This window comes from Phyllobates terribilis, unplaced genomic scaffold (assembly GCF_046119375.1).
Source record: "Phyllobates terribilis strain yellow unplaced genomic scaffold, ASM4611937v1 Scaffold_4__5_contigs__length_816908805, whole genome shotgun sequence".
NCBI lineage: Eukaryota > Metazoa > Chordata > Amphibia > Anura > Dendrobatidae > Phyllobates > Phyllobates terribilis.
Window position 1 is genome coordinate 137,025,219 of NW_027362764.1, and position 144,179 is coordinate 137,169,397.

Below are 144,179 nucleotides of genomic sequence, written 5' to 3' on the forward strand. Positions count from 1 at the left end.
TCCCATTATTAGGAAGTGCGTCTCACATTATGTTTGCCTATGCAGTGAATGCAAGGGTTGCCAAAAATTTGGAGGCACTCCAGTGCCCCTTCAAAGAAATGAAGAGGGCCTCATGAAAAAAAATTTCCCATTATCAGGAAGTGGGTCTACCATAGTGTTGGTCTATGCAGTGAAAGCAAGGGCTGCTAAAAACTACAATGTCCCTTGGAAGAGACGAGGAGCAGGAACTCATAAAAAAATGTTCCCAATTAGAAAGGAGCAGGACTCCTATACTTGTAATGCCCATGCACTAAGTGTATGGGCTGACAAACATTTACCCCTGGGGGATATACTGTACATGAACATACTGTATAAACACCCTTTAAAAAAATTCTGTGGGTGTTGCATCACAGACCACGGTCACCCTGGTGATATGGTGGTGGAGGATGAAGATGAGGAGAAGGAGGAGGACAAGAGCAAATAGCCAAAATCAGGAAGCGTATACCCATGTCTGGGTGTGAAAAGGTACATGGGAATACACCTCCCAAAAAAAGACACTGGATTTGAGTTTATGTTACGCTGCTCTCATTCGGTGGTGTTGAGAAGTCTGGCCCAATCCAGCCCTTGTTCATTTTTATAAGAGTCAGCCTGTCAGCATTTTCAGTTGACAGGCGGATGCGCTTATCAGTTATAATTCCACCAGCGGCACTAAAAACACGCTCTGATAAAACGCTAGCGGCAGGGCAGGCCAGGACCTTCAAGGCGTAGAGAGCCAGTTCATTCCACGTATCCAGCTTGGATACCCAATAATTATAAGGCACAGAGGAATCACGGAAGACGTTGGTACGGTCGGCAAGGTACTCTCTCAGCATCTTCCCAAACTTTGCACTCCTTGTGAGAGTACCCCGCTGCTCAGGGCCTGTACGATAGGAGGGGCTGAGAAAATTCTCCCAGAACTTTGACAGTGTTCCTCTGTCGTTGCCGGATTGGAGTTGTGTCTCTCTTGCCTGTAGTCCTTGGTTGTCCAACGAACTGTGTCTTCTGCAACCAGCGTTTTGAAATAGGAATTTTTTTAATAGTTCCGCAACAAGGGCCTTCTGGTACTGCCCCAGTTTTGTGGACCTGTCAGCCTCAGAAATAAGAGATATAAAGTTCTCCTTGTAGTGTAGGTCTATAAGTGTCACCAACCAGTAATGACTGTCAAAATTTTGAGAACGCGAGGGTCATGGGAAATGAAGCGCAACATAAACTCAGCCATGCAAGACTTCCTTTTCCTCACCAATAGGATGACTGACCATGCTCTCCTCCTCCTCCTCTCTATCCTCAGGCCATCCACGCTGAACAGACGGTATGACAGTTGTGCAGGTGGTACCATCTATAGCGCAAGACACTAGCTCCTGTTCTTCCTCCTCCTCTTCCACATTGTCACCCAATCGACGTTGGGATGAGATGAGGCTGTGCTGTGTGTAATCACCCTGTATGGTTCCTTGCTCCATCTCATCATGCTCTGCCTGCAATGCATCTGTGGCACCCCTGAGGGTTCAGCTGCCACAGAGGTAAAGCACCTCACCCAGAGGTGTGGCATCTCCTTCTCTCAGGTAAGGAGGGAGTACTGCCCAGGACCCCAACATCTGCACTCAACACTACATTACTCCAGGCTGACTGGAAGGGCATTATGCACTTCTTCTGCTGCCCTGTCCCTGGTTGGAGTGGGGGGAACCAAAAGTGAGGGGGAACCAGTAGTGGGTGTGGGTGGAGGACATAGAACATGGGAGCACTTGAATAGGAGGTATATATAAAGTGGAGCCATCCTAGAGTTGTTAGTTATGCAGTGAGAGAGAAGAGGAGAGGAGCAGAGTCTTTTCAGGAGCTCTGCTCCAGAGTGGGGCCTAGTAAGAGAGGCCCAGGAGTGAGAGGGGAGTCAGGGAGGAAGGCTCCAGTAACAGAAGGGATCCCAGGGGGTACGGTGAGAGCAGGACGGCACCCGTACGCCCGGATCTGCTAGGCATCAGAGGGATCAGGCCGCAAGAAGGGAACTGGTCCCTGGACTAGCCGAGTTACTCCAGGTCTCGGCTGGAAAACCAGAGGCTTCTGCACTTCCATGGTGCAGTTGCCACAACCTCACCTAAGCCGCTGTGAAGGGCACCAAGCAAGGTCTGGGAACTTCAAGTTGCCCAGAGGGATCTCAAGGTACCTGATCGGGACTTTGTGTGGAGGGGCACAGGGCTGAAGGGAGAAGACCCAGCGCGGGAAGTCGGCTAAGGAAGGAACATAAAGAAAGGGGGTCCCGTTAAGTGCTTCTGATATACTTGAGGGAGTGCTGAACCCCTGCCTGGTAAACGCAGTGCGACGTGGGAGGCTGACACCTGTACAGTGCACCTGAGGAACCTAAAGAACTGTGAGTAAACTTGGATGACTGCACCCCACTGTTCTGTTTCTGTCAGTTATTTGTACCACGCTACCGCCCCTGCACTACAACGCCCAGCATCACCATCTGCACCTGCTCTGGTGCTGTGCTCTGCCTGTGGAGAGCCGCACCAACCCAGCTGACCTAACATCTGCTCCAGAGGTCTGCCGCAGCGCTGGTACCCATTACCGGGAACCACAGGTGGCGTCACGAGACAAAACTGTTAACAAACCCCCTTTTAAAGAGTGACCCCAGGGTATGGGCCCAGGAGCCGACCGCCGTGACATCCCCAGAAGGTAAAGGCCCGGGTACTGAGTCCCCCATATCACCCTGGGCGAGTCAACTCCTTTTTGATTGTGAGCAGAGTGCGTTTGAGAAGACAGAGAAGTGGGATGGTGATGCTAATTATGGCGTCATCACCGCTCACCATCTTGGTGGAGTCCTCAAAGTTTTGGAGGATGGTACATATGTCTGACATCCATGTCCACTCCTGAGGTCTTATGTGTGGAGTGTGAACTGAATACCGACGGCCTTGTTGATGCTAGTACCCAACAACTGCCCTCTTCTGCTCACAAATCCTTCCCAACATCTGCAGTGTAGAGTTCCAACGCATGGGGACATCACACACCAGTCTGTGAGCCAGAAGCTGCAAACACTGCTGAAACATGGCAAGGGCAGCGGAAGCTGTAGGTAACTTTCTAAAATGGGCACACAGGTACTTTAACAAGCAGATTCGGCAGCTGCGTGTAGGATTTGAGAAACTGCTGAACCACGAGGTTAAGCACATGGGCCAGGCATGGTACGTGTGTGAGCTTGCCTCGCCTTAGAGTCGCCACCAGGTTCCGGCCATTGTCACACACGACCATGCCTGGCTGTAGGTTCAGCGGTGTGAGCCACAGATCTGCCTGCTCTTTTAGAGCTGTCCACAACTCTTCAGCATTGTGCGGTTTGTCACCTAAGCAAATTAGCTTCAGCACCGCCTGTTGCTGCTCGGCTGAGGCAGTGCTGCAGTGCTTCCAGCTTCTGACTGATGTGGTCATTTCAGAGATGGAAGCTGAAGAGGAGGAGGAGGCTGAGGAGGATGAGGTGCAGGAGTTGTAGACCGTGGGGGCAACCCTGATTGACCGAGGACCCGCAATCCTTGGCATCGGGAGGACGTGTTCCGTCCCAAGGTCCGACTGGGTCCCGGCTTCCACTATGTTAACCCAGTATGCCGGGGATTTACAGTCCCTACACACAAGCACTTGTCCACGTGTCCGTGGTTAGATTGACTTTCCCGGTAACTGTGTTGTTGTGGGCACGGCTAATGTTTTGGGACAGGTGCTTGTGTAATGTGGGGACAACACAACGGGAGAAATAGTGGTGGCTGGGGATCGAGTACCGAGGGATGGCCACCGCTATCAGGTTGCGGAATGCTTCCGTCTCCACGAGCCTAAAAGGCAACATTTCGAGTGTAAGCAGTCATGAAATGTGGGAATTTAGTAGTGTGGCCTGTGGGGCATTGGCTGCGTATTTGCACTTGCATTCCAAGGACTGGGGAATAAACAACTGAATGCTGCTGATGCTGGCCTGGCAGGTGGTGCAAATGGCCTTTTAGGGGATATCGGCAGAGTCTTTAGAAAACAACCAGACTCGGGAAGAACTAACAGTTGTACTGGCAACTTCCTTCGTGTTGGTGTTATAGGGAACGGTTGCCTGCCTTCTGTCTGCGGCCACCACACTGCTTCTTCCTGCCTGTTGGGGTGCTCTGCCTCCCTCCCCCTGTGTGCTGCTGTCCTCGCTCTGCATGTCCTCCTGCCAGGTTGGGTCAGTTACTATATCATCCACCATCTCATCTTCCACTTCCGTATCCTGGTACTCCTCCTGACTTTCTGGCAATTGAGTTTCATCATCATCCACCTTTTGTGACACTTTCCCACCATCGCCTTCATATGACCGTGGCTGCTCAAATATTTGGGCATCGCTACATGCAATCTCCTCTTGCCCCCCTTCAAGTGGACCGGACGAGAGGCCCGAATCTATAAATGGAAAAGTGAACAGCTCTGGCTGGCTGGCAGGCACGGCAGGTAACAGGCAGGTGCTTCCAGGTAAGCAGGCGGGCAGGGCCCATAGACAGACTGGTGAACTGGACTGTAGACAGACTGTCGGGCTGGAGAGTAGACAAGCTGGCGGACACGACTGGTGGTCAGGCTGGCAGACTGGACTAGTAGTCAGGCTGGTGGACAGGACCGGTAGTCAGGCTTGCGGACAGGACTGGTAGTCAGGCTGGCGGACAGGACTGGTAGTCAGGCCGGGGACTCCTTAGGACGGCGCGCACGGCCCCTTTAAGAGGAAGGGAGCACACGCGCGCCCTAAGCACAGTGCCCGGGAAGCTGCGCGCTCCGGCAGCAGCAGAAGCAGGAGCGGCGGAGGACGCTGGGCGGGGAGCGCGGCGGTGAGAGGGACGGCGTCTCTGCCTATCAGGGGGCAGAGACGCCAATACTACAGAACATAATTCCACTACTGCTTAGTGCCAGACAAAACAGTGTCCTGTGTTGCCTGTCAACCGGGGAAATCAGTGAGAGTCACAGCATCCCGTGTCCTCACGCATCCTACAACACCATAACGCGATGCTCCTTAAGATTAGGACAGTCTCCGTGCACGCATAGTAGCTCCACCTCCAGGATCAGGACAATGGCGGTGCCTGCGACAGCTTCCTAACTGTTATACGCCTCTCGTAGTTCGAGTTTAGTGAAGACTCTGGAACCTTTCAGGCGATTAAATAGCTAGGAGATGAGAGGCAGAGGATATTTATTCTTGATTGTGATTTGGTTGAGGACCCTATAATCAATGCAAGGTCGTAGAGAACCATCCTTTTCTTTACAAAGAACAAACCCGCTCCAGACGGGGAGGAAGACTTCCGGAGAAATCCCCTGGCAAGGTACTTTTCAATATATTTGGACATGGCACGGGTCTCATCCAGTGACAGGGGATAGATTCGGCATCGTGTAGGGGATGCGCCCGGCAAAAAGTCAATCGGGCAGTCATATGGCCTATGTGGTGGTAATGTCTCAGAACCCTTTTTATCAAAGACGTCCGCATACATCCAATATTCCGCAGGCAAACCAGGCAAATTAGCAAGAGAAGTCGGAGGTCGAGCAGGACGAATGGGAGCAAGGAAACTCTTGTGACTGTATTGAGCCCAGCAAAGTACTTCTCTGGACCTCCAGTACAGGACAGTGTAATGCAGCGGCTTGCAGCTTTAATGTAATGGTCCAGGGTGTGTTCTGGCTGACCATGTACCTCTCCCTCAGAAGGACTGATTACATGACTGTGACATCATTACAGGTCCTGTGTGCGCTGAAGGATATATAAATCCTGGTGCTTTTGAAACAGTGTGAAAGGCGTGAGGCCTGTTCCCTGTGTGTGGGACACTGTTAGCCTGGAGAGGCTTAGTGAGGCCTAGAGAGTCCTGGTGAGGCCTGGTGAAGCCTGGAAGGCAGAGGCTGGATCCCCCTGTGTTTAGGATGCCAGTAGCCTTGGAGGGCGAGAGGCCTGGTCCCTGTGTGGGACTCCACTAGCCTGGAAGGCAGAGGCTGGATCTCCCCTGTGTTTTGAGATACCAGTAGCCTTTGAAGGTATGAGGCCCGGAGGCCCATCTGGGAAGCCGTGAAGCCACAACGGTGGCAGAACCGAGCTGACAGAAGCAGCTAAAACCCGGCAAAGGTAAAAACGCTGCTTGATGTGGACATTTATATTGTTACCTTGCTGAAGGCCGTATCTGGAGCCGAGTGGACATATCTGTCACTGGAAAGGCTCTTGGACATTATATGTGTAATATGTCGGCGAGCCACTGAGATGGACTCGGTTATGAGCGGTTTATGATAAACAATAAACTGCTGGATTGTGAAATACCAGAAAGACATTGCATGTGTGCTTTAATTGACCCGGTGAAGCATGATTAATAGCGCTGCGTTACAACAGGTTTGTGTTTTTGCAGTCATGACAGACCTAGGAGAAGAGGGTGAGACAGACCGGACAGTACATAAAGAGGAATCTTTTTCGAATGTAGCTTTCCTACCCGAAGTTCCACTGGTTTGGTAATGGAAAGGATGGCTTTGGAGAGAGGTCTTCCATCCACTGAAGAATCCACCAATAGATCCTGTAGACATAGGATTGGGATGTTATATCACTCCACGAGGGCCTATTGGATGAAATTACCCACAGAACCAGAGTCCAGGTATGCTGTCTCAACAAAATGAATGTTGCCACAGGAAACAGCCACCAACAAAGTCAGTGATAGAGAGGTGTGATTCTCACCCAGGGTGGCCTCTCCCACACTCCCTAGGCTCTGGAGCTCTCAGAACTGCCACAATGAAGCACCTTCCCATGGCATGATGGGCCTCCTGGCGATGTTTGGTAATCGTCAAGCTATCAACTTGCATAGACTCTGGGGAGGATGCTAAGGCAGAGGCTTGCTGTAAGACTGGCTTTTGAAATGTGGAAGCCAGGTGTAAAGGTCTTTTCACACGGGTCACCTCCTTGTAACGATCCTGGATCCTGATGTCATTCCATGTAGCCAGATACACCAGGTCGTCCAGAGAGGTGGGTATGTCACGACCAGCCAGCTCATCTTTGATTCGCCCAGAAAGGCGCTCCCAGAAGGTAGCCACCGGGGCATTGTTATTCCTGGTGAGTTCTGATGAAAGAGTGTGGAAATGTACAGCATACTGGCCCACTGTTAGATCTCCCTGACGCAGTTGGAAGAGAGAAGAGGCTGCTAAGGACGCATGGCCAAGCTCATCAAAAACCCTCCGGAAGGCTCTAGAATTTACTGTAGGTGTGACACAAGAGGGTTTCCTCTCTCCCAAAGGGGATTGAGCCACGCCAAAGCCTCGCCAGTGAGGTAGGACATAATGAAGGCCACTTTGGCCCTATCAGAAGCAAAGTGATGTGCCAAGACTTCGAAGTGCAGCATCCACTGGTTAATGAGCCCCCGACATAGAGTGGGATCCCTGTCATAGCATAGGGGGCAGACAGCCGGGGTCCAAAACTGACAGACTGTGGAGGCACATTTGAGGTAGTTGCCACTTGGGCTGATGCGGGTGCAGCTTGAGAAGACAGCATGTCCAGGCGTGTGTTCGCTGTCCGTAGGTAGGACAGGATCTTGTCCTGTTGGTCTTTCTGACGAGAGACCTCATGATGATACAGGTCTGAGATGTAGGATGCCTGAGAGCCAGCAGATTCCATGGCCTATGCAAAATGTAACATGCAGGGTGGTGGAACCACTATACCGTGGCCCAAGGACAGCCAGGAGGGGCGTGACTAGGGACCTCACGAAGTCTGACCTCGGATGCACGGCGGCTTCACAACTCCGTGATCTGAGAAGAGACGAGGGAGGCAGGATCAGGCGCTACTCCAGGGCTGACCTCGAGTGGATAGCAGCTGACCTCCAAGGGACAGGAGGCAGGCACGGCCAGGAACGGTAGATAAGTTGATACGGCTGGTATAGACAGGTACGTCAGACACACAGGCAGGCAGGTACAGGTTGACATGGCTGGTAGACAGGCAGGCTAGCATGGCTGGTAGGCAGGCTGGCATGGCTGATAGAAAGGCAGGCGGGCACACTGATAGACAGGCAGGCGGGTATGGCTGATGGACAGGCAGGTATACAGGTATATAAGCACTGGGACCTGAGAACTAACAAGAGTGTTAAGAGCAAACTTACAATGTTGCACAGGCACCTCCATTTTGGAGGAGGTGCCTTAAATACTAAGTTTCCTTCAGCAATTGCCTGGGGACACTTTAGGGCTGCACACACTGCCCCTTTAAGAGACGGGGACACGTGCGCTCCCTAAGACAGTGCCCGGGGATCTGCGTGCATACCCTGGGCAGCATCAGAGCCAGAAGAGGGAGGAAGAGCGGGACACTCCAGCAGGGGGCCACGATGTTTAAAGGGTTGACATTTCTGCCAGGGGAGAGAGGCAGAAGGCAGAGACACCGGCATTACAGTAACACACAATGCCGTCATGGATTAAAATCCTGCCGGGCATGCAAGGTCCCCCTGCTCACACTGGCACATGTCCAGGGCAGTTTGAAGTTCACCAATGACCATCTGGGTGATCCAGAGGAGGTATGGGAGAAGGTCAGATGAGACCAAAAAAAAAATTTTTGGTATTAAGTGCATTTGCCCTTTTTGGAGGAAGAAGAAGGATGAGTACAACCCCAAAAACACCGTCCCAGCCATGAAGCATGGTGGGGGAATCATCCTAATTTGGGGATGCTTTTCAGAAAACAGGACAGGTCAAGTGCACTGTATTGAAGGGAGGATGGATGGGGTCATGTATCGCAAGATTTTGGCCAACAACCTCCTTCCCTCAGTAAAAGCAATGGGTGTTCCAGCATGACAATGAACCGAAACACACAGCCAGGGCAATTAAGGCGTGGCTCCTTAAGAAGCATTTCAAGTTCCTGGAGTGGCCTAGCCAGTCTCCAGACCTGAACCCAATAGAAAATCTTTGGAGGGAGCTGAAACGCAATGTTGCCCAGCGACAGCCCCATAATCTGAAAGATCTGGAGAAGATCTACATGGAGGAGTGGGCCAAAATCCCTGCTACAGTGTGTGCAAACTTGGTCAAGAACTACAGGAAACGTCTTACCTCTGTAATTGCAAACAAAGGTTTCTGTACCAAATATTAAGTTCTCAATAATAAAGCAAGGAAGAGGGAGAGAGGAGTCAGCTCACCGAAGATGTAGTAACTGGATACAGCTAGTAGTCTTGCATAAATTAGCCCAGGACCAGGCTTGTACATCTGAGACGATCCACCACTTATTGAAAATTCCGTAAAAAGGATGATGGCAGTACATCGCTTTTCAGCTTTAGTAAGTCTTACTCATGGTTACATGGTTTTTGTGCCCCTGGATGTACTGGCATCATCCTTTTAACAAAATTTTCAATAAATTGTGGATTATATCTACTTAACCGACTGCCCCACTGGAAATCCTTTTCTTAGTCTTAAATATTATGTTCTGTTTTTTATTTATTGTATCAAATACTTATTTCATGCAATAAAATGCAAATTACTTTAGTAAAAATCATGCAATGTGATTTTCTGGATTTTTTTTAAGATTCTGTCTCTCAGAGTTGAAGTGTACCTATGATAAAAATTACAGACCTCTCCATTCTTTGTAGGTGGGAAAACTTTCAAAATCAGCAGTGTATCAAATACTTATTTTCCCCACTGTATGTGAATATGTATTTTTACTCTCAGTATATCTGAAGAAAGTCAGAGACCTGACTGAAACTCATATATATTGACTTTGGATAGCATTTAGGATTGCATTTATACAAATAATAATTTCCAGCATTATATCTTCCTGAGCGCTAAGTTCCTGTATATCATTTATGAGACAACTGGCTATTTTTGAAACTTCACAACAGGGAAATGCGTGAACCATCATGCACAGTCACCACTCCATTTACAAAATAGCTAGTCAAGACCATGTGTTTTAAATACAGCCATAAGCCAAAGTTGTCTGAGATGGGAATACCTCATTAATACTTTATTAATTTCTTATACAATAAGTAACTCCTCGAGATAGATTTTATCCAACAATAGAGGTTTAAAGTATAGAAGTAAATTGTAAAATTCTTATGGTCAACATATATGAAGTATAATCATGTTGTTCACATTCATGAATTCTAATTATTCAGGAAGACTCAATAAAACAAGTGTCCTTGATGTTATATACGGAAGGCTAGGAAAAACAAAAAAATTCAGCGAACCACATGGAGTAGTACAGTGCAACCAATTGGAATCAGATACAATTATATATATCTCACCTGATGTACTTGACGCGCCCCCTGGGACATATTCCTTTTTGAGGGGAATACCCGGCACCGGATCAGATGGGGGGTTGTAGTGACGCGCCCCCTGGGACATATTCCTTTTTGAGGGGAATACCCGGCACCGGATCAGATGGGGGGTTGTAGTCTCCGAGCGGCTGTGACCCGGCCCGTGCCCAGGGCGTCAAGCTCAGTGTTATGTGGCAGTCCTACAGATGTTATTAAGAGTTCTTTTGTGTCGACTACGCCACCCGTTGTGATGCGGTCACTGTGGCCGCCGCTGCAGCAGGGTCCGCTGAGGCTGATGGTGGGTGCGCAGCTTGGTGGGATAACCCCCAACGGGAGGGGTATAGCCTCAGAGGGGACAGGTGCAGAGGATGGGGGTTGTGGTGGTGTAGTGCAGACGGCAGTGAAGACAGAGTCGGGTTGTGCAGTTAAGGGTGTTTACTTACTGCAGATGTTGTACTGGTCACTCCAGCTGCGAGTGACCACCCGAGCCGTGCTGCGTCCACCAGGTCCTGGATCCAGCCAACCCCCAAACAAGTCCGGAGCGTGGCCCTGAGCTCTCCTTCTGTCCCGTTCTCTGGCCGTCCCCACCAGTGATCCACCTAGGTCCAGCTCCCTCGGGCCTTCTGTTGGGACACCCTTGGCCTTGGGTTCCCTGACCCTTCATGTGGTGTGCCTTCGGGGTGGATGTGATGGGTGACCGTGGCAAACGCTGCCCACGATCTCCGGTCTCTGGCTAGGGTGTGTTTTCTGCCCCCACCAGCTTGGGTTCCGGTACCCTGTGCCGACTCCTCACCCGGTGCTTTAATTTGGGTTCTTGGGTCCTCTCTGTTTTCCCCTCTGGGTACTCCTTCTCTGCTCCTCTCTCACTCAGGGTCTCTCTCTTGCTGCAGGTTGACTTCCTCTCTGCTTACTGTCTGCTCCTCTGCAGCTGTCTTGCTGTCTCCAACTGACTTGTTCTCTGCATCTGACCCTGTTCTTAGTTGGTGCCCACCTTATATACACCCTCTATGTGTGAGCTCAGGTGACCAGCACCCAATGAGCTCCTATGTTTACCCAGGCTGCTCCCCCTATCTGCCCCTACACTACATGGGATGTACCACCCCCCTCCCACTCCAGCCAGGAACAGACTCGGTCGTACCTGCACATTTCTAAGTGGGAGTACCGTCGGTCTGCTCCTCGGAAATGGGATGTGTGTAGTGCATGCAGCCTACCGAGCTCAGTTCCACACTCCTTCCTTACCCGGGAGTGGAATATCACACCTCTGGGTTGAGGTGCAATACCCCTGTAGCAGCCGAATCCTCAGGGTGCTACATACTTGTTTCACAAGAGCAATCAAGAGCTTATAGTATTAAATTCAGAGACCAGCAGGGAACGTGTAGGTAGATAATCGCCTATGAAAATAGGAAGTGAATACGGATACAAAAATACTTAAGGATCCACGCTACGGTCAAGGGTAAAATATTTATTGTCTAAAAATAACATGTTTCGGGGCTGCTGTCTATTTATCTGATGAAGGGGTTGTTCCCGAAACGCGTTATTTTTAGGCAATAAATATCTTACCCTTGACTATAGTCCGGATCCTTAGGTCTTTTATAACTGGATTCACTTCCTATTCTGATGTTGTATACAGGTACATAAACCTTACACTAACATACTAGTATTTATTAGAAATGTATGAACTGTTTTTTTTCAATTATAATGGTCCCTCAGAGCTGTTATTTTTTTGTTCTTGTTACCATGTGAATCATACAATAGTATCTGGGAAAAGAAACCTAATAATTTACTCCCTATTTGATTCATGGAAAATATTAGTAAATAAACAGTTGTTAAAGAAGAATACAATTGTGATAATAAAGCTAGAGAATTGTATGGGATACAGAATAAAAATGGTATTAGTAATGAATATTTTACTCATTAGGAATTCTCTATTGTGTTATTTTATTTACTTCTTTTTGAAATATTGTGAAATAATACAATTATATTTACTTATTTTCTATTGTGTAGATAAAAAAACCTACTGTCCACCTATGTACTTTAGATGCAGTCATCCAGAATCCCATGGATATATTATAAACATTTTGTGAAACCCATGGGCACATTATGGGGAAGTTGGTGCTAATTTCTGATTAATTGATATCACACTGATTTGCTTATATTATTGTGTCAAAGAAAAAAGTGGACGTCCATCTATGAAGACATAATTATTACTACTCAGTGCTGAACATGACTACTCCTAACCCCTGTGGATACATTGTGCAGAAGGTGGTACTCATTTCCCATAATTGACTTCATGCTGATTTGCTGATATAGTTCATTCTTATGAGGTCGCATGAAGGAGGTTCAAAAACATGCTGTATTTTCCATAGAATTTGAAGCACACAAAGTACACACATTTCTAATTTCACACTGTAATTATCTCATGCCTAATATTTGCCTAGAACTTAAAAAAAAATAATGGGAACATAAAAAGTAACTTATTTGTCCTATAACGTAAAAGCTAAAATGTTCATTTACATCAAGTAATGTTTTTGATTGGTAGGAATTTATTTTGTATGGTGCATGTCATGCTTCTGCAATTACACATTGTCACAAAAAATTTGCAATTCTAATGGGAAGTTCAGGTGGCAAAGGACATAGATTTATACAGTCAAAGCTGTCCAAAAAGAAGACCACCCCTTTATCGGGACGAGATTTCTATAACAGATTTTCTGTTCCTTTTTTTCTTATTTCCACTGATCAGTCATATCATGAAACCACTGACAGATTAAGTGCATGCCATGGATTATTTCCTTTCAATGGCACCTGCCATATGGTGGGACAAAGTAGGTATCAAGTGAACAGTCTTAATGTGCTGGAGGCAGGAAATATAGGCAAGCACAAGTGTTTGAAGGAATTTAACATTGGCCAAATTATGATGGTTAGACTAGTAGGCAGTGGTTAGCACTTACCCAAAAATAATCCAATTTTCAGCAGATATAGTAGAGTCTTGCAGTAGACTTTTCTTAAACTCTTCTCGAGATCCCCCATACATATAGGATGCAGCTGACAAAGAGTTCCCTGTGTCACACAGGTATAGCGAAGTGATGAGGCCGGCTCAGGAGACGAGTCGGTGCCATCAGCAGCTACTGTTAGTTATATATTATAACTTAAGATCAATAATATATAAGGACCAAGCTCAACTTATGAAAAAAAAGGTGCCAGGAACACAACTTACTAGACAAGATATACTAAGGTCCCGGCACTCTAAATAAATGTAGAAAGTCAATAGTTGTGATTCAAAAGTAGATGCTTTAATTGATTCTCCAATATAGTTGCTCATCTAGTTGCCCAACGTTTCAACCCCACCGGTGTTTTCAACAGGGACTTCAGATAAGCTAGTTGGTAGAATCTTGTAAGCTCCATTTTGGGGAGTTCTCCAATGTAGCGTGATGTAAATCGGCAATTGATGCTAGGTGTAACAAGTTATTCCTGTTGTCGGTGGTATAGAGCTATGCGAGGTAATAAGCTGTAGCGTGGTGTATACCGGCAATGGATGCTGATAGCTGTAAGTAGCTGTGTCAAATGTAGCCAAGGGGTAAGCGCTAAGGGTTCTATTCCCCTAGGTATAGGGTATGTGTACCTGGGTGTGACAAGTAGTTCCTGATGCCGGTGGTAGTGTCACACATACCCTATACCTAGGGGAACAGGACCCTTAGCGCTTACCCCTTGGCTACATTTGACACAGCTACTTACAGCTAACAGCATCCATTGCCGGTATTCACCACGCTCATCTCCTGGCTGCTCGCAGCGGAAGTACGGGCACAGGCAGCGCCGCTCCTCGGTCCTCACTAATACGACTCGCTGATCAGTGATTAGCAACATTGGCGCCAAATTTAAACACCGCTTTGCTGATTGGTCGCGGTTGCCAGCCGCGGCCAATCAGCGATTTTGGCGCCAAATTTAAACACCGCTTTGCTGATTGGTCGCGGTTTCCGGCCGCGACCAATCAGCGATTTTGGTGCCAAATTTAAGCAACGCTTTGCTGATTGGTCGCGGGCTCTGGCCGCGACCAATCAGCGATTTTGGCATCAAATTTAAACACGCTCTCCGGTCCTCACTAATACAGTTCGCTGATTGGTCGCGTCCGCCGGCCGTGACCAATCACCGATATTGGCGCCAAATTTAAACACCGCTTTGCTGATTGGTCACTGTCGCTGGCCGCGACCAATCAGCGATTTTGGCGCCAAATTTAAACACCGCTTTGCTGATTGGTTGCTGTCGCTGGCCGCGACCAATCAGCAATTTTTGCGTCAAATTTAAACACCGCTTTGCTGATTGCGCCCGGTCGGCCGCATACATATTCTAGAATACCCGATGCGTTAGAATCAGGCCAACATCTAGTATATTATAACTGACATCCTGCTATAATGGCAACAATTGTTATTAGCACTGATTGTGGCTTTTTAATTGTTTAGATGCTTTGGTCATTATAGACTGTGGCATCTAGATGGTTGTGAGAGGGAGAGGCTTCCCTATTTCACTCAATTGGCCCCTGGAATTTGATTGTGGGGGGGCTATGGTTAATATGGCAACCCAATCTCAGGTCTAACAGCTAAAGTGGCCTGTTAGGCCCTGCCATAAGTAAGGTCTAACAGGTCTCAAGTCAGTGTAGTAAATGTAAAGAACAAAAGAAAATAAATTATGAAAAATGTAAAGGAAAATTGTACAGGAGGAACATAGAAGCCCCATGTATTGCTTAGTAACCAATGCTGGATATTGAACTTTATCTCCTATTTATGTGAATGAATGACAGTACTAAGCAATGTTGGGACTATTATTTTCTGCTTATGCATTGTTTACCTCTAGTGATGGGCGAGCATTAAAATGCTCGGGTGCTCGATGCTCGGGTTGAGCACATTGGAATACTCGGGTGCTCGACCCGAGCAACGAGCCCAATGTAAGTCTATGGGAAACTCAAGCATTTTTCAGGCGGCTCCCCTGGCAGTCTGCAGAGGGCCTTCAAATTGCCCAAATCGATGGGAACAGTGCTCAAATGACATGGGAACAGCATGGGGAAGACCCCTTGAAGCATTTCTGACTCCCAGGTTACTTCTGTCAACAACGTTGTCAGAGGTATTACGCCACTTTTACGGACTCACAATAAAACATACGAAAACGAAATCAAAATGGATTTTCCTGGGAAATATGTTAAGGAACATCCTTTCCAGGGTAATGACTTGTATATAAAGAAAAATAAATAACCAAAAACAAAAATACTCCTCCACACCTTGGGCTATGTTCACACTTAGCGTTTTTGATGCATTTTTGCACTTTTGCATTGCTTTCAACCGTGACAAATGCATTCACCAGGAAATGCAATTTTAACATTTTACAACCTTGTCTGGCCATGTGGTGTGTGAGATATGATCAGACACATCCTGTTTCATTTATGAAGGAGGGACTCTGAAAGTCACAAAGCCTAGTTTTATAGGGCCATCAGGCAGCGTTTGCTATTCTAAAAGGGCCAGCAGTCGATCCTCACTATTTTTAGAGAGCCATCAGCCGGCTATGTTTTATTGTTCCCATTACTAAAGAGTGGGTCTCCTATACTGTTATTGCATATGCAGTGAGTGGCAGGGCTGTCCAAAATTTGGATGCACCCCAATACCACTTTGAAAATTTGGACGCACCCCAATACCTCTCTGAAGAGACTTAGAGGAGGGCCTCCTGAAAAAATGTTCCCATTATTAGGAAGTAGGTCTCCCATTGTGTTTTCCTTGCAGTGAATGCAAGGGTTGCCAAAAATTGGGAGGCATTCCAATGCCCCTTGGAAAAGACGTGGAGGTCAGAGGGCCTCCTGAAAACAATGTTCCCATCATTAGGAAGTGGGTCTCCCATTGTGTTTGCCTATGCAGTGAATGCAAGGGTTGCCAAAAATTTGGAGGCACTCCAATGCCCCTTGGAAGAGATGTGGAGGAGGGCCTCATAAAAAATGTTCCCATTAGAAAGGAGCGGGTCTCCTATAACATGTAATGCCCATGCACTAAGTGTATGGGCTGTAAAATATTTACCCCTGGGGGGTATACATGAACATACTGTATAATTATTTTTTTTATCGGCATCATAAACACCCTTAAAATAATTATGTGAGTGTTGCATCACGGACCACGGTCACCCTGGTGATATGGTGGTGGAGGATGAGGATGAGGAGAAGGTGGAGGACAAGAGCAAATTGCCAAAATCAGGAAGCGTATACCCATGTGTGGGTGTGAAAAGGTGCATGGGAATACACCTTCCAAAAAAACCCACTGTATTTGAGTTTGTTACACTGCTATCATTCAGTGTTGTTGAGAAGTCTGGCCCAATCCAGCCCTTGTTCATTTTTAGATGAGTCAACCTGCGCTTATCAGTTATAATTCCACAAGCGGCACTAAAAACCCGCTCTGATAAAACGCTGGTGGCAGGGCAGGCCAGGACCTCGAAGGCGTAGAAAGCCAGTTCATTCCACGTATCCAGCTTGGATACCCAATAATTATAAGGCACAGAGCAATTATGGAGGACGTTGGTACGGTCAGCAAGGTACTCCCTCTGCATCTTCCCAAACTTTGCACTCCTTGTAAGAGTACTCCATGCCTCAGGGCCTGTGCGATGGGAGGGGCTGAGAAAATTCTCCCAGAATTTTGACAGTGTTCCCCTACCTCTGCTGGATTGAAGTTGTGTCTTTCTCACCTGTACTCCTTGGTTGTCCAACGAACTGCGACCTCTGCCGCCAGCTTTTTCAGATGGGAAGGGCCTTCTGTTACTGCCCCATTTTTGTACACCTGTCCGCCTCAGGAATAAGAGATATAAAGTTTTCCTTGTAGCGTAGGTCTAGAAGTGTCACCAACCAGTAATGGCTGTCACCCAAAGTTTTGAGAATGCGAGGGTCATGGGAAAGGCAGCGTAACCTAAACTCAGCCATGTGTGCCAGGCTGCTAACAGGCAAGATTTCCGTGTCCTCACCAAGAGGATGACTGATCATGCTCTACTCCTCCTCCTCTTTTTCCTCTGGCTATCCATGCTGAACAGACAGTATGACAGTTGTGCAGGTAGTACTGTCTATAGCGCATGAAACTAGCTCCTGTTCTTCCTCCTCCTCCTCCTCATTATCACCCAATCCACATTGGGATGAGATGAAGCTGTGCTGTGTGTAATCACCTTGTATGGTTCCTTGCTCCATCTCATCGTGCTCCGCCTGAAATGCATCCTCTTTGATTGTGAGCAGAGAGCATTTCAGTAGACAGAGAAGCAGGATGGTGACGATAATTATGGCGTCATCGCCGCTCACCATCTTGGTGGAGTCCTCAAAGTTTTGGAGGATGTTACATATGTCTGACATCCATGTCCATTCCTGAGGTCTTATGTGTGGAGTCTGAACTGAATACCGACGGCCTTGTTGATGCTGGTACTCAACAACTGCCCTCTTCTGCTCAGAAATCCTTCCCAAAATCTGCAGTGTAGAGTTCCAATGTGTGGGGACATCACACACAAGTCTGTGAGCCGGAAGCGGCAAACGCTGCTGAAACACGGCAAGGGCGGCGGAAGCTGTAGGTGACTTTCTAAAATGGGCACACAGGCAGCGTATTTTAACAAGCAGATATGGCAGCTCCAGGTTGGATTTGAGAAACCACTGAACCACGAGGTTAAGCACATCGGCCAGTCATGATACGTGTGTGAGCACGCCTCGCATCAGAGCCGCGACCAGGTTCCGGCCATTGTCACACACGATCATGCCTGGCTGTAGGTTCAGCAGTGTGAGCCACAAACCTGCCTGCTCTTTTAGAGCTGTCCACAACTCTTCAGCATTGTGTGGTTTGTCACCTAAGCATATTAGCTTCAGCAGAGCCAGTTGCCGCTTGGCCGAGGCAATGCTGCAGTGCTTCCAGCTTATGACTGATGTGGTCATTTCGGAGATGGAGGCTGACGAGGAGGGGGAGGCCGAGGAGGATGAGGTGCAGGAGCTGTAGACCGTGGGGGCAACCCTGACTGACCTAGGGCTCGCTATCCTTGGCGTCGGGAGGACGTGTTCCGTCCCAAGGTCTGACTGGGTCCCGGCTTCCACTATGTTAACCCAGTGTGCTGTCAGCGAGATGTACCGTCCCTGCCCACAAGCACTTGACCACGTGTCCGTGGTTAGGTGGACTTTCCCGGTAACTGCGTTGTTGAGTGCAGAGCTAATGTTTTGGGACACGTGCTTGTGTAATGCGGGGATGGCACACCGGGAGAAATAGTGGCGGCTGGGGACAGAGTACCGAGGGAGGGCCGCCGCCATCAGGTTGCAGAATGCTTCTATCTCCATGAGCCTAAAAGGCAACATTTTAAGCGCAAGCAATCGTGAAATGTGGGAATTTAGTAGTGTGGCTTGTGGGGCGTTGGCTGCGTATTTGCACTTGCGTTCCAAGGACTAGGGTATGGACAACTGAATGCTGCACTGGGACATGGACGTGGATGTGCTTCCTGATGCTGATACTTGAGAGTGTGCAATGACAGGTGCAGAGCAAGAGGCATCTTCGCATGCACCATGGACAGGGAATTGGCTTGCATGCACAACAGCGGAAGAAGCAATGGTGCTACCCGCAGACACTGTTCCTGGACCCTGGGGTTCGGCCCACCAAGTCGGGTGCTTTGCTGCCATGTGCCTGATCATGCTGGTGGTGGTCAGGCTGCTAGTTTTGCCACCCCTGCTGATGCTGGCCTGGAAAGTGGTGCAAATGGCTTTTTTGGGGTTATCAGCAGAGTCTTTAAAAAACAACCAGACTCGGGAAGACCTAACAGTTGTACTGGCTACTTCCTTCGTGTTGGTGTTACGGGGAACAGTGTTGCCTGCCTTCTGTCTGCGGCCACCACACTGCTTCTTCCTGCCTGTTGGGGTGCTCTGCCTCCCTCCCCATGTGTGCTGCTGTCCTCGCTCTGCATGTCCTCCTGCCAGGTTGGGTCAATTACTATATCATCCACCACCTTGTCTTCCACTTCCGCACCCTGGTCCTCCTCCTGACTTTCTGGCAATTGTGTCTCATCATCTCCACCTCTTGTGACACTTTCCCACCGTCGCCTTCGTGTGACCATGGCTGCTCAAATATTTGGGCATCGCTACAAGCGATCTCCTCTTGCCCCGCTTCAAATGGACCAGGCGAGAGGCGAGAATCTATAAATGGAAAAGTGAACAGCTCTTCAGAGTGTCCAAGTGTGGGATCAGTTGTCTCTGGGTACTCGGCATGGTGGGAGGAAGGAGGACCAGGGTGAGGAGTATGCAGTCCAGACTCACGGCTACTGAGACTTGACCGTGTGGAAGACAGGGTTGTGGTTGTGGTGGTGGCTAAGTGACTGGAAGCATTATCCGCTATCCAACCAACAACCTTTTGACACTGCTCTGGGTTCAATAGTGGTGCTGCGGTCCCCTAAGAATGGGGACAAGAAGGTCGGGCGAGAAGATGTGGGTGTTTGTTGTGTCACAATTTCAGCCTGCCCACAGCCTCGGCCTTGGCCTCTGCATGCACCATCACCATCACCATCTCGTCCAGTTCCCCGTCCATTGTCACGCGCCTTGCCCATTTTAAATGGAGGACAATATCTTCCACGCTCACTAAAAATGGCTGAATTTGGAGCAAAGTTATATGTAATCCGTGTGATGGAGAAACCACAGTTTTAAATACCTGGTCTGTAGATAACTATTTTGAACAGCAAACTGGTGTCGAAAAATTTGCTGACACACTGAAAAAAAATTTGAATGGAGGAGAAAAATGGCAGTATTTTCAGTGGAATTATATGTGATCCGTGTGACGGAGAAACCATAGTTTTAAATACCTGGCCTGTAGGTAACTATTTTGAACAGCAAACCGGTGTCAAAAACTTTGCTGACACACTGAAAAAAAATTTGAATGGAGGCCAAAAATGACTGCATTTTCAGCGCAATTATTTGTGATCTGTGTGACAGACAAACCACAGTTTTAAATAGCTGGATTTTTAGCGCTGTAATATGGAAAGGACCTGGTAGTATTCTGCAGTGCCAACAAGCAAATGGCGCAGAAAAACTGTGTTCTCTGGATTGCTTTTTAAGCAAATAATGAGGATTAAGATCCAAAAAAAATTATTCCTGGCTCCTGAGACATGGACCTTTGTCTAGAAATGTCTAACAGCAGCAGAAGGCAGAACTGGAATGGAGCCTCTTGTTCTATATGCACTGCAGTCTGGTATATACACTGCCTGCCTGCATACACTGCCTGCCTGATATCTCTGCAGATGGATTAGTCCTCAGAAGGACTGTTTGTTGAGATGGATATGTGTAATGTACTTGTTTTCTCCCTACACTACCTGATACAGCACCAAATCTCTCCCTAGCTCTGCAGCACCTCTCCCTACACTGCCTGATTGCGGAGTAGACTGACGAGCACAACGGCGCCAGGTCTGATATAGACCTGATGACGCTGTGCGGCCAGCCAATCACTGTAATACCACAACCAACATGGCTGCGGCATTACAGTGAGTGGCAGGCAATCCCTGCATGTTGATTGGCGTTCTTTAGAGGGGAGGGGCATCCGCCCGAGCATCTCGCATGTACTCGGCGAGCTATGAGCATGTCGAGTACTGAGATGCTCGGGTGAGTACCGAGTACTTGCGAGTATGCTTGCTCACCACTATTTACCTCCAGTCACTGCCAACCAGTCCTGGACAATCCCTTAAACAATTTATGGGGTGTGTGTCTCTAGCTGGGCACATTTTATCAGGCACAAGAATTACATTATTGCAAAGTTCACTCTGAAACACTCTGCAACACTCTGCATACTCAATTTCTAGAAAATGTCTGTTTGCTCAAAATAGTCAATACACTAATAGACAAATTCCTTGAGGAATGTATTTTAGAAAATAGGGTAGCTCTTGAGTAATTTCTGCTGCTACGGCACATGATGCCCACAAACTATTTCAGCAAATCTGTCCTTCAACAGCTAAATTGTGCTCCTTCCCTTCTGAACCCTGCTGTGTATTAAAGCAGATGTGTATGACTATATATAGGGTATTTCCATACTGACAAGAAATAGCTTAATAAAATATGATGTACTTTTTCTTATTAGCTATGGTAAAGATTATACATTCTGAAATAAATCTACTAATTATTGTAACAAATGTGATTTTTTCATTTTCTCACAACCCAATGGTAAAGTATTTAGAGAAACACCTGTGAGTTAAAAATGCTCACAACAATCCTAGATAAATTCCCTTAGAAGTGTAATTTCAAAAATTACATCACTTTTGTGGGTTTTCTGTTGTTCTGGCTCCCCAAGAGCTCTGTAAATGGTGCCTTAAACTATTCCAACCAAATTTGCATTTATTTCTCATCTGAGCCATGCCATGTATCCAACAGTAGCTTCTGACCATATATAACCATATATGAAGTATTACTGCAATCAGTAAACATTGTGTAACAAATTGTGTAACAAATTTCGGGGTCAATTTTCTTTTTTTACCTTTTGTGAAAGTAAAAAAAATGGGGCCAAAACAACATTTTCGTGGAAAATATATAAATTTTTAATTTTCATATCGTAAAGCTCTGTGAAACACACGTGAAGTAAAAATACTCACTATATCCTTAGGCGAATTCAATGAGGGGTGTAGTTACCAAAATAGAATCACTTTAGGGGATTTTTTGCTGTTGGCACCTAAGTAGCTCTGTCAATGTGAAATAGCATCCACAATCTATTTCAGTCAAACACATGAAGAAAGAGAGGTGCAAAAAGCCATGGAAAGTCATGACACCAGCTGAAATCTATCAGTAAATAAAAAGCAATCCTGCCACTTAGTGAAAAATAATATCAGCTGGTTCAACTGATGGCCTATAATAAGATGTCTCATTACCAAAATGGCACACAAGAAACATCTCATGATGGTTAAAGCCAGTAAGCTGTTTCAAGACCTATGCAACCTTATTGTTGTAAAACATACTGATGGCATTGGTTACAGAAGAATTTCTAAACTAATGAAGGTTTCAGTGAGCACTGTTGGGGCCATAATCCGGAAGTGAAAAGAAACTCAATTTACCATAAACTGGCCATGACCAGGTACTTCCCACAAGATTTGAAACAGAGGAGTGAAAAGAATTATCAGTAGAATTGTCCCAGAGCCAAGGACCACCCGTGGAGAGCTACAGAAAGACCTGGAATCAACAGGTACAATTGTGAAAGAAACCAATAAGTAATGCACTCAACCTCCATGGGCTATATGCATGCTCGACACTCAAGATTGCTGAACAAAAAGCATGTTCAAGTGTGTTTAAAGTTTGCTCAATAACATTTAGACAAGCCTGTGAAATACTGGGAGAATATAGTCTGGTTAGATGAGAACTAAATTGAACTCTTTGGATTCCAGAATTCATACCACGTTTAGAGGCCAAAGGCATTGCATATAACCCCAAACACACCATACCAACAGTGAAGTTTGGAGGTGGGAACATCATGGCGTGGGGCTGTTTTTTAGCATACGGCATTGGAAAACTTCATTTGATTGAAGGAAGGAAGAATGGACAAATGTACAGAGACATTCTTGAGAAAAATCTGCTGGCATCCCCCAGGATGATAAAGATGAAACAACGGGGGACATTTTAGCAAGACAATGATCCCAAACAAACAGCCAAGGAAACTCTCACTTGATTTCAGAGAAGTAAAAAAAAAAAGCTGCTAGAATGGCCAAGCTAATCACCTGACCTAAATCCAATAGAAAATTTCTGGAAGGAACTAAAGCTCAGAGTTCATGGAAGGAGCCCACGGGACCTTCAGGATTTGAAAAGTCTTTGTGTGGGTCAATGGGTCAATGGGCCAAAATTACACCTGAGCAATGCATGTGACTAATTTCTCCATGCAGGAGGCATCCTGAAGCTGTCATCACCAACAAAGGCTTTTTTTTATGAAGCATTAAATAAATTTCATTACGCGTGTTCAATACTTTTTCCCTTTGTCATTTATCATTGTTACACATAATTTATGGACATCTATGGTTTGATTTCTTTGCCTGTGTGGATTGAATGGAATGTTACTGTCATCTGATGAGAATTTCATGTCATTAGCACCTTTACAAATATGTTTACTTAGAAAATTGGTGACGTGTTCAATACTTATTTCACCTGCCGTATTATATGGTCCATTTTCTTCCATTACCCCCTGAAAAATTGAACAATTACGGATTAAATCAAATGCTTTAGTCGGTGAACTTGAAATTTTCATTTTTGCAGCCTAGCATTTTTAGCCTTTGTTCACACATACTGTTGTGGCTTTTTTTTGCCTTTTACAATTGGGAGGGTCCTGACTTATACATTTTGTAGGTCCCTCTATCATACATCATTTTTAGTTCGCTATTCCCCAGCACTTTACAAGCACAGCTAGAACGTACCTGTAGGTATGTTGATCTTTGACCTGAGAGGCCTCAAGTGTCTCTGTAACATGCATTTTGGAGGGACAGCTGTTACTTAGACATTTGGGCGGTCCCTCCATCATTGACACTCAGATAGAGAAATACAAATTCAATAGCAGTTTACAATGTGCCCATTGTAGCGTTGGACTTGACCCTCCTTTTCCTCCTCCTCATCATCAACCACCATGTGATACTGCGGCCCTAAATTCAAATGTTCAGATGGCCTGCAGTAGGCAGGAAAGCTGAGATTTTTCAGAGCCCTCATGTGGCCCTGTAACATACATTTTTAAGTGCCCTCCTCTAGAGATTTTGGTGGTCCCTTTTGTGTACAATATATTTGAGAGTGCCCTCACATATTCATATTGTAGGGCCCTCACTCTATTATTTAACTCAATTAAGGACAGAGACTACAGAGAAAAAGGCCAAGAGACATGGAGAACTAGAAGGTAGCAGTGAGTGCGGCCTGCGATCCTCAGGTATGGCTGAACTCTGTGAACCGGAAAAATAAAACTGCACTAGTCAACTGGATGACGAGCTCAAATATATCACTTGTGCAAGTCAAAGGACAAAGGATATATGGTGCCCCAATCCAGGATGGGTTTTAGAAGCTTCTCCAAATGGCTCAGAGATTTTGATTGTCAATATTCCCCAGATTATATAGGAAGAGAAGACTTCTTGATACTGTTCTACTTGGTCCAGTGCAGAATGTGCATCATATTTCCAAAAATTACTCCTGGGGGCTGTGTCATAGGTGCAGGGAGATTCCATGACAAGGGTCTCCCTTGTCAAACATTATCTACAATGGAGTACTCTATTAGTTGTGGCACTCAATTCAAGTTTTCAGAGAGCCATCAGTCGGTCATCAACAGTCAGTGTAAATTTCTACTGAATATGTATCCCCTATCTCAGTCACAATGTGGCACAAGCCAGGCATGTTTTTTGCCAAATAGAGTGACTGACAGTACATTTCTATTGAATATGTATCCCCTATCTCAGTCGCAATGTGGCACAACCTGTGACAAGGGCCTCCAATTAGTTTGGTAGGACCACTGTACATTCCAGATTTGTCCACTGCATAATGTGCATAGGGTTTGAAAAAATGAGCCCTATGGGCTGAGTCATGGTTGATGTACGTAGCCACCATCCCAAGGGCCTCCAATCACAAATAGTAGTTAGGCTGGAGTAGGAATACTGTCCTAGTTTATCTACTGCACAATGTGCATAGGGTTTGTAAAAATTAGCCCTATGGGCTGAGTCATGGTTTTATGGGAAGGGGTGACGTTAACAGCAGTAGCATGAATCTGCATTTTTGGTGAATTTAGGTTGGCTTGCTGTCATCTGGAAGGATTACAAACTGTGGAGATATCCAGTCTTTGTTGAATTTAATCAGAGTAAGTCTGTCTACATTTTCCATGGAGAGGCGTGTGCGCCTATGAGTGATGATTTCCCCAGCGGAACTGAAAACACGCTCAGATACCACACTAGTAGCCTGGCAGGCCAGCACCTCCAAGGCATATAAGGAGAGGTCGGGCCAAGTGTTCAGCTTAGACACCCTATAATTAAAGGGAACTGAAGCATCAGAAAGGACACACGTATGGTCACTTAAGTACCCCTTGACCATGTTCTGCAACTTATCCCTCCTTGGGATTGTTAAGGCACAGATAGCCCTTACTGTTGTGCTGGTTTATGGAAAATTGCCCAATTTGTGCAGATTTTCCTCCCACCTCTGTTGGAGCTGGTGTTCGTGTCTCTCCCCATTATCCCTTGGTGTTGAAAAGAGCAGGTACATCTGCCACCAGCATTGTCTGAGGGTGATGTTTTCAGCAACTGATCTACAATGGCCCTCTTAAATGATTCCATTGTAAAACTCTTTGCTGACTCCAAAAGGAGAGAAGGAAATTTCTCCTTGTATCGTGGATTGAGAAAGGTGGCCAACCAGTATAGGTTGTTGGATAAAATATGTATCAACCGAGGGTCTTGCCATAGACACTTATACATGAACTGTGCCATGTGGGCCAAGCTGCAAAAAGGCAAATGTTCTGTGTCCCCAACAGTAGAAAAAGTACCCATCCTCTCCTCACGCTGACTCGCCTCCTCCTCCACCTCCTCGTCCTCCTCTCCAGCCCATCCAATCTGGATAGACATGAAGCTTGGGTTGGGTGTCCCCTCTGTAGTACAGAAAAACGAGTCCTCTCCCTCCTCATCGCCCATTGTTGCCTCAGAATATTGGCTGGGCTGGGTAGTAACATCCATTGGGAAATCTGGCTCCATACCAACATACTGGAAACTCAAAGCTTCCTCTTTGAGATTTTGCAGTGATTGTTTCAAGAGACACAATAGCCTGATCACCGCTCACAAGGTTGGTGCAGTACTCAAAGTTCTCAAGAACCTCACAAATGTCAGCGATCCACACCCACTCGACAGTTATGTGTGGTGGCTGACTCTCAGTCTGACGTTCATGCTGAAGCTGGTATTCAGCTACTGCCCTCTGCTGTTCACTAATCCTCACCAACATATGATAGGTGGAGCTCCACCACGTGGTCAGATCGCAAATGAGTCGGTGACTTGGCAAATTCAAGCGCTTTTGCAGCGCTGTAAGACCAGAAAAAGCAGTAGAGGAATGGCGGAAATGGGCGCTAATATGGCGCACCTTCTCAAGTAGGTATGACAAGTCACGGTAAGTTTTCAGAAATTTCTGAACAACTAGGTTCAGCATGTGAGCAATGCATGGCACGAGTACCAGCTTGCCGAACTTTAGAGCCGCCACCAGGTTACGTCCATTATCGCAGACGACCAGACCAGGTTGGAGGTGCAGCGGGGAGAGCCACTGATCGGTCTGTTGTTTGAAAGCTTGCCACAGCTCTGCTGCAGTGTGTGCTTTCTGACCTAAACAGATCAGCTTCAGCAGAGCATTTTGCCGCTTTGCCGATGCGCAAAATGCACAGGTCCCAGCTTGGCAGTGATGGGGGGGGGGGGCGGTAATTCAGCAGGAGCAGGAGAGAGAGGAAGTGGAATATGAAGAGGCGGAAACCCTGACAGAAGTTGGGCCCGCTATTCTTGGCGTGGGTAGGATGGTGATGTTCCCGTTTGCGCCTTTGTCCCACCCTCCACCAGGTTTACCCAGTGTACCGTGACAGAAATTTATCGTCCCTGTCCACAACAACTTGTCCAGGTGTCTGTTGTTAGGTAGACCTTCCAGGTTACGGCGTTGGTGAGAGCACGGTTCAGATTGTTTAACACGTGCTTGTATAACACAGGGGCGGCACACCAGGCAAAATAGTGGCGACTGGGAAAACTGTATCATAGGACAGCCACAGCAAGAGATCACTGAAAGACTGTGTTCCCATAAGCCTAAATGGCAACATTTCCACAGCTAGCAATTTGGCAATCTGCAAGTTTAGTATTTATGCCTATGGCTGCGTGGCTGGGTATTTACACTTTCTTTCCAACTCTCAGGCACGGACAATTGGACGCTTTGCTGGGACAAGGAAGTGGATGTGGTTGATGTTTATTGTGTGTGAGCAACTGCAGCTTGTGGGCAGAAGTTATGAGCGCCTGCTTCCTGAACAGCAGATTCTGAAGGACACAGCCCAGGCGACATAGCATTGGTTTGCCCTACAGATGCAGATTTGGTACCCCGGTGTTCCGCCCACCTACTGGGGTGCTTGGCTGCCATGTGGTTTCGAATACTGGTGGTGCTTAGGTTGCCTTTGCCCTGGCCTCTACTCAACTTGGTATGGCAGATGCTACAGACTACAATTTTTTTCTCTGAAGGACTTTCAGAAAAAGAATTCCACACAGCAGCTGAACGCCCCCTTGCCCTGACTTGGCGCACAGCGGGGGTGCTATTGGGAACAGTTCACCCAGTTCTCACTCTGGGCAAACCACGACTCCTTAGTGCCTGTGTTGGTGCTACATATCCATCTTCCTCTGTGTTGCTGTCATGGCTATGTGACTCATCCTCCTTGAGCGGTGGGGTTACTCGGAGCCGGGCCTTGTTGCGGGGATGCAGTCGTGGCCTTGATAAGGCCTTCTTCCCGGGGGCTTGGACGGGTGGCCTCCGCCTGACGGGCCTGTGTTTTAGCAGCCTTGGCGCACTCCTCCAGGCGCTCACAGCGGATCCTCCTCTCTCGCCGCTCCTTTTCGAGCTGGAGGAGCTCCTTACGGCAGAACTCCTCCTGCCTCCACGCTTCGGACTGCGTCTCCCGGGGGAAGCCCATCAGGTCGCCCCCCTGGTTGTCCCAGGCAAACTCTTCTGCCGCCGGGCAAGCGACCGGAGGTGCGGGCAGTGGCAATAGCGGGGGTCATTGTGGGCCCTCTATTGGTGCGGACCAGTCCGGGTTGGGGCAGGTGTACACCCAGGAGAGTGCAGGGTTTTCTGGATCGGGAGTCGGGAGGCATAGCAGTCCTCCGGGAGTGGCGGTGGCTTGGGCCTCGGCCTCCGGAGCCAGGAGTTGCTCCCAAACGATGGCGCCCGGGGAAGGGGGTGACGGCAGGAGATCTAGTAGGGCTTCAGTGCGTCTCGCACCCGGGATAGGGGTTTCGACCTTACCCGCTCTTGGGCTGCACAGGGCCTCCTGGGCTTCCTCCGCCTGGGCTGAGGCCTCAGTAGTCAGGTGCAACAAGCTCCGGCGGCGGGCCTCGATCTTCCGCAGCACCTCTTCCCTCCATTCGGCAGCGGCCAGCCATTGGGCCTCTTCGACCCTCCGGGTCAGATCCTGCGTCGGCCTCCTCCTCGATCAGGTGGATTCCCTCCATAGTGAGGGAGGTGGCAGCTGGTCGGCCAGCGACGGAGGGCATCTCCTTGGCTGCGTCCATCTCTGCTGCAGGGTGCGGTCTTCTTCTCCTCCTTCTTTTGGGGCGGCTCCAGGGCGGCTGGCTGACGGGCACTCCTTGGGATGTCCCATCCATCTTGACGGACACTACTATGCAGACAGTCTCTGCTGGAGGGGGTGGTCGGCCCTTTTGGCGCCATAGGGGAGCCAGGCCCATGATGGGAGGTCTTAGGTTGCTGTTGTTTTTGCACATAATGGCGTCCATTCTTCTTGGGCGGGCGCCACCTTGAGTGTGTAATGACAGTCTTTTGCGAAAGGTGCACAGTACCCAGCGGCAATGGGGATTAACTTCTTCCGTTGCTGCGGGCATGCAATCCTGCCGACTACGCCAGTTTAGTGACTCACCCTTCCTGAGCGGTGGGGTTACTAGGAGCCGGGCCTTGCAAATGTTGCGGGGATGCAGTCGTGGCCTTGACCCGTTCCGTGCCCAGGGCAGTCACATGAAAAATGGGCTTTTTGGATGAGTAATTGTTCGACTACGCCACCTGCGGTTTCTGGTGAAGGCCACCAGCGCTGCAACAGTCCTCTGAGGCTGGTGTTCTGGCAGCTCGGTTGGTACTACTCCCCACAGGCGGAGTAGGCCTCAGGGCAGTGTTTGACGAACTGTGTGGAGGTATGGTGAGTGCAGTGCCGCGCAGGAATAAACAAGCGGAGGTGGTAAATGAAGTCATCCGGGTCTTTACTCACTTTAGATGCACTTTCAGCCGCAAAGCTTCTCTCTGCTGCACACGGCGTACTGCGGCCACCAAGAAGGGGGTTCAGCACTTCACAAGTAGATCAGGAGCACCTGTCAAGACCCCGTTGGTGTGTTCCTCTCCTTCTTATCTCCTCCCGCTTGTGTTCCTCCCTGGGATCCACTAAGCCGCCGGGCTTTTCCAACAGTGACATGAAGTACACAGTCAGATATCGGGGGCCGGTCACTCCTCTTGCAGCAGGGGTCCCTCTGGCTAGTCCAGAGTGAAGAATACAGGTGGTGACTCCACTCCGTCCGTATCCCTCTGGGATCCTTTTGCCTGTGGCGCCTATCTCCTCTGCTCCCCTCCAAGGCCTTCTTAGAACGGGACCCTGACTGGGCAGAGACACTTGTTAACTCTGACCCTCTCCTAGTCTCAAGGCCAGAGAACGAGGACCGTGAATCTTCAGCCAGATACAGACTCTTGCTGGACCCTGACAGAAGACCACAATCAAAAGACCTTGCACTAAAGATGGCCATATATTATATATGGTTGTATAAGTGCTCCCTGTAAGTGTTTCCTCCACCCTCACCCACTACTTGGTTCCCCCTATCTCTGGTTCCCCCGTTCTCCTCTATCCCGGAACGGGGCAGCACCCTGGTGCATTTAGGCCCCCTACAGGACAGGAGAGGTGTAGCGTTAGTGTGAAGTGGGGTCCTGAGTGATGCTCCATCCTTACCCGGAAGAGGAGATACCACACCTCTATCTGAGGTGCAGTACACCTGTGGCGACTGAACCCTCAGGGGCGCCACATATGCATGCCAACGGTCCAGGTCGGATCAGTGGACTCATCATCGACCACCTCGTCTTCCATCTCATCCTCCTTCCCAGTTGACATTGTAGGCTGACTTGATGGCAACTGTGTCTCATCATCATCTGCCTCCACCTCTGGAGACAGTAAATGACGTTCCGCCAAGTGGCTTTCTTCTGGCCGTAGGTCCTCAAATACCTGAGCATCAACGCACGACACCTCCTCTTGTCCCTCTTCAATGCTGCATGGTGATAGGCCAGAGCCAACCAAAGGATAAGTACCAAACAGATCCTCGGAGTGGCCAAGCTTGGGGTCATATGTCTCCTGTGACTGATAATGATGGGAGGAAGGAGAACCTGCTTCAGGATTGGATGGGCCAGCCTTCTGTGTATCCACCATAGACTGTGTGGTCGTGGAAGATTTGTTGCTGCTTGACAAATGTGTAGAGGCCTTGTCTGCTATCCAAGACAGATAGGGAAATTTTTCCAGGAACATAGTGGATGTATCAAGCTTCTTCTGACCTGACACAGACTGAGTGCCTTCTCGCTCACCACTGACAACACCACATCCATGTCCATGTCCCTTAACAACAGGCTTTTTTGTCATTTTGGGTTTTGTTGACAGACTTTCAGATGTTGATGGCACAAGCCAAGCTAGCTGTCACAGCCAAAATAATGGTTAAAATGGGCTGGTGCATGCTTGGTAGCAGGCAGTAGTAATTGTTTGGGCTACTGCTTTGCGTAGGGTACCAAACACCTTTTTAAGTGGACTAATGTGGACAGCAGAAGCCAGGCTTTGACCCCTAAAACAGCAAATAGACCGGTGCTAAAATAAAAAGGCAGCACAAAATGCTACTTCTGTGTGTGCTGGAAAAATATTGCTTTGCCTCTGACAAGAGCTGTTTTAAGATGGACACTAGAAGAACACTACCTAATACACTCCCTACCTAATACACATTCTCTCTCTCCCTGTACTCTGACTTTGTTGTGTGCCTTCAGCTCTGAAAAGAGCTATTTTTGGTGGTATTAACTAGCTAGTGAGTGGTCCTTTAAACACACAACTAGTATACACTGCAGGTAGCCCTTTAAAAGGGCTTTTGTTTTATCTAGAGGCATAAACACTCTCCCTAGCAGCTCAGGGATCTCTCACCAGGCTATTACAATGCAGGCTCCAGATGCAATGTGCAAAAAATGGCGGTGACAGTACACAAATTGTAACATACAGTACAGACCAAAAGTTTGGACACACCTTCTCATTTAAAGATTTTTCTGTATTTTCATGACTTTTAAAATTGTACATTCACACTGAAGGCATCAAAACTATGAATTAACACATGTGGAATTATATACTTAACAAAAAAGTGTGAAACAACTGAAAATATGTCTTATATTCTAGGTTCTTCAAAGTAGCCACCTTTTGCTTTGATGACTGCTTTGCACACTCTTGGCATTCTCTTGATGAGCTTCAAGAGGTAGTCACCGGAAATGGTCTCCCAACAATCTTGAAGGAGTTCCCAGAGATGCTTAGCACTTGTTGGCCCTTTTGCCTTCACTCTGCCGTCCAGCTCACCCCAAACCATCTCGAATGGATTCAAGTCTGGTGACTGTGGAGGCCTAGTCATCTGGCGTAGCACCCCATCACTCTTCTTCTTGGTCAAATAGCCCTTACACAGCCTGGAGGTGTGTTTGGGGTCATTGTCCTGTTGAAAAATAAATGATGGTCCAACTAAACGCAAACTGGATGGAATAGCATGCCGCTGCAAGATGCTGTGGTAGCCATGGTTCAGTATGCCTTCAATTTTGAATGAATCCCCAACAGTGTCACCTGCAAAGCACCCCCACACCATCACACCTCCTACTCCATGCTTCACGGTGGCAACCAGGCATGTAGAGTCCATCCGTTCACCTTTTCTGCATCGCACAAAGACACGGTGGTTGGAACCAAAGATCTCAAATTTGGACTCATCAGACCAAAGCACAGATTTCCACTTGTCTAATGTCCATTCCTTGTGTTCTTTAGCCCAAACAAGTCTCTTCTGCTTGTTGCCTGTCCTTAGCAGTGGTTTCCTAGCAGCTATTTTACCATGAAGGCCTGCTGCACAAAGTCTCCTCTTAACAGTTGTTGAAGAGATGTGTCTGCTGCTAGAACTCTGTGTGGCATTGACCGGGTCTCTAATCTGAGCTGCTGTTAACCTACGATTTCTGAGGCTGGTGACTCGGATAAACTTATCCTCAGAAGCAGAGGTGACTCTTGGTCTTTCTTTCCTGGGGCGGTCCTCATGTAAGCCAGTTTCTTTGTAGCGCTTGATGGTTTTTGCAACTGCACTTGGGGACACTTTCAAAGTTTTCCCAATTTTTCTCACTGACTGACCTTCATTTCTTAAAGTAATGATGGCAACTCGTTTTTCTTTACTTAGCTGCTTTTTTCGTGCCATAATAAAAATTCTAACAGTCTATTCAGTAGGACTATCAGCTGTGTATCCACCAGACTTCTGCACAACACAACTGATGGTCCCAACCCCATTTATAAGGCAAGAAATCCCACTTATTAAACCTGACAGGGCACACCTGTGAAGTGAAAACCATTTCCGGTGACTACCTCTTGAAGCTCATCAAGAGAATGCCAAGAGTGTGCAAAGCAGTCATCAAAGCAAAAAGGTGGCTACTTTGAAGAACCTAGAATATAAGACATATTTTCAGCTGTTTCACACTTCTTTGTTAAGTATATAATTCCACATGTGTTAATTCATAGTTTTGATGCCTTCAGTGTGAATGTACAATTTTCAAAGTCATGAAAATACAGAAAAATCTTTAAATGAGAAGGTGTGTCCAAACTTTTGGTCTGTACTGTACCTGGCGGCATCCTTGCATAGTGGTCCATCTCCCACTGTGCAAGAGCGTGCACTTGATTTCCAGTCCAGACTGCCACTCTGGCTTCTTTCCATACTGTCTGCTTTGCTCTGCTCTGGCTGCTTAGGGCGACGCCCGCCGAACTTCCTGTTTCTTGTAGCTGCTGCAGACACACCCCTAATGCATCCTCAGCCTATTACTGTCTGTCACCTGGTATTTAAACCAGCTCCTCCTTGGAATCCATGCCTGAGCATCTTGTTCTGTCAGTTGGCTTCTAGTCACTGATGTGCCAGGTCCTGTCTATGTTTCCTGACTTGCGGTATCAGTTCCCATGTCTGGACTGTGTCCTGTCTGTGTACTCTAGCCAGCTGTCTTTCTGCCTTTCCTGGAGCCTGTTCCTTCTGCCCTCTAGGGGCCGCATACCTAGATCTGTTGTCTGTGTCTTTTTCCAGTGTCTGTTCCTGCCCTAACTATCTTCCAGCCTGTTTCCCGTCTCTCTCTACGCCCATATCTTCCCTTTTTCTGCAGAGTCTGAACTCGTACCTAACTCCTGCTCGTTGTTACTGTACTTCCGTTTGTGAGTTTGTGGTCCACTCGCTACTAGAGATGAGCGGTGTTCGACTCGAACTGTTTGCCAATCTCAAATTCGAGCTGTTTTGGGCGGTGTTCGAGCCGTTCGGCGAACACAAACGATTTGAAAAAAATTTGGCTGTTCGAGGTTATGTTCGATAACTGTTCGTGCACCAAAATCATAACTGGATTTTTTCTCAGTAATGCTGAAAATTAATGTTAATACGCAGTTTGAGTGTACAGCGGGGCGGGGGGAGGGGCAGGGGATGGATCTCTGCAGGAATAATGAAGATCTCCATTTTTTTTTCTCTTTCCCGCATTTACAGTGGGGAGGTGCAACCTGTCAGCCTATCAGCAGCGCACACACGGAGCGAAGTGGTTTTTTTCACACAAGCAAGGGCATGTGTCATTGGCAGTGTATGTCACATGTCCTTGCCCTATAAGACCCAGCCATTTTCCCCGTCGCCACCATTTTCTCACTGCTGCAGCTGCGTGTTAGACGACACCGCTGTTGCTGTGTGCGCTATACCTTGTTAATTTCAAGCCAATTTTCGCACAAATCTACAGATAGCTTGGGAGTAGGGAAGAGTTGTGATTGCAGTCCTTTTAAGGACTAGGTTACAGAATTTCCTACGACTTTTATCAGGCAGGTCTGTGCTCCTAAATAGATAGGTTGGGAGTAAAGACTAATTGTAATTGCAGTCCTTTTCAGGACTAAGTTACATCAGTTCCTATCAGTTTTTGCCAGGCAGGTCTGTGCCAGTGCTGTGCAAGTCTTTTTCAAAGCATTTGGCTAAATCTAGCAAAGCAAATCCTTTTTGGCCTATTGCAGAGTGTGTTAGTCAGTGGAGTAGCCTATCTGTGTTGCAAGCTACACCACCTGTGTATAGAATATCAATTTTTTTACTGCACCTAGTGAAGTAAAACCTTTTGGGAATAGCATCATTCTATTAGTCCATCTATACTAACCTCCACCAGGCTGCAAATTGAATATAATTTTTTGTTGCATCTAGCTCTGAAAAAATATTTGGGCTTCTAGCAGTGTGTGGGACTTAGTCTATTAGTCCATCTATACTGACCTCCATCAGGTTGTAAATTCAATATAATTTTTTTCTGCATCTAGATGTGAAAAAATATTTGGGCTTCTAGCAGTGTGTGGGACTTGGTCTATTAGTCCATCTATACTGACCTCCATCAGGTTGCAAATTGAATATAATTTTTTTCCGCATCTAGCTCTGAAAAAATATTTGGGCTTCTAGCAGTGTGTGGGACTTGGTCTATTAGTCCATCTATATTGACCTCCATCAGGTTGCAAATTCAATATAATTTTTTTCTGCATCTAGCTCTGAAAAAATATTTGTGCTTCTAGCAGTTTGTGGGACTTGGTCTATTAGTCCATCTATACTGACCTCCATCAGGTTGCAAATTCAATATAATTTTTTTCTGCATCTAGATGTGAAAAAGTATTTGGGCTTCTAGCAGTGTGTGGGACTTGGTCTATTAGTCCATCTATACTGACCTCCATCAGGTTGCAAATGGAATATAATTTTTTTCTGCATCTAGCTCTGAAAAAATATTTGGGCTTCTAGCAGTGTGTGGGACTTGGTCTATTAGTCCATCTATACTGACCTCCATCAGGTTGCAAATTCAATATAATTTTTTTCTGCATCTAGCTCTGAAAAAATATTTGGCCTTCTAGCAGTGTGTGGGACTTGGTCTATTAGTCCATCTATACTGACCTCCATCAGGTTGCAAATTGAATATAATTTTTTCCTGCATCTAGCTCTGAAAAAATATTTGGGCTTCTAGCAGTGTGTGAGACTTGGTCTATTAGTCCATCTATACTGAACTCCATCAGGTTGCAAGTTGAATATAATTTTTTTCTGCATCTAGCTCTGAAAAAATATTTGGGCTTCTAGCAGTGTGTGGGACTTGGTCTATTAGTCCATCTATACTGACATCCATCAGGTTGCAAATTGAATATAATTTTTTTCAGCTTCTAGCTCTGAAAAAATATTTGGGCTTCTAGCAGTGTGTGGGACTTGGTCTATTAGTCCATCTATACTGACCTCCATCAGGTTGCAAATTGAATATAATTTTTTTCTGCATCTAGCTCTGAAAAAATATTTGGCCTTCTAGCAGTGTGTGGGACTTGGTCTATTAGTCCATCTATACTGACCTCCATCAGGTTGCAAACTGAATATAATTTTTTTCTGCATCTAGCTCTGAAAAAATATTTGGGCTTCTAGCAGTGTGTGGGACTTGGTCTATTAGTCCATCTATACTGACATCCATCAGGTTGCAAATTGAATATAATTTTTTTCAGCATCTAGCTCTGAAAAAATATTTGGGCTTCTAGCAGTGTGTGGGACTTGGTCTATTAGTCCATCTATACTGATCTTCATCAGGTTGCAAATTGAATATAATTTTTTTCTGCATCTAGCTCTGAAAAAATATTTGGGCTTCTAGCAGTGTGTGAGACTTGGTCTATTAGTCCATCTATACTGACCTCCATCAGGTTGCAAATTGAATATAATTATTTTCTGCATCTAGCTCTGAAAAAATATTTGGACTTCTAGCAGTGTGTGGGACTTGGTCTATTAGTCCATCTATACTGACATCCATCAGGTTGCAAATTGAATATAATTTTTTTCTGCATCTAGCTCTGAAAAAATATTTGGGCTTCTAGCAGTGTGTGGGACTTGGTCTATTAGTCCATCTATACTGACCTCCATCAGGTTGCAAATTCAATATAATTTTTTTCTGCATCTAGCTCTGAAAAAATGTTTGGCCTTCTAGCAGTGTGTGGGATTTGGTCTATTAGTCCATCTATACTGACCTCCATCAGGTTGCAAGTTCAATATAATTTTTTTCTGCATCTAGCTATGAAAAAATATTTTGGCTTCTAGCAGTGTGTGAGACTTGGTCTATTAGTCCATCTATACTGACCTCCATCAGGTTGCAAATGGAATATAATTTTTTTCTGCATCTAGCTCTGAAAAAATATTTGGGCTTCTAGCAGTGTGTGGGACTTGGTCTATTAGTCCATCTATACTGACCTCCATCAGGTTGCAAATTCAATATCACTTTTTTCTGCATCTAGCTCTGAAAAAATATTTGGCCTTCTAGCAGTGTGTGGGACTTGGTCTATTAGTCCATCTATACTGACCTCCATCAGGTTGCAAATTCAATATAATTTTTTTCTGCATCTAGCTCTGAAAAAATATTTGGGCTTCTAGCAGTGTGTGAGACTTGGTCTATTAGTCCATCTATACTAACCTCCATCAGGTTGCAAATTGAATATAATTTTTTTCTGCATCTAGCTCTGAAAAAATATTTGGGCTTCTAGCAGTGTGTGGGACTTGGTCTATTAGTCCATCTATACTGACATCCATCAGGTTGCAAATTAAATATAATTTTTCTCAGCATCTAGCTCTGAAAAAATATTTGGGCTTCTAGCAGTGTGTGGGACTTGGCCTATTAGTCCATCTATACTGACCTCCATCAGGTTGCAAATTCAATATAATTTTTTTCTGCATCTAGCTCTGAAAAAATATTTGGCCTTCTAGCAGTGTGTGGGACTTGGTCTATTAGTCCATATATACTGACCTCCATCAGGTTGCAAATTCAATATAATTTTTTTCTGCATCTAGCTCTGAAAAAATATTTGGGCTTCTAGCAGTGTGTGAGACTTGGTCTATTAGTCCATCTATACTAACCTCCATCAGGTTGCAAATTGAATATATTTTTTTTCTGCATCTAGCTCTGAAAAAATATTTGGGCTTCTAGCAGTGTGTGGGACTTGGTCTATTAGTCCATCTATACTGACATCCATCAGGTTGCAAATTGAATATAATTTTTTTCAGCATCTAGCTCTGAAAAAATATTTGGGCTTCTAGCAGTGTGTGGGACTTGGTCTATTAGTCCATCTATACTGACCTCCATCAGGTTGCAAATTCAATATAATTTTTTTCTGCATCTGGCTCTGAAAAAATATTTGGCCTTCTAGCAGTGTGTGGGACTTGGTCTATTAGTCCATCTATACTGACCTCCATCAGGATGCAAATTCAATATAATTTTTTTCTGCATCTAGCTATGAAAAAATATTTGGGCTTCTAGCAGTGTGTGAGACTTGGTCTATTAGTCCATCTATACTGACCTCCATCAGGTTGCAAATTGAATATAATTTTTTTCTGCATCTAGCTCTGAAAAAATATTTGGGCTTCTAGCAGTGTGTGGGATTTGGTCTATTAGCCATCTATACTGACATCCATCAGGTTGCAAATTGAATATAATTTTTTTCAGCATCTAGCTCTGAAAAAATATTTGGGCTTCAAGCAGTGTGTGGCACTTGTTCTATTAGTCCATCTATACTGACCTCCATCAGGATGCAAATTCAATATAATTTTTTTCAGCATCTAGCTCTGAAAAAATATTTGGGCTTCAAGCAGTGTGTGGCACTTGTTCTATTAGTCCATCTATACTAACCTCCACCAGGTTGCAAATTAAAAATAATTTTTATCTGCATCTAGCTCTGAAAAAATATTTGGGCTTCTAGCAGTGTGTGGGACTTAGTCTATTAGTCGTTCTATACTGACCTCCATCAGATTCCAAATTCAATATAATTTATTTCTTCATCTAGCTCTGAAAAAATATTTGGGCTTCTAGCAGTTTGTGGGACTTGGTCTATTAGTCCATCTATACTGACCTCTATCAGGTTGCAAATTAAAAATAATTTTTATCTGCATCTAGCTCTGAAAAAATATTTGGGCTTCTAGCAGTGTGTTGGACTTGGTCTATTAGTCCATCTATACTAACCTCCACCAGGTTGCAAATTAAAAATAATTTTAACTGCATCTTGCTCTGAAAAAATATTTGGGCTTCTAGCAGTGTGTGGGACTTGGTCTATTATTCCATCTATACTAACCTCCACCAGGTTGCAAATTAAAAATAATTTTTATCTGCATCTAGCTCTGAAAAAATATTTGGGCTTCTAGCAGTGTGTGGGACTTGGTCTATTAGTCCATCTGTACTAACCTCCACCAGGTTGCAAAATAAAAATAATTTTTATCTGCATCTAGCTCTGAAAAAATATTTAGGCTTCTAGCAGTGTGTGGGACTTGTTCTATTAGTCCATCTATACTGACCTCCATGAGGTTGCAAATCCAATATAATTTTTTTCTGCATCTAGCTCTGAAAAAATATTTGGGCTTCTAGCAGTGTGTGAGACTTGGTCTATTCGTCCATCTATACTAACCTCCATCAGGTTGCAAATTGAATATAATTTTTTTCTGCATCTAGCTCTGAAAAAATATTTGGGCTTCTAGCAGTGTGTGGGACTTGGTCTATTAGTCCATCTATACTGACATCCATCAGGTTGCAAATTGAATATAATTTTTTTCAGCATCTAGCTCTGAAAAAATATTTGGGCTTCTAGCAGTGTGTGGGACTTGGTCTATTAGTCCATCTATACTGACCTCCATCAGGTTGCAAATTGAATATAATTTTTTTCTGCATCTAGCTCTGAAAAAATATTTGGCCTTCTAGCAGTGTGTGGGACTTGGTCTATTAGTCCATCTATACTGACCTCCATCAGGATGAAAATTCAATATAATTTTTTTCTGCATCTAGCTATGAAAAAATATTTGGGCTTCTAGCAGTGTGTGAGACTTGGTCTATTGGTCCATCCACACTGACCTCCATCAGGTTGCAAATTGAATATAATTTTTTTCTGCATCTAGCTCTGAAAAAATATTTGGGCTTCTAGCAGTGTGTGGGACTTGGTCTATTAGCCATCTATACTGACATCCATCAGGTTGCAAATTGAATATAATTTTTTTCAGCATCTAGCTATGAAAAACTATTTGGGCTTCTAGCAGTGTGTGACACTTGGTCTATTAGTTCATCTATACTGATCTTCATCAGGTTGCAAATTCAATATAATTTTTTTCTGCATCTAGCTCTGAAAAAATATTTGGGCTTCTAGCAGTGTGTGGGACTTGGTCTATTAGTCCAACTATATTGACCTCCATCAGGTTGCAAATTGAATATAATTTTATTCTGCATCTAGCTCTGAAAAAATATTTGGGCTTCTAGCAGTGTGTGGGACTTGGTCTATTAGTCCATCTATACTGACATCCATCAGGTTGCAAATTGAATATAATTTTTTTCTGCATCTAGCTCTGAAAAAATATTTGGGCTTCTAGCAGTGTGTGGGACTTGGTCTATTAGTCCATCTATACTGACCTCCATCAGGTTGCAAATTCAATATAATTTTTTTCTGCATCTAGCTCTGAAAAAATGTTTGGCCTTCTAGCAGTGTGTGGGATTTGGTCTATTAGTCCACTATACTGACCTCCATCAGGTTGCAAATTCAATATAATTTTTTTCTGCATCTAGCTATGAAAAAATATTTTGGCTTCTAGCAGTGTGTGAGACTTGGTCTATTAGTCCATCTATACTGACCTCCATCAGGTTGCAAATGGAATATAATTTTTTTCTGCATCTAGCTCTGAAAAAATATTTGGGCATCTAGCAGTGTGTGGGACTTGGTCTATTAGTCCATCTATACTGACCTCCATCAGATTCCAAATTCAATACAATTTTTTTTTGCATCTAGCTCTGAAAAAATATTTGGGCTTCTAGCAGTGTGTGGGACTTGGTCTATTACTCCATCTATACAGACCTCCATCAGGTTGCAAATTGAATATAATTTTTTTCTGCATCTAGCTCTGAAAAAATATTTGGGCTTCTAGCAGTGTGTGGGATTTGGTCTATTAGCCATCTATACTGACATCCATCAGGTTGCAAATTCAATATAATTTTTTTCAGCATCTAGCTCTGAAAAAATATTTGGGCTTCAAGCAGTGTGTGGCACTTGTTCTATTAGTCCATCTATACTGACCTCCATCAGGATGCAAATTAAATATAATTTTTTTCAGCATCTAGCTCTGAAAAAATATTTGGGCTTCAAGCAGTGTGTGGCACTTGTTCTATTAGTCCATCTATACTAACCTCCACCAGGTTGCAAATTAAAAATAATTTTTATCTGCATCTAGCTCTGAAAAAATATTTGGGCTTCTAGCAGTGTGTGGGACTTAGTCTATTAGTCCTTCTATACTGACCTCCATCAGATTCCAAATTCAATATAATTTATTTCTTCATCTAGCTCTGAAAAAATATTTGGGCTTCTAGCAGTTTGTGGGACTTGGTCTATTAGTCCATCTATACTGACCTCTATCAGGTTGCAAATTAAAAATAATTTTTATCTGCATCTAGCTCTGAAAAAATATTTGGGCTTCTAGCAGTGTGTTGGACTTGGTCTATTAGTCCATCTATACTAACCTCCACCAGGTTGCAAATTAAAAATAATTTTAACTGCATCTTGCTCTGAAAAATTATTTGGGCTTCTAGCAGTGTGTGGGACTTGGTCTATTATTCCATCTATACTAACCTCCACCAGGTTGCAAATTAAAAATAATTTTTATCTGCATCTAGCTCTGAAAAAATATTTGGGCTTCTAGCAGTGTGTGGGACTTGGTCTATTAGTCCATCTGTACTAACCTCCACCAGGTTGCAAAATAAAAATAATTTTTATCTGCATCTAGCTCTGAAAAAATATTTAGGCTTCTAGCAGTGTGTGGGACTTGTTCTATTAGTCCATCTATACTGACCTCCATGAGGTTGCAAATCCAATATAATTTTTTTCTGCATCTAGCTCTGAAAAAATATTTGGGCTTCTAGCAGTGTGTGAGACTTGGTCTATTAGTCCATCTATACTAACCTCCATCAGGTTGCAAATTGAATATAATTTTTTTCTGCATCTAGCTCTGAAAAAATATTTGGGCTTCTAGGTGTGTGTGGGACTTGGTCTATTAGTCCATCTATACTGACATCCATCAGGTTGCAAATTGAATATAATTTTTTTCAGCATCTAGCTCTGAAACAATATTTGGGCTTCTAGCAGTGTGTGGGACTTGGTCTATTAGTCCATCTATACTGACCTCCATCAGGTTGCAAATTGAATATAATTTTTTTCTGCATCTAGCTCTGAAAAAATATTTGGCCTTCTAGCAGTGTGTGGGACTTGGTCTATTAGTCCATCTATACTGACCTCCATCAGGATGAAAATTCAATATAATTTTTTTCTGCATCTAGCTATGAAAAAATATTTGGGCTTCTAGCAGTGTGTGAGACTTGGTCTATTGGTCCATCCACACTGACCTCCATCAGGTTGCAAATTGAATATAATTTTTTTCTGCATCTAGCTCTGAAAAAATATTTGGGCTTCTAGCAGTGTGTGGGACTTGGTCTATTAGCCATCTATACTGACATCCATCAGGTTGCAAATTGAATATAATTTTTTTCAGCATCTAGCTATGAAAAACTATTTGGGCTTCTAGCAGTGTGTGACACTTGGTCTATTAGTTCATCTATACTGATCTTCATCAGGTTGCAAATTCAATATAATTTTTTTCTGCATCTAGCTCTGAAAAAATATTTGGGCTTCTAGCAGTGTGTGGGACTTGGTCTATTAGTCCAACTATATTGACCTCCATCAGGTTGCAAATTGAATATAATTTTATTCTGCATCTAGCTCTGAAAAAATATTTGGGCTTCTAGCAGTGTGTGGGACTTGGTCTATTAGTCCATCTATACTGACATCCATCAGGTTGCAAATTGAATATAATTTTTTTCTGCATCTAGCTCTGAAAAAATATTTGGGCTTCTAGCAGTGTGTGGGACTTGGTCTATTAGTCCATCTATACTGACCTCCATCAGGTTGCAAATTCAATATAATTTTTTTCTGCATCTAGCTCTGAAAAAATGTTTGGCCTTCTAGCAGTGTGTGGGATTTGGTCTATTAGTCCACTATACTGACCTCCATCAGGTTGCAAATTCAATATAATTTTTTTCTGCATCTAGCTATGAAAAAATATTTTGGCTTCTAGCAGTGTGTGAGACTTGGTCTATTAGTCCATCTATACTGACCTCCATCAGGTTGCAAATGGAATATAATTTTTTTCTGCATCTAGCTCTGAAAAAATATTTGGGCTTCTAGCAGTGTGTGGGACTTGGTCTATTAGTCCATCTATACTGACCTCCATCAGATTCCAAATTCAATACAATTTTTTTTTGCATCTAGCTCTGAAAAAATATTTGGGCTTCTAGCAGTGTGTGGGACTTGGTCTATTACTCCATCTATACAGACCTCCATCAGGTTGCAAATTGAATATAATTTTTTTCTGCATCTAGCTCTGAAAAAATATTTGGGCTTCTAGCAGTGTGTGGGACTTGGTCTATTAGTCCATCTATACTGACATCCATCAGGTTGCAAATTGAATATAATTTTTTTCAGCATCTAGCTCTGAAAAAATATTTGGGCTTCTAGCAGTGTGTGGGACTTGGTCTATTAGTCCATCTATACTGACCTCCATCAGGTTGCAAATTCAATATAATTTTTTTCTGCAACTAGCTCTGAAAAAATATTTTGCCTTCTAGCAGTGTGTGGGACTTGGTCTATTAGTCCATCTATACTGACCTCCATCAGGTTGCAAATTCAATATAATTTTTTTCTGCATCTAGCTCTGAAAAAATATTTGGGCTTCTAGCAGTGTGTGAGACTTGGTCTATTAGTCCATCTATACTGACCTCCATCAGGTTGCAAATTGAATATAATTTTTTTCTGCATCTAGCTCTGAAAAAATATTTGGGCTTCTAGCAGTGTGTGGGACTTGGTCTATTAGTTCATCTATACTGACCTCCATCAGGTTGCAAATTCAATATCACTTTTTTCTGCATCTAGCTCTGAAAAAATATTTGGCCTTCTAGCAGTGTGTGGGACTTGGTCTATTAGTCCATCTATACTGACCTCCATCAGGTTGCAAATTGAATATAATTTTTTTCAGCATCTAGCTCTGAAAAAATATTTGGGCTTCTAGCAGTGTGTGGGACTTGGTCTATTAGTCCATCTATACTGACCTCCATCAGGTTGCAAATTCAATATAATTTTTTTCTGCATCTAGCTCTGAAAAAATATTTGGGCTTCTAGCAGTGTGTGAGACTTGGTCTATTAGTCCATCTATACTAACCTCCATCAGGTTGCAAATTGAATATAACTTTTTTCTGCATCTAGCTCTGAAAAAATATTTGGGCTTCTAGCAGTGTGTGGGACTTGGTCTATTAGTCCATCTATACTGACATCCATCAGGTTGCAAATTGAATATAATTTTTTTCAGTATCTAGCTCTGAAAAAATATTTGGGCTTCTAGCAGTGTGTGGGACTTGGTCTATTAGTCCATCTATACTGACCTCCATCAGGTTGCAAATTCAATATAATTTTTTCTGCATCTAGCTCTGAAAAAATATTTGGCCTTCTAGCAGTGTGTGGGACTTAGTCTATTAGTCCATCTATACTGACCTCCATCAGGTTGCAAATTCAATATAATTTTTTTCTGCATCTAGCTCTGAAAAAAAATTTGGGCTTCTAGCAGTGTGTGAGACTTGGTCTATTAGTCCATCTATACTGACCTCCATCAGGTTGCAAATTGAATATAATTTTTTTCTGCATCTGGCTCTGAAAAAATATTTGGCCTTCTAGCAGTGTGTGGGACTTGGTCTATTAGTCCATCTATACTGACCTCCATCAGGATGCAAATTCAATATAATTTTTTTCTGCATCTAGCTATGAAAAAATATTTGGGCTTCTAGCAGTGTGTGAGACTTGGTCTATTAGTCCATCTATACTGACCTCCATCAGGTTGCAAATTGAATATAATTTTTTTCTGCATCTAGCTCTGAAAAAATATTTGGGCTTCTAGCAGTGTGTGGGACTTGGTCTATTAGCCATCTATACTGACATCCATCAGGTTGCAGATTGAATATAATTTTTTTCAGCATCTAGCTCTGAAAAAATATTTGGGCTTCAAGCAGTGTGTGGCACTTGGTCTATTAGTCCATCTATACTGACCTCCATCAGGTTGCAAATTAAATATAATTTTTTTCTGCATCTAGCTCTGAAAAAATATTTGGGCTTCTAGCAGTGTGTGGGACTTGGTCTATTAGTCCATCTATACTGACCTCCATCAGGTTGCAAATTCAATATAATTTTTTTCTGAATCTAGCTCTGAAAAAATATTTGGGCTTCTAGCAGTGTTTGATACTTGGTCTATTAGTCAATCTATACTGACCTCCATCAGGTTGCAAATTGAATATAATTTTTTTCAGCATCTAGCTCTGAAAAAATATTTCGGCTTCTAGCAGTGTGTTGGACTTGTTCTATTAGTCCATCTATACTAACCTCCACCAGGTTGCAAATTAAAAATAATTTTTATCTGCATCTAGCTCTGAAAAAATATTTGGGCTTCTAGCAGTGTGTGGGACTTGGTCTATTAGTCCTTCTATACTGACCTCCATCAGATTCCAAATTCAATATAATTTTTTTCTTCATCTAGCTCTGAAAAAATATTTGGGCTTCTAGCAGTTTGTGGGACTTGGTCTATTAGTCCATCTATACTGACCTCTATCAGGTTGCAAATTAAAAATAATTTTTTTCTGCATCTAGCTCTGAAAAAATATTTGGGCTTCTAGCAGTGTGTGGGACTTGGTCTATTAGTCCATCTATACTAACCTCCACCAGGTTGCAAATTAAAAATAATTTTAACTGCATCTTGCTCTGAAAAAATATTTGGGCTTCTAGCAGTGTGTGGGACTTGGTCTATTCGTCCATCTGTACTAACCTCCACCAGGTTGCAAAATAAAAATAATTTTTATCTGCATCTAGCTCTGAAAAAATATTTAGGCTTCTAGCAGTGTGTAGGACTTGTTCTATTAGTCCATCTATACTGACCTCCATGAGGATGCAAATCCAATATAATTTTTTTCTGCATCTAGCTCTGAAAAAATATTTGGGCTTCTAGCAGTGTGTGAGACTTGGTCTATTAGTCCATCTATACTAACCTCCATCAGGTTGCAAATTGAATATAATTTTTTTCTGCATCTAGCTCTGAAAAAATATTTGGGCTTCTAGCAGTGTGTGGGACTTGGTCTATTAGTCCATCTATACTGACATCCATCAGGTTGCAAATTGAATATAATTTTTTTCAGCATCTAGCTCTGAAAAAATATTTGGGCTTCTAGCAGTGTGTGGGACTTGGTCTATTAGTCCATCTATACTGACCTCCATCAGGTTGCAAATTCAATATAATTTTTTTCTGCATCTAGCTCTGAAAAAATATTTGGCCTTCTAGCAGTGTGTGAGACTTGGTCTATTAGTCCATCTATACTGACCTCCATCAGGATGAAAATTCAATATAATTTTTTTCTGCATCTAGCTATGAAAAAATATTTGGGCTTCTAGCAGTGTGTGAGACTTGGTCTATTAGTCCATCTATACTGACCTCCATCAGGTTGCAAATTAAATATAATTTTTTTCTGCATCTAGCTCTGAAAAAATATTTGGGCTTCTAGCAGTGTGTGGGACTTGGTCTATTAGCCATCTATACTGACATCCATCAGGTTGCAAATTGAATATAATTTTTTTCAGCATCTAGCGCTGAAAATATATTTGGGCTTCTAGCAGTGTGTGGCACTTGGTCTATTAGTCCATCTATACTGACCTCCATCAGGTTGCAAATTCAATATAATTTTTTTCTGCATCTAGCTCTGAAAAAATATTTGGGCTTCTAGCAGTGTGTGGGACTTGGTCTATTAGTTCATCTATACTGACCTCCATCGGGTTGCAAATTCAATATAATTTTTTTCTGAATCTAGCTCTGAAAAAATATTTGGGCTTCTAGCACTGTGTGATACTTGGTCTATTAGTCCATCTATACTGACCTCCATCAGGTTGCAAATTGAATATAATTTTTTTCAGCATCTAGCTCTGAAAAAATATTTGGGCTTCTAGCAGTGTGTGGGACTTGGTCTATTAGTCCACCTATACTGACCTCCATCAGGTTGCAAATTCAATATAATTTTTTTCTGCATCTAGCTCTGAAAAAATATTTGGGCTTCTAGCAGTGTGTGGGACTTGGTCTATTAGTTCATCTATACTGACCTCCATCGGGTTGCAAATTCAATATAATTTTTTTCTGAATCTAGCTCTGAAAAAATATTTGGGCTTCTAGCAGTGTGTGATACTTGGTCTATTAGTCCATCTATACTGACCTCCATCAGGTTGCAAATTGAATATAATTTTTTTCAGCATCTAGCTCTGAAAAAATATTTGGGCTTCTAGCAGTGTGTGGGACTTGGTCTATTAGTCCACCTATACTGACCTCCATCAGGTTGCAAATTCAATATAATTTTTTTCTGCATCTAGCTCTGAAAAAATATTTGGGCTTCTAGCAGTGTGTGGGACTTGGTCTATTAGTTCATCTATACTGACCTCCATCGGGTTGCAAATTCAATATAATTTTTTTCTGAATCTAGCTCTGAAAAAATATTTGGGCTTCTAGCAGTGTGTGATACTTGGTCTATTAGTCCATCTATACTGACCTCCATCAGGTTGCAAATTGAATATAATTTTTTTCAGCATCTAGCTCTGAAAAAATATTTGGGCTTCTAGCAGTGTGTGGGACTTGGTCTATTAGTCCACCTATACTAACATCCAGGGCCGGCCTTTGGGGCGTGCCAGCTGTGCAACTGCACAGGGCGCCTCAAACTTGAGAGTGAAGGGGGGCGCTGCGCTGGCTCCCTCCCCGTCGGTATTTTTCTTATGGAAGAGCAGAGAGTGAGCGCCCAGCGTTTCTTCTGTGCTCAGGCGCCGGCGCCCCCTCTCTGCTCTGAAATGTCCGGCCGGGACCCGGGCGCGCTGCACTCTCTCCTCCTCACACACAGGGGCGGAACTACCGCCCGTGCAGCCGGTTCATTGAACGGGGGCCCCGAGGGAGAGGGGGCCCCTTCAGCCTCCAGCAGGGCCGCCATCAGGGCATGACTGCCCTGACTCCAGTATGGGGCCCGGCCGGTAGGGGCCCCCTTGGGGGCCCCCCTCTTGTGTGTCTCTCTCCTCATGGGGCCCCCGGCCCCATGCTAAGCGCCGGGGCCGGAACATCTCTGTCATGATTTCTCTGACTTCCGGTCATGTGACGGCACCGTCACATGACCGGAAGTCAGGAGAACCTGGTGTCATCGATTTGGACGAGGATTCTGCAGGGATCGCATGGGGGTAAGTATAACAAGTTTTTTTTTTTTTTTAAATACAATTTACTAGGAGTGGGGGGAATGGGAGGTGCACATGTGGGGGAGGGGAATGAGAGAGGTGCACATGTGGGGGAGGGGGATGAGAGGTGTGCACATGTGGGGGAGGGGGATGAGAGGTGTGCACATGTGGGGGAGGGGGATGAGAGAGGTGCACATGTGGGGGAGGGGGATGAGAGAGGTGCACATGTGGGGGAGGGGGATGAGAGATGTGCACATGGGGGGGATGAGAGAGGTGCACATGTGGGGGAGGGGGATGAGAGAGGTGCACATGTGGGGGAGGGGGATGAGAGAGGTGCACATGTGGGGGAGTGGGATGAGAGAGGTGCACATGTGGGGGAGGGGGATGAGAGAGGGGCACATGTGGGGGAGGGGGATGAGAGATGTGCACATGGGGGGGTGAGAGCTGCACATGGGGGAATTGGGAGAAAATGAGCTGCACATGGGGGAATTGGGAGTAGGGGGATAATGAGCTGCACATAATGAATGTGGGGTGGGGGACAGTAAATGATGATGGGGTGGGGAGAGCAGGACATGATATAATGAATTGGGGCAGGGGGTGCATGTAAATAATGAATGCGGGGAGCAGGAAGTATAGAGTAGGGGGCGTTGCGGATGCAGGAGTGTAACTGGTAACAAATTGGCGGAAAGAGTAGAGGTTCTAATTAAATTATATATTAAGTGCCTATTTACAGTTAATGGGGGCACCGTGGTGGATTACAATTTATATTTGGAATGGTAGGTTGTATAATAACTAACCATATATTGATGGTGGATACACGTCTGTATTCAGCTGCGTAATGTAGAAGTTGGGGAATGTGCTCTAGATAACTGTGTTATTTTATGCAGAGACGAGTCCTGGCTGGAAGACGTAATGGCGGTCTGTGCTGGATGAAGGAGAAAAGCGTAGCTGAAGGACTTCACCTAGAGACGTCACCAGTGAGTCAGTGTATTACATGTACACTTACACTATATACTATGTACCGGGCTCCTGTGTATAATGTCACTGGTGATCACTGTATTACCTGTACACTGACACTATATACAGAGCTCCTGTGTATAATGTCACTGATGATCACTGTATTACCTGTACACTGACACTATATACAGAGCTCCTGTGTATAATGTCACTGGTGATCACTAGATTACCTGGACACTTACATTATACATACCATGTATAGAGCTCCCGTGCATAATGACACTTATGGTAATATTAGTAATGTGGTGGTAATATTAGTAATGTGGTGGTAATATGTGGTCTGGTCATGGTGTGGCAGTTTTTCCCCCTTCTGTGTGGTATTATTCGGTCACTATGTTGTGGTAATATGTGGTCTGGTCATGGTGTGGCAGTATTCCCTGTATGTGGTATTATTGGTCATTTTTAAAAAAAAATGTATATGACACATTCCCTTAAAGAAAACTAAATAAAAATATATCTAAAAAGAGTATTGGATATTTTAAGAAAATTTTAATAGGTTAGAGTAGGGCCCTGCCAGAAGAGTCTACCTTATCGTGGTGGCGGCTTTAAAACTTTTCAACTTTTGTTGCTTGTTATTACTTGATCATTTGATTAATAAAAAATGCACTTGTTGTTTTCACCTACATGAGTTTAATTTTTTTTCTTTGGGGGGGGGCGCCAAGAGGGATTTCGCACAGGGCGCCATATACCCTAAGGCCGGCCCTGCTAACATCCACCAGGTTGCAAATTAAAAATAATTTTTATCTGCATCTAGCTCTGAAAAAATATTTGGGCTTCTAGCAGTGTGTGGGACTTGGTCTATTAGTCCTTCTATACTGACCTCCATCAGATTCCAAATTCAATATAATTTTATTCTTCATCTAGCTCTGAAAAAATATTTGGGCTTCTTCCAGTTTGTGGGACTTGGTCAATTAGTCCATCTATACTGACCTCTATCAGGTTGCAAATTAAAAATAATTTTTATCTGCATCTAGCTCTGAAAAAAATATTTGGGCTTCTAGCAGTGTGTGGGACTTGGTCTATTAGTCCATCTATACTAACCTCCACCAGGTTGCAAATTAAAAATCATTTTTATCTGCATCTAGCTCTGAAAAAATATTTGGGCTTCTAGCAGTGTATGGGACTTGGTCTATTAGTCCATCTATACTAACCTCCACCAGGTTGCAATTTAAAAATAATTTTAACTGCATCTTGCTCTGAAAAAATATTTGGGCTTCTAGCAGTGTGTGGGACTTGGTCTATTAGTCCATCTATACTAACCTCCACCAGGTTGCAAATTAAAAATAATTTTTATCTGCATCTAGCTCTGAAAAAATATTTGGGCTTCTAGCAGTGTGTGGGACTTGGTCTATTTGTCCATCTGTACTAACCTCCACCAGGTTGCAAAATAAAAATATTTTTTTTCTGCATCTAGCTCTGAAAAAAGATTTGGGCTTCTAGCAGTGTGTGGGACTTGGTCTATTAGTCCATCTATACTAACCTCCACCAGGTTGCAAATTAAAAATAATTTTTATCTGCATCTAGCTCTGAAAAAATATTTGGGCTTCTAGCAGTGTGTGGGACTTGTTCTATTGGTCCATCTATACTGACCTCCCTCAGGTTGCAAATTCAATATCATTTTTATCTGCATCTAACCCAGCCAATACTTTTGGCCTAATACCACAGTTAGGCCACTCAGCTCTGCTCGGTTCCCATCCATTGTTTTTTGTGCAAACAACTCCAGAGTTGTGAATTAGTTAACCACCAAATTGAGAGGAAAAAGGCCTGCTGCTGGTGGAAAGGGGAATAGGCGTGTTTGGAAGGGGACAAAAGGTTGTGTCCATGGGGTAGGTGTTAAAGCAACAGTAATATCTGCAGAAGAAAGAACATCTTCCAGCCAAACTAAAATGTCTACTTCTTTTAGCGGACAATGTGATAAGATCCCTTTCTTACGGCCACGCCAATCGCTACAAATTCCAGATGAGGCACAAAAACAGCAGGTGCTTCAACGGATATCAAGTGCTCCTTTAAGTGGGCTCTCCTCCACCTCAACTTCAACATCACAAATACTCCAGTCGTCAGAGGTGTCACCCCAATCGCACTTGCTTCCTCACAGCTCCCAAATCTCCAGCTGCCCGTCTGAGTATGGGGTAGAACAGATGGTTGAGTCTGCAGAGCTGTTTACTCATACTATAGCCTGGGAATCAGAGGTCGGCTCCAGAGCTTCTGTGAATCCAGACGAGGAAATGATCTGCACTGATGCCCAGAATCTTTATGAGTCGGATCCAGGACCAGACGCAGAAGGTTCTGACCATAATGTAGACCCTCGTTCACAAACTGTAACTCCTGTTGGTGGAGACAATGAGGAAGACGATGATGAGACTCAAATACCTGATTAGAGCGACAACTTTAGTTTTTTGTCAGGGCAGGAACAGGTTGGCTCTGAGGACGACGGGTGTGATAACACAAAGGGTGATGATGATGAGGTTGGAGATCCCACTTACTGTTAACCCACAGTCAGCCAAGAGATGAGGTCAGCAGAGGAGGTGGAGGAGGATGATAGTGATGACGAGGTCAGGTTGCGCTTTCCTGGACAGAGACGTAGTACTGGAAGCACGTCAACAACTGCATTCTCAAACACAACTCTGCCTCTGACCAAAAGTCGTGGTGGCTCTTCAGGACGCATGGGTGCTAAGCCTTGCATAGCCTGGGCATTTTTTCAGATTGATAAAGATGACCCAACTCGTCTTATCTGTAAAATTTGTCAGCAAAAGCTAAGTAGAGGCCAAAAAATACATAGTTTGAGTACTTCATGCATGAACCGGCACATGGACATGAAGCATAAGTTGCATTGGGAAGCTCACTGTGCTACAATGCGGCCTAGCCGGCCGGGCCACCCACCGTCTGCCACATCTTGTGCATCCGCGGCCTCTTCATCCTCTGTGACTGGGGGGACAGCAGTCACACCTGTTTTGAGACGCAGACCTGCCACCTCTTTACCCGCAACAACCAGCGTGATTGGCAGGTCATCATTTTCTTTGGAGGTGGTAACACCAGCTGGTCTTGAGCGCTGTCCGACATCGATAGCACCACCTTTGGATCAAGGCAACCTAACATGTCCGCTTGCATCTTCCTCACAGACCGGCAGTTTGCCGGGGACACCCTTCTCAACCCCGTCTAAGCACAACAGCCAGCCCTCGGTCCCTCAGATGTGGACAAGTAAAAGACCATTTCCTCCTAGCCATGAGAAAGCTAAGAGGTTGAATTTCACCATATGCAAGCTCTTGGCTACAGAAATGCTGCCTTTCCGCCTGGTGGACACAGAGAATTTTTGAGACCTTATGTCTGTCGCAGTGCCCCAGTACCAGATGCCCAGTCGGCACTACTTCTCAAAGAAAGGTGTGCCTGCGCTCCACCAGCATGTCGCACACAACATCACCGCTTCTTTGAGAAACTCTGTGTGTGACAAGGTGCATTTCACCACAGACACTTGGACGAGTAGGCATGGACAGGGGCGTTACATGTCGCTGATTGGGCACTGGGTAACTATGGTGACAGCAGGACAAGGGGCTGCTGTCTTAGTCTTGCCGTCCCCACGAGTTGTGCGTCAGTCCTCTTTATCTCAAAGTTCCTCCACTGCTTCTGCCTCCTCAACCTCCTCTCGGTCCTCCACCTGCAACCAAAGCCTGTCTGGTCATGCCACAAGCTTTCTAACTGCGCAGAAGGGATCCTGCACACCTCCTTACTATGCTGGCAGTAGGGCTCAATGTCATCAGGCAGTTTTTACTTTGAAATGTCTGGGAAATGTGAGTCACACAGCTGAGGAGTTGTGGTCAGCTCTGGAGAACCAATTTCATGAATGGTTGTCTCCACTGGACCTGAAACCAGGGAAGGCCGTGTGCAACAATGCTGCAAACCTGGGTGCGGCCCTTCGCCGGGGCAATGTCACACACGTGCCTTGTATGGCTCACGTGTTGAAACTGGTTGTCCAGCAATTTTTAGCCCACTATCCCGGACTAGATGGCCTTCTGCAGAGGGCACGGTCACTGTGTGCTCACTTCCGCCGTTCGCATCCAACAGCTCAGCGACTTACATCTCTACAGAAGTCGTTGGGCCTGCCACTACACCGGCTAAAATGCGATGTGCCTACCCGGTGGAATTCAACTCTGCACATGTTGCAGCGACTGTTGCAGCACCAACAAGCCCTGGTGCAATATGTTCTGACGTATAGCCTGGGCCAACGAGATCCAGAGGTGGGGCAAATCATGCTGGAGGAGTGGTCTCAGATCAGGGACCTATGCACCCTTCTGCACAGTTTTGAAATGGCGACGAAGATGTTTAGTGCTGACGATGCCGTTATCAGCATGACTATTCCGGTGATTTACATGCTGGAGCACATGTTAAACAGAATTCGGAGTCAGGTGGTGGCACAAGAGGAGGTGGAGGAAGTAGAGGAGGAGGAGTTGTATGCAGAAGGGCTAACATCTGCAAGGTCCAGACGGTCGGCAGCACCAAGGCGGCAGGCATGTGAGGGTGGGGGAGATGGTTTTACCAGGGCGCATGGTAGCAGCCAAACTAGTGAGGAAGGTGCAGGAGCCCAGGAAGAAGTGGAGGACGAACTGATGGAAGGCTCATCAGATGAGGGAGACCTTGATCACATTTCTGTTGTGCGAGGTTGGGGGGAGAGGACAGAGGAAGGAAGCATGATTGTTACCTCGCCACCAACACAACAGGGACTTGGTGCTCCTGGATGCGCAACACACATGAGTGCCTTCTTGCTGCACAACCTGCAACATGACCCTCGAATTGTGAGAATTAGAAATAATCCTGACTACTGGGTTGCCACACTGTTAGATCCCCGGTACAAAAGTAAATTTGCCGAAATTATTCCTGCCATAGAAAGGGATGCACGCATGCAGGAGTATCAGCAGAGACTGTTGCAGAATCTTACATGTGCTTTTCCACAAAACACCAGTGGTGCACGTAGTGAATCTCACAGTTTCAACTTGCCAACCGTGGGACCGTCGAGTGTTCAGCACTCAAACCGTAACAGAAACACAGTATCTGCTGGTAACATCAATTTTGCGGAATCATTTCACCACTTTTTTAGCCCATCCTTTGCAAGGCCGCAGGCGATAAGAAGTCTGACACATAGTCAACGCCTAGAGACGATGGTACAGGAGTCTCTCCAAGTAAACATTGAAGCCATGACTGTGTCACTGGACCCTTGCTCTTTTAGACTTCCAATCTGGATAAATGGCCGGAGCTCGCCACTTACGCCTTGGAGATCTTGTCATGCCCCGCAGCCAGCGTTCTGTCTGAACGTGTGTTCAGCGCTGCTGGTGGTGTGCTGACAGATAAGCGCACGCGGCTCTCCACTGATAATGTAGACAGACTCACGTTCATAAAGATGAACAAATCATGGATCCTAAACGACTTTTCTACCCTGTGTCATCCTGGGGAGAGTAAAAGCTTGATGATTGGTTAAAATCACCTCACCAACCATTTTAAGCTTTCAAATTACTAATCATGTTTATCTGTATCTTGGCTGGAAAATTATTTGAGCTTTGTAGCAGTGTGCAGTACTTATTCTATTAGGCCATCTATACTTATCTCCACCAGATTTAAAATTACTAATCATGTTTATCTGTATCTTGGCTGGAAAATTATTTGGGCTTTGTAGCAATGTGCAGTACTGATTCTATTGGGCCATCTATACTAAGCTCCACCAAATTTAAAATTACTAGTCATGTTTATCTGTATCTTGGCTGGAAAATAATTTGGGCTTTGTAGCAGTATGCAGTACTGATTCTATTAGGCCATCTATACTAAGCTCCGCCAGATTTAAAATTACTAATCATGTTTATCTGTATCTTGGCAGGAAAATTATTTGGGCTTTGGAGCAGTGTGCAGTACTGATTCTATTAGACCATCTATACTAAGCTCCACCAGATTTAAAATTACTAACCATGTTTATCTGTAGCTTGGCAGGAAAATTATTTGGGCTTTGCAGCAGTGTGCAGTACTGATTCTATTAGGCCATCTACACTAAGCTCCACCAGATTTAAAATTACTAATCATGTTTATCTGTACCTTGGCTGGAAAATAATTTGGGCTTTGTAGCAGTGTGCAGTACTGATTCTATTAGGCCATCTATACTAAGCTCCACCAGATTTAAAACTAATAATAATTTTTAGCTGCATCTAGCCCGGAAAATAATTTTGGGGCTCCTAGATGCGCTAGACACATGAGTGCCTTCTTGCTGCACTACCTGCAACATGACCCTCAGATTGTCAGAATTCAAAGTAATCCTGACTACTGGTTTGCCACACTCTTAAATCCCCCACACTCTTCGATCAACCTTTTCATTTTAATAAAGAACAAAAAAATGGTAATTTTTGAAATTATAAGCATTAGCAGATTATTAGAAACTGAAATCAAACAGTTTTCAACTCAAAACTTTATTCTAGGTGATGTTACATTTGCACATAGGACCCCTTGTTCGAAAGGAGCTTCTGAACTCTCTCGTCCATAGAATTTGTCAGGTTTTGGATGGTTTCTGCTTCAATTGTTTTGCATGAGGACAGAATACCCTCCCAGAGCTGTTGCTTAGATGTGAACTGCCTCCCGCCATCATAGACACTCCTTTTGATGATGCTCCAGAGGTTCTGAATGGGGTAGAGGTCAGGGGAGCATGGGGGTCACACCATAAGTTTGTCCCCTTTTATGGCCATATCAGCCAGAGATGCAGATGTGTTATGTGCAGCATGAGACGGTGCATTATCATGCATGAAAATGATCTTGCTGTGGAATGCACGGTTCTTCTTCTTGAACCATGGCAGGAAGTGCTGTTTGAGAAACTCCACATACATTATGGAGTTCATCTTTACCCGTTCAGGGATCCTAAAGGGGCCGACAATCTCTCTCCCCATGATTCCAGCCCAAAACATTACTCCACCTCCTCCTTGTTGCCGCTGTAGCCATGTTTGCGTGAGGTGTCCATCAACCAGCCATCCTCCACTCCATCCATCTGGACCATCGAGCATTGCTCGGCACTCATCGGTGAACAAAACAGTTTTGAAGTCAGTCTTCATGTATTGTTTGGCCCACTGGAGCTGTTTCTGCTTGTGTGCAGTGGATAGAGGAGGTCAACAGGATGGCTTGCGCACAGCTGCAAACCTCTGAAGGACCCTGCATCTTGTTGTTTGGGGGACGTTGGAGGCACCAGCAGCTTCAAAAACTTGTCTGCTGCTATGACAAGGCTTTTTTGCCACTGCTCTATTAACCTGACGTAATTGCCTGTAGGAAAGAGTCCTCAATTTGCCTTTATCAGCACGCACACGTGTGTACTGTGAATCAGCTACATACTTCTTGATTGCCAAGACACTTCATCCTGATCATCGCAGAATGTTGATTGTAGTCATGCCTTGACCTAAACACTCCACAATTTGTTGCTTCTCAGCAGCCGACACATCCTTTTTCTTTCCCATTTTGGCAGAAAATGTAGGCTGCTTAATAATGTGGGACAGCCTTCTTAAGTAGTCTTGCCTTTCATTGGACACACCTGCCAAACTAATTAGCACAGGTGTCTGCAATTGCTTACAGTGATATAAAGAACCCTGACACACATCACCATCAATGAGTTTAACTGACAAACAAAAAAATTCTTACCTTATCACTCCTAAACACTTTTTGCATAATAATTGGAACACAGTGTACATGTGCTTTTCCACAAAACACCAGTGGTTCACGTAGTGAATCTTACAGTTCTAACTTGCCAACCGTGGTCTGTATGGAGTTGTTCAATAAAGGGCCCAAAATTAAGATAACATAGACGGGAGAGGTCTCTATGAATAGGAATTCCTAAGTATTTGATACCCTGTGAGGGCCAGGCAAAGGGAAAGTTGGACTGGATGGAATCCTGTATGGATTTGGGGAGGGAGACATCGAGGGCCTCAGACTTCGCTGCATTGATTTTAAAATTTGACCATGTAACAAAGTGATCTATTTCAGCCATAACAGCAGGGATGGATATATGTGATTGAGTGATATATACTAGGACATCATCAGCAAATAGAGAGCACTTGTACTCGGTGCCTCACACCTCAATCCACCTAATATTGGGGTTATGGCGAATTGATGAGAGCAGGTGCTCCATGACTAGGATGTATAAGAGAGGGGACAGAGGACATCCCTGCCTTGTCCCATTGGTGATTATGAAAGGTGATGAAAATCTTCTGACGCGCCCCCTGGGCCTTGGAACACCCGGAGTCGGACCCTTTTTGGTGGATGCTGGTGGTTGTAGTCTCCGTGGCGGCGATCCGGTTCCGTGGCTCAGGGCGGTCAAACCAGTGGCGGAACTATTTATGTGGTTTTGATGTTTAAATGTCCGACTACACCACCCGTGGATTTCGGTCAGACTGAACCGCCGCTGCAGGGCAGACCGCTGAGGCTGGTGTTGTGGGTGCAGCAGAGCGTAGTATAGCCTCAGGGCAGTGTATGCGGAGGATGGGGGTGATGGTGCAGGGCAGCAGCAGTAACAAAACGGAGTCAGTGATGCAGTCCAGGGCCTTTACTCACAGTTCTAATTATCCAGACCACTTCTGCAGGTAACGGCTGCCCACGTCGTACTGTGCTCACCAGGTGAGGGGCTCAGACAACTCCCAGTTAACTTTGGAGCGCTTCACAGGACCCCCTTTGTGTGTCCTTTGTCTGGCCTTTCTTACCAATGCTACTGTCCGGCTGCCTCGGGCCTCCTCTTGGTAAACTTGGCGCCAGTTTCCCTGACCCTATGTGGTGCCTTCCTAGCGGGTTTAGCGAGGGGCTGCGCCACATAAAATGTCACAGCCTCCGGTTTCTAGCTGAGGGTCGTTTCCCGCCTCCACTAGTTTCGGGGACCGGTCTCCCCCTTTGGCCTGACCCCTCCACGCAGGTGGATTCGGGCGTGCGGTGGCGACTCGCCCGTCCGCACCCCTGGGATCCCTTCGTTCCTCATTCCTGGAGCCTTCTCCGCTCCTCTTCCTTCCTTCTCCCTCTTCCAGGCCAGGGCCTCTGTTACTAGGCCCGCCTCCGAAGCAGAGCTCATGCAGAGCCCCTGCTCCCTGTCACTTCTGCTCAGACTTCTCTGCACTGAACTAAGATGGTGCCCACCTTTTATACTCCCTTCTCAATGCTCCCAGGAACTGCTTCCTCCCTGCTCCTGCACTACAGGGTTCCCTTTCCTCAGTGTTCCCTCCCCCCTCTCCAGCCAGGGACAGGGACTGTCGTGCCCATCTCAGGGGCATATTGGTCGCCCTGTCCCACGGCAATGTGGTGTAATGCATGCAGGTGTCGGGGTCCTGATCCACACTCCATCCTTACCTGAGAGTGAGATATCACACCTCTGGGTGAGGTGCAATACTTCTGTAGCAACCGAGCCCTCGGGGTGCTACAGTTCCATTTATCTTCAGCCTAGGTGACGTATTGCGATACAGGGCCGTGATTTTGTCTATAAAAGGGTCCCCTAGACCCCTACCCCAAGCTTTTTAAGAGAATAATATATGGCGTGCCAGGAGACTCTATGGAATGCTTTCTCAGCATCCAACGAGAGTATCTAATTACAAATTTTTAACTGCATCTAGCCCAGGAAATACTTTGTGCCTAGTAGCAGTGTCTGCTAGTCAGCGGATTATCCCAGCTGTTAAGCAAGCTACACCACCTGTAGTTTGGACACTTAATTTTTTCAAAGGAAATGCTTCGGGGCCCCGGGATACTCAGTGAAGAGCATCAGGAGGCACCCCAAGGCATAGGGGCTGGGACTGGCGGTTGGACGCCTTGCGGTGGACCGCCGAGCTCGATCCTTATAAAAGCTTTTTAACTGCAGCAGCTTTAGTGGACGCTACTGGAGCTGGAATTACGCGGCTGCTGGCATGAGACTTGCCCTCCAATAGATCCTTGTAAAAGGATTTAAAGTGTATTCATTCAAATTAGAGAGACAATTTAAATTAAAAAGCTTAGACCTGCCTCCACCACAGGGGGGCTCGCTCGACCCACCAGCGGACAGGCACCAGTATTGGGAGAGGGGGACTGGCCGCCAGGGTCCACCGCGGCTCTGGCACAAACCCGGCGACACGGAGGTGGCACGGGCAGGAACGGACTGGCCGTGTCGGCTTCGCACTTATTTGATTTTAGAAGGGCATGACATGCCTATATCTGTGTCTCCCCCTCCTTTTACTCCTCCACCTCTTTTCTTTTCGCATGACTATATGTACTTGTTACTTTTCCATGTGTTAATTATGTCTTCTGAGCAGTTTGTCAGCTTTTGGACACCTTTGAAGGTGTTTTCTATGTGTTTCTATGTGTTTTTGTTTGCCTGCCATTGGTTTTAACGGTGTTCGAAGGTGTTCGACGAACAGTTCGGCGAACACAAGGGTGTCCGACGAACCGAACCGAACTCGAACACTACGGGGGTGGCTTAACACTACTCGCTACTTCACTGCAAGTACCCTGTGGGTATCTGGTTCTGCCTTTCCCTTCCTGTCTGTTCCGTGTGAACAGAGCCCTGTCCCCTCTGCCCTGCTTTGCTCGCCGCTCCGGCGGTTTCTGCCTGCTCTGCCTTGTTCACCGCTCCGGCGGTTCTTGCCTGCTCTGCCTTGCTCACCGCTCCGGTGGTTCTTGCCTGCTCTGCCTTGTTTACCGCTCCGGCGGCTCTTGCCTGCTCTGACTTTGCTCACCGCTCCAGAAGGTCTCGCTCTGCTCTGACCCTTTGCTCACTGCTCCGGCAGTCTCGCTCTGCTCTGACCCTTTGCTCACTGCTCCAGCAGTCTCGCTCTGCTCTGACCCTTTGCTCACTGCTCCAGCAGTCTCGCTCTGCTCTGACCCTTTGCTCACTGCTCCGGCAGTCTCGCTCTGCTCTGACCCTTTGCTCACTGCTCCGGCAGTCTCGCTCTGCTCTGACCCTTTGCTCACTGCTCCGGCAGTCTCTTCCTGCTCCACTCTTGCTCACTGCTCCACTCTTGCTCACCGCTCCAGGCGGCCTCGTCCTGCTCTACTTTCGCTCACCGCTCCAGGCGGTCTCGTCTTGCTCTGCCCTTGCTCGCCGCTCCGGGCGGCCTCACTCTGCTGTGTTTGTCCACCGCATCTGCGGTTCTGTTCCTGAGTCCCAGTCTGTACTGGGACCTATCCACTCTGTGCTCCCACCTGTCGTACCTGCCAGTACCTCCCTGTTTGCATACCAGTCGTGCTTGCCTGCAGCCACCCGTCTGTGTGCCAGCCTAACCTACCTGTTCCTGTATTCCCCGGTGTGGGTCAACAGCCGTGTCCGGGGTCTGACCTGGAGTAGCCCCTGGTCCCTCTGCTCGGTTCCTCCTTGGTGCACTGGCGTCGTATGCCATCGTGCGACCGTGGTCGGATCAGGTGGATACTTAGTTACGCCCCTCCAGGCATTCACTCTCCGTACGGTCCAGAGGAATCACTGCATATACACGCACACGCCAGTCAGTCCAGGCGCGTGCATTACACAAATACTCGCAGAATAACGAGTAACCTAAATACCGTACTATCCGTGCGAATAGCGAATAGTAATGAATATACTCTCTCATCACTAGTCTGAACTAGAAAAGTACAAGTGTAGGACTACACTACAGATGATGAGTGATCATGACACTAAAAGGTAAAATAGTTTATGAAGGTAATTTAGAAACTACTAGGGCACCACGGTGTCTCATTGGTTAGCACTGCAGCCTTGCAGCGCTGGGGTCCTGGGTTCAAATCCCACAAAGGACAACATCTGCAAGGAGATTGTATGTTCTCCCTGTGTTTGTGTGGGTTTCCTCCGGGTTCTCTAGTTTCCTCCCACACTCCAAAGACATACTGATTGGGAATTTAGATTGTAAGCCCCGATGGGGACAGTGCCAATATTGTCTGTGATGCATTGTGGAATTAATGGCGCTGTATAAGTGAGTAAAATAAATAAATAAATAAACTACCTGTCAACCAGGACTGTACATAGAAATCATGGGGCCCTATAACAAAAGTTCTATTGTGGCCCCCCTTCTACTCCCCATGCTGCATAGATACAGTCACATAAGTGTAAACCTCCCAACTTTTAAAGACACAGAAGGTGAGTGACATGTACTGGGGCACTTGAACAGTAATTTTGCCCTATTGAAGCCTCTTGGTGTCCTCATCCGATATGATACCCTTTTAATGGCTCCTATGTAGTATGATGCCCACAAAAATGCCTCTACACAAAGTATGACATCACCACATTGAATTCCCCCACAATACCCCTCAAATGCACAGTATGATGCCTTCATGGTGCCCCCAACAAATTATGAAGCCTCCCCCACAGTGCCCTCAAAGTATGATGTTGCCACAGTGTGCCCAACACATTATGATGCTCCCACTGTTCCCCAAAACACAATGTTGTCCCCACAGTACCCATCACAATATGATACCTCTACAGTGCTCATTACACAGTATGTTGTCCCCACTGTTCTCCTACACACATTATGAGACCCTGACAGTGACCCCCATTCCACAATATGATGCTCCAAAAGTGCCCCAAAACATCATGATGTTTCCACCGTGCCCCTATCATAGTATAATGTTCCTACAGTGCCACCCACACATTTTGCTTTCACCATAGTTCCCTCACATACATTAGGAAGCTACCACAGTGACCCCCAAAACATTACAATACATTCAGTCCCCCACACAGTGACCCATCCAAAAGTATGATGCTATCACAGCTCCCCACACAGTATGATGGCACCCACAGCCCTTCATACAATATGATGACCCCTACAGCGTCCCATACACAGTATGATGGCCCATAAAGAGTCCCACAGAGTATGATGCTCGTACAGCTCCCCATATAGTTTGATAGTGTCAACAGCTCACGTACACAGTATACTGTCCCCACAATCCCTGCACATTATGAGTCCCTCAGGCCCCTAAAAGTGCTAACTGCTAAAATAAAAAAATAAAAACTACTCACCTAGCCACATTTCCCCAATGCACTACTCCATTCTTTATAGCATGTGGACTGAGGCTCCATGCAGCAGGCCTCATCTGGTAATGTCATCAGGCCTGCAGTGATGATACTGAAACCTTTAAAACTGAGAAGCAACTGCGAAAGGAGGGGGCATTGGTGTTCGGCACCAACCCCCCCATTTACGGGCCCCATACCGGCCACATGGTGTACCCTTTTTAGTGGTGTCCCACTGCTACCAACACAGCAGTAGTATGTATTTTAAGTGCTGACTAGTGATGAGCAAATATGTTCGAAATCCAATCTCAAAAGTTAAATTCAACACGAATATAGCACATTCGAATTTGTGATCGGAAACGAGAGTATTTTTAGTTAAATTCGGGAAAATCGATAACATTCGGCGAAGAAGTGCGGGAAAATTATTGCAGTGGAACTACAGTGTTTTTAACAGTTTGGCTAGCATACTGCTTGTGTATGATGAGCGGGAGGATATGTTTGATGAGGGGAGGGGCTGGGGAGAGCTCACAAGAGCTCAGAGGAGTAATCTTTTTTTTCCTGTAACTTTAAGTGTGCAAATCGCGGCTAGCCTATCAGAGCACAGGAAGCATCCACACTGTCCTAACACAAGGGCTTCTGCCATTGGATGCTGAAATCACATGTCCTCTCTATATAAATAGTGGCCATGTTCCCTCAGCACCATTTTATGCATGTCACTGCTCACAGACGCTGCTGCTGACTGTACTCCTGTGTAAAGAGCGATTTTAGATAGCTAGATAGGCAGTTGTTTGGAAGCCAGATAGTTTAGATAAGTAGTCTGCTGTGTGCCTGTGAAATCGATCTAGCAGCACCCTTTTCTCTTGTGCAATTACTGAGGTGAAGACAAAAACAGCAAGGCCCATGGCATAGAACTGTGTTGTGCACTGTTTGTATTGTGCTCTATGCACCAGTATCCATTCAATATATTTTTTCACTTGCTAATGTGATACAGCAAGCAAGCCCTAGTAGCCCACCTTTTCGTTTTGTGGGGTTGAAATTCAGCTGTGTGCTGACTCTGCAGAGCTCCTCAGTGCAGAGCACAAAAATAGTTTTTTTTTCATTTGCTAATGTGATAGCGCAAGCTATAGTAGCCCACCTTGTCATTTTTGTGGGTAAAATTCAGCTGTATGCACAGTAAAAAAAAAAAAAATTTCTGTTGCTAGGAAGAGTCCAAAAAAGATTTTTTCTGTCGCAAAAGTGATACACTCTACTATAAACCACCTATTACTTTTGTGGCGTTGAACTTCAGCTGTTTTCAAAGTAAAAAAGAATATTTTTTCTGTTGCTAGCCAGAGTCCACAAAATATTTTTTTCTGTCACAAACGTGATACACTGTGCTATAAGCCACCTAGCACTTTAGTGATGGTGAACTTCAGCTGTTTTCAGAGTAAAAAAATTGATTTTTTCTGTTGCAAGCCAGAGTTCTAAAAATATTTTTTCTGTCGCAAACGTGATACACTCTGCTATAAGCCACCTAGTATTTTAGTGGCGTTGAACTTCAGCTGTTTTCAGAGTAAAAAAATAGATTTTTTTTTGTTGCTTGCCAGAGTCCAAAAAATGACACAAAGGTGATAGAGTCTGCCATAAGCCATCTAGTCCTTTTGTGGGCGTGAAATTCAGCGATATGCAGAGCTTATGCAAAGTAAACCAATCTATTTTTTGCTGTGACTAGCGTGATACAACAGGCTAGATCTGAGTTTGAAATATCTTGGAGCATATATTCTATGTTATACGGGCTTCATCCACGGTAAAAACAATACTTTCTTCTGTTCCTAACGTTATACAGCAGGGGACATCTCAGTTTGAAATAGTTTGTAAAATATCTCGCATGTTATACAGACCTCATCCACAGTAAAAAAAAAATACTTTCTTCTGTTCCTAACGTTATACAGCAATGGACATCTCAGTTTGAAATAGTTTGGAGAATATCTCGTATGTTATACAGGCATCATCCACAGAAAAAAGATACTTTCTTCTGTTACTAACGTCATACACTAGGGGACATCTCAGGGCGCCAAGGGAGGGTGGTTCACTGCGATCGAGGGGAGTTGGTGATACCAGAAAAACTGTTAGTGAAGGTGCAAGAGGCGAGGAACAAATGGAAGAGGTGATAGGCGAGCAACAGTCAGAAGATAAAGAGGATAATCATCCCCTCTCTGTTCGTGTTTGGTGGGAGGGAATGGAGGAAACAAGCATCAGAGTTACCCAGCCACCAATACAGCATGGGCTTGAACCTCAAGGAAGACCCGACATATGTGTGCCTTTTTGCTGCACTATCTGCAACATGATCCCTGTATAGTTATGATTCGAAATAGTGCGGACTACTGGGTTGCCACTCTGTTACATCTACGTTATAAGAGTAAATTTTGCCAGATGCTTCCCACCCTGGAAAGGGACCCCCAAATGCTAGAGTATCAAAACACACTTTTACACAACCTTAAGATAGGCTTTCCCCAAGACAGCAGTGAGGCAAACAGAGTGCATTGCAGTTCTACACTTCCAACCTCCAGCACGTCAAATCGTCAACGCCAAAATATTAGCAGCAGCAGTAGTGTAAGTGGCAGAAGCAATTTCTGTAAGTCCTTTCTCACATTTTTAGAATAGCTTGTGCACCAGCACAACAGAGTACAAGTCTGACACATGGTGAACGACTTTAGAGGATGGTGCACTCCTGATTGAGTCTCCATCTGCTGGGTTGGCTGTAGTGGAAGAGGTGTCATTCCTAATTCTATTTCTACTGTAGTGAAATTGATGCCACTTTGCTGGTGTCTGCCACTAATTTTTGTAAATGTGGAGAATCCTGATTGGGTCTCCATTAGTGTTGAGCCACCCCCGTAGTGTTCGGGTTCGGTTCGGTTCGTCGAACACCGGGATGTTCGAGGAACTGTTCGTCGAACTGTTCGTCGAACACCTTAGAACACCGTCGAACACCGTTAAAACCAATGGCAGGCAAACAAAAACACATAGAAACACATAGAAAACACCTGCAAAGGTGTCCAAAAGCTGACAAACTGCTCAGAAGACACTCTCTTTAAAAAAGCCGGCCGGCAAATTCAGCAGCGGCATATGTAGCACCCTGAGGATTCGGCTGCTACAGGGGTATTGCACCTCAAGCCAGAGGTGTGGTATTCCACTCCCGGGTAAGGATGGAGTGTGGAACTGAGCTCAGTAGGCTGCATGCACTACATACATCCCATTTCCGGGGGACAGACCAATGGTACTCCCACTAGAGAAATGTGCAGGTACGACAGCGTCTGTCCCTGGCTGGAGTGGGAGGGGGGTGGAACATCCCAGTAGTGTAGGGGCAGATAGGGGGAGCAGTCTGGGTAATGCTAGGAGCTCATTGGGTGCTGGTCACCTGAGCTCACACATAGAGGGAGTATATAAGGTGGGAACCATCTTAGGACAGGGTCAGTCTTTTTGCAAAGTCAGAGGAAGAGAGCAGAGGAGAAGAGCAGCTCCAAGGCCAAGAGAGAGAGAGAGGAGAAAGAAGGACCCAGAGGGGGAGAAGAGAGAACTCCAAGAACCCAAGATTAGATCAGAGGGTGAAGAGTTGGCACAAGGGTACCGGATCCCAAGCTGGTGGAGGGCCCTAATCCTTAGCCAGAGACCGGAGGTCGTGGGCAGGATCTGCCACGACCACCCACTAAATCCACCCAGAAGGCAAACCAAGAATAGGGTCAGGGAACCCAGAGACAAGGGTTTACCAACAAGAGGCCCGAGGGAGCCGGACTTAGGTGGATCCCTGGTGGGGAAGGCCAGAGAGAAGGACAAGTCAGAAAGGGAGCTCAGGACCACGCTCCAGAATCACCTGGGAGTTGGCCGAGTCCAGGACCTGGTGGACGCAGCGCAGCTCGGGTGGTCACTCAAGGCCGGAGTGACCAGCATAACAGCAGTAAGTAAAGACCCTGAACTGCACAGCCCGACTCTGAGTCTCATTACCATCCTCACTGCACCTCCACAACCACCATCCTCTGCACCTGACCCCCTGAGGCTATACCCCTCCCGTTGGGGGTTATACTACCTGAGCTGCACACACACCACCAGCCTCAGCGGACCCTGCTGCAGCGGCGGCCGTAGTGACCGCAAATCAACGGGTGGCGTAGTCGACATAAAAGAACATCTAGTAACATCTATAAGGACTGCCACACACTGAGCTTGACACCCTGGGCACGGACCGGGTCACCGCCACTCGGAGACTACAACCCCCATCTGATCCGGCTCCGGGTATCCCCCAAACAACACTGGCCCAGGGGGCGCGTCAACTTTGGCGTAGTCGGCAGGATTACGTGCCCGCAACAACCGGGTACTGCGTGCCTGAAGAAAAGTTCACCGTTACCTCAAAAAGAAGTCTCCCGCCGGTTCCGGAGGGTCCCCGCCAACGGACCCCATCACAGGTCGTTTCCCGCCGGTTGTCCGCCATTTGCAGATTTTTCCCGCCGTCCGTGGAGTTTCCCGCCACTGGGAGACGATTCCCGCCATTTCCAAAGATTTCCCGCCTTGGAAGAGCGGACGCCATTATGGGCGTGCCAGAGGGTGGCAAGAGGTCACCTCCCATCGTGGGCCAGGTCGAAAAATGGCGCCAAAAGCGGAAACCGCGCCCACCAACAGAGACTGTGATGCTGGAAGTGTCCATCAGCGTGAGAGAACTGCCCCTGGAACTGACAATCACAAAGTTGCCCCGGGACCACCCCCAATGTGGGCGGAGACAGAACAAGAGAACGAAGATGGGTGTCGCCTGGAGCAGTCTGGAGAGAGCGCACCCGGAGACAAGAAGTCTGGAGAGGAGTCCAGAGAAAGCCTACCCGGAGATGGAGGGAGAGTCAGGCAGCACCGACCCAGTGGTCAGGAGCCTGCTACAAGCCACAACCCCACTAGGCCTAGTGGAGGTCCTGGCACAGCTCCCCCGAGACCGGGAGTGTGCACAGACTGCGCTGGAGAGCCTCGCACGGAGGATGGCCCAGGTGCAGCGAGAGACGTTGGTGGAGTGGAGCCGAGAGATGGCCCAGCAGACCGAAACCCGACAGCGGAGCACGCCAACCGAGACGAGGAGACAGACCGCCTCTGAGGATGGTGCAGGAGGACTCACGGCCGGAGACAGCGCCGAGAAGGGAGCTGAACGAATGGAGGCAGGTAAAGGGGACGTCTCTACCCCGAGCCGGGAAACCGCGTGCCTGCCCCAGCTCCCCGTCGCAGAGCCCGAAATTCCCCCTGCCGTGCCCGTCGCTGCATCGTCACCGCCGCCGACTAGGCCTCAACCGGAAACCGCGGCCGCGACCCCTGTGACGTCACGCGCTTCGACCCTGAGCGCGGCAAAGCAGGAAATACCATCGGCCTGGTCGCAAGGTCTAGTACCTCCGGGCGCCGCAATTCCAACAGCGCCCCCTACCTCCGCGGAGCCACCGGCCTGGTCGCAGGGCCGAGTAACCCAGGGCGCCGCCGTTCTTACGGTGCCCTTTGCCTTTAGGGTGCCCCAAGCCTGGTCGCAAGGCCTGGTCAACCCGGGCGCCGCTACCATCAACGCGCCCTCAACATCTAGAGTGCCGCACCTGGGTGAAAATCTATTTGCCCAGCATACGTGCCCGGATGGGTAGCCCTTTGTATGGCCCCAGGAGTACATCCAGCTGGAACTCCAGAGAGCAAGGCCCATGTGCGAGCCCCTAATTCCGGCTCCGAAGCCTGTAAAGAGGACCTCACCCCCGCTGGAGGAGGCACAGTTTGAGTGGGACCCCACCGGAGAAGACCTCATGGGGTTCACTCAGGAGACTCGGGCGGCCGCAGCGGAGCGTGCAGAGTGCTGCCGCCAGCAGCTCGAAGTCTTCGAGAAGGAGCGGAGAGAGAGGCGGGTCCGGGAACAGCAAGCACAGATAAGGAGCGCGGAGCAGAAGAGCCGGACCAGGAGAGATCCCCATGCAGCTCATGGTCCCCCTTCCACCGGGACTGTGATAAAATTCAACATGCAGCATGGGTGGGGCTTCATTAGAGACCATCATACCCCCGGCGACGTCTTTGTCACCCGCAGAGACGTAGAAAGCCATCTGCCGGAGGGACACAGAGGTCGTGACCTGTACGTAGGGGACGAGGTCACGTTCACCCGGCACAAGTGTGCCAAAGGACCCTACGCCCTCCATGTACATCGCCTGACGGAGGAGGAGCTGCGGTGTGAAGAGGAGCAAGAGGACCCGGACGGGTCTGAAACTGAAACCAACCAACAAGAAAGAGCAGGAGGACGCCGTCGTTGAAGTACGGTAGAGAGAGACTGTATAAAGTTGCCCGTCGGGGTACCAAGAACTGTTACTTATTTAAAATATGTTCCCCGTTGGGACAAAGTGTGAACTGATGCCCGTGTGTCCCTAGTTCCTAATACCTGGCCGAGGACTGAGAGCGGCCATATCCCCTTTGTATATAGTTGCGCTTCTTAAAGCGCCCCCTACTGGTTTTATGGGAAAACCATTTTTCTTCAAGAGACTGTCGCACTTTACCCGGTCACAAGTTGCACCGTGACCGGAGGAACCAGAGACAGGAATGTTTACAAGAATGTTATTTATGAAAAGTTTATTGCTGATGATATATATATGATGTTTTCTATGTTTATGTTTATGAAAAAAAAAAAAAAATTGTATGTTTTGGATGTTTATTCTCTTACAGCCCGAGGACGTGCTGTGATTTACCAGGGGGGAATGTAGCACCCTGAGGATTCGGCTGCTACAGGGGTATTGCACCTCAAGCCAGAGGTGTGGTATTCCACTCCCGGGTAAGGATGGAGTGTGGAACTGAGCTCAGTAGGCTGCATGCACTACATACATCCCATTTCCGGGGGACAGACCAATGGTACTCCCACTAGAGAAATGTGCAGGTACGACAGCGTCTGTCCCTGGCTGGAGTGGGAGGGGGGTGGAACATCCCAGTAGTGTAGGGGCAGATAGGGGGAGCAGTCTGGGTAATGCTAGGAGCTCATTGGGTGCTGGTCACCTGAGCTCACACATAGAGGGAGTATATAAGGTGGGAACCATCTTAGGACAGGGTCAGTCTTTTTGCAGAGTCAGAGGAAGAAAGCAGAGGAGAAGAGCAGCTCCAAGGCCAAGAGAGAGAGAGAGGAGAAAGAAGGACCCAGAGGGGGAGAAGAGAGAACTCCAAGAACCCAAGATTAGATCAGAGGGTGAAGAGTTGGCACAAGGGTACCGGATCCCAAGCTGGTGGAGGGCCCTAATCCTTAGCCAGAGACCGGAGGTCGTGGGCAGGATCTGCCACGACCACCCACTAAATCCACCCGGAAGGCAAACCAAGAATAGGGTCAGGGAACCCAGAGACAAGGGTTTACCAACAAGAGGCCCGAGGGAGCCGGACTTAGGTGGATCCCTGGTGGGGAAGGCCAGAGAGAAGGACAAGTCAGAAAGGGAGCTCAGGACCACGCTCCAGAATCACCTGGGAGTTGGCCGAGTCCAGGACCTGGTGGACGCAGCGCGGCTCGGGTGGTCACTCAAGGCCGGAGTGACCAGCATAACAGCAGTAAGTAAAGACCCTGAACTGCACAGCCCGACTCTGAGTCTCATTACCATCCTCACTGCACCTCCACAACCACCATCCTCTGCACCTGACCCCCTGAGGCTATACCCCTCCCGTTGGGGGTTATACTACCTGAGCTGCACACACACCACCAGCCTCAGCGGACCCTGCTGCAGCGGCGGCCGTAGTGACCGCAAATCAACGGGTGGCGTAGTCGACATAAAAGAATATCTAGTAACATCTATAAGGACTGCCACACACTGAGCTTGACACCCTGGGCACGGACCGGGTCACCGCCACTCGGAGACTACAACCCCCATCTGATCCGGCTCCGGGTATCCCCCAAACAACACTGGCCCAGGGGGCGCGTCACATACACCGGTACCCGACAATTTAGACAAGAAGGAATAGAGCATCACACATAGATTAGATAGATAGAAACATGTCAGTCACATATATATGAAGTACAGTGACAGTGTTGATTACTGTACTTGTCATTTAGTGTAAAGGATTTATCAAAAAAAATAATAGTGTTTTCATGCACCGTCTCTTTAAAAAAGCCTGCCGGCAATTCAGCATCTGTACCCGACAATTTAGAATAGAAGGAATAGAGAATCACACATAGATTAGATAGATAGAAACATGTCAGTCACATATATATGAAGTACAGTGACAGTGTTGGTTACTGCACTTGTCATTTAGTGTAAAGGATTTATTAAAAAAAATATTAGTGTTTTCATGCACCGTCTCTTTAAAAAAGCCGGCCGGCAATTCAGCATCTGTACCCGACAATTTAGAACAGAAAGAATAGAGCTTCACACATAGATTAGATAGATAGAAACATGTCAGTCACATATATAATAAGTACAGTGACAGTGTTGCTTACTGTACTTGTCATTTAGTGTAAAGGATTTATTTAAAAAAATAATAGTGTTTTCATGCACTGTCTCTTTAAAAATGCCGGCCGGCAATTCAGCAGCGGTACCCGACAATTTAGAACAGAAAGATAGAGCATCACACATAGATTAGATAGATAGAAACATGTCAGTCACATTTATAATAAGTACAGTGACAGTGTTGGTTACTGTACTTGTCATTTAGTGTTAAAATAAAGGATTTATTAAAATAAAAATTGGCGTGGGATCCCCCATAATTTTAGGCTCTAGCGGAGGTTAAGCAGACGGCTGGGGCAGATGTTTGAAGTCTCGGAAGGGGGTAATACCCACGGAGCTTCCCAGGCTACTAATATCAGCCCCCAGCTGAATACATAGCCTTTACTAGCTATTAAAATGGGGGACCCCCCAAAAAAAATGACGTGGGGTCCCCCCTAATTTAATAGCTAGCAAAGGCTAGGCAGACAGCTGGGGGCTGATATTAATAGCTCAGGAAGGGTGCCATGAATATTGGCCCCCTCCCAGGCTAGAAACACCAGCCGTCAGCCGCCCCAGAAATGGCGCATCCATAGGATGAGCCAATTCTGGCACTTAGCCTCGCTCTTCCCACTGCCCTGTAGCGGTGGCAGTGGGGTAATAGGGCTGGGGTTGAAGTCAGCTTATAATGCCAGCTGACATCAAGCCCAGGTTAGTAATGGAGAGGCGTCTATAAGACACCCCCATTACTAACCCCATAGTCAAAGTTAAAAAAAACACAAACACCCAGAATAAAGTCCTTTAATTGAAATAAAGACACAATCCTTTATTGTTCTAAATTAAACCATACTTACCGTCACGCCCATTCCAGCTGAAGCCAACGATCTCCTGCAATAAAAGAAAAATAATAAAGCAACCTCATCCTTACCTTTCCATGGTTCCCACGACAGCTTCAGCTCTGCTACATCGAGATGACAGGCTGGACTGCAGCAGAACGCTGCCATCCAGCCTGTCATCCCGCAGACACTGAGAAGCGCAGGCTTGCTTGCGCTGCTCAGCGTCTCTCTGTGACGACATCCAGATGAGCCGAGTTCATGTCCAATGAACTCGGCTCACCTCATGCACGTCACTGACAGCGTGGGAAAATTCTCACGCTGAAGCGCTGAGTGCAGGAGAATTTTCCCACGCTGTCAGTGACGTGCAGGAGGTGAGCTGAGTTCATTGGACATGAGCTCACCTCATGCACATCACTGACAGCGTGGGAGAATTCTGCACTCAGCACTTCAGCGTGAGAATTTTCCCACGCTGTCAGTGACGTGCATGAGGTGAGCCGAGTTCATTGGACATGACCTCGGCTCATCTGGATGCCGTCACAGCGACACAGTGAGGAGCGCAAGCATGCCTGCGCTTCTCAGTGTCTGCGGGATGACAGACTGGATGGCAGCGTTCTGCTGCGGTCCAGCCTGTCATCTCGATGTAGCAGAGCTGAAGCTGTCGTGGGAACCATGGAAAGGTAAGGATGAGGTTGGTATATTATTTTTCTTTTATTGCAGGAGATCGTTGGCTTCAGCTGGAATGGGTGTGATGGTAAGTATGGTTTAATTTAGAACAATAAAGAACTGTGTCTTTATTTCAATTAAAGGACTTTATTCTGGGTGTTGTGTTTTTTTTAAATACTTTACTAGAAATTCATGGCGGTTATGTCTAATACTGGCGTGACCCCATGAATTTTGGGCTTGGGGCCAGCTGATAATACCAAGCTGGCCCTAACCCCTTTATTACCCAGTGAGCCACCGCACCAGGGCCCTGGATGAGTTGGGTACAGCGCCAGAAGATGGCGCTTCTATGAACGCGCCATTTTCCGGGGTGGCTGCCGACTGCAATTTGTAGCGGGGGGGGGGGCCCAGAAAGCTTGGGCCTCCCTGCGCTGCAGATTCCAGCCCCCAGCTGCCTAGTTGTACCTGGCTGGACACAAAAATAGGGCGAAGCCAAACGTATTTTTTTTTTTATTATTTCATGAAATTCATGAAATAATTAAGAAAAAAAGGCCTTCCCTATATTGTTGTGTCCGGCCAGGTACAAATAGGCAGCTGGTGGTTGGGGGCAGCCCGTTCCTGCCTGCTGTACCTGGCTGGACACAAATATAGTGCGAAGCCCCACTTCAATTTTTTTAAATTATTTCAGGAAATTCATGAAATAATTAAAAAAAAATTGACGTGGGGCTTCGCACTATATTTGTGTCCAGCCAGGTACAGCAGGCAGGAACGGGCTGCCCCCAACCACCAGCTGCCTATTTGTACCTGGCCGGACACAACAATATAGGGAAGCCCTTTTTTTCTTAATTATTTCATGAAATAATTTAAAGAAAATTGACGTGGGGCTTCGCCCTGCTTTTGTGTCCAGCCAGGTACAACTAGGCAGCTGGGGGCTGGAATCCGCAGCGCAGGGAGGCCCAAGCTTTCTGGGCCACCCCCGCTGCAAATTGCAGTCCGCAGCCACCCCGGAAAATGGCGCGTTCATAGAAGCGCCATCTTCTGGCGCTGTACCCAACTCATCCAGGGCTCTGATGCGGTGGCTCACTGGGTAATAAAGGGGTTAGGGCCAGCTTGGCATTATCAGCTGGCCCTAAGCCCGAAATTCATGGGGTCACGCCAATATTAGACATGACCACCATGAATTTCTAGTAAAGTATTTAAAAAAAACACAACACCCGGAAAAAAGTCCTTTAATTGAAATAAACACACAATTCTTTATTGTTCTAAATTAAACCATACTTACCATCACGCCCATTCCAGCTGAAGCCAACGATCTCCTGAAATAAAAGAAAAATAATAAAGCAACATCATCCTTACCTTTCCATGGTTCCCATGACAGCTTCAGCTCTGCTACATCGAGATGACAGGCTGGACCGCAGCAGAACGCTGCCATCCAGCCTGTCATCCCGCAGACACTGAGAAGCGCAGGCTTGCTTGCGCTCCACAGTGTCTCTCTGTGAGGGCATCCAGATGAGCCGAGTTAATGTCCAATGAACTCGGCTCACCTCATGCACGTCACTGACAGCGTGGGAAAATTCTCCTGCTCTCAGCGCTTCAGCGTGGGAGAATTCTCACACTGAAGCACTGAGTGCAGGAGAATTCTCCCACGCTGTCAGTGACGTGCAGGAGGTGAGCTGAGTTCATTGGACATGAGCTCACCTTATGCACGTCACTGACAGCGTGGGAAAATTCTCCTGCACTCAGCGCTTCAGCGTGGGAGAATTCTCACGCTGAAGCGCTGAGTGCAGGAGAATTCTCCCACGCTGTCAGTGACGTGCAGGAGGTGAGCTGAGTTCATTGGACATGAGCTCACCTTATGCATGTCACTGACAGCGTGGGAGAATTCTCCTGCACTCACCGCTTCAGCGTGAGAATTTTCCCACGCTGTCAGTGACGTGCATGAGGTGAGCCGAGTTCATTGGACATGAACTCGGCTCATCTGGATGTTGTCACAGAGAGACGCTGAGCAGCGCAAGCAAGCCTGCGCTTCTCAGTGTCTGCGGGATGACAGGCTGGATGGCAGCGTTCTGCTGCGGTCCAGCCTGTCATCTCGATGTAGCAGAGCTGAAGCTGTCGTGGGAACCATGGAAAGGTAAGGATGAGGTTGCTTTATTATTTTTCTTTTATTGCAGGAGATCGTTGGCTTCAGCTGGAATGGGCGTGACGGTAAGTATGGTTTAATTTAGAACAATAAAGGATTGTGTCTTTATTTCAATTAAAGGACTTTATTCTGGGTGTTTGTGTTTTTTTTAACTTTGACTATGGGGTTAGTAATGGGGGTGTCTTATAGACGCCTCTCCATTACTAACCTGGGCTTGATGTCAGCTGGAATTATAAGCTGACATCAACCCCAACCCTATTACCCCCTGCCACCGCACCAGGGCAGCGTGGAAGAGCGAGGCTAAGTGCCAGAATTGGCGCATCCTATGAATGCGCCATTTCTGGGGCGGCTGACGGCTGGTGTTTCTAGCCTGGGAGGGGGCCAATATTCATGGCTCCCTTCCTGGGCTATTAATATCAGCCCCCAGCTGTCTGCCTAGCCTTTGCTAGCTATTAAATTAGGGGGGACCCCACGTCATTTTTTTTGGGGGGTCCCCCATTTTAATAGCTAGTAAAGGCTATGTATTCAGCTGGGGGCTGATATTAGTAGCCTGGGAAGCTCCGTGGGTATTACCCCCTTACCAGGCTTCAAACATCTGCCCCAGCCGTCTGCTTAACCTCCGCTAGAGCCTAAAATTAAGGGGAACCCCACGCCAATTTTTTTAATAATAAATCCTTTATTTTAATACTAAATGACAAGTACAGTAACCAACACTATCACTGTACTTCATATATATGTGACTGACATGTTTCTATCTATCTAATCTATGTGTGAAGCTGTATTCTGTCTGTTATAAATTGTCGGGTACCGCTGTTGAATTGCCGGCCGGCTTTTTTAAAGAGACGGTGCATGAAAACACTATTATTTTTTTTGATAAATCCTTTACGCTAAATGACAAGTACAGTAAGCAGCACTTTCACTGTACTTCGTATATATGTGGCTGACATGTTTATATCTATCTAATCTATGTGTGAAGCTCTATTCTTTCGGTTCTAAATTGTCGGGTACCGGTGTATGCCGCTGCTGAATTGCCGGCTTTTCATGTTTCTCTGTGAGCACTGTTCCCATCGATTTGGGCAATCACTGTAATGCCACAACCACCATGGCTGTGGCATTACAGTGAGTGGCAGACAATCCCTGCATGATTGGTGCTCTAAATAGCGCCAGACATGCAGGACACGCTTTTGGTGCACGAACAGTTATCGAACATAACCTCGAACAGCCGAATTTTTTGCAAATCGTTCGGGTTCGTCGAACAACTCGAACACCGCCCAAAACAGCTCGAATTTGAGATTGGCGAACAGTTCTAGTCGAACACCGCTCATCTCTAGTCTCCATCTACTGGGTTGGCTGTAGTGGAAGAGGTGTCTTTCCCCATTATACTACTTCTAATCTACTGAAATTGATGCCACTTCTGTGGTGTCAGGCAATATTTTTTTTAATGTGAACACTCCTGGTTGGGTGTTGGGTTGGCTGTAGTTAAAGAGGTTTTGGTCTCCATTATACTCTAGTAAAATTCATTTTTGGTTGCAGATATTGTTCTCCACACAGGGGTACACAAACATGATAAACTGAAAATTGGTTTTCAATAAACAACCATCAGCCATCCCATCAAACGCATCTGCTGCTTCTTCCTCCTCCTCTGTTACCGTGCCAAGTATTGTCACGCAGGTCTCCGACCACAGAACCTACGGTTGTATACCTGCTCCAGTCAGGCTGAGTGATAGCCTGTCAGTTGTAATGGAAATGGACATGCCTTTTGTGTTTGTTTCACCGAGCACACCACATGTTTCTCAATCCACCGTAACATCTCCACCTGCACCTCACTCACAGTCCAGCAGTTTGTCCGGTTCACCGTACTCCACCCTCTCTCAGCACTGCAGCCAGCCCTCGGTCCCGCAGTTGTGATCACGTAAAAGATTGTTTACTCCTACACTTAGCACAGCTAAGAGGTTGAACTCCACCATCTCCAATCTATTGGCCATGGAAATGGTGGTCTTAGGCCCTAATTTTTTAAATGTGAACAGTCCTGATTGTGTGTCAATCTGCTGGGTTGGCTGTAGTGGAAGAGTTGTCGGTCCCCATTATACTACTTCTACTCTAGTGAAATTTATGCCACTTTGGTGGTTTTAGGCCCTAATTTTTTAAAATGTGAACACTCCTGATTGAGTCTACATCTACTGGGTTGGCTGTAGTGGAAGAGTTGTCGTTCTTAATTCTACTATTTCTACTGTAGCGAAGTTGACGCCACTTTGCTGGTGTCTGACACTAAGTTTTGTAAATGTAGAAAATCCTGATTGGGTCATCATCTACTAGGTTGGCTGTAGTGGAAGAGGTGCAGTCTCCATTATACTACTTCTAATCTACTGAAATTGATGCCACTTTGCTGGTGTCTGCCACTAATTTTTGGAAATGTGGAGAATCCTGATTGGGTCTCCTCTCTATCTATTAGGCTGGCTGTAGTGGAAGAGGTTTTGGTCTCCATTAAACTACTTCTACTCTGGTGAAATTGTTGCCACTTTGGTGGTGTTAGGCCCTACTTTAGAGAAATGTGAACACTCCTGATTGAGTCTCCATCTACTGGGTTGGCTGTAGTGGAAGAGTTGTCGTTCCTAATTCTACTGTACTGAAATTGATGCCACTTTGGTGGTGTCTGCCACTAATTTTTGGAACTGTGGAGAATCCTTATTAGGTCTCCATTTACTTGGTTGGCTGTAGTGGAATAAGTGTTGGTCCCCATTATAATAGTCATACTCTATTGAAGTTAATTCTTTGGTGTAAATATTGTTCTCATAGGGGTACTCATGGTAAAATAGAAATTGGTTTTCTTTCTACCGTGGAATATAAAACAGACTATATTTAATCTTTTAATTCTTTTGTGCAAATATTGTTCTCCATACAGGGATAGACAGACATGATAAACTCAAAATTGGTATAGAAAGCAGACTAGATCTGAGCTTAAAATTCTTTGGGGCAAATATTGTTGTCCATGCAGGGCAAAAAAAAAAGGTAGGGTCGGCGCAGCTTCCTGACCCTTGTCGCCAGACATTAACCCCATGGGGGGTGATCCTGATGAGACTCAGATACCTGAGGGTCAGTCGGACTGTACTGTGCTGTCAGGGCAAGAAGAGGAGGAGGGTGACTGTCAGGGCAAGGAATGGTATAACACATTGGATGATGATGAGGTTATGGATCCAACTTGGTGTGCACCAAGAGGCATGCAACTAAGTAGCTCATCTGAGAAGGTAGAGGAGGAGGAAGATGAGGAGGTTACGTTGCGTCCTACGGCGCACACATGGAATGATGCAACCGTGACAAGCATTGCATCCTTAGCCATAACTGTGGCTGTGACCATGAGTGGTCGCGGATCTCCAGCTCGCAGGGATGGCAAGGGTTGCCTAGCCTGGGCCTTTTTTGAGACTGCAAAGGATGAGCCAACTCACATTATCTGCAGACTTTGCAAGAAAAAACTCAGTAGAGGGAAAAAGTGGAATAATTTGACTACTACATGCATGAACCTTCCCATGAGCAATCAACATGCTTTACACTGCCAATCTCACTGCGATAAAATGCGGACCAGCGGACCTCAACAACCATCAGCCGTCCCATCAATCGCATCTGCTTCTTCCTCCTCCTCAGTTTCCGTTGCAAGTATTGTTACTCAGGTCTCTAGCCGCAGAACCTCCAGTTCTTTACCCGCTCCAGTCAGGCTGAGTGAGAGCCCGTCAGCTGTAGCTGAAGCAGACATGTCTGCTATGTTTCTTTAACCGAGGATACATGTTTCTCAATCTACTGTAACATCTCCACCTGCACCTCACTCATAGTCCTTCAGTTTGTGCGGTTCACCATACGCCGCCCTCTCTCAGCAATGCAGCCAGCCCTCGGTCCCATAGTTGTGGTCACGTAAAAGATTGTTTCCTCCTACACATAACAAAGCTAAGAGACTGAACTCCACCATCTCCAATTTGTTGGTCACGGAAATAGTGGTGTCATGCCCTAATTTTTTGAAATGTGAACACTCCTGGTTGGGTCTCCATCTGCTGGGCTGACTGCAGTGGAAGAATTGTCAGTCACCATTATACTAGTTCTACTCTAGTGAAATTAATTCTTTGGTGCAGATATTGTTGTCACAGGGGTACACATGATATAATCAAAATTGGTTTTCTTAGTACCGTGGTATATAAAGCAGGCTATATTTCATCTTTTAATTCTTTGGAGCTGATATTGTTCTCCTTACAGGGTACATTAGTAATGAGAAAGCACTAAATGTGTTCAACTTAGTAGTTCAGCAGTTTCTCAAAACCTACCCAGATCTGCCGGAGCTTCTTGTGAAAGTACAACATGTGTGGCCATTTCAAAAAGTCAGATACAGCTTCCGCCACCCTGGCAGCTCACCGACTGTTGTGCAATATCACCACACATTGGAAATCAACGTTGCAGATGTTGGGAAGGATTTGTGAGCAGCAGAGGGCAGTTGTTGAGTACCAGCTTCAACACGCCTGTTGGAATTCAGGTCAGCCTCCGCACTTAAGAGCTGTTGGGTGGGCATGGATGTCTGACATCTGTGCCGTCCTCCAAAATTTTGAGGACTCCAACAAGATGATGAGCGGTGATGACGCCATAATTAGCATCACCAACCCGCTTCTCTGTCTATTGAAACACTCGGTGCTCACAATTAAAGAGGAGGCATTGCAGGCGGAGCAAGGAACTATACAGGGTGATACTACACAGCCCAGCCTCATCTCATCTCAACACAGATTGGGTGATAATGAGGAGGAGGAGAACATAAACAGCCGTCCTCTTGGTGAGGACAGGGAAGTCTTTGCTGTTTTGGAAGTCTTGATACCCCTCTTTCAGTCTGTGGGAAAGCTGTATGAGTTTCACTTAATGATGACCTTGAGTTGCCTAAACTGTGGCTTTGCTTATGCAAGTTATTTATCAAAATGCATAGCAGAACAGGCCATTGCCCAACTCTGTAGTCATGAAATTCAAGGCGCAAAGAAAGATCTTTACGTGTCGAAGCACCACCGAGAAGTGTGAGCTGATGTTGGACAGTCTGTCATTGCTTATGGAACAAGCTGCATTAGAGGACTTTCCTGGGATAAATGACAGTGGGAGTAGATATTGTTTCTCTCTATGCCACTTCTTTCACCGAGCTAAAGAATATGCCTGAGGTGAAATACAACTGTCACCAAGAAGCAGTGTAAGACTGAAGAACATTGGGCACACCAGAGGGTTTAATTCTGAGGGGCCACCTTTCTCCTCGCTCAAGAGCCCCATAGCAGCTGCAAGGTTTGCTATATGAACTCTCCTGAAGGAGGAGCCAGGGCCCACTGGAGGAGTCTCCTTTTCTCTAGTGGGCCCGTCCAACCCTGCCGAGAAGCAGCCCTGGCCAAGAAAAGTCTGTGTGAAGGTTCCCAGACACTTTATGGCTGTAGACTAGCTCCAGCAAGCTATAAGATTGCAATCTATAAGATCCCTTCACTGGCCTCCAATTGCCCAGCATATCCAGTTCAAACTACTAACATTGACCTACAAAGCCATCCATAACCTTTTTTGTCCATACATCTCTGAACTAATCTCCCGATATATTCCCTTATGTAATCTCCGGTTCTCCCAAGACCTTCTTATCCCTTCCACACTTATTTTTACCTCACCCAATCGTCTCCAAGACTTCTACCAAATATCCCCCATCCTCTGGAATTCTGTGCCTCAACATGTCCAATTAGCCACTACATTCGCATCCTTCAGACAGAACCTGAAATTCCATCTCTTCAAGCCAGCCTACAACCTGCCATTGCCTCGCTGCCACCTCAACACCACCGGAGCTAATGCAACTCCACAACCTACTGTCTCCTTCCCCACCATCCTATAAGCCCGCAAGTGCAGGGTTTATAAGACTTAAGATGCAATATGGCACCTTGGCCCAATTATGTTCTCCCTCTGATATTTAACAATAACAAACAGGTCATGCTGGACAAACTTGCACCTACAGCCACTCAGTGTCTTCAGCTCCTTTGTGAGAAACTAATGTTTGGGCAGCCAGTCTACCAAATAAAGTTACTGAGGTATGGAAATTGTGGATGGCTTTGATTCTCATGCTGGGTGCTAATACCAAACAGTGGCATGCCATTCACTGGATATTCCTGGCTGGTTGGAGACAAGCTCATTTCCATAGAAAAGTACCAGCAAGCCAAGGAGATTGTGACCTCTATCATCATGAAGGAGTTTGCTCGTTGTCTAGGGGACCGCCCACCGCTGCTGTCTACCTTGTGAGCATTGTGTTTAAGCTTGCTAGGATTAAGAGGTTACATTGGCGAGTCTGGTTTTTATACTAAAGATTCTCCTGTGTTTTTATAGTTTTAAGTGAGCACACAGAGACTGTGGTTTCTGCAGCAGCTCATCCAGGCCAGGATAGTGGCGGAGAAATTGCTGTACCACAGGTTGAGGATGCGAGCCATGCAAGGCATGTGTGTGAGGTTGCCCCAGCTTAGGGCTGCCACCATGTTTGCACCGTTATCACACACGGCCTTCCCTTGCTCCAGGTTTAGTGGATACAGCCATTGCTCAAAAAAGGCCTGGAGAGCTGTCCACAACTCTTCAGCTGTATGACTGCGATCTCCAAGCACATGTTCTTCCTGGCCCACATCTAAAAGGCGTACCGCTGTGTGGCTGCCAAAGAAAGGGAGTGGAGTCCAGTAGCAAAAGTTTTCAAAATGCTGCACAATTGTTCACTGCAGCAAAACAAGCCTACTTCTCATCTCTCATACCATACGTGTCTCACAACCCTAAAAAGCTATTCAGTACTTACAAGTCTCACCTCTGTCCACCAGCAACCCCCTCCCTCTCCTCTCATCCTAGCTGAAGACAGCCTCATTCTTCAAGCCCTTTGACAACGTACGGCAAAGCTTTTGCTTAAAGTCCCAACAGCCCCTCTTCATAACTACTCAACTCTCCTCTTCCAAAACCAGCTTCTCCACCATTACAGAAGATCAGCTTTCCTCTTTACTCTTCAAATCACACCTCACCACCTGTGAACTTGACCCAATCCCATCCCACCTCATCCCTAACCTTACAACAGTCTTCATCCCAACCCTAACCCACCTCTTCAAGCTGTCACTAACAACTGGTGTCTTCCCCTCATGCTTCAAACATGCCTCGATCACACCCATCCTCAAAAATCCCTCCCTTGACCCACCCTATGTCTAGCTATTGCCCATCTCACTTCTCCCCTATGTCTCCAAACTACTGGATCAACACGTTCATTTTGAACTGTGCTCCCAACTCTCCTCCTGCTCCCTCTTTGACCACTTGCAATCTGGCTTCTGACCACACCATTCCACTGAAACTGCCCTGACTAAAGTCACCAATGACCTACTAACTGCCAAATCAAAGCAAAACTCTGTCCTCCTACTCCTAGACCTGTCATCTGTTTTTGACATAGTAGACTATTCCCTCTTACTACAGAGTCTCATTTCTCGGCGTCACAGACTTGGCCCTATCTTGGATCTTTTCATATCTAACCGACAGGACATTCAGTGTCTCCCGCTCACACACCACCTCCTCATCTCGCCCCCTATGTGTCGGTGTCCCCCAAGGTTCAGTTGAAGGACCCCTGCTCTTCTCCATTTACACCTTCGGCCTGGACAGCTCATAGGATCACTGCTTTCAGCATCACCTCTATGCTGATGACACACAGATCTACCTCTCTGGACATGATATCACCTCCTTACTAACCAGAATCCCACAATGTGTGTCCTCTACTTCATCTTTCTTGTCTGCTAGATTTGCAAAACATAACATGAATAACACCGAATGCATCATCTTTCCACCATCTCATTCATCCCCCCCAACTGACCTATCCATCAAAGTGAATGGCGGCCCACTCTCCCCAGTCCCGCAAGCTTGACTCTGATCTTTCCTTCAAACGTCAGATGCAAGCCTTTTCCACTTGCTGCTGACGTCAACTTCAAAATATCTCGGGGATCCGCACTTTCCTCATCCATGAATCTAGAAAAACACCAGTGCACATCCTCATCATCTCCAGCATCGACTACTACAAGCTCCTGCTCTGTGGCCTCCCTTCTACCACTCTCACACCCCTCCAATCTATCCTAAACTGTACTAGCTGATTAATCCACCTGTCACCCCACTATTCCCAGGCTTCTCCCTTCTGTCAATCCCTGCACTGGCTCACTGTTGCCCAGAGACTCCAATTGAAAAGCCTAATTTTGGCATACCAAGCCATCGAAAACCTGTCTCCTCCATACATGTGTGACCTAGTCTCCTTGTACTAGTTACCTGCACGCAATCTCCCATCCTTCCAAGATCTCCTTCTCTACTTCCCTCGTATCTCTTGTTGCCACAATCGCATACAAGATTTGTCGCGTGCATCTCCCCTACTGTGTAACTCTGTACTCCAACACATCAGAGTGTCGCCTACCGTGGAAAACTTGAAAAGGAAGCTGAAGACCACCTTCTTCTGACAAGCAGTAACCCTCGCTTCAGCATACCGCTGCACGACTAACTGTACCCTGACCTACTGTATCCTCATCCATCCCTTGTAGATTGTTTGTGCGCCCTCGCGGGCAGGGTCCTCTCTCCTCTTGTACCAGTCGGTGACCCCTTTTCACATGTAAAGCGCCACAGAATAAATGTCGCTGTAATAATAATAATAATTATAGTACTTGTACTCTGGATCAATTTATGACACTTTCCTGGTGTCTACCCCTAATTTGAAGTGTTTTGGCAGCCTTTGGGCCCGTTTGATAATGTTGTGTATGCGTTTGTTTTTGCACCCCATTGAATCATATGGCATTCGGTAATGTTCAGAGAATATTCAGCGAATAAATCAACGAATATTGCAAATTCGACGATCGTAATCCGAACTGAACATTGAAACATTCGCTCATCTCTAGTTCTGACTTATACAACATACTCTTATCTGGCACTAGTTTCCTGATGTGACTGCAAAAAAATGTATCTCAAATGCTTAAAAAATGCACACAATGATATCCCATCACAGGGATAAAAGTCACTGTACAAGTTATGAGAAACACATGGTTTTGTATGTATAAACTGCTGCATTGACTTATCTCCGTGAAGAAGAAAAGGATTGGACATTTAAATTTAACGTGCAAAATCCTTCTCTTCCCCAACATCATCTGTGAGGGGAGAATCAGGAGGCCCCATGCACATTAGATAACTGTTCAGTACTCTATCATTAAAATGTAAAGTGTATAGAAGCCCTTAGGCCCTCTGGGCCAAGTATGAATATACACCCATGGTTGCCCCCCTGATGCTTATATACTGAAGCTTAATTTGCCTCATTCAATGCATGGATAAAAAAATGGTTTCCCATTACAGTTTACTATTACTCATATTCATGACTCTAAAGATGTTGCTTTGTCTGTAAATGTGTATTTATAATGAGTTCAAGTCAATTCACAGTATGTACTCAAAATTTTGGATATCTTCCAGTTAACAAGCAGATATTATAATATTTTAAAATATAGAAAAGGTATAATGTCAGGATTACTGCTTGATTCTGGCACTTTCTGAATACTCTTCTCATGACTGAGACGTTTATTAGAAACGAAGCTGTGCTATACCACTGTTCCCATCAAGGGGCTCCTCTCCTCCCTTTTCATACATCCGTATACATAGTCCCAAGACTTTTGATAATATTTTATAGGCCGAGATGAAAATGCTTTTCAACACTTTTGAAGAGCTTTATTGTTTGTCAGATTATATTTGTGAGTCTTCATGGTCAACACGGCAGGATTCTTTTATGGCTGCCATCATTACACAATTTCACTGAAACAACAATCAATGGACAATGTGGCTATTTCATGGGATCCATTTAAGTCTGATTTCTTACTTCATCTCCAAACGGATGAAGGAAATGAGGAAATTCAGCAAAGACAATATAAGTAGCATTGTGTATGATACAGCAATGCATATGTTAGTATGATTGGACCTATTGTACAAGGAAAGGTATTGTTTGAAAAGTGAATAGAAAGAAATTTAGAATTCCTTTTGCATTGCGGAATATAATTATAATTGGCATTGTATGGTTCCAAGTCACATTGAATTAGGTAAATTGCTAGAATAGGGGTGGATGTGGATCAGAGTATGCGGACATGTAGATACAGTGTATAGCCTACTTATAACTGTATATAAACCACTCCAATAGTCTCAAGATTAATGTTATAAATATATGCGCTACTTACAAGGCAGGAGGGATTATTGCAGGTATTCATAGATTTGCAAAGTAAGTGTACAATATTTTCATCCAAATTGTCACTGATGTGCTACGGATTTATAGTATGCAGCGCTGCACTAGGATTAGCAAATTGTCATCAGATTTGATGTGGACTTTAGTGCGGAATATGCTCTGAAGTCTGTGTCAAAACTGATAAATGTTTGATTTTATATGAAAATACAAAATGTTCCACAAAATCTGCTAATAGAAGGGGAATAGGGGAAAAGTAAAGATCTTCAAAATGTCAAACGTAGAGTTCGGGATCATTATTCAAACTTAACAACTTTGCAGTTTTTTCCCCCAAAAATTAAATTTTTGCAAATTTATACTGAAAAGCCTGTAAATGAAATGAAAATACTTGTGTAACAAATGAGAGCTGATTTATTGCCGGACAAGTCATACTTTTGAATGATACCATCCATTTTTACCAAACAATGTACTGGAAAACAAGAAAAAAATTCCAAGTGCATTAAAATTGCAAAAACATGCAATTCCGACATTGTTTTTATGGGTTTTGTTTTTACGGCATTCATTGGACGTTTAACAAGACATGACATCAAGATTCTCTAGGTCAGTGTGATTACGGAGATACCAAACTTGTCCAGTGTTTTATTACTTTAGTGGTGCAAACAAAATCGTCAATTTGTAAAAACAAATGTTTTTGATTATGTCACCATTTCTGAGACCCATATCATTTTTATTTTGATCTACGCAGCTGTGTGAGGGCTTATTTTTTGAGTGGTGAGTTGACATTTTTTTTTATTTTTTATTTATTTTTATTTTATTATAATTATCGGATAGATATAACATTTTGATCACTTATTTCATTTTTTCCAGCATTGCGGCGACCAGGCTGTTACTGACAATAAAGCGTTATTATACAAAGACCAACACCGATATCACCGCCATACCGTGACCTTATAGTGGTAGATACTAGTGTTGAGCCACCCCCGTAGTGTTCGAGTTCGGTTCGGTTCGTCGAACACCCGTGTGTTCGCCGAACTGTTCGTCGAACACCTTCGAACACCGTTAAAACCAATGGCAGGCAAACAAAAGCACATAGAAACACATAGAAAACACCTTCAAAGGTGTCCAAAAGCTGACAAACTGCTCAGAAGACATAACTAACACATGGAAAAGTGACAAGTACATATAGTCATGCGAAAAGAAAAGAGGTGGAGGAGTAAAAGGAGGGGGAGACACAGATATATGCATGTCATGCCCTTCTAAAATCCAAAAAGTGAGAAGCCGACACGGCCAGTCCGTTCCTGCCCGTGCCACCTCCGTGTCGCCGGGTTTGTGCCAGAGCCGCGGTGGACCCTGACGGCCAGCCCCCCTCTCCTAATACTGGTGCCTGTCCGCTGGTGGGTCGAGCCCCCCGCGGTGGGGGGGAGTAACATCTGCAGAAGAAAGACCATCTTCCAGCCAAACTAACATGTCGACTTCTTTTCGTGGACAATGTGATACGATCCCTTTGTTACGGACACGCCCATCGCTACAAATTCCAGATGAGGCACAAAAACAGCAGGTGCTTCAGCGGATATCAAGTGCTCCTTCAAGTGGGCTCTCCTCCACCTCAACTTCAACATCACAAATACTCCAGTCCTCAGAGGTGTCACCCCAATCGCACTTTCTTCCTCACAGCTCCCAAGTCTCCAGCTGCCCGTCTGAGTATGGGGTAACACAGATGGTTGAGTCTGCACAGCTGTTTACTCATACTATAGCCTGGGAAACGGAGGTCTGCTCCAGAGCTTCTGTTAATCCAGACGAGGAAATGATCTGCACTGATGCCCAGAATCTTTATAAGTCGGATCCAGAACCAGATGAAGAAGGTTCTGAGCATAATGTAGACCCTCGTTCCCAAACTGTAACTCCTGTTGGTGGAGACAATGATGAAGACGATGATGAGACTCAAATACCTGATTGGAGCGACAACTTGACTTTTCGGTCAGGGCAGGAAGAGGTTGGCTTTGAGGACGACGGGTGTGATAACACACAGGGTGATGTTGACAAGGTTGGAGATCCCACTTACTGTCAACCCACAGTCAGCCAGTCGATGAGGTCACCCGGGCCTTTGTCTGGCCTTTGGGATGTCGCGGTGGTCGGCTCCCTGGCCCGTACCCTGGGGTCACTCTTTAAAAGGGTGGATAATTGTTAATTTTATAAGAGTTTGTGACACCACCTGTGGTATCTGGTGAGAAGCACCAGCGCTGCAGCAGTCCACTGAGGCCCGTGATAAGGCAGCTCGATGGTATAGCTCCCCACAAGTGGAGCTAGGTCTCAGGGCAGCGTATGCAGGGGGAATGCAGGACAGGCGAGACCCAGCTGGGTCAGAGCAAGAACGGAAACGGACACGGTAGTCACTTCAGTACCTTTTACTGGAGGAAATTCAGGCACATCCTGGAGCACTGTAGGGTGAAGGGTGCATATCAGGATCCTCCCCAATGAGCGGGTGTAGGGCCTCCTGTTTCTTGCCTCTGCGCAGTAAGTTTCTGACCTGCCTGGAGCTAGGCCTAACTTTGTCTCTGTCCTGCGCTGGCTGACCTTGTGGTAGGGCCTTCTCTTGAAGTTCATGCTCCCAGTATGCGGGGCCTAAGCGTCTCCTGGCTCTGTTACGTATCAGCACCTTAGCGATCCTGGGACTTGTAGTTCTCCAGGGATTCCGGTTATGCCTTACTGGGTCATAGAGATCCCGGTAAGCTCGGATCCGGTGTCCGGTAAATGCTTCGGGGTGAGCTGGTTAAGCTCCTCTGCCCCTTATGTACTAACTCGCCACTCGCCTTCGGCCTACTCGGGCCCTCAATAGGCTATACACACTAACGGCAGCTTGCCGCGCTTCACCGATCTTATGACGCTGGCACACATTAAGCTCTATCTGGGCTCCCTGAATCTAGCTAGCAGGAGCCTCGTGCTCCACTGCTGAACTATTAACTGAGTTCTCTAGACTAGACTGAGCTCCACTGCAGACTGACCTCTCTTAGGCTTCTCTACTGCAGGAACTCTTCAGAGGAACTGAACTGCCTAGCTCCACCTTCCCTATTTATATCCCTAACGGGCTCCCTCTGCTGGTCTGAGGTGGAAGGTGGAGATGTGTGAATGTTTATGGGGGCCTCTTGTGGAGGATTCCATCAATACACTCTTCTAGGATCTGTGATACCAAGCGCAGCGGGGCGTCACAGATGCTATTGACGACGAGGTTAGGTTGCGCCTTCCTGGACAGAGACGGAGTACTGGAAGCACGTCAACAACTGCATCCTCAACCACAACTCCGCCTCTGACCACAAGTCATAGTGGCTCTTCAGGTCGCATGGGCTCTAAGCCTTGCATAGCCTGGGCATTTATTCAGATCGATAAGGATGACCCAACTCGTGTTATCTGTAATATTTGTCACCAAAAGCTAAGTAGAGGCCAAAAAATCCATAGTTTGAGTACTTCATGCATGTACCGTCACATGGATATGAAGCATAAGTTGCAGTGGGAAGCTCACTGTGCTACAATGCGGCCTAGCAGGCTGGGCCAACCACCGTCTGCCCCATCTTGTGCATCCGCGGCCTCTTCATCCTCTGTGACTGGGGGGACAGCAGTCACACATGTTTTTGGACGCAGACCTGCCACCTCTTTACCTGCAACAGCCAGTGTGATTGGCAGGTCGTCAGTTCATTGGGAAGTGGAAACACCTGCTGGTGTTGAGAGCTCTCTGACATCGAGAGCACCACCTTTGGATCAAGGCAACCTAACATGTCCGCCTGCATCTTCCTCACAGACCGGCAGTTTGCCAGGGACACCCTACTCAACCCCGTCAAAGCACAACAGCCAGCCCTCGGTCCCTCAGATGTGGACAAGTAAAAGACCATTTCCTCCTAGCCATGAGAAAGCTAAGAGGTTGAATTTCACCATCTGCAAGCTGTTGGCTAAAGAAATGCTGCCTTTCCGCCTGGAGGACACAGTGGATTTTTGAGACCTTATGTCCGTCGCAGTGCCCCAGTACCAGATGCCCAGTCGGCACTACTTCTCAAAGAAAGGTGTGCCTGCGCTCCACCAGCATGTCGCACACAACATCACCGCTTCTTTGAGAAACTCTGTGTGTGACAGGGTGCATTTCACCACAGACACTTGGACGAGTAGGCATGGACAGGGGCGTTACATGTCGCTGACAGGGCACTGGGTAACTATGGTGACAGCAGGACAAGGGGCTGCTGTCCAAGTCTTGCCGTCCCCGCGAGTTGTACGTCAATCCTCTTTATCTAGAAGTTCCTCCACTGCTTCTGCCTCCTCAACCTCCTCTCGGTCCTCCACCTGCACCCAAAGCCTGTCTGGTAATGCCACCTGCTTTCTAACTGCGCACCTCCTTACTATGCTGGCAGCAGGGCTCAACGGCATCACTGTTTACTTTGAAATGTCTGGGAAATGTGAGTCACACAGCTGAGGACTTGTGGTCAGCTCTGGAGACCCAGTTTCATGAATGGTTGTCTCCACTGGACCTGCAACCAGGGAAGGCCGTGTGCGACAATGCTGCAAACCTGGGTGCGGCCCTTCGCCGGGGCAATGTTACACACGTGCCTTGTATGGCTCACGTGTTGAACCTGGTTGTCCATAAATTTTTAGCCCACTATCCCGGACTAGATGGCCTTCTGCAGAGGGCACGTTCGCTGTGTGCTCACTTCCGCCGTTCGCATCCCGTAGCTCAACGACTTACATCTCTACAGAAGTCGTTGGGCCTGCCAGTTCACCGGCTGAAATGCGATGTGCCGACACGGTGGAATTCAACTCTGCACATGTTGCAGCGACTGTGGCAGCACCGACAAGCCCTGGTGCAATAGTTTCTGACGTATAGCCTGGGCCAACGAGATCCAGAGGTGGGGCAAATCACACAGCAGGAGTGGTCTCAGATTAGGGACCTATGAAGTTGACGTGCCCCCTAGGCCGTGGGGTACCCGGAGCCGGGCCGGTAGACGCTGGGGGTTGTAGTCACTGTGGCGGTGACCCGGTCCGTGACCCAGGGCGGTCAATCCAACGGTAATTTGTATATATGGATTTTATAATGTCCGACTACGCCACCTGTGGAGTGCGGCCAAAGGGGCCGCCGCTGCGGAACAGTCCTCTGAAGCTGGTGGTTTTGCTGCAATGGTATTATTACTCACCACAGGAAGAGTGTAGCTTCAGGGCAGTGTGGGTGGATGATGGTGGTTGTAGTGCAGGGAGTCAGTAATGAACACAGAGTCCGTGTGATGCAGTCCCAAGATCTTTACTCACAGTTGTTGCAGTCCAGATTACAGGTACCAGAGCTATCTCACCCGTCGTGCTGTGCATACTCAGTGAGGGGCTCAGTCCACCCCCAGATAGCTCCGGAGTACTTAGCAGGACCCCCTTCTGTGTGTCCTTTCTCTGGCCTTCTCCCTGCACCTCACACCCAGTGACACTTCTATCCGGTATCCTCGGGCCTTGGCGGGCGACTTGTGTTCCGTCCCCTGGGTCCTATGTGGCTACCTTCTTAGTGAGACTGGTGTGGACTTTTGCCTGCAGTACATGAAATGCTGCAGCCTCCGGTTTCTAGTTGAGCCTTGCTGTTTCTCCTCTAGTTGAGGGACCGGTTCCCCTTATCTGGCCTGACCCCTCTACCTCCTGGTAGCAGCGGGAGTACAGGTGGCCTTCTGCACGGCCCGTAGCCCTAGGGTCCCTTCGGTTCCTGGAGCCTTCCTGCTCCCACTCCTCTCTTCTCTCCTTCAGTCCTGGGCCTCCCAGGCTAGGCCCGCCTCCGGAGCAGAGCTCATGCCGAGCCTCTGCTCCTGTCACTTTTCCTCCTCTGACTGGCTTGCTCTTTCTAAGATGGCTTCCTATTTATACTCTCCCTGTCATGTGCTCCCCTAGGCTGCTCCCCTACGCACCCACTACATAGGATCCTCCCAACAGCTAGGGACCTGGGACTGTGCTCTCCCTTAGGAGCAATCTCGCCCTAACCCCACTGCGGGTATGTGTTGGATGCAGGTGTTAGGGTCCCGAGCCATACGCCTTCCTTAACTGAGGGTGAGATACCACACCTCTGGGTGAGATGCAGAAACTCTGTGGTGACTGCACCCTCAGGGGCGCCACACACCTTTCTGCACAGTTTTGAAATGGCGACGAAGATGTTTAGTGCTGACGACGATGCCATTATCAGCATAACTATTCCGGTGATTTACATGCTGGAGCACACATTAAACAGAATTCAGAGTCAGGTGGTCGGACAAGAGGAGATGGAGGAAGTAGAGGAGGAGTCGTATGCGAAAGGGATAACATCTCCAAGGTCCAGACGGTTGGCAGCACCAAGGAGGCAGGCATGGGAGGGTGGGGGAGAGGGATTAAACAGGGCGCATGGTGGCAGCCAAACTGTTGAGGAAGGTGCAGGAGCCGAGGAAGAAGTGGAGGATGAACTGGCGATGGGCATGGAAGACTCATCAGATGAGGGAGACCTTGATCACATTTCTGTTGTGCGAGGTTGGGGGGAGAGGGCAGAGGAAAGAAGCATGATTCTTACCTCGCTACCAACACAACAAGGACTTGGTCCTCCTGGATGCGCAAGACACATGAGTGCCTTCTTGCTGCACTACCTGCAACATGACCCTCAGATTGCAGAATTCGAAGTAATCTCGACTACTGGGTTGCCACACTCTTAGATCCCCGGTACAAAAGTAAATTTGCCGAAATAATTCCTGCCATAAAAAGGGATTGACGCATGCAGGAGTATCTGCAGACGCTGTTGCAGAATCTTACGTGTGCTTTTCCACAAAACAGCAGTGGTGCACGAAGTGAATCTCACAGTTCTAACTTGCCAACCGCGGGACTGTCGAGTCTTCATCACTCAAACCGTAACAGTAACACAGTATCTGCTGGTAACAGCAATTTTGTGAAATCGTTTCACCAGTTTTTTAGACCATCCTTTGCAAGGCCACAGGAGACAAGAAGTCTGACACATAGTCAATGCCTAGAGAGGATGGTGCAGGAGTATCTCCAAGTGAACATCGAAGCCATGACTGTGTCACTGGACCCTTGCTCATTTTGGTATTCCAATCTGGAAAAATGGCCGGAGCTCGCCACTCACGCCTTGGAGATCTTGTCATGCCCTGCAGCCAGTGTTCTCTCTGAACGTGTGTTCAGCGCTGCTGATGGTGTGCTGACAGATAAGCGCACGCGGCTGTCCACTGAGAATGTAGACAGACTCACGTTCATAAAGATGAACAAATCATGGATTCGCAAGGACTTTTCTAATCCTGTGTTATCCTTGGGAGGCTAAAAGCTTGAGGATTTGGTAATATCACCTCACCAACCGTTTTAAGCAACTGTGGGGCAATTGATGCCACTTAACCCTAGAACGCATGACCATAAAAATCTACACTTTCATATACCTGGGGCCTTTTAGGCCCGTGTGCAAATAACATTGAATAACTCAAACTCAAATGACAAACAACTATATACATGAAGAATACCTAGAGTTTCAAAATTCTAACTAAAGTAATCTTGCAGAAAATAGAAAACAATTAACAGGGCGGGACTGCGAGGCCCCAGGTATGCGTTCTAGGGTTAAGTGGTGTCTGTGCCACAATTTTGGGAAAAAATGGAAACTCTTTTTGGAGTCCCCTTGCTGTGTCTTACGTGACGTTGGCATCGTCAATTCCAGGTGGGTTGGGTCGCTACCCCCCCCTTTTAACTGTAAGAAACTACATACACTATGGCTTGGGGTAACACAGATGATTGAGTCTGAAGAGCTGTTTACTCAGAGGTCTGCTCCAAATCTTCAGTGTCTGCTAGTCAGCGTAGAATTTTTAACTGCATCTAGCCTAGGCAATACTTTGGGCGTAGTAGCCCAGCTGCGAAGCAAGCTGCACCGCCTGTGTATCTAATAAGAATTTTTAAATGCATCTAGCCTAGGCAGACTGTGGGGACCCCCAACCAAACCCAGACGCTCAGCCCCCCTACCGCCCCCCTTTCCTTGACAATACAATAATGTAACTCTTACAACTGGATGGGTGAGGATCGGTCACAGCTTTATTAACTCTTTATACTCATTCCATTAGAAAGACATTTTATTTCTAAAATAATTCAGCTTGTTGCAGCATGCCCTGGGTCTCCACTCCGGCAACTTGGCCAACAAGTGTAACTCTCCAACATGTCCTTTCTATTTCCAGGCCACGGAGGATCCTGCGTACTCGTATGCAGGACTCTGACCCCCACCCATCACTCTTAACGCTTGTTCCACTCCGTCCTGGAGTCCTGACAGGAATATGTCCAGTCCAATATCCATTAAGTGAACACCGTCGGGCCGTATGAGGCCTGCTTTATCTCCTTCCAGTTGTCGGTGTCGTACCACTACACCACCTCTGTCTCTTCTAAATTTTGCCATCCGAATATTTATTACCCGCCTTGTCCGTTCGATGGCCGTGATGTCTCGCGCACCTTGCCATACCGCTATCGGCACAATCTCTGACCATACTATAGCTAGTTTTTTGAAAAATTCTCTGAAGCGCTCAGTGTCTAGTTTCATTATTGCCATTAGTTATGCGCTCTTGTGATGACCTAGGTTGTTTCCCCCGGCCTGTATAACTAAGATGACCAGACATCTTGCCTCTCTCCCTACCTTGATTACCTCCATTAGTACCTGTGGCCATAGCAGGCCTCTAATTCCTCTCCAGTTGAAATATGTGTTATGAAACTCTAATTTCCTCCCGCCTGGGCGGACTTTCGCCCTTTAATCTGCCCAATATATATACGAGTGGCCTATCACCCACACTGTTGGCTTAGCGTCACCTGTAAAAGAAACAAACCACGTTAGGATAACAAGTCCGGTCTTATGTATCTTGCCAAACACGTGGATCACCATCTCTCTATCCTCTGAACTTCCGTTTCTGACAGTCCTGCTCTTGCTGCTTCTGTGGCCGCGCCTATGCGGAATAAGTGTGTCCCGTAATCTTTGGGGTGGTTCCCTGCCGATGTTATGCATTTATTAAATATAGCTTGGAACTGGTATCTTGCTAATGGCGTCCCATCAATGTGTGATAGGAACAAATTACTTTGTGATCTGATGGTTAGATATGGTTTTACTATTGTTACCCGACTCAGTGTACCGTTTGTGGGTTGTAGAAGTACCCAAGTGCCCCTGCCCGCTGGAACCATTTTCGATTTGTGTATGCGTAGACGTATTGCATTATTGGCTATGACTACGTCCTGGTGTAATAAGCCTCCACTGGTGCTAATTTTGGATTGAGGGACTAATTCGCTTATGCATAGCGCCCCGAAGAAGGCGATCACAAATGCAGTAGACAGTAGTGTTGCTTCAAATTGTGAGTATCATGTTAACGGTGTTAGGGATATGATGTGAGAAATCAGTTTTAGTGACACGGGACGGGACGTCTACACTCCTGACTTGGCTGACCCCTTTTCCACCCTTTTATGGATTGTCTGATGATGAATCTTTGTCACATCTCCCCAATTCAGTAGTTGGAAGTGAAATGCTACTCCGGTCAGACACCGCTGCGCTGACGCCCCTGATATGCCCCTCATCATTAGCTGGTGGAGAAATTCTATGGTGACTTGTGATCTGGCTTGTTCACATTGGTCAACCCGTCTGCCTGCTACTAGTCATGTCCACTCTTCCCATGCCTTACCGTATGCTTGCCACGTCGACGGGGCAACTGACGCTCTGATTAATGGCATCAACTATTCGCCACTAGATCCCATAGGGAAGGTGGGCAACTGTTGTCCCGATGGGTGGGCATTGTGGAAGAGCTCTGCGAAAATCTGCCAATTGAATTGTTATAAAGCGTTAGCAGCAGCTTTAGACCCCTCAGCATAGTGGCTAGCGTGGACCCATACATTGTGTTTTAGGCACAGGAATGCTAGCCTGGGTAGTAGGCCTAGCACTGGGAGAGACGATGATGCCATCTTATTAATGCAATGCGCTAAGCTGGTGTTTTTTGTTATGAAGCGTATATTTTTGTAAGCCAGGAGCGTGCCCCATATTTCTATTGCTACCACTATTGGGAAGAAAAATTATTTTCAGGGCTAGATGCAGCGAAAAATTATTATTAATTGAAAAGCTGGTGGAGCTTGGTATAGATGGCCTAATACAATGAGACCCACACACTGCTAGAAGGCCAAATATTTTTTCAGAGGTAGATGCAGAAAAAAATTATATTCAGTTTGCAACCTTATGGAGGTCAGTATAGATGGACTAATAGAACAAGTCCCACACACAGCTAGAAGGCCAAATATTTTTTCAGAGGTAGATGCAGAAAAAAATTATATTCAGTTTGCAACCTTATGGAGGTCAGTATAGATGGACTAATAGAACAAGTCCCACACACAGCTAGAAGCCCAAATATTTTTTCAGAGGTAGATGCAGAAAAAAATTATATTCAGTTTGCAACCTTATGGAGGTCAGTATAGATGGACTAATAGAACAAGTCCCACACACAGCTAGAAGGCCAAATATTTTTTCAGAGGTAGATGCAGACAAAAAATTATTTTGAATTTGCAACCTTATGGAGGTCAGTATAGATGGACTAATAGAACAAGTCCCACACACAGCTAGAAGTCCAAATATTTTTTCAGAGGTAGATGCAGAAAAAAATTATATTCAGTTTGCAACCTTATGGAGGTCAGTATAGATGGACTAATAGAACAAGTCCCACACACAGCTAGAAGGCCAAATATTTTTTCAGAGGTAGATGCAGAAAAAAATTATATTCAGTTTGCAACCTTATGGAGGTCAGTATAGATGGACTGATAGAACAAGTCCCACACACAGCTAGAAGGCCAAATATTTTTTCAGAGGTAGATGCAGAAAAAAATTATATTCAGTTTGCAACCTTATGGAGGTCAGTATAGATGGACTAATAGAACAAGTCCCACACACAGCTAGAAGCCCAAATATTTTTTCAGAGGTAGATGCAGACAAAAAATTATTTTGAATTTGCAACTTTATGGAGGTCAGTATAGATGGACTAATAGAACAAGTCCCACACACAGCTAGAAGGCCAAATATTTTTTCAGAGGTAGATGCAGAAAAAAATTATATTCAGTTTGCAACCTTATGGAGGTCAGTATAGATGGACTAATAGAACAAGTCCCACACACAGCTAGAAGCCCAAATATTTTTTCAGAGGTAGATGCAGACAAAAAATTATTTTAAATTTGCAACCTTATGGAGGTCAGTATAGATGGACTAATAGAACAAGTCCCACACACAGCTAGAAGCCCAAATATTTTTTCAGAGGTAGATGCAGAAAAAAATTATATTCAGTTTGCAACCTTATGGAGGTCAGTATAGATGGACTAATAGAACAAGTCCCACACACAGCTAGAAGGCCAAATATTTTTTCAGAGGTAGATGCAGAAAAAAATGATATTCAGTTTGCAACCTTATGGAGGTCAGTATAGATGGACTAATAGAACAAGTCCCACACACAGCTAGAAGGCCAAATATTTTTTCAGAGGTAGATGCAGACAAAAAATTATTTTGAATTTGCAACCTGATGGAGGTCAGTATAGATGACTAATAGAACAAGTCCCACACACAGCTAGAAGGCCAAATATTTTTTCAGAGGTAGATGCAGAAAAAAATTATATTCAGTTTGCAACCTTATGGAGGTCAGTATAGATGGACTAATAGAACAAGTCCCACACACCGCTAGAAGGCCAAATATTTTTTCAGAGGTAGATGCAGACAAAAAATTATTTTGAATTTGCAACCTGATGGAGGTCAGTATAGATGACTAATAGAACAAGTCCCACACACAGCTAGAAGGCCAAATATTTTTTCAGAGGTAGATGCAGAAAAAAATTATATTCAGTTTGCAACCTTATGGAGGTCAGTATAGATGGACTAATAGAACAAGTCCCACACACAGCTAGAAGCCCAAATATTTTTTCAGAGGTAGATGCAGACAAAAAATTATTTTGAATTTGCAACCTGATGGAGGTCAGTATAGATGACGAATAGAACAAGTCCCACACACAGCTAGAAGGCCAAATATTTTTTCAGAGGTAGATGCAGAAAAAAATTATATTCAGTTTGCAACCTTATGGAGATCAGTATAGATGGACTAATAGAACAGGTCCCACACACAGCTAGAAGCCCAAATATTTTTTCAGAGGTAGATGCAGAAAAAAATGATATTCAGTTTGCAACCTTATGGAGGTCAGTATAGATGGACTAATAGAACAAGTCCCACACACAGCTAGAAGCCCAAATATTTTTTCAGAGGTAGATGCAGAAAAAAATTATATTCAGTTTGCAACCTTATGGAGGTCAGTATAGATGGACTAATAGAACAAGTCCCACACACAGCTAGAAGCCCAATATTTTTTCAGAGGTAGATGCAGAAAAAAATATATTCAGTTTGCAACCTGATGGAGGTCAGTATAGATGGACTAATACAACAAGTCCCACACACAGCTAGTAGCCGAATATTTTTTCAGAGCTAGATGCAGAAAAAAATTATATTCAATTTGCAACCTGATGGAGGTCAGTATAGATGGACTAATAGAATGATGCTATGCCCAAAAGATTTTACTTCACTAGGTGCAGTAAAAAAATTGGTATTCTATACACAGGTGGTATATCTGGCAACACAGATAGGCTACTCCACTGACTAACACACTCTGCAATAGGCCAAAAAGGATTAGCTTTGCTAGATTCAGCCAAATGCTGTGAAAAAAACTTGCACAGCACTGGCACAGACCTGCCTGGCAAAAACTGATAGGAACTGATGTAACCTAGTCCTGAAAAGGACTCCAATTACAATTAGTCTTTACTCCCACAATCTATCTATTTAAGAGCACAGACCTGCCTGATAAAAGTCGTAGGGAATGCTGTAACCTAGTCCTTAAAAGGACTGCAATCACAACTATTCCCTACTCCCAAGCTATCTGTAGATTTGTGCGAAAATTGGCTTGAAATTAACAAGGTATAGCGCACACAGCAACAGCGGTGCCGTCTAACACGCAGCTGCAGCAGTGAGAAAATGGTGGCGACGGGGAAAATGGCTTGGTCTTATAGGGCAAGGACATGTGACATACACTGCCAATCACACATGCCCTTGCTTGTGTGAAAAAAAGCACTTCGCTCCGTGTGTGCGCTGCTGATAGGCTGACAGATTGCACCTCCCCACTGCAAATGCGGGAAAGAGAAAAAAAAATGGAGATCTTCATTGTTCCTGCAGAGATCCATCCCCTGCCCCTCCCCCCACCCCGCTGTACACTCAAACTGCGTATTAACATTAATTTTCATCATTGCTGAGTAAATCCAGTTATGATTTTGGTGCACGAACAGTTATCGAACATAACCTCGAACAGCCGAATTTTTATCAAATTGCTCGTGTTCGCCGAACGGCTCGAACACCGCCCAAAACAGCTCGAATTTGAGATTGGCGAACAGTTCGAGTAGAACAACGCTCATCTCTAGTAGATACCAGTCCTGCAAAACTTATTAAGAGATTACAGTACAGTTAGTGGCTTACAGGTGATGTTCTTTCTGATGCAGTCATTCACTTTTACCGTCTTTTCCATTAGGCACAGACCGACAGTCATAATATTCTATAAAAATAATGCTTCTTAAGTGCCCACTTAACATTTAATAATGTCCCCTGGGCCACCCCCATGTATAGTAATAATGTCTCCTGAGTAGTGTTGAGCATTCCGATACTGAAATATTGGTAATCGACCGATGTTCGCGGTATCTGAGTTCCGATACTGGTTTCCGATACTGAGTTCCGATACTGAGTTCCGATACTGAGTTCCGATACTTTTAGTTCCCATAATGCCTGCGCTCTGCAGTGTCTCTGAAGGATGACAAGCTGGATGGCAGCGCTCAGCTAACTTGTCATTTAGTGTTAAAGGATTTATTAAAGAAAATAATAGTGTTTTCATGCACCGTCTCTTTAAATAAGCCGGCCGGCAATTCAGCATCGGTACCCGACAATTTAGAATAGAAAGAATAGAGCATCACACATAGATTAGATACATAGAAACATGTCAGTCACATATATAAAAAGTACAGTGATAGTGTTGATTACTGTACTTGTCATTTAGTGTTAAAATAAAGGATTTATTAAAAAAAAAATTGGCGTGGAGTTCCCCTTAATTATAGTCTCTAGCGGAGGCTAAGCAGACGGCTGGGGCAGATGTTTGAAGCCTGGGAAGGTGGTAATACCCACGGAGCTTCCCAGGCTCCTAATATCAGCCCCCAGCTGAATACCTAGCCTTTACTAGCTATTAAAATGGGGGACCCCCAAAAAAAATGACGTCGGGTCCCCCCTATTTTAATAGCTAGCAAAGGCTAGGCAGACAGCTGGGGGCAGATATTAATAGCCCTGGAAGGGTGTCATGAATATTGGCCCCCTCCCAGGCTAGAAACACCAGCCGTCAGCCGCCCCAGAAATGGCGTATCCATAGGATGCGCCAATTCTGGCACTTAGCCTCTCTCTTCCCACTGCCCTGTAGCGGTTGCAGTGGGGTAATAGGGTTGGGGTTGATGTCAGCTTATAATGCCAGCTGACATCAAGCCCAGGATAGTAATGGAGAGGCGTCTATAAGACACCTCCATTACTAACCCCATAGTCAAAGTTAAAAAAAAAACACAAACACCCAGAATAAAGTCCTTTAATTGAAATAAACAGACAATTCTTTAATGTTCTAAATTAAACCATACTTACCATCACACCCATTCCAGCTGAAGCCAACGATCTCCTGCAATAAAAGTAAAATAATAAAGCAACCTCATCCTTACCTTTCCATGGTTCCCAGGACGGCTTCAGCTCTGCTACATTCACATGACAGGCTGGATCGCCGCCGAAAGCTGCCATCCAGCTTGCCATGCCGCAGACACTGAGAAACGCAGGCATGCTTGCGCTCCTCAGTGTCTCGCTGTGACGGCATCCAGATGAGCCGAGGTCATGTCCAATGAACTCGGCTCACCTCATGCACGTCACTGCCAGCGTATTGTTGTGTCCGGCCAGGTACAAATAGGGAGCTGGTGGTTGGGGGCAGCCCGCTCCTGCCTGCTGTACCTGGCTGGACACAAAAATAGGGCGAAGCCCCACGTTTTTTTTTTTTAATTATTTCATGAAATTCATGAAATAATAAAAAAAAGGGTTACCTATACACTGTGTTCCAAATAATTATGCAAATAATATTTTCTCAGATTTTCCCAAATTACCTATATGAATTGCAGTCATTGTAATTTTCCAGTCAAATAACTATTAAAGTACAATTGAAAGGCTTTTGTACAAACTGCCTATGATAACAGTATATTTTTAAAAAAATAAAAAACTCAAACTGCACTCAAAATGCATGTTCCAAATTATTATGCACAGCAGAGTTTTCAACCTTTTTATTTTAATAAAGAACAAAAAAATTGTCATTTTTGAAATTATAAGCATTAGCAGATTATTACAAACTGAAATCAAACAGTTTTCAACTCAAAACTTTATTCTAGGTGATGTTACATTTGCACATAGGACCCCTTGTTCGAAAGGAGCTTCTGAACTCTCTCGTCCATTGAATTTGTCAGGTTTTGGATGGTTTCCGCTTCAATTGTTTTGCATGAGGACAGAATACCCTCCCAGAGCTGTTGCTTAGATGTGAACTGCCTCCCGCCATCATAGACTCTCCTTTTGATGATGCTCCAGAGGTTCTCAATGGGGTTGAGGTCAGGGGAGCATGGGTGCCACACCATAAGTTTGTCCCCTTTTATGCCCATAGCAGCCAGAGATGCAGATGTGTTATGTGCAGCATGAGACGGGGCATTATCGAACAAGCGGTCCTATGTGCAAATGTAACATCACCTAGAATAAAGTTTTGAGTTGAAAACTGTTTGATTTCAGTTTGTAATAACCTGCTAATGCTTATAATTTCAAAAATGACCATTCTTTTGTTCTTTATTAAAATGAAAAGGTTGAAAACTCTGCTGTGCATAATAATTTGGAACATGCATTTTGAGTGCAGTTTGAGTTTTTTATTTTTTTTAAATATACTGTTATCATAGGCAGTTTGTACAAAAACCTTTCAATCGTACTCTAATAGTTATTTGACTGGAAAATTACAATGACTGCAATTCATATAGGTAATTTGGGAAAATCTGAGAAAATATTATTTGCATAATAATTTGGAACACAGTGTATTGTTGTGACCGGCCAGGTGCAAATAGGCATCTGGTGGTTGGGGGCAGCCCGCTCCTGGATGCTGTATCTGGCTGGCATACAAAAATATGGCGAAGCCCACGTCAAAATTTTTGGGAAAAATTAATTAAAAAATAATTTAAAAAATAATAATTTAGGGACTGCATCTTTATTAACCCCATCCTATGGATGCGCCATTTCTGGGTCGGCTGACGGCTGGTGTATTCATGGCACCCTTCCTGGGCTATTAATATCAGCCCCCAGCTGTCTGCCTAGCCTTTGCTAGCTATTAAAATAGGGGGGACCCCACGTAATTTTTTGGGGGGTCCCTCATTTTAATAGCTAGTAAAGGCTAGGTATTCAGCTGGGGGCTGATATTAGTAGCCTGGGAAGCTCCGTGGGTATTACCCCCTTCCCAGGCTTCAAACATCTGCCCCAACCGTCTGCTTAACCTCCGCTAGAGACTATAATTACGGGGAACCGCATGCCAATTTATTTTTTAATAAATCCTTTATTTTAACACTAAATGACAAGTACAGTAATCAACACTATCACTGTACTTCTTATATATGTGACTGACATGTTTCTATGTATCTAATCTATGTGTTGTTTTGCTCTATTCTTTCTTTTATAAATTGTCGGGTACCAATGTTGAATTGCCGGCCGGCTTTTTTAAAGAGACGGTGCATGAAAACACTATTATCTTTTTTAATAAATCCTTTAACACTAAATGACAAGTACAGTAAGCAACACTGTCACTGTACTTCTTATATATGTGACTGACATGTTTCTATCTATCTAATCTATGTGTGATGCTTTATTCTTTCTGTTCTAAATTGTCGGGTACCGGTGTATGCCGCTGCTGAATTGCCGGCTTTTCATGTAATACAGTCTACATTATTCTTAGTTGTTTTCCTTCATGTAGAATTAACCTACAAGGAAAGAAAGGGTTTAATTTTCATTCCGATATTTGTGTCCCATTGACTTGCATTGGTTTCCGGTATCGGAATCGGCGATATCTGATATTTTTTGGGTATCTGTCCGATCCAATCCGATCCGATATTTCCCGATATCGGAAGGTATCGCTCAACACTACTCCTGAGTCCTCCAATGTACAACTCTCCTATACACAGTATGATGAGCCAACAGTTCATTAATGTGCAGTATGATACCCCTACAACTCACCTATTCAAAGTATGATGTTTCCACAGCTCTCTACACACAGTATGATAGGCCCACAACTTCCCTATGCACAGCATATTGCCCTTGCAGCATCCTTTACAAAGTGTGATAAATCCACAGCTTGTCTTTGCACAGTATGATACACACAACACTGTGTGATGCCCCCACAGTAGTCCACACAGTATGATGGGCCCCACACTGTTTACTGCTCCCATAGCAGTCCCCTCACTATTTGATGCCCCCACAGTAGTCCCCATGTAACGGGGGGGCAGGGTGGTAGTCATGGGCGAGTGTCGTAGTGTTTCCTTCATCACACTGGCCCACTGCAGATATATGGGGACGTGGTTGTGCCTGGGTGTGTGTGGGGTGCTGTAGTGTGGGCTGTATGCTGTGGAAGTCTTTACTCACTTTCATCCTTGGTTCAGATTGGTGCAGATTTTCTGTGTTTTAAATGAAAGACGACACAGTTCTTTAAAAACACAACAGCCCAGTTTTCTTGTTCAGCATGGCCTTAGAAGCAGGGGATTACAGGTACAACACTTGTTACAAAACACGGCATTCACAGATGGTAAAACACAGTCTCAATCCCCACAAAGTGCTAATCACGGTGTGACTCGGACCTAGGGGAAACTGCCTCTGGACTTTCTCGTGGAGAAGCTCCTGCTTCACTCCACGGCTCCCAATACCTGACTCTAGCAGGGACTACCTCTCTTCTGAGCCTCCCTCGGCTGGAAAAGGCCAGGATCCACAAATTGACCTTTAGAGTATAGATTAAACTGTGGTGTGTTCGTTCCTGTTAATCCTGCTGGTTTCTCCCACACACACCCGTCTCTCTTCTCTGTCTCTTCTTACTCACTGCTACTTCTTAACTAACCAAGATGGCCGAATCTCACTCCCAGAGATCCCTCAGTCTCAAGCTTGTCACTGAGGGCAGCCCCCAAACTAGTTAATCCTGTGTCCCACTGACATAAGGGTAATGTAGTATCAAACAGTACCTCTGCTGCCATCTAATAGCGGTACCTGAAAATAACACATTTTCAGATGACTAAAACATACATAGAATTACTAAAACAGTACAGTTTTACAGGTCTACATAGGAGTGGAGAAGACATTCTCCACAGACCCCTCACACACACACTGTATGATACCACCCAAAGTAGTCCTCAACCTTTATGATGGCTACCACACTAGTCCCCACTCTGCAAGATGTCTCCTATAACAGTCCCTACACCATATGATGGCCCTCACACTGTATGATGGCCCCCAAAATAATGCCCACATTGTTTGATGGCCCCCAGATTAGCCCCCACACTCTATGATGGCCCCACAGAATCTCCCACACTTTATGATGGCCCCAGCAATAGTTAACACACTCTATGATGGCCTCCACAGTAATCCCCACCTTGTATGATGGCTGCCAAAGTAGCCCCCACTCTCCAATGACCCACAGTGGCCTCCACACTTTGTGATGGCCCGACAGTAGCACCCACACTCTATAATGTCCCCCACTGTAGCGCCAACACTCTGTGATGACCCCTACACTGTATGATGGCCCTCCACTGTAGCTCCCACACTGTATAATATCCTCCAGAGTCTCCCAACAAGTAACATTAAAATACAAAAAAAGTCATATGTTTATCTAACTTTGAAATTCTGGCGAGTCTACTGGAAGTCAATTGACCAACGTGGTGATGTTATCATGCTGGGGCATGCACAGGATGTCAGAGTCCCAGTGTGATGACATTGACTCGCCCCCAGGGCCATGGGGTACTTGGCAGCTGGGCCTTATGGCTGCTTTTGGGGGAGATCACGGTGGCTGGCCCAGTCCATGACCCAGGGCAGTCTGTGCAAGAAGGGGATATTTATAGGGGATTTGTCGTGACGCCACCTGTGGTGTCTGGTGAGGATCACCAGCACTGCGACAGTCCTCTGAGGCAGGTGTTATGGCAGCTTGAGATGGAACGGCTCCCCACAGGTGGAGCAGGCCTCAGAGCAGTGGAAACGAGGCAGGTTGCGCTGGGCGTTGTGGTGCATGGGGAGCGATGGCGCAGCAGAAGTAACGGAGAGAGACAGGGGCTTTGCTTCATTACCTTTACTGGTGCTGTTGTTAGGTACGGTCCAGGGTACTCCAGGTGAAGGGCACACTTTAGGACTTCACCCCAGTGAGCGGGTATAGTGCCTCCTGATCCGTGTCTGTCTCTGTGTATGTTCCTGGCCAGCCTGCAACTGAGCCTAGGCTATGTGTCCAGCTTTTACTTCTCCTGTTGCTCAGAAGTAGGACCTCTGGTTGGTAACCACTTTCCCTGGACCTCGGGGCCTTCGTGGTTCCTGGTCCTGTAGGTGTCTAGCTTCAGGTTTGCCAGGGACTTGTAATCCTCCTGGGATTCTGGTTATCCCTACTGGGTGTAAAGGATCCCTGTAGGCTTGGACCCGGTGTCTGGTTTGTATAACTGGGTGAGCTTACTATGCTCCTCTGCCCCCCTCAGCTCCACTCTCCTTCTCTCCTCGCCGTCGACCACACTCGGGGCCCTCACTACTCGGCAGCTGGTGTGCTGCGTCTTCACCGCTCTCTGAGCGTCGGCACGGTCTCAGCTCACAGACTCACTTCTGTCTGAGCCAACAACTAACTGAGCTGCCTGGCTCCACCCTCTCTATATATGTCCCTAACGGGCTCCCTCTGCTGGTCTGAGGTGGTAGGGTGGAGGTGTGTGAATGTGTGAGGGCCTCTTGTGGAGAAGTCCATCTATGCACCCTTCTGGGTTCTGTGGCACCAATGCGCAGCAGGGCGCCACAACATCATTACATTGCTCCACCTGGGACTCGCTCTATGGGTAGCAGTAGGCCTGCGGCCCACAGAACGGAGACCAGTACTGCAGAGTGACCATGTTTCCTTGCTCTACAGCGGCGCTTAACTGCAGCGTGCTGTGCATTCTGATACAATTAGGAGAGGTGGTTGCTCAAGGTGGGCCCCTCCAAGTGAAGGACTCAAAATGACCAACCCCTCTGCCAGCATGGCAGCTATGCTACTGTGTATAAGTAATCAGAGTAATCAGTCAACAGGAAAATGTAGTAATGAATGCCCAATGGGTGCTTGGGCATTGAAATTTTAATCTTACATTTAAAATTTTTATTTCTGAAGAACATTTAATTGAAAAGCATATGGTATTATTTATTTCTGAAGAATGTGCAGAGTGGAAACTAGATAGCCATCAACTGGGTTCACTAATGTCAATCCGTTTTTTATCTGTCCATCATCTCTTCAGTTTCATTAAAATTGTCATGATTTAATTGACTAGATTCAAGTCATGACAAATCACATTCAAATTTTATGGCCAATAATGATTAGACAAATATCAGAAAGTATGTGAGTAGTATAAAGAGCGACTGCAATGATTTGAACAACTCAGTGTAGTGGAAGATTTTTTTTCCCCTTGTTTAAAAATTCTCATTTGAAGAGGAAACAGCTCTCCTTGTACCAAGCCTCCCCCCACAACCCCTTAAAAATCCTCTGGTCCTTCTTGATTTTTAAAGTGTCCATACATATATAATGGACAATGTCACAATATCAGATTTTGCCTATTTTGGCCAAGCATTGCTTTAAAATGATCCTTCGCGATTGCTAATGGCAGGCTACTGTCTTGCAAAAATTTGATCTGTGATGTTGGATTTTTGTTGCATGAAACTGACTGACCCTCATCCTAGCTTAAAAAGATCAATGTGATTAGAGAGTTTTCTACTGCTCATTACCTCCAAGAGTTTCATCTGGTAGTATGTAGACAAGAACTGATAGACGTCCTACTGTCCATTACTACCAGTGAGATTCAATATGTTCCTGACAATGGCCACCTGCAGTTATATTTCACTGTCAGAGATTTCTCATGGAATTATTAGCTAACAATATAAGGGATTCCTGCAGTTGAATATTTCAGGGTTGTTAATAGTTATTGATTTGCTTGCCTAATGGAGACAATAGTTATTTTGTATATTTATCACAATATGCTGGCTATTATAGTTTTTGGCAAATTGGCATCTTATGCACTATGCAATAATTAAATCTTTGTACTTGCTGTTGTTTCTAATTCAATGTAAGCAGATAAATAGATTGGGAATATATATTCTCATGATGATCATTGATTTGTATAGCGTTAGACCCCCTTACACATTAGACTAATATCGGTCGAACCTTCCAGTATTGACAGGATAATATATGGAATCCCATAACAATTTATTGTTGGGGGAAATGCTGATCTGGTAAGTCTAATTTCAGACTGACTATCCTATTGTCTGCCAGACATAAGTCACCTCTAGACATATCTGATAATAGAAAATAGACAATCCCTCTCATAAAAAACACAGAAGTGCCGGCTGAACGATCGACAGAACCATTGTTCGGCCGACTACCATCCAATGTGTTTAGTGGGCTTTATATTGTAGATTATATCCTGTAAGCAGTTGTATTGAAGACAGTGGGAAGATATCTTCTGTTTTTCTCTTTTTGTTTTCTAGGATGTATCTTTGTCAACACCCCTGTCTTTAAGTGCTTTGTGAATTCATGGTGTTCAATAAATGGCCTTAATATAACTAATTGTCCATCTCTTCTCCAAGATCTCCCTTAATATCCGAAATTCAGGTAATTTGAGAAACTATTTCAGATTGGAAACTTATAGTCCTTTAAGTCTTCTGAAGTTTCTGACAACTACTTCAGTAAAAAGCTCTTTGTTTTAATTTTTTTATAATTACTTTTCCCAGGTTCACATAGTTCACAAAGTTTAATGAGTGTCAAACACATGCAGTGATAATGGCTACTAAGAGGGATGTATGAAAATGTATGTATGTAAAGCTTATCCGTGTCATACTTATCAACTCCTAAGTTCTTAGCTGGGAATACACTTGAAATCCCATCGCTGCAAATACTTTACTTGGAGCAATTTTAACTTTTCCCATGTCCATTAGACCTTACAACCTAATCTTGCTCGGCCAATTGCTCCCATGGTGAGATCATTAAGTAAATTATTTCGAGATCAAACAGCCTGCAGTGACAATAGAGTCCCATGTAAGGTAAATGCTTCAAAGATCCCCCTTTCAAATTATAGTTCTACAGGCTATTCATCACCTCTCGGTGGGGCTTGCCCACTATTACTTGGCTTTTGCTCCAGGCTAAGGTAGCACCACTAATTGGCCTTTGTAACAAAACTGACCAGTGGACAGGATAAAACTTGTCTTAAGTTTAAAGAATAAAAAAAATTATTCAAGGTTAAAAACACATGAATACTGCGAGAACATCACCATAAAAAGAGAGTGAATGAATGTCTTCCTCTAGGGTTGTTAATTTGAAAGAATGTGGTCATATATAGCATGGTTGAAACAAAAGCTCCTTCAGGTATACTGGTCCACTTTCAGCTGATGGACAGCTTGGTCTGTCATTTTCTACATTTCTTTCCAGTTCTTCTCACTAAAGGACTTTGATCTTTCAGAATAATGGCTGAGGAATGGGTTACTCGCTGACTACAGGTGCGGGGACTTTGTGACAGGTTGCATTTGTATTTTTTATTTTGTCAGTCACATGCATAGAAATAGATTTTTGTCAAAATTTTTGCATGTACAAATGTTCCAATAAAAGCAGGATCCACACCTGCCTGAATGGAACAACTTGAAGAATTTGCATAAATTAAAGACAGGTAAATGCAGAAGACTTCCCACTGGGGACTGAGTTTATTGAACTCACAAAGACATTGTGTAGGAGGAAAAGAGAACATAGAAAATGTAAATAGGAACATCAGCTGGTTTATTTGCAGATGAATGGGTGCACAGTCTGGGTTATTTTAAGCTGAAAGATTCTTGCCAAACTACATTTTACCTGGATTACAATAGGGCATTAAGAGGGCAAAAGGTTTCTCAGTAAGGACTCACCTAGGTCTACAGAAAAAAACATGGATTTCATGATCATATTGACTTCAGAGCAATGGTTACATTGTATTTCAGTATTATAACAGGTAAGGAGAATTAGGGAGATCAAACAGCCTGCTGGTGCTGGCTGTTTGACACACCAGCAACAGAGCTGGTGTGTCATTCTCCATAAGGCGAAACGTTACATGAATTAAAGTTTCCACAGAAAAAAAAGGCTCCTGTTAGCATAAAGGAAAAACATAGAGCAAGTGAGATGGGGCATTTGAAGATGTAGAGTAAATCCATCTGCTATCTGCAAATGGGAAGCAGAATATTGACTATCATAAAACAGTCTATAACATGCTGGTGGATACTGTTGTCACCAATGCACGGTTGTAACCAGTAAAGGGCTTGTCCACTACTCGTGCTACCTCTTTTTAAGTGCTATATTTTGTTGTATAACATAAAAACTGCCTATACTTAGCTCCGGTGCTGCTGGTGTGCCTGCGATATGATGTCAGCACATTCTCTTCTGGCGCTCGCCTAACATTATGTTATGTAAGCACTGCAGCCAATCAGCGGTCACTTCAGTTTCACTTTCTTCGGACAACACTGACACCCGGAAGAAGTGAGACCTGCTGCTGCTCTCTGACCTCCTCAAAATGTCAGTTATGTCTGAAGGAAGTGAGACTGAAGGGGCCGCTGATTGACTGCAGTGCTTACATGACATAAAAAAGTCATGCAAGCCCCGGGAGACCAGGCATCAAAATCGCAGGAACGTAGTTGGCACAGGAGGTGAGTACAGGATGTTTTTATTTTATATGGGGGAATATAAATTGTGTGCAAAATTATTAGTCAAGTGAGCATTTTGACCATATCATCATTTTTATGCAGATTTTCCAACTCCAAGCTGTATAAACGTGAACCCTTATTGGATGAAGCAGATCAGGTGATATGTATTAATGGTATTTATGTAATGAGGGAGGATATGACCTAAGGATACAACACCCTTTATCAAGCTGTGCAGAATTATTAAGCTGCTTGTTTTCCTCAGGCAAAATGGGCCAAAAAAAGAGATTTAACTACACTGTGTTCCAAATTATTATGCAAATAATATTTTCTCCGATTTTCCCAAATTACCTATATGAATTGCAGTCATTGTAATTTTCCAGTCAAATAACTATTAGAGTACAATTGAAAGGTTTTTGTACAAACTGCCTATGATAACAGTATATTTTTAAAAAAATAAAAAACTCAAACTGCACTCAAAATGCATGTTCCAAATTATTATGCACAGCAGAGTTTTCAACCTTTTCATTTTAATAAAGAACAAAAAAATGGTCATTTTTGAAATTCTAAGCATTAGCAGGTTATTACAAACTGAAATCAAACAGTTTTCAACTCAAAACTTTATTCTAGGTAATGTTACATTTGCACATAGGACCCCTTGTTCGAAAGGAGCTTCTGAACTCTCTCGTCCACTGAATTTGTCAGGTTTTGGATGGTTTCTGCTTCAATTGTTTTGCATGAGGACAGAATACCCTCCCAGACCTGTTGCTTAGATGTGAACTGCCTTCCGCCATCATAGACTCTCCTTTTGATGATGCTCCAGAGGTTCTCAATGGGGTTGAGGTCAGGGGAGCATGGGTGCCACACCATAAGTTTGTCCCCTTTTATGCTGCACATAACACATCTGCATCATGGCTGCTATGGGCATAAAAGGGGACAAACTTATGGTGTGGCACCCATGCTCCCCTGACCTCAACCCCATTGAGAACCTCTGGAGCATCATCAGAAGGAGTGTCTATGATGGCGGGAGGCAGTTCACATCTAAGCAACAGCTCTGGGAGGGTATTCTGTCCTCATGCAAAACAATTGAAGCAGAAACCATCCAAAACCTGACAAATTCAGTGGACGAGAGAGTTCAGAAGCTCCTTTCGAACAAGGGGTCCTATGTGCAAATGTAACATCACCTAGAATAAAGTTTTGAGTTGAAAACTGTTTGATTTCAGTTTGTAATAACCTGCTAATGCTTAGAATTTCAAAAATGACCATTTTTTTGTTCTTTATTAAAATGAAAAGGTTGAAAACTCTGCTGTGCATAATAATTTGGAACATGCATTTTGAGTGCAGTTTGAGTTTTTTATTTTTTTTAAAAAATATACTGTTATCATAGGCAGTTTGTACAAAAACCTTTCAATTGTACTCTAATAGTTATTTGACTGGAAAATTACAATGACTGCAATTCATATAGGTAATTTGGGAAAATCTGAGAAAATATTATTTGCATAATAAATTGGAACAAAGTGTAATTCTGAAAAGTCAAAAATTAAAAGTCTTATAGATGGATGCACCTATAATGAGAATAAAAAAGCCAGCCACTCCCTAGTGCAGAAACCCTTAATAAAGTGGAGAGGGTGAGGGCTGACCGAAAGGGTATATGGTAGTGCGCTCACCTTGGAGGGATGTGTAAATACTAGGAACAACCCTGTTACAAATCCAGAGATGGAAAAATTCGGCTGCAGCTGACCCAGGTGATGGTCCAGTCCAGGAGTCTCCATGTATCAAACATTTTTCTTAAATAAAAAAAAGGGTGATAAAAGCATTGCTGAGTGCTACAGACGGGCATGTAAAATCTTCATGAGAATATGTTAAAAGAATAAGGGCTACGCATTTCAACATTGGACAGATGTCTTCCTCAGGCCAGGCATGTATGTTACCAGTACAGCAGACAGGGATTAAATGGTGTAAGGCGGCGGTGTTCACACCATGCAGTAACTGAGGCAGTGACCCAAGCAAGTCCAACATAAACAGCTTTATTCAGCAACTCACGGGTAAACAGAAAAGTCCTCCGGTTCGTAGCTGGGTTAACGTGAGTCCTTAAACAACGGTTGCAGTGGGCAACGGCCGCGCTGGGCCGCTCAGAGCCTGACGGGTGCAGAGCCTTCCAGGGCGTGGGTTCAGCTACACACAGGTCCACCGAGCTTTCCTGCTATGCTCCTAGCAGGTCCCAACACTGAGCAACACTAATCCTTAGTGCAGGGTTTTTAAAGGACCTATGGCAAGAGCCCTGGAAAACCCGGGTTGGAGGGAGGAGGCCGCCCCACTGCCTTCCTGTAGCCTCCTCCAAGAAATGAAGGCCCTGCCGGGTTTTACTAATCTGCCTTAGCCAGATAACCTGACCAGGTCAATGCTCACCTTCATTCCTGCATTGCAGCCCGCAGGTGAGTTTGTGACTGCAATGCACTCCAATGGGTTTAATAGGTCTCTGTACACATTCTGTGGGATATATAACGTCCCTCATATACGATCTTGGTCACTGCCTCACAATGGACAAAAAAAGGAGGGAAAAGAGTCACATACTGACATCATGGGTTCAAGGTCAGTGCACATAGCAAATAGTATAATGTACATAATACATAATGCTGACACATGGCGGTGTGAGGTACAAACTAGGAATATCTTATATATAATGGTGGATGTGTTCTTCTGTCCATAGCCGGTGTGGCACCGGAGTCAATGTGTGTTCATACACACTACAGCAGCATTTTATTGAAGACACTGTGTATATGAATTCATGCATATACAAGGATGGGGGCATATACCAGGATGGGGGAGCATATACCAAGATGGGGGGCATTTACCAGGATGGGGAAGCATATACCAGGATGGGGGAGCATATACCAGGATGGAGGAGCATATACCAGGATGGGGGGGAATATATCAGGATTGGGGAGCATATACCAGGATGGGGGTGCATATATCAGGATGGGGGGCATATACCGGGATGGAGGAGCATATACCGGGATGGGGGCATATACCAGGATGGGGGAGCATATACCAGGATGGGGGAGCATATACTAGGATGGGGGGCATATACGAGGATGGGGGAGCATATACCAGGATGGGGGTACATATACCAGGATGGGGGCGCATATATCAGGATGGGGGCATATACTAGGATGGGGGAGCATATACCAGGATGGGGGCATATACCAGGATGGGGGAGCATATACCAGGATGGGGGAGCATATACCAGGATGGGGGGCATATACTAGGATGGGGAGCATATACCAGGAAGGGGGCATATACTAAGATGGGGGAGCATATTCCAGGATGGGGACAAATACAAGGACGGGGACATATACAAAGATGGGGGACCATATATAAGGATGGAGGGACATATACCAGAATGGGGGCATATACCAGACTGATAAAACCAATAGTATAGTATTAAAATGTAATGAAATGTAATGTTGTTAATGGATAAAACTGAATTATAAACTAGAACCACTTAGGGCTAGTGCTGGGAATTGTACAGCTGCATCAAGGGACACGATGACAAAAATATCAATCACTAAACAAGACCTAATAGAAAGGATGAGATGATAAAAGTAATGTGCTATAGATAAAGAGAAGGCCAAAAAACAATTGCTGGGATTTGTGGTGCTGCATCAAGAACCAACTATTAATCCGTACAGATCAGAAGGCGTCTCCATCTCCTCATTAACCCCTTAATGACCGGGCCATTTTCCGATTTTGTTTTTGTTTTTTGCTCCCCTTCTTCCCAAAGCCATAACTTTTTTATTTTTTGATCAATATGGCCATGTGAGGGCTTATTTTTTGAGGGACAAGTTGCACTTTTGAATGACACCATTGATTTTACCATATCATGTACTGTAAAACGGGAAAAAAATTCCAAGTGCGGTGAAATTGCAAAAAAAGTGCAATTCCACAGTTGTTTTTTTACCATGTTCACTAAGTGCTAAAACTGACCTGTCATTATTATTCTCCAGGTCATTATGAGTTTGTAGATAACAAACATGTATAGGTTCTTTTTTATTTAAGTGGTGAAAAAAAAATCCAAAGAAAAAAATCCAAAGTTTGTTAAAAGAAAAATGGCACCATTTTCCTTAGTGTCTCCATTTTTCGGCATATGGGGCCGGGTGAGGTCTTATTCTTTGTGCGCCGAGCTGATGTTTTTATTGATACCATTTTAGGGTAGATACGATGTTTAGATCGCCCGTTGTTGCATTTTATTGCAATGTAGCGGTGACAAAAAAAAAGTAATTCTGGCGTTTTTAATTTTTTTTCGTTATGCCGTTCACCGATTGGATTAATTATTTTTTTATATTGATAAATCGAGCGATTCTGAAAGCGTGATATCAAACATGTGTACATATGATTTTTTTTATTGTTTTATTTTGAATGAGGCGAAAGGGGGTGATTTAAACATATATTTTTTTATTTTTTTAATATTTTTAAAAACTTTTTTTTTTACTTTTTGCATGCTTCAATAGTCTCCATGGGAGACTAGAAGCTGCACTTGTTTGATCACCTGTGTGTAGCAGAATTGCTTACTGCTATGAGCTCCGCTGGGTGGCGCTCCTAGCAATCTGACAATGACAACCGCAGGGGTCTCCTGCAGACCCCTGATTGTCATGCCAACCCATCGGCGAACCACGATCATGTGACAGGGTTGCCAATTAGCGGAGCCACTGACGGGCTTCCTGGAAGTGCGAGTTAAATGCCGCTGTCAGAGATTGACAGCGGCATTTAGTTAACAGCCATGGGTGGGTCGCGATTCCACCCGCGGCTTTTAGGGGCACATGTCAGCTGTATAGATCAGCTGTCATGAGCCCAGAAAGGTGCGGGATCAGCACTGGAGCCCGCATCAGACAGTGGGATGTGACGTGTGTCGTACTATTACGGCACACGTCATAAAGGGGTTAAGCCCATTGGGGTGCAAACAAGATAGCTTGTAAATCTAGAAAGCCCCTCATTGTTTGAGCTTGTGTAACCTATTGGAGGCATCGGCAGGTATTTGTTCTATGGGAAGGATGGTAATCTTATTGAAATCCAATCCACGGTCAGTGGCAAAGTGCCGAGAAACATTGTGCTGGAGGAACTTGTTTGCAACAGGACAGCCGGGGATCGCAGCTTATTCTTTCTTTGAGATAAAACATTGTTTAGAAATAGGCATGGAAATGTTTTACCTGACTAAAAGAATCTGCTGTGATCCCCTGCTGTCCTGTCTCTATATGCTCTTTTACATTTTCCCCTGCCCAGGAGCTGTGGTATGATCAGACCATGTTCCTGCACGGTCCGACACAGCCAGTACACAGTACACAGCTAGACTTAAACTCTGTTGAGAACTTGTGGGCCCTTCTTAAACAGGAGATTTCCAGTGAAGGAGAACAGTCACCTCTCTGATCAGTGTCTGCGAGGCTGTGGTTGGTGCTGCCCAAAAAGTTATTCTTCAACAGATTAATTAACTTTCAGACTCCATGGATGGATGGTTTATGATTGTTATTGTACAGAAGGGGGGCTCTATTGATCAATTATATTGCTTTTGAAATATTAGAAATGTAGTTTTGTACATTTTGAGTTGTTTGGTTATTATTCTCACTTTAACAGATGAAAAACAATTGAGATGGGAAAATTTATATTTTTAATTTAGTCGCATAATCATAATAATTCTGCACACTAATAATTGCCCAATAATTCTGCACACATAGATATTGTCCTAAGAAATACAAAACCTCACTTTTAGTTTCTTAAATATTCAGGTTTCAGGTTTATTAACCTTTTGAATTGAAAGATAGCAATGGAGTTGTATAATAATAAAATTAATAATTAAAAATGTAAATTGCCTAATAATTGTGTACACATTGTAGGAATTCAGAAGGAGTTGTCCGAATAGTGTTCATCCCTTCAAGGGAACTAAGCATATTTGTATGCAGATGCTACATATGAACATGTTTTGTCTACTTCTTCTCCAATATGCATGACCAGACTTACATGGGAACATTATGGCTGCTCACTGAGAGCCAGATGTCTAATAGGAGGTATTGCACCATCTAATAAAACTGTTTGGAATCAGCTACTATTTACTTATTTTGGAACTAAAATAGTGAAAAAAAGGAATCAAAGACACTCATACCCACTCTAAAGCAAATCTAATACTTCTGGAAGACATTGGAGAAGTCAATACATGCCAAGTAGAGGTTGGAATGGTGGAACCCAACTGCTTTGCTAGTAAAATTGTTATTTCAGAAATTCTACAGAAAGCATTTGTGAATTTATATTATTAAAACATTTTCCTTTTCATTCTTACTTTCACAAACTCATTTATTCAGTAAAATGTTAAATACAACTATGATTGTTCTGTCTGCTTAACATTTGGTGGCTAAAATGTTCTATTGTTAATACAAATGGTCGAACATATTTTTAAGACTCCTAATCTTTGAAAAGGCTTTGTCCAGTGTCTTTAAATGTTAAATTAACAGCATCATATTACATGAGAAAATATGATAAGCCATTTTCATGCATATCATATTTACCAAAGCTTACAGTAATCCTGCCTGCACTTTAGGTGAATAGCGTACAATAATGAGCTTGATAGTGCACTTAGAATCTGGATAGAAAGAGAAAGCAATAGGACACAAGTCTATCTGTCATGATTGTTTATATAGTGCTAACATATTCTACAGTGATTTATATTCACTGGGACCAGTTAGGGCTCACAATCTAAGTTTCCCATCAGTATGTCTTTGGAGTGTGGGAGGAAACCCACATAGGAAGAATTTAAAACTCCATACAGATGCAGTCCTTGTTTGATTTGAGCACTAATTCTGCAAAAGAATAGAGCAAACCACCACATTACATTTCGTGTCCTTTTTTTTCTCTTTCTTTCTTTCTTTCTTTCTTTCTTTCCTTCATTCCTCTTTCTTTCCTTCATTTCTTTCTTTCTTTCCTTCATTTTTCTTTCGTTCTTTCTTTCTTTCATTTCTCTATCTATCTATCTATCTATCTATCTATCTATATCTATCTATCTACAGTGGGGAATTTTGCAAGTTTTCCCACCTAAAAAAATGGAGAGGTGTGTAATTTTTATCGTAGGTACATTTCAACTGTGAGAAACAGAATCTAAAAATAAAAACCAACAAATCACATTGTATGATTTTTACATAAATAAATTGCATTTTATTGCATGAAATAAGTATTTGATCACCTACCAACCAGCAAGAATTCTGGCTCACACAGACCTGCTGGCTTTTCTATAAGAAGCCCCCTACTCTGCTCTTATTACCTGTATTAGTTGCACCTGATTGAACTCGTTACCTGTATAAAAGACACCTGTCCATACACTCAATCAATCACATTCCAACCTCTTAACCACAGAGCTGTCTAAATGGACAAAATTGTAGACCTGAACAAGGCTGGGATGGGCTAAAGGACAATAGGCAAGCATCTTGGTCAGAAGGCAACAACTGTTGACACAATTATTAGAAAATGGAAGAAACACAAGATAAGTATCAGTTTTCCTCAGTCTGGGGCTTCATGCAAGATCTTGCCTCGTGGGGTAAGGATGATTCTGAGAAAGGTCAGGAATCAGCCCAGAACTATATTGGAAGATCTGGTCACTGACCTGATGAGAGCTATGACCACAGTCTCAAACATTACCATTAGTAAAACACTATGCTGTGATTAAATTCCGGCAGGGCACGCAAGGTCCCCCTACTCACGACAGCACATGTCCAGGCCTGTTTGAAGTTTGCCAATGACCATCTGGATGATCCAGAGGAGGCATGGGAGAAGGTCATGTGATCTAATGTGACCAAAATAGAACATTTTGGTATCTACTCAACTCGCCATGTTTGGAGTAAGAAGAAGGATAAGTACAACACCAAGAACACTGTCCCAACCGTGAAGCATGGTGGGGGAAACATCATACTTTGGGGTGTTTTTCTGCAAAGGGGACAGGATGACTGCACCGTATTGAAGGGAGGATGGATGGGTCCATGTATTTTGGCCAACAACCTCCTTCCCTCAGTAAGAGCATTGGAGATGGGCTGTGCCTGGGTCTTCCAGCATGAAAATTACCCAAAACAAACAGCCAGGGCAACTCAGGAGTGGCTCTGTAAGAAGCATTTCAAGGTCCTGGAGTGGCCTAGCCAGCCTTCACACCTGTGCGCAATAGAAAATCTTTGGAGGGAGCTGAAACTCAATGTTGTCCAGCGACAGCCCCGAAACCTGAAAGATCTAGAAAAGATCTGAATGGAGGAACGGGCCAAAATCCCTGCTGCAGTGTGTGCAAACTTGGTTAAGAACTACAGGAAACATCTGATCTCTGTAATTGCAAAGAAAGGTTTATGTACCAAATATTAAGTTCTGTTTTTCAATTGTATCAAATACTTATTTCATGCAATAAAAAGCAAATTAATTAAGTAAAAATCATACATTGTGAATTTCAGGATTGTTTTTAAGATTCAGTCTCTCACAGATGAAGTGTACCTACAATAACAATTACAAACCTCTCCGTTCTTTGTAGGTGGGAAAACTTACAAAATCGGCAGAGTAACAAATACTTATTTTCCTCACTGTATCTATCTGTCTATCTTTCTATCTATCTTTCTCTCTTTCTCTTTCCTTATTTCTTTCTCTTATAACTAGGTTTTCTTATTTAGTGTCAAAATTGGCCAGTATGATGGACAATTATATTACTAAAACTAGTAATTTGGCTGTAGAGGTCCTAGTACAACAATAAACATGATACCCTATATATCAGTGCAGAGAAATCAAGCTGTGAAACCTTCTGCAAGTTAGGCTGCCTGCCCACTATGCGTTTTTCAAGCGTTTTTGCAGCGGAATTTCCGCAGCAGCAATAACGCTTAAAAAACGCTTGGTAATACGTGCCCCATTGTGGGCTGTGCACATGCTGCGGAAATTTCCACTGCGGATTATCATTGCATAAAAATCCGCAGCATGTCCATTAATTTTGCGGACACGCGGCGTAATTGCCGCCATTGACTTGCATTGAATCGCTTAATATCCGCATGACTACAAGTGCACATGCGGATATTAAGCGATTCAATGTGCGGATGGTACCCGGGTCTGGAGAAGAGGAGACTCTCCTCCAGATCCGGGTACCATAGTACCTGTTAAAAAAAAAAATTGAAAATAAAAAATATACATTATACTCACCTTCCGATGTCCCTCAATCTCCTCTGTTGTGCGTCTTGGCTCCCCGGTGGCTCGCATGGTGAAAAAGGACCTTCCATGACGTCATTTAGTCATGTGACAGGTCACACGACCACTGACTTCGGCGGTCGTGTGACCTGTCACATGACTAAATAACGTCATGGAAGGTCCTTTTACACAACCGCGAGCTGCCGAAGACACCGGAGAAGGAGACCGGGGGCCATCGGAAGGTGAGTATAATGTTTTTTTATTTTTTACTTTATTTCACTGCATTAGCACACATAAGATTACAGCAAAACGTATATAGCTTATATTGATCTACTTAGTTATTACCTATGCAGTCATACCACTAGTTTCAGTAATAAAATCATCCTTTTTTTGGTTCCATCATTTGGTGATTGACTTTGGATAAAAGCAGAAGAACCCCTGAATAAAAACCAATCCTTCATCATTTTTAAATTCAGACCCTAAAACAAACAATCTATTTGATGCTTTGTTGCTAGTTATTGCGCACTAAGTGCTCCCACTAAAAGTAAATTAGGTGAAGGAATGTAATGAAAATTTTTTAATTAAATTCAATTTCAAAAATTTATTTTAGCCAAAAAATACATGCATTTAAAAAAAAATTCCCTGAATATGTCCTTAGCCTTAACCAAACACATCAACACAATCTTGTCCAGCTTTACATTGTTTTAAGTGTTCACTCCCTCATTTATTGACTGATGTATATTGAATGTTTACTCTTTAACTCTAAGAGACCTGTGTTGTCCTTATTGGAAAAATAGATATATCAGTAAATTTTGGAACAAATGCTCTGTTATTACCATTCTGTATTGTTTAGAGAACCTTTGATCTGTCTTCCCTATCTATCCTCCCTCCAGACATATCCTTTTTCTAAGGAAGCATTAACAATTCAGATTTATGCAAAAAGCCTCTTCCGAAAGAAAGAGGACTGTAACTGTACTGCCTCATATTGTGAGTAGCAATACTAACTGACTATCCATGAAGTTTATGGTTTGGTTTCTTATCTTAAATCATGTGGCAAGGGCCTTAAAGGGTCAGTATTGACTTTTATTATTGCTACTTCCAATAGATGGCACTAGAGTTCCTGTCCTCTTCCTCTCTGAAAATTATATTTGCTCAGAGGAGCAGTACATGGCCTATAAGTCTACTTACGCCAACATGGCACTCTCTACACATGGAAACTTTATCCATTAAAACTCCAATTCAGATTTGTGGCACTTATATTAGAGTGAATCTTTTGAAATTTAAATTTGCAAAGTTCACTAAATATTTACAAAAGCAATTGAATACCTGTGAATTGATTTGCCATGAATGAACTATACTGCAATTCCCCCAATAGCCGTGAAAAGACATGTTTGACACTTAGGTATCCTAGTACGTGATCCAATCCCTTTTCAAGCTCTTTAACACAAAACCAGACTTAGCAATGTCAAAGTGATCTCAAAATTTATAGCTGTTGGCAAACAGATGCTAACCGGTAATAACCAACAGTCTGTACAATTATCTGTACAATTTGTTCTGTGTTTATGGCTTTACCTCCCTATCATAGCTGCTGCATTTCCTGCTTCTGCTTTTCTACATGATAGACCATCCTGATTACCTGTGTTAAACCATATGAGTAAGCAAGGCATTATGGGGAAGCCAGTCCAAGCGCATGCGAGCCTTTTGGATTTAATACAATCCTCTGCAATGTTTGAAATGGTGATGGCCATTTTAGGTGAATTTGCATCAGGCAAATTCCTAAAAATGCAACATGAATTCGATTAGCATCTGCAAGATATATATACATACAGTACAGACCAAAAGTTTGGACACACCTTCTCATTTAAAGATTTTTCTGTATTTTCATGACTTTGAAAAATGTACATTCACACTGAAGGTATCAAAACTATTAATTGACAAATGTGGAATTATATACTTAACAAAAAAGTGTGAAACAACTGAAAATATGTCTTATATTTTAGGTTCTTCAAAGTAGCCACCTTTTGCTTTGATGACTGCTTTGCACACTCTTGGCATTCTCTTGATGAGCTTCAAGAGGTAGTCACCGGAAATGGTTTTCACTTCACAGGTGTGCCCTGTCAGGTTTAATAAGTGGGATTTCTTGCCTTATAAATGGGGTTGGGACCATCAGTTGTGTTGTGCAGAAGTCTGGTGGATACACAGCTGATAGTCCTACTGAATAGACTGTTAGAATTTGTAATATGGCAAGAAAAAAGCAGCTAAGTAAAGAAAAACGAGTGGCCATCATTACTTTAAGAAATGAAGGTCAGTCAGTGCGAAAAATTGGGAAAACTTTGAAAGTGTCCCCAGTTGCAAAAACTTTTGGTCTGTACTGTATATATATATATACTCTGACAGGGTCACTTGGAATTTTAGAGAGGGGAGATATATATCACAAAGATTGCTATCTTCCGTGATGTGAAATCCCAGAAGTTTTTCTCCAGCATGTTATGTACTGAGAGGGGTTAATTGGCCATGACAGGGTTGGGTTTTTTTGTGAATAGTTGTAAGAGATGGGCGGGATGGCTACTCATCATATCTCTACCCCAAGGGTGTGGTTTGGCTGGTTAAATGTCCGGCCTGCGAGGCTTTTTCTCTGTCTGTGTGTCTGGAGGCAAGAGACCTCCAAAGAAGTGTTTTATGTGCAACTGGGCTGGACTCTTTTGATTGCACCCTGAGGGGATGGATTCTGGCAGGCATATGGCTGTGCCATACGTTATCTTTTTATTTCCTGGTTTTGCCAGAAAGACCATGATTTTTATTTTGTTGAACACTGCATCGGTTTATGCCATGATTTAAATAAACCAGCAGAATAAACTTTCCTGTGTCTACCTCTGTGAGCAGCTGAGTGAGTTGCATTACCACAATATACATAGAAGCAAAAGGATTGTGGAACAGCACCACTTAACATCTACTCTCAGTGGGTGCCAGGCCTCCAGACAAATGTCCAATTTGTTCCATAATATGCAGCGCAGAAAGAAGTTAGCAATCCAATTCAAAAAAGCAAAGTTGAAAAAAAGGGGACATTATTAAGCCCAAATGGCAGCGTTTCAGTTCACACAGAACCTTCCTCAGAACCAAAACATTGCCATTTGGGATTAATTAAGTCCACTTTTCTTCAACTTTTCTTTTTTGAATTGGAGTGCTGCCTTCTTTCTATGCTACACATGTATGTATATATATATATATATATATATATATATATACACACAAATATATGCCCAGATTATAGGAGTAGCCTTTCTATTTTGGAAATTTCCACAGACCCTAAAGGTGCTAGCCATCACTCTATTAAGGCTTTATGAGAGGATCCTATTTATCCCAATAAGATAAGTCAACACTGTCTAACTAAGATAAACCCTTCAACATCTTTATGGTTTAGATACAGGTCAAGTTTCAAGACAATGAACAATATATTTAATGTTGGTATAAACGGATTACTTCAAAATTGTGTATGTGCGTATATATATATATATATATATATACATATATATATATACAGTAGTGTGAAAAAGTGTTTGCCCCCTTCCTGATTTCTTATTCTTTTGTATGTTTGTCACACCTAAATGGTTCAGATCACAAAACAAATTTAAATATTAGACAAAGATAACACAAGTAAACAAAATCCAGTTTTTAAATGAAGGTCTTTATAATTAAGGGAAAAAGAAATCCAAACCTACAGGGCCCTGTGTGAAAAAGTGATTGCCCCCCATCTTAAAATATAAATTAACTGTGGTTTATCACATCTTTGTGAAGTTGAGTTCAATTTCCCTAGCCACACACAGGCCTGATTACTGCCACACCTGTTCTCAATCAAGAAATCACTTAAATAGAACCTGCCTGACAAAGAGAAGTAGACCAAAAGATCCTCAAAATCTAGACATCATGCTGCGATCCAAAGAAATTCAGGAACAAATGAGAAACAAATGAATTGAGATCTATCAGTCTGGCACAGTGATGAACCTTTCCAGGAGTGGCCGGCCGACCAAAATTACCCCAAGAGTGCAGCGACGACTCATCCAAGAGATCACAAAAGACCACACAACAACATCCAAAGAACTACATTCCTCACTTGCCTCAGTTAAGGTCAGTGTTAATGACTCCACTATAAGAAAGAGACTGGGCAAAATGGCATGCATGGCAGAGTTCCAAGACCAAAATCACTGCTGAGCATAAAGAACATAAAGTCTCGTCTCAGTTTTGCCAGAAAACATCTTGATGATAGTCAAGACTTTTGGAAGAATACCCTATGGACTGACAAAACAAAAGTTGAACTTTTTGGAAAGTGTATGCCCCATTACATCTGGCATAGGAGTAACACAGCATTTCAGAAAAGGAAAATCATACCAACAGTAAAATATGGTGGTAGTTAGAGATGAGCAAACTTTTCAAGGTTTGAATCTGATCGCATAGACAACACCTTCATGGGGGCCTAAAAGCTGCCAAAACAGCTCAAATTAGGGACAGATATCAGGAAAAGTGGCACCAATTCACTCACAGTCAAAATTTTATAAAGACACACCAGCGGTCAGCCAAAAATTTAAGGATAGTAACACAGGTAGTTTACTGAAACTAAGTGTAGGTCTGCCGGTCTCGGAGCCCTACTGCTTCAGGCAACACACATGAAGGAGACCCAAGTTGGAGTGCAAACTTTTCCAAAAATTAGGGGCAGACACCACTAAAGTGGCATCAATTTCACCAGAGTAGAAATAGTATAATGGGGCTCTGACACCCCTTCAACTACAGGCAACCCACCAGACGCAGACCGAACTAGGAGTCTCTACATTTTAAAAAAAATTGATAACATCAGCAGCAGTAGCAACAGCAGGTGCAGAATCCATGACAAAGATGGCACAGACTGCAATAATGCAAGATCAATGCAGCACACTAAAACTACACCATCGCCTAGTCTGCACAGTCTGCAATTCTGGTGCAAAAGTCCTTGGAGATCCATGACTTGTTCATCTTGATGAAAGTTAGGCGGTCTACACTTTCAGGGAATAGCCAGATGTGCTTATCCATCAGGACACTAACAGCAGCACTGAAGACACTTTCTGAGAGAACCCTGGCTGCTGAGCACAACAAAACCTCCAAGACTTGACAGACGAACTCAGGCCACTCTTCCATTTTTGAAGACCAAAATGCAAAGTTGTCCAAACCCTCCCTGATGGCACTGATATTGAGCTCGAGATACTCCTGCACCATCCTCTCCAGTTGTTCACTGTGTGTCAGACTTGTACTCTGTTCTGCTGGTGCACAGGCTGGTCTAAAAAATGTGTGAAACGACTCACAGAAATTGGTTCTGCCACTTAAACTGCTGCTAATGTTTTTGCATTGATGACTCAACGTTCCTGGGGTTGGAAGTCTACAACTGCTATGCACACTGTGTGCCTCACTGCTGTCTTGGGGAAAACCACTCTTAAGATTATCTAAAAGAGTGTTTTGATACTCCAGCATGCACGCGTCCCTTTCCAGCATTGAAAGCATCTGGCAAAAATGGATCTAACAGAGTGGCAACCCAGTAGTCAGCACTATTTTAAATCCTAACAATACGGGGATCATGTTGCAGATAGTGCAATAAGAAGGGGCTCATGTGTCGGGCTCTTCCATGAGGCCAAGTCCATGGTGTGTTGGTGGTGGGGTAACATTGAAGCTTGCTTCCTCTGTCCCCTTCCGCCAACCACAGACAACATAGAGGGGATCATTATCCTCTTCATCTCCTGACTGTTGCGCCTATCACCTCTTCTTCCTTGTCCTCCTCCATTTGTTCCTCAGCTCCTGCACCTTCACTAACAGTTTGTATTATATCATGAGCCCCCCTCGATCGCTGTAATCCACTCTTCCTTGGCACCCTCCTATGTGATGACGGTCTGGAACTTAGAGATATTGTTATCTCTTCTGCATCCTCCTCTGTTTCATTCTCTTCCTCTGGGACCACCACCTCCTCCCGCAGACTATTCAAATTGTGCTCGCTCCAGCATGTACATGACTGAATAGTGATGCTGATGAAGACATCGTCAGCGCTTACCATCTTAGTAGCCATTTTGAAACAGTGCAAAAGGGTGCAGAAGTCCTTAATTTGTGCCCACTCCTCAAACGTGATTTGCACCACATCCGTACAGCGTTGGCCCAGGCTATGCAAAATGAGATACTGCACCAGGGCTCGTCGCTGCTGCCAAAGTCACTGCAACAAGTGCAAAGTGGAATTCCACCATGTTCGCACATCAATTTTCAACCAGTTAACCGGTAGGGCCAAAGACCTCTGTAGCAATGCAAGTCCATGACCTGTGGGATGTGAATGGCGGAAGTAAGCACACAGCGACCGTGCTCACTGAAACAAAAACAGCAGTCATGTCCACTTCCGTAACAGCTGATGGACTCTCACTCACCCCGAGTGTAGCGGGTAAACAAGTGGAGCTCTGCGGTTGAAGACCTCTGTGAGAACACTTGGCACTGTAACGGAGGAGGAATAAGCAGCATATGTGGTTGATGGGGAGGCCGGTGGTTGATGAAGCTTGCTAGTCTGCATTTTATTGCAGTGAGATACCCAGACTAACACATGTTGATCACGCACGTGCCGGTTCATGCATGTAGTGCTCAAATTATTGCAATTTGAGTTTTTCTTTACAAAGTTGGCAGATAATGTGAGTTGGGTCATCCTTTGCGGTCTCAAAAAAGACCCAGGCTAGGCAAACCTTGCCGCCCCTGCAAACTTCAGACCCGCAACCGCTGATGGCCACAGCCAGAAATATGGCTGAGGATGCAGTGCTTGTCGTGGTTGCATCACTCTGTGTCTGTGCAGGATGCCGCAATGTAACCTCCTCATCTTCCTCCTCCTCCCTCTCCTGTGCTGAGCTTCTCAACTGCATGCTTCTGGGTTCATACCAAGTGGGATCTACAACTTCAAAATCATCCTCTCTGTTCTTCCACTCCTGAGAGTCACCCTCCTCCTCTTCCTGCAGTGAAAGCACAGTACAGCCTACATGCGCCAGAATCTCCACACATTAAGTTAAGAAAAAAAATAAAGAATAACAGTCAGCCGCTCCTCTGACCTCTCCCCATCCCCTCCCCTCATCAAACACGTTCCCCCCACTCATCAGACATCACCACTATCATAGCCAAAGTCCTAAAACAGCATTAGTGGAAATGCGATCATTTACGTCACTTTGGCTGAATTTTGCCAATTTTGAGTAAAAATGCTCGGGGGGTCTGAACACGAATCTAAATGTGCAATGTTCGTGCCGACTTTGAGATTGACGAACATTTTCCGAACAAGTTCGCTCATCTTTAGTGGTAGTGTGATGGTCTTGGGCTGTTTGCTGCTTCAGAACCTGAAAGACTTGCTGTGGTAAATGAACCACGAATTCTGCTATATACCAAATAATCCTGAAGGAGAATGTCCGGCCATCTGTTCATGACCTCAGACTGAAGCGCACTTGGGTTATACAGCAGGACAATGATCCAAAACATACCAGAAAATCCACCTCTGATTGGCTTAAGAAAAATAAAATTAAGTCTTTGGAGTGGTCTAGTCAAAGTCCTGACCTTAATCCAATTGAGATGCTGTGGCATGACCCTAAATAGGTGTTTCATGCTCGGAAATCCTCCAATGTGGCTGAATTACAACAATTTTGCAAAGATGAGAGGGCCAAAATTCCTCCCGAGCGTTGTAAAAGACTCATTGCCAGTTATCGGAAACACTTGATTGCAGTTGTTACTGCTAAGGGTGGCCCAACCAGTTATTAGGTTTAGGGGTCAATCACTTTTTCACACAGGACCCTGTAGGTTTGGATTTCTTTTTCCCTTTATAATAAAGACCTTCATTTAAATACTGCATCTTGTGTTTACTTGTGTTATCTTTATCAAATATTTACATTTGTTTTGTGATCTGAACCATTTAAGCGTGACAAACTGTTACGGGTCCGGGTTGTGGAACCTCGGTGCTGCGGTGCAAGGAGGGACCCAGAGGGGCGTAACTAAGTATCAACCCGAACTGACCCTGGTCGGATGGCGGCTAATGACTCCGTGACCAGGGAGGATCCGGTCAGAGGGACCAGGTGCTACTCTGGGGACGACCTTGTAAGAGAGCAGGTGGCTCCCACGGGTCAGATGGCTGGGACTGACCGGTATGACGGATGGACAGAGCAAGCAGGCAGAAGTCTCTGGTTGGCAGACAGGTGGTCACGGTACGTGACAGCAGAGTAAGTAGTAGTCTCTAAGTTTACCAGGCAAGTGGTCACAGCAAGTGACTGCAGAGCCTCCAGGTAGGCTAGCAGGTAACAGACGAGTGCTCCCAGGTGAGCGGGCTGGCAGACAAGGCAGGTAACAGGCAGGTAACAGGTGAGCGCTCCCAAGTGAGCGGGCTGACGGACACAGCAGGTAACAGACGGATAGCGGGCGAGCGCTCCCAGGTGAGTGGGTTAGCAGGCACGGCAGGTAGCAGGCAGGTAACTGGCAGGTGCTTCCTAGTAAGCAGATGGACTTGCCCAAAGACAGACTGGCGGATGACCGGAGACAGACTGTCGGGCTGGAGAGTAGACAAGCTGGCAGACAGGACTGGTAGTTAGAGTTAGGCTGGCAACGGGACCTGAGGACTGAAGCAGAGGTAAGTATACTTGTGCAACAACTTTTGCTCGGGCACCTCCAGAGAATGCCAAGAGTGTGCAAAGCAGTCATCAAAGCAAAAGGTGACTACTTTGAAGAACCTAGAATATAAGACATATTTTCAGTTGTTTCACGCTTTTTTGTTAAGTATATAATTCCACATGTGTTAATACATAGTTTTGATGCCTTCAGTGTGAATGTGCAATTTTCATAGTAATGAAAATGCAGAAAAATCTTTAAATGAGAAGGTGTGTCCAAACTTTTGGTCTGTACGGTATATATATATATATATACGTATGTGTATATATATATATATATATATATATACATATATATATATATACACGCACATACACAATTTTGAAGTAATCCGTTTATACCAACATTAAATATATTGTTCATTGTCTTGAAACTTGACCTGTATCTAAACCATAAAGATGTTGAAGGGTTTATCTTAGTTAGACAGTGTTGACTTATCTTATTGGGATAAGTAGGATCCTGTCATAAAGCCTTAATAGAGTGATGGCTAGCACCTTTAGGGTCTGTGGAAATTTCCAAAATAGAAAGGCTACTCCTATAATCTGGGCATGCCATAAATAACTGTTGTGGTGAAATGGTTTTAAATAATTGAATTTGTTTATTATTGTTACCTATTCAAATCACATATATCATTGCTATGTTTTGATGCCTCTCAGTTGGTCCTCGTGTACATACAGTTGCAATCAAAATTATTCTAGAGTGGCCATTACAGACACCTGACTGGAAAAACAAAGAAAATCTAAAGATACTACATTTTCACATCTCAAAAAAAATCTTCAGAGTTCTGTGCATTAATTGTATTGGTCATTTGCAGTATGTCAAAAATAATAAATATTCCTGCTGTGAAATGAAAGGATTTCCGATTAAACCTTTCATCATCAGGATGTAGAAAAGTATTATTTTAACTTTGCAGGAAATATATAACTTGACTGTGATCTTCAGAACTGATTGCTACCGGACCGTGACTTTACTTTTTGCTCTGTCAAATATGAAATGACTAATTCATTTGTACAGAGTGCAACTTACACATAGGAAGCCAAATACATGACTATCCAAAGGCTTCATTGAGTCATTTAGACAATCATGGTAAGTACTAAATCTAGCGCATGGATTGATAGGTAGATGTCACAGAGAAACAAATTACCGTGTTGATGTAAAGGGGTTTTCCAGGCTTTAGATATTGATGACCCATTCATAGGATGAGCTAAATTAAACAGTGAACATAAGTGAACAGCACAGCTCCATACGCTGTGTAATGGCCATTGATAGGTACTATAGCTAAGCTTCTAATGATAGGTCATCAATATAGTAAGTCTGGAAAACCCTTTTGAAGGTCTTTTTCTGCAGTCCCTTTATGTCACTGCACAGTGCACACTGTTAGGACTCCCCTCTATTTTCAGCACAAGCGAGCGGTAACGTAACTGCAGGTATACGTATTGCACACTTGTGCCGGCTACATTCTCATCCACTTCTCTGAATCTTTTATGCAGTTTGCATACTTGTGTTCACATAATTGCGCACTTGTGTTGGAAATAGAAGGGAATCCAGACATACATTGCACACTGTCATGATTTGGCAATCTGCAGTTACATAGAGTGACTGCAAAAAAATTTCTTTTGCCTGGAAAACCCCTTTTAAGGCTTCTCTCAAAATTTCATGATAAGAAAGGGTCACTTATATGAAAAATGTACAAAAGTACACTACAGATTAACACAAACTGTCTGTCTGCCCAGGCTTGGACTGGCCCAGAGGGGAACAGGAGAATCCTCCGGTAGGCCCCTGTGAAGTAGTGCTGATGAGCGGTGCTTTTACCCTTGATTTACTATATGCAGAAAAATACATCATATAATCTTTCAGTAAACCAGCTAGCCAAATTAATATTACATAGAAGCAAAAGTAAATCTGCGTACTAGGGTCAGGTCATTATTGCATGTAGCTGAACAGTGGACCTCAAGAATCAGTGTTATTGGTGGGCCTTTGTCAACCCAGTCCGACACTGTGTCTGTCCCATACAATGAGACCAGGTATAGGATTTATTAATTTGTGTTGAAATTTGGAGGGCATTATAATTTTTTGCATTATCATTTTTTGCATTGGCCCAAAAGCTTTAAAGGGGTATTTCCATTTACATAAGTCATTATTGTTGGATAGTGCTTTCACTTTTGAAATTAACTCAATATTAAAATGTTCTGCCATTTTTGAGATAGTAATACTTTTCCTTTGTTTACAGCTCATTGCCTGTGAGATGGACCACCACTGCTGTCTAATAGGGATGAGCGAATCCAAACGGTAAAGTTCGGGGCTTGTGCCGGACACCTAGTGTCTGGTGCTGAACCCCGAACATGGACTTCTAAACATAAGTCCGTGTTACTGTTCGGGTTCGCCAGCTTAATAGAGCTTGTTGAAAGGCTGCAGCGCAACCAATCAACAATCTTTAAGGCTGTGGGCACCTCCGACCCTATCACAGCCATGCCAAGCATTGGCATGGCTGTGATTGGCCGGCGCACAGCGTGGCCTGTTCTGTATAACCGTGTTAAAGAAATAAATAAATAATTTAAAAAAATGACATGGGGCGCCCCTAATTTTTATAACCAGTCAAGGGAAAGCAGACGGCTGTGAGCTGGTCTTATTATGCTGGGAAGGGGCCAATATCCATGGACCTTCCCAACTTATTACTATCAACCTGTAGCCGTCTGCTTAGCCTTTACTGGTTATTAAAAATGGGGGAACACTAAAAAATTATGTGTGGTCTTTGGTGACTTTGGTTCTTCCTTTTTCAGCCCCCAACCCCTTACTACACCCATTTTACAGCCATTTTACAGCAGCAAAGTTTGTTTGGACTAAAGTTTGGCCGAACCCGATGAACCCGAACATCCACAGGTCCGCTCATCCCTACTGTCTAGCTTCTAAGCATTGCACTGAAGCTGATTGGGTTAGGGGGTAACAGCGCTCTTGAGCTATCCTGACTAGTGTTGAGCCACCCCCGTAGTGTTCGAGTTCGGTTCGGTTCGTCGAACACCTTCGAACACCGTTAAAACCAATGGCAGGCAAACAAAAACACATAGAAACACATAGAAAACACCTTCAAAGGTGTCCAAAAGCTGACAAACTGCTCAGAAGACACAACTAACACATGGAAAAGTGACAAGTACATATAGTCATGCGAAAAGAAAAGAGGTGGAGGAGTAAAAGGAGGGGGAGACACAGATATAGGCATGTCATGCCCTTCTAAAATCCAAAAAGTGAGAAGCCGAGACGGCCAGTCCGCTCCTGCCCGTGCCACCTCCGTGTCGCCGGGTTTGTGCCAGAGCCGCGGTGAACCCTGACGGCCAGCCCCCCTCTCCCAATACTGGTGCCTGTCCGCTGGTGGGTCGAGAGAGCCCCCCTGTGGTGGAGGCAGCTCTAAGCTTTTTAATTTAAATTGTCCCTCTAATTTGAATGAATACACTTTAAATCCATTTACAAGGATCTATTGGAGGGAAAGTCTCATGCCAGCAGCCGCGTAATTCCAGCTCCAGTAGCGTCCACTAAAGCTGCTGCAGTTAAAAAGCTTTTATAAGGATCGAGCTCGGCTGTCCACCGCAAGGCATCCTAGTGCCAGTCCCAGCCCCTATGCCTTGGGGTGCCTCCTGATGCTCTTCACTAAGTATCCCGTGGTCCCGAAGCATTTCCTTTGAAAAAATTAAGTGTCCAAACTACAGGTGGTGTAGCTTGCTTAACAGCCGGGATAATCCGCTGACTAGCAGACACTGCTACTAGGCACAAAGTATTTCCTGGGCTAGATGCAGTTAAAAATTTGTAAGTAGATACTCTCGTTGGATGCTGAGAAAGCATTCCATAGAGTCTCCTGGCACGCCATATATGATTCTCTTAAAAAGCTTGGGGTAGGGGTCTAGGGGACCCTTTTATAGCCAAAATCACGGCCCTGTATCACAATACGTCACCTAGGCTGAAGATAAATGGAACTGTAGCACCGAGGGCTCGGTTGCTACAGACGTATTGCACCTCACCCAGAGGTGTGATATCTCACTCTCAGATAAGGATGGAGTGTGGATCAGGACCCGACACCTGCATGCATTACACCACATTGCCGTGGGGCAGGGCGACCAATATGCCCCTGAGATGGGCACGACAGTCCCTGTCCCTGGCTGGAGTGGGGGGAGGGAACACTGAGGAAGGGGAACCCTGCAGTGCAGGAGCAGGGAGGAAGCAGTTCCTGGGTGCATTGAGAAGGGAGTATAAAAGGTGGGCACCATCTTAGTTCAGTGCAGAGAAGTCTGAGCAGAAGTGGCAGGGAGCAGGGGCTCTGCATGAGCTCTGCTCCGGAGGCGGGCCTAGTAACAGAGGCCCAGGCCTGCAAGAGGGAGAAGGAAGGAAGAGGAGCGGAGAAGGCTCCAGGAACGAGGAATGAAGGGATCCCAGGGGTGCGGACGGGCGAGTCGCCACCGCACGCCCGAATCCACCTGCGTGGAGGGGTCAGGCCAAAGGGGGAGACCGGTCCCCGAACTAGTGGAGGCAGGAAACGACCCTCAGCTAGAAACCGGAGGCTCTGACATTTTATGTGGCGCAGCCCCTTGCTCTACCCGCTAGGAAGGCACCACATAGGGTCAGGGAAACTGGCGCCAAGTTTACCAAGAGGAGGCCCGAGGCAGCCGGACAGAAGTGTTCTTAAGAAATGCCAGACAAAGGACACACAAAGGGGGTCCTGTGAAGCGCTCCAAAGTTATCTGGGAGTTGTCTGAGCCCCTCACCTGGTGAGCACAGTACGACGTGGGCAGCCGTTACCTGCAGACGTGGTCTGGATAATAAGAACTGTGAGTAAAGGCCCTGAACTGCATCACTGACTCCGTGTCGTTACTGCTGCTGCCCTGCACCATCACCCCCATCCTCCGCATACACTGCCCTGAGGCTATACTCCTCCCGTGGGGAGTTATGCTACGCTCTGCTGCACCCACAACACCAGCCTTAGCGGTCTGCCCTGTAGCGGCGGTTCACTCTGACCGCAATCCACGGGTGGCGTAGTCGGACATTTAAACATCAAAACCACATAAATAGTTCCGCCACTGGTTTGACCGCCCTGAGCCACGGAACCGGATCGCCGCCACGAAGACTACAACCACCAGCATCCACCAAAAAGGGTCCGGCTCCGGGTGTCCCAAGGCCCAGGGGGTGCGTCAGAACATTTTCATCACCTTTCACAATCACCAATGGGACAAGGCAGGGATGTCCTCTGTCCCCTCTCTTATACATCCTAGTGACGGAGCACCTGCTCTCATCAATTCGCCATAACCCCAATATTAGGTGGATTGAGGTGGGAGGCACCGAGTACAAGTGCTCTCTATTTGCTGATGATGTCCTAGTATATATCACTCAATCACATATATCCATCCCTGCTGTTATGGCTGAAATAGATCACTTTGTTACATGGTAAAATTTTAAAATCAATGCAGCGAAGTCTGAGGCCCTCGATGTCTCCCTCCCTAAATCCATATAGGATTCCATCCAGTCCAACTTTCCCTTTGCCTGGCCCTCACAGGGTATCAAATTCTTAGGAATTCCTATTCATAGAGACCTCTCCCATCTATGTTATCTTAATTTTGGGCCCTTTATTGAACAATTCCATACAGACCACGGTTGGCAAGTTAGAACTGTAAGATTCACTACGTGAACCACTGGTGTTTTGTGGAAAAGCACATGTACACCGCGTTCCAAATTATTATGCAAAAAGTGTTTAGGAGTGATAAGGGAAGAATTTGTTTGTTTGTCAGTTAAACTCATTGATGGTGATGTGTGTCAGGGCTCTTTATATCACTGTAAGCAAATGCAGACACCTGTGCTAATTAGTTTGGCAGGTGTGTCCAATGAAAGGCAAGACTACTTAAGAAGGCTCTCTCACATTATTAAGCAGCCTACATTTTCTGCCAAAATGGGAAAGAAAAAGGATGTGTCGGCTGCTGAGAAGCAACAAATTGTGGAGTGTTTAGGTCAAGGCATGACTACAATCAACATTGTGCGATGATCAGGATGAAGTGTCTTGGCAATCAAGAAGTATGTAGCTGATTCACAGTACACACGTGTGCGTGCTGATAAGGGCAAATTGAGGACTCTTTCCTACAGGCAATTACGTCAGGTTGAAAGAGCAGCGGCAAAAAAGCCTTGTCATAGCAGCAGACAAGTTTTTGAAGCTGCTTGTGCCTCCAACGTCCCCCGAACAACAAGATGCAGGGTCCTTCAGAGGTTTGCAGCTGTGCATACGCCATCCTGTCGACCTCCTCTATCCACTTCACACAAGCAGAAACGGCTCCAGTGGGCCAAACATTACATGAAGACTGATTTCAAAACTGTTTTGTTCACGGATGAGTGCCGTGCAGCGCTCGATGGTCCAGATGAATGGAGTGGAGGATGGCTGGTTGATGGACACCCCACGCAAACACGGCTACAGCGCCAACAAGGAGGAGGTGGAGTAATGTTTTGGGCTGGAATCATGGGGAGAGAGATTGTCGGCCCCTTTAGGATCCCTGAAGGCGCTAAAGATGAACTCCATAATGTATGTGGATTTTCTCAAACAGCACTTCCTGCCATGGTTCAAGAAGAAGAACCGTGTATTTAACAGCAAGATCATTTTTCTGCATGATAATGCACCATCTCATGCTGCACATAAAACATCTGCATCTCTGGCTGATATGGGCATAAAAGGGGACAAACTTATGGTGTGACCCCCATGCTCCCCTGACCTCTACCCCATTCAGAACCTTTGGAGCATCATTAAAAGGAGTGTCTATGATGCACATCTAAGCAACAGCTCTGGGAGGGTATTCTGTCCTCATGCAAAACAATTGAAGCAGAAACCATCCAAAACCTGACAAATTCAATGGACGAGAGAGTTCAGAAGCTCCTTTCGAACAAGGGGTCCTTGTGAAAATGTAACATCACCTAGAATAAAGTTTTGAGTTGAAAACTGTTTGATTTCAGTTTCTAACAACCTGCTAATGCTTATAATTTCAAAAATGACCATTTTTTTGGTCTTTATTAAAATGAAAAGGTTGATCGAAAAGTTTGGGGGATCTAAGAGTGTGGCAACCCAGTAGTCATGATTACTTCGAATTCTGACAATATGAGGGTCATGCTGCAGGTAGTGCAGCAAGAAGGCACTTATGTGTCTTGCGCATCTCGGAGCCCCAAAATTATTTTCCGGGCTAGATGCAGCTAAAAATTATTTTTAATTTTAAATCTGGTGAAGCTTATTATAGATGGCCTAATAGGATCAGTGCTGCACACTGCTACAAAGCCCAAATTATTTTCCAGTCAAGATACAGATAAACATGATTAGTAATTTGAAAGCTTAAAACGGTTGGTAGGGTGATTTTAACCAATCATCAAGCTTTTACTCTCCCCAGGATGACACAGGGGTAGAAAAGTCGTTTCGGATCCATGATTTGTTCATCTTTATGAACGTGAGTCTGTCTACATTATCAGTGGAGAGCCGCGTGCGCTTATCTGTCAGCACACCACCAGCAGCGCTGAACACACGTTCAGACAGAACGCTGGCTGCGGGGCATGACAAGATCTCCAAGGCGCAAGTGGCTAGCTCCGGCCATTTATCCAGATTGGAAGCCCAAAAAGAGCAAGGGTCCAGTGACACAGTCGTGGCTTCAATGTTTACTTGGAGATACTCCTGTACCATCGTCTCTAGGCATTGACTATGTGTCAGACTTCTTGTCTCCTGTGGCCTTGCAAAGGATGGGCTAAAAAAGTGGTGAAATGATTCCGCAAAATTGATGTTACCAGCAGATACGGTGGTTCTGTTACGGTTTGAGTGCTGAACACTTGACGGTCCCACGGTTGGCAAGTTGGAACTGTGAGATTCACTACGTGCACCACTGGTATTTTGTGGAAAAGCACATGTAAGATTCTGCAACAGTCTCTGCTGATACTCCTGCATGCGTGCATCCCTTTCTATGGCAGGAATAATTTCTGCAAATTTACTTTTGTACCGGGGATCTAACAGTGTGGCAACCCAGTAGTCAGGATTATTTCTAATTCTCACAATTCGAGGGTCATGTTGCAGGTAGTGCAGCAAGAAGGCACTCATGTGTGTTGCGCATCCAGGAGCACCAAGTCCCTGTTGTGTTGGTGGCGAGGTAACAATCATGCTTCCTTCCTCTGTCCTCTCCCCCCAACCTCGCACAACAGAAATGTGATCAAGGTCTCCCTCATCTGATGAGTCTTCCATCAGTTCGTCCTCCACTTCTTCCTGGGCTCCTGCACCTTCCTCACTAGTTTGGCTGCTACCATGCGCCCTGGTAAAATCATCTCCCCCACCCTCACATGCCTGCCGCCCTGGTGCTGCCGACCGTCTGGACCTTGCAGATGTTAGCCCTTCCGCATACAACTCCTCCTCCTCTACTTCCTCCACCTCCTCTGCTGACCTCATCTCTTGGCTGACTGTGGGTTGACATTAAGTGGGATCTCCGACCTCATCATCATCACCCTGTGCGTTATCACACCCGTCGTCCTCAGAGCCAACCTGTTCCTGCCCTGACAAAAAACTAAAGTTGTCGCTCCAATCAGGTATTTGAGTCTTATCATCGTCTTCCTCATTGTCTCCACCAACAGGAGTTACAGTTTGGGAATGAGGGTCTACATTATGGTCAGAACCTTCTGCGTCTGGTCCTGGATCCGACTCATAAAGATTCTGGGCATCAGTGCAGATCATTTCCTCGTCTGGATTCACAGAAGCGCTGGAGTCGACCTCTGATTCCCAGGCTATAGTATGAGTAAACAGTTCTGCATACTCAACCATCTGTTCTACCTCATACTCAGACGAGCAGCTGGAGATTTGGGAGCTGTGAGGAAGCAAGTGCGATTGGGGTGACACCTTTGAGGACTGGAGTATTTGTGATGTTGAAGTTGATGTGGAGGAGAGCCCACTTAAAGGAGCACTTGATATCCGTTGAAGCACCTGCTGATTTTGTGCCTCATCTGGAATTTGTAGCGATTGGCGTGGCCGTAAGAAAGGGATCTTATCACATTGTCCGCTAAAAGAAGTAGACATTTTAGTTTGGCTGGAAGATGGTCTTTCTTCTGCACCTACCCCACGGACACAACCTTTTTTCCCCTTCCCAACACGCCTATTCCCCTTTCCACCAGCAGCAGGCCTTTTTCCACTCATTTTGGTGGTTAACTAATTCACAACTCTGGAGTTGTTTGCACAAAAAAACAATGGATGGTAACCGAGCAAAGCTGAGTGGCCAAACTGTGGTATTAGGCCAAAACTACTGGCTGGGTTAGATGCAGAAAAAAATTATTTTTAATTTGCAACCTGATGGAGGTCAGTATAGATGGACTAATAGAACAAGTCCCACACGCTGCTAGAAGCCCAAATATTTTTTCAGAGATAAATGAAGAAAAAAATTATTTTTAATTTGCAACCTGATGGAGGTCAGTATAGATGGACTAATAGACCAAGTCCCACACACTGCTAGAAGCCCAAATATTTTTTCAGAGCTAGATGCAGAAAAAAATTATTTTTAATTTGCAACCTGATGGAGGTCAGTATAGATGGACTAATAGACCAAGTCCCACACACCGCTAGAAGCCCAAATATTTTTTCAGAGCTAGATGCAGAAAAAAATTATTTTTAATTTGCAACCTGCTGGAGGTCAGTATAGAAGGACTAATAGAACAAGTCCCACACACTGCTAGAAGCCCAAATATTTTTTCAGAGCTAAATGAAGAAAAAAATTATTTTTAATTTGCAACCTGATGGAGGTCAGTATAGATGGACTAATAGACCAAGTCCCACACACTGCTAGAAGCCCAAATATTTTTTCAGAGCTAGATGCAGAAAAAAATTATATTCAGTTTGCAACCTGATGGAGGTCAGTATAGATGGACTAATAGAATGATGCTATGCCCAAAAGATTTTACTTCACTAGGTGCAGTAAAAAAATTGGTATTCTATACACAGGTGGTATATCTTGCAACACAGATAGGCTACTCCACTGACTAACACACTCTGCAATAGGCCAAAAAGGATTAGCTTTGCTAGATTCAGCCAAATGCTGTGAAAAAAACTTGCACAGCACTGGCACAGACCTGCCTGGCAAAAACTGATAGGAACTGATGTAACCTAGTCCTGAAAAGGACTCCAATTACAATTAGTCTTTACTCCCACAATCTATCTATTTAAGAGCACAGACCTGCCTGATAAAAGTCGTAGGAAATGCTGTAACCTAGTCCTTAAAAGGACTGCAATCACAACTATTCCCTACTCCCAAGCTATCTGTATATTTGTGCGAAAATTGGCTTGAAATTAACAAGGTATAGCGCACACAGCAACAGCGGTGCCGTCTAATACGCAGCTGCAGCAGTGAGAAAATGGTGGTGACGGGGAAAATGGCTTGGTCTTATAGGGCAAGGACATGTGACATACACTGCCAATCACACATGCCCTTGCTTGTGTGAAAAAAAGCACTTCGCTCCGTGTGTGCGCTGCTGATAGGCTGACAGATTGCACCTCCCCACTGCAAATGCAGGAAAGAGAAAAAAAAATGGAGATCTTCATTGTTCCTGCAGAGATCCATCCCCTGCCCCTCCCCCCGCCCCGCTGTACACTCAAACTGCATATTAACATTAATTTTCATCATTACTGAGAAAAAATCCAGTTATGATTTTGGTGCACGAACAGTTATCGAACATAACCTCGAACAGCCGAATTTTTCTCAAATTGTTCGTGTTCGCCGACCGGCTCGAACACCGCCCAAAACAGCTCGAATTTGAGATTGGCGAACAGTTCGAGTAGAACAACGCTCATCTCTAATCCTGACCAACTTAGGAAAGAGTTTGCAAGCTCAATAGAAAAGATCATGAAAAGACTGTGCATGTTCTAATGTATGGCAGCGATGGTCATGTCCAAAGCATCGAGCTGCAAACAAAGGAAAATAAAAGCATGGGTGAAAATGTTAAACTTAGTTTTTCTATTTTTTGTTTAACAAAATTCAATCCCTTTCCAAAAATGATGTGAAAAGCAATGTCAGATAGCTACATGTTCAAAAAGCTGGCACTTGAAAGGTTAAGTTTCCACAATGAGCATTTGGTGCATTTGTAAAAATACATAGTTTCTTCAGCATTTTTTCACCAATTAGCTAAATTAGGGAACTTGCATTTTTTCATAGCTTTTTGAGTGCGTTTTTATCGCCGTTTCCTGCTGAAGTTTTGTCTCCTATTGGTGTGTTATGTATAAAAAAAATCTGTTTTTCTTTGGATACTTCCTGTAACTTAGCTTTAAAAAAACTTTATTGATAAAGTCATGGGGAAATTAAATATGTTTTTAAATGTACAGTGAGGGAAATAAGTATTTGATCCCTTAGGCTGTGTGTCCACTATGCATTTTTTAAGCGTTTCCGCAGAGGCAATTCTGCTGCAGAAACACTTAAAAAACGTTTGGTAGAAGGTCTGCTATGCTCCCCAATGATAATCCGTATGTGCTGTACACATGCTGCATAAATTTCCGCTGCGGATTATCATTGCAGAAAAAAACGCAGCACTACCAATTATTTTGCGGAAGCGCGGCGTTTTCGCCACCATTGACTTGCATTGGAACGCATGGAATCCGCATCACTGCATCTGTATATGCTGATTCCATGCGTTTCAATGTGCGGATGGTACCCGGGTTTGGAGAAGAGGAGACTCTCCTCCAGACCCAGGTACCATAGTACCTGTAAAAAAAAGATTAAAATAAAAAATATACATTATACTCACCTCCTGATGGCCCCCGGTGTCCTTGTCTCGGCTTGCCAGCAGCTCGTGGTCCTTTAGTCTACCGCGAGCTGCTGGCAAGCCAGGACGCATCGAATATTGACACCGGGGGCCATCAGAAGGTAAGTATAATATTTATTTTTTATTTTTTACCATTCTTTCGTCACACTATATAAATCCATGCCATCCATAGGGTGACCAAGTTGTCAAGCACTTTCCAAGTGATGCTAAAATCGCTTGGAAAGCGCTGGACAACCCGCATGCGGAAATGCATGTGAAGAACGCTTCACTTCCGCTTGTCCCTGGCAAGAAAAACGCATGTACAATCCGCATGTACAATCCGCATGTGTTTTTTCTGCCAGGGAGATGCAGAAACGCTCAGGAAAAAATCCGGAGCATTTCTGCATCATGGGCACATAGCCTTACTGTTTTTGTAAGTTTGCCTACTGACAAAGACATGAACAGTCTATAATTTTAATGGTAGGTTAATTTTAACATTGAGAGATAGAATATCCAAAAGAAAATCAAGAAAATCACATTGTATAAATTAGATTTTTTTTTTGCATTTGCAGTGAAAAATAAGCATTTGATCCCTCTGGCAAACAACACTTAATACTTTGTGGCAAAACCCTTGTTGGCAAGCACAACAGTCAGACGTTTTTTGTAGTTGATGATGAGGGGTGCGCACATGTCAGGAGGAATTTTGGTCCACTCCTCTTTGCAGATCATCTCTAAATCATTAAGATTTTGAGGCTGTTGCTTGGCAACTCGGAGCTTCAACTCCCTCCATAAGTTTTCTATGGGATTAAGGCCTGGTGACTGGCTAGGCCACTCCATGACTTTAATGTGCTTCTTTTTGAGCCACTCCTTTGTTGCATTGGCTTGATCTTTTTTTGGTCATTGTCTTGGTGGAAGACCCAGCCACGACCCATCTCCAATGCTCTTACTGAGAAACGAGGTTGTTGGCCAAAATCTCGAGATACATGACCCCATCCATCTTCCCTTCAGTACTGTGCAGTCGTCATATCCCCTTTGCAGAAAAGCACCCCCAAAATATGTTTTCCCCACCATGCTTCAAGGTTGGGACAATGTTCTTAGGGCTGTACTCATCCTTCTTCTTCCTTCAAACATGTTAATGCCAAAGAGCTCAATTTTTTTCTCATCTGACCACAGCACCTTCTCCCAATAACTCATAGAATCATCCAGGTGTTCATTGGCAAACTTCAGATGGGCCTGCACATGTGTCTTCTTGAGCAGGGGGACCTTGCGGGCACTGCAGAATTTTAAACCTTTAAGGTGTAATGTGTTACCAATGGTTTTCTTGGTGACTGTGGTCCCAGCTGCCTTAAGATCATTAACAAGTTCCCCCCGTGTAGTTTTAGGCTGATCTCTCACCTTCCTCATAATCAAGGATACCCCAAGAGGTGAGATTTTGCATGGTGCCCCAGATTGATGTCGATTGACAGCCATTTTCTATTTCTTCTGTTTTCTTACTATTGCACCAACAGTTGTCTCCTTCTCACCCAGCATCTTACTTATGGTTTTGTAGGCCATTCCAGCTTTGTGCAGGTCTAAGATCTTGTCCCTGACATCCTTAGAAAGCTCTTTGGTCTTGCCCATGTTGTAGAGGTTAGAGTCTGACTGATTAATTGAGCCTGTGGACAGGAGTCTTTTATACAGGTGACTATGTAAGACAGCTGTCTTTAATGCAGGTAACGAGTTGATTAGGAGCGTCAAACTGCTCTGTAACAGCCAGAACTCATAATGGTTTGTAGGGGATCACATACTTATTTCTCACTGCAAAATGCAAAAAAATCGAATTTATGCAGTGTGATTTTCTTGATTTTTCTTTTGGATAGTCTATCTCTCAATGTTAAAATTAACCTACCCTTAAAATTATAGACTGTTCATGTCTTAGTCAGTGGGCAAACTTACAAAAACAGCAAGGGATCAAATACTTATTTCCCCCACTGTATATTAATTTTTTTATCTGTGCATTTTCCTCATCTCATTTAAGTCTATCGGGAAAATCTGCAAATAAAATGTACCGTATTTTTTGAACTATTAGATGCACCTAGGTTTTAGAGGAGGAAAATAGAAAAAAATTGAAGCAAAAAATGTGGTCATGAGTCAGACACACTGTTATGGGGGGGAGGCTGCTGCTGACACTGATATAGGGGTAATGCTCCCAATTCTATACTAATATCCCCCATCCTGGTATATACAGTTCTGCTCAAAAGTTTACATACCCCAGCAGAATTTTTGCTTTCTTGGCCTTGTTTCAGAGAATATGAATGATAACAGAAAAATATTTTCTCCACTCATGGTTATTGGTTGGGTGAAGCCATTTATTGTCAAACTACTGTGTTTTCTCTTTTTAAATCTTAATGACAACCAAAAACATCCAAATGACCCTGATCAAAATTTCACATACCACAGTTCTTAATACCGTGTATTGCCTCCTTTAACATCAATGACAGCTTGAAGTCTTTTGTGATAGTTGTGGATGAGGTTCTTTATTTTCTCAGATGGTAAAGCTGCCCATTCTTCTTGGCAAAAATCCTCCAGTTCCTCTAAATTCCTGAGCTGTCTAGCATGAACTGCTCGCTTGAGATCTCCCCAGAGTGGCTCAATGATATTGAGGTCAGGAGACTGAGATGGCCACTCCAGAACCTTCATTTTGTTCTGCTGCAGCCAATGACAGGTCGATTTGGCCTTGTGTCTTGGATCGTTGTCATGTTGGAACGTCCAAGTACGTCACATGCACAGCTTCTGGGCTGATGAGTGCAAATTTGCCTCCAGTATTTACTGATAACGTGCTGAACTCATCTTTCCTTCAACTTTTACCAAGTTTCCTGTGCCTTTGTAGCTCATGCATCCCCAAAACATCAGCGATCCACCTTTGCTTTACTGTAGGAATGGTGTTCCTTTCATCATAGGCCTTGTTGACCTCTCTCCAAATGTAACTTTTATGGTCATGGCCAAAAAGTTCAATTTTGGTCTCATCACTCCAAATTACCTTGTTCCAGAAGTATTGAGGCTTGTCTCTGTCCTGTTTGTTCTTTTGTATGCAAGATACTTTGTAGCATTTGCACAGTAATGACTTTCTTCTGGCGACTCGACAATGCAGCCCATTTTTCTTCAAGTGCCTCCTTATTGTGCATCTTGAAACAGCCACACCACTAGTTTTTAGAGAGTTCTGAATTTCAACTGTTGTTATTTGTGTTTTTTTCTTTGCATGCCGAACAATTTTCCTGGCAGTCGTGGCGAAATTTTTGTTGGTCTACCTGACCGTGGTTTGGTTTTTACAGAGATCCTGATTTTCCATTTGTTAATCACAGTTTGAACACTGCTGACTGGCATTATCAATTCTTGGATATCTTTTTGTATCCCTTTCCTGTGTTATACAATTCAACTACCTTTTCCCGTAGATCAGTTTACAATTCCTTTGTTTTCCCCATGCCTCATAATCCAGAAACATCAGTGGCTGGATGAAAGATGCAAGAGTCTGTCTGGATCCCAGAAACTCACTCAGATTTTATGCACACACACTGATTACAAGCAAACAGGTCACAGGTGAGGATGTTACCTTTAGTAGCCATTCAAACCCATTTGTGTCAAATTCTAAGCATGTTATCAGGCCAAAATCAGCAGGGTATGTGAACTTTTGATCAGGGCCATTTGGATGTTTTTGGTTGCCATTAAGATTTAAAAAGAGAAAACACAGTAGTTTGACAATAAATGGCTTCACCCAACCAATAACCATGAGTGGAAAAAAAGTTTTTTTGTTATCATTCATATTAACTGAAATAAGGCCAAGAAAGCAAAAATTCTGCTGGGGTATGTAAACTTTTGAGCAGAACTGTATATGCCCCATTCTTGTACATATGGCCCACATGGCCCCCCATCCTGGTATACATGGCCCCCATCCTGGCATACATGGTCCCATCCCCATCCTGGTATATATCCCCATCCTGTATACCTGGATGGGGATGGGGGCCATCCTGGTCTACATGGCTCCCATCCCCATCCATGTATACATGGCCCCATCCCCATTCTGGCATACATGGCCCCCCCATGCCTATTCTGGTATACATGGTCCCCCATCCCCTTCCTGGTATACCTGGCCCTCATCCCCATCCTGGTATACATGGCCCACATCTCCATCCTGGTATACATGGCCTCCATCACCATCCAGCTATACATTGCCCCCATCCCCATCCTGGTATACATGGCCCACATCTCCATCCTGGTATACATTGCCTCCATCCCCATCCAGGTATACATGGTCCCATCCCCATCCTGGCATATATGCCCCCCCATGCCTATCCTGGTATACATGGTCCCCCATCTCCATCCTGGTATACCTGGCCCCCATCCCCATGCTGGTATACATGGCCCCCATCCCCATCCAGGTATACATCCCCATCCCCAACCCCATCCTGTATACCTGGATGAGGATGGGCCCCCCTTACCTAGTATACATGGCACCCCATCCTGGTATACATGGCACACCATCCTTATATACATAGTCCCCCATCCTGGTATACATGGCCCCCATCTTGGTATATATAGCCCCCATCCCCATCCTGGTATACATAGCCACCATCGCCATACTGGTAAACATGGCCCTCATCCGGGTATACATGGCCCCCCATCCTGGTATACATGGCCCCCATCCTGGCATACATGGCCCACATCTCCATCCTGGTATACATGGCCTCCATCCCCATCTAAGTATACATGGCCCCCATCCCCATCCTGGTATACATGGCCCACATCTCCATCCTGGTATACATTGCCTCCATCCCTATCCAGGTATACATGGCCCCCATCCCCATCCTGGTATACATCCCCATCCTGTATACCTTGAAGGGGATGGGGGCCATCCTGGTCTACATGGCTCCCATCCCCATCCATGTATACATGGCCCCAATCCCCATCCTGGTATACATGGCCCCCCATCCTGGCATACATGACCCCCCCCCTGTGCCTATCCTGGTATACATGGTCCCCCATCCCCATCCTGGTATACCTGGCCCCCATCCCCATCCTGGTATACATGGCCCACATCTCCATCCTGGTATACATGGCCTCCAACACCATCGTGGTGTCCATTGCCCCATCCTGGTAGACATCCCCATCCCCATCCTATATACCTGGATGGGGATGGGGGCCATCTTGGTATACATGGCCCCCATTCCCATCCAGGTATACATGACCCCCATTCCCATCCTGGTATACATGACTTCCCATGCTGGTATACATGGCCCCCATCCCCATCCATGTATACATCCCCATCCCCAACCCCATCCTGTATACCTGGATGAGGATGGGCCCCCCTGCCTAGAATATATCACCCCATCCTGGTATACATGGCACCCCATCCTTATATACATGGTCCCCCATCCTGGTATACATGGCCCCCATCTTGGTATATACAGAATAGCCCCCATCCCCATCCGGGTATACATGGCCGCCATCCCCATCCTGGTAAACATGGCCCTCATCCGGGTATACATGGCCCCCCATCCTGGTATATATGGCTGCACACATAAAATAAATAAATTATTCTACTCATCTTCCCTCTGCTCCCTCACAGTGTGGCATAAAATTCTGATGCCAGCAGCTGATTTCAGCATGTGAGCAGGGCATGATGTCACTGCCAGGTGCCCCACATGCTGAGGTCAGCTGCCGGAATACTCACTGGTCCCCAAGGCCAGGACTATAGGAGTGGAGAGCAGTGAATATTCATTTTCTTTAATAGCAGGCACACTGTTAGCTGCAGCCGCCTGCTCCTGCAGCAGCTGGGCGATCACGGGTGACCACTATTAAAGAGAATGAATATTCACTTCTCTCCACACCCATAGTCCCGCCCACCTCTAGGTGCCAGCTTCAGTGCAGTAAGATGGGCGGGACTATGGGTGTGGGGAGCAGTAAATATTCATTCTCTTTAATAGCGGACACACATGATTGCCCAGCCACTGCAGGAGTCGGCGGCTGCAGCTAGTGTCAAGGTAAAATATATGTATTATAGAAAATCTTTTAATAGATTACCTAATCAGCGTGAATTAATATAGAGGTGATGGAATAATCTATGTGTATGTATGTATGCAAATGTGTATATTCACATGGATTATGTTAATAGTTAATGAATATATAACTAACAGCTTCTATTCTTATTGTAGACACGAACAACTAAATGATTTCCTGAGAATGACGTATGCATGTGCCTGGCTGATAACAGAGAGAGTCATGTTGAGTTGGCAAAGATGGCGCTGAGAAACGAACTTACCCCTCCCATCAAAATTCCTTAGGCGTTACTGAGACTAAGACATACATGGATGAGCAAATTGCAGTGTGCCACGTTATCAGAAAAAGCAATGAATTTTACTAATCCCACCTAGAAGTAGAATACTATATAACCCCATGTCTACATAATAAAGTATGCCATTTTACGTTGTTTAGTCTCTGAGTGAAGTTTTTCAACAAGATTAACAGACATCTTTAATTTGGAGGAGAGCAGTTACCTAGTATATCTTAAATTGGTGAAACCTCCACAAATGTTGCCGTGACTCAGATCACACTCGAGGGGATCGATGGGCTAAGTCTCAGGATGCCCATCACCGGACCACCCATGGACGAGCCGGGACTGCTCAAAGCGAGAGCCTGATCAACTCTCATCACTGACTACGATAAGTCTACAGATTTAATGAATCCGTAGTGCTTA